At 33.0% G+C, this 144,179-nt stretch overlaps 6 protein-coding genes and 1 pseudogene across 6 annotated transcripts; 3 read left to right on the plus strand and 4 right to left on the minus strand.

The window, feature by feature from the left end:
• The first annotated feature begins 30,400 nt into the window (after window positions 1-30,400).
• Window positions 30,401-32,746, plus strand: LOC120169800 (protein indeterminate-domain 4, chloroplastic-like). Its single transcript, XM_039177912.1, has 3 exons — window positions 30,401-30,535; window positions 30,686-31,082; window positions 31,752-32,746. The coding sequence occupies exons 1-3, from the start codon at window positions 30,460-30,462 to the stop codon at window positions 32,716-32,718; spliced, it is 1,440 nt and encodes a 479-aa protein (XP_039033843.1). The 5' UTR covers window positions 30,401-30,459; the 3' UTR covers window positions 32,719-32,746.
• Window positions 32,747-44,257: 11,511 nt separating this feature from the next.
• On the plus strand, window positions 44,258-46,541 carry LOC120169822 (annotated as a pseudogene).
• A 1,836-nt stretch (window positions 46,542-48,377) lies between these two features.
• LOC120169833 (putative Myb family transcription factor At1g14600) lies at window positions 48,378-50,977 on the minus strand. Its single transcript, XM_039177927.1, has 6 exons — window positions 50,735-50,977; window positions 50,582-50,658; window positions 50,462-50,498; window positions 49,944-50,097; window positions 49,684-49,858; window positions 48,378-48,756 (listed from the first exon to the last, which is right to left on the minus strand). Exons 1-6 carry the CDS (start codon window positions 50,859-50,861, stop codon window positions 48,457-48,459), a joined length of 870 nt encoding a protein of 289 aa, XP_039033858.1. The 5' UTR covers window positions 50,862-50,977; the 3' UTR covers window positions 48,378-48,456.
• Window positions 50,978-65,875: 14,898 nt separating this feature from the next.
• On the minus strand, window positions 65,876-68,166 carry LOC120169844 (NADH dehydrogenase [ubiquinone] 1 beta subcomplex subunit 7-like). Its single transcript, XM_039177933.1, has 2 exons — window positions 67,790-68,166; window positions 65,876-66,040 (listed from the first exon to the last, which is right to left on the minus strand). Exon 1 carries the CDS (start codon window positions 68,108-68,110, stop codon window positions 67,802-67,804), a length of 309 nt encoding a protein of 102 aa, XP_039033864.1. The 5' UTR covers window positions 68,111-68,166; the 3' UTR covers window positions 65,876-66,040; window positions 67,790-67,801.
• A 3,298-nt stretch (window positions 68,167-71,464) lies between these two features.
• Window positions 71,465-83,708, minus strand: LOC120169811 (sodium/hydrogen exchanger 8-like). Its single transcript, XM_039177916.1, has 23 exons — window positions 83,452-83,708; window positions 82,463-82,513; window positions 82,247-82,338; window positions 81,752-81,829; window positions 81,523-81,680; window positions 81,259-81,360; window positions 80,939-81,056; window positions 79,867-79,919; window positions 79,725-79,790; window positions 79,415-79,459; window positions 78,473-78,528; window positions 77,548-77,732; window positions 77,041-77,088; window positions 76,843-76,950; window positions 75,794-76,019; window positions 74,974-75,276; window positions 74,057-74,154; window positions 73,755-73,886; window positions 73,426-73,644; window positions 73,111-73,317; window positions 72,690-72,954; window positions 71,938-72,257; window positions 71,465-71,844 (listed from the first exon to the last, which is right to left on the minus strand). Exons 1-23 carry the CDS (start codon window positions 83,654-83,656, stop codon window positions 71,554-71,556), a joined length of 3,426 nt encoding a protein of 1,141 aa, XP_039033847.1. The 5' UTR covers window positions 83,657-83,708; the 3' UTR covers window positions 71,465-71,553.
• Window positions 83,709-108,211: 24,503 nt separating this feature from the next.
• LOC120169854 (transmembrane 9 superfamily member 3-like) lies at window positions 108,212-111,467 on the plus strand. The gene is made up of 7 exons (XM_039177941.1): window positions 108,212-108,443; window positions 108,623-108,663; window positions 108,743-109,328; window positions 109,423-109,560; window positions 109,691-109,847; window positions 109,934-110,418; window positions 110,909-111,467. The coding sequence occupies exons 1-7, from the start codon at window positions 108,286-108,288 to the stop codon at window positions 111,126-111,128; spliced, it is 1,785 nt and encodes a 594-aa protein (XP_039033872.1). The 5' UTR covers window positions 108,212-108,285; the 3' UTR covers window positions 111,129-111,467.
• A 2,128-nt stretch (window positions 111,468-113,595) lies between these two features.
• On the minus strand, window positions 113,596-115,128 carry LOC120169864 (protein indeterminate-domain 16-like). Its single transcript, XM_039177949.1, has 3 exons — window positions 114,982-115,128; window positions 114,497-114,896; window positions 113,596-114,361 (listed from the first exon to the last, which is right to left on the minus strand). The coding sequence occupies exons 1-3, from the start codon at window positions 115,079-115,081 to the stop codon at window positions 113,614-113,616; spliced, it is 1,248 nt and encodes a 415-aa protein (XP_039033880.1). The 5' UTR covers window positions 115,082-115,128; the 3' UTR covers window positions 113,596-113,613.
• Window positions 115,129-144,179: the final 29,051 nt, after the last annotated feature.

The following is a 144,179-nucleotide window of genomic DNA, read 5'->3' on the forward strand; positions in this document are numbered from 1 at the left end:
GTTGTAGGATGACAAGAATTGTCCCTGGAAGTTGGTTAATAACTCTGAAAAGACATATTGATCCGATATAATTACATATGTGCATAAGAAATGATAGTTTTGCTTAGAAAATTTGGATAACTGGTTTTAAAACCCAAACGGGGTTGTGCAAGATGCTAGAAGACTGTTAAGGGAATCATTTCAAGATCAGAGAATGTCCGAGAAAGAAATTAACCATATGATCTCTAAATTATATTGTTTTTGTTAAGAGTTAATACCAAAGTTATCTAGTTAAGAAATTACAAAAATGCCTTTGAGAGGTAAAAATAGTCCGAGTTGACCCTGAATGAGAAAGTACTTTGAGGATTCGTACTTAACTCGATAAATTACGGATTTACTTGTTAAGATTCTGTCTTTGTACAGAAAATTCCTGATAACATGTTGGTAACTTCTGAAAAGACAATTGACCTAAAAATCTCCGAGTTAAGAATAAATTATCGAGGGTGCGCTTTTGTCAGAATTGTTCGAAAGGTCTGGAAAAGATGATACATTTTAATTAAATAATAAGATCATATGGAAAGAAAAGATTGAAATACATCAGATCTGTAAAATGACCAAAATACCTCTGTAATGGAAATGACCCAAGAATATTACCAAGCTTAGGAATGATGGGATATCCTTGAGCTCTTTAATGAATGGAATAAAATTGAACATCAAAATGACCAAAATACCCTTATGACCTAGACTAAGTAAATGTTTTGGATTATTTAAGGAATCCAAATAAACATGGGTGTTGAACTACCCTTAAAAGTTATGGAATTCAGTTTAAGTGAGTTGACCAACGCTAATGATATGTCAATACCTGAATGGCATAGGTATCATTTGAATGGGTGTTCGTCTTCTCAAGTTTGGTTCGATGATAATTTTGGAACTATTCAGCTCAGCTCAATTCTATATCACATTCAGTACTAAGAATTGGATATTTGTTCGACAAGTCAACCACGAAGACCGAATTGAACTGAAAGGAAGTATAATATGTATCTGAAATTCGGAAACGTTCGAATTACTCTGGGAGACTCCGAAGTAACTGGAATAGATTTGATTGCTAAATGAACTAAGTAACCTCAATGAATAAGGGATTAAGTAAATGATTGGGATAAGCCTAGAAATTCGGATAAACTTACGTGATGTATCATACCTACGGATTATGAACCACAAATCAAGTACGTCGACATTTCCTAGAATAGTTGAAACATGAAAATGAAATAAAGACCATTAGAATATATATTTGTCTCCTTAAGATCTGTTCAGTGATGACTCAGAAGATGATATATGGAGAAGAATATTTGGTATTAAAGAGTAAATACCCTGGAAGGTTAATAAATTGACAAGTTGATACATATTAGTTCTGGGAGCTATTAATTTGGAGTTGTTCGATAATCCGATTAATCGACATAGATTGTAAAGGTCCTGAACCTTCATTTTTTTCCTTATTAGCTCAAGTCTCATTCTGAATAACTGATGGTTCTATCAATTATTGATCTCTTCCAATAGTGATTTTACCTTCTGGTATTTTATCGGCATACTGAAGATCCGTGTTTCTCTGTCTGATAAGATTATTCATTATCTCTGAATAACATCTAAAAACTCTAGTGTGTTCCCTAATCACATAAATATTTTATTTGATTTCTGACTTGAATTTTGTTATGATACATTACCTGAATTTTGTTCTGATTTCTGATATGGATTCTGTTATGATATCTGATCTGAATTCTGTTTTGATTTTTGATATCTCCGTTTAATGACGGAGAAATATTTTATATGGGGGTTTATTGTTGGAGGAAGTATATCTGCAGGCTTCTCGGCTGTGTACAAACAGATTATGAAAGGATAGGGGTGTGTATATATATATATATTAAATCTGTATCTATTTACTGGTTTTACGGGAACACACTAGATAACCTATTCTGATCTCCTGAACCTAGACATCCTAAATATTACCAACTGAACTGAAAGCTTATTGTCCGTTACTATTTGAAATATCAGTAGGATCTCTGCTCTACATAAAAATCCATAGATGTTCGAAACCAATAAGAAAATATATGTTTATTTGTATCTGCACGTTCTTCAGCATCATCTGGTAGTTCTGTATTACTGAGCTTTCCAAAGCTCACTCTGTTACTCACCATTGCAGGCTAAAAGAATTGTATCAGTGCAGTTATCAACTTCAGTAAGGGAGCTCTTCCGGCGTTGTTATCAGAGTATGGTATATGTGATTTGGGGGTATGTAATTGTATTTTGTTTTATATATTAGTCTGAAAACTTGTTTTATTTCTGAACACTGATAAGTCATTTTATGATTTTACATGTTTTAAGAAAAGTTTTAAATTTTCCGCTATTTTTACAGTGGGTCGCTCCGGTGGCCCTAATGTGATACTCCAGATCGGATCGGATTATCCACATCGGTCTGAGGGGGTTACACAAGACTCAACAAATATTCCAGGATCATTTTGTAATTTTTAATAATTAGGAGACTCAATAAAATAACATCTTATAGTTGGGAGATCATTTGTATACTTTACTCTTTATAAACAATTTAAAATACAACTATTTTTGAAAAATTAAAAGTTTGAATTTAAAATCCTTTAAATTCTAAAATAAAAATTCATTTTAAAAATTACGTCTCATTATAAAATAAGTATTGTTCAAAGTTTAAACGTATCCGTGTATGTCTAAATAAATTACCTTACATATAGTTTCGTGGGAAGTTGCATGTTTAATTATTAGGGTATTCATTCGGTTAATTCATTCAATCATCGAATTAAATTAATAAAAACTGAATTAATAGATTTTTTTATGTTAATTGGATCAGTTTTTTCTTAAAAATTATTAATCGAATTCAAGAAAATTAAGCTCAATCGGTTTTCAAATTAGTCAAAATTTGTTATAAGTTGCTTTTACTTAGAATCATTTGTGTTTAATTTAGTGTTTTTTTATTTAAGTTAAAATTTGATTGTGTCTTAAAAGTTTATTGTGACTGTTGTAGTTAGAAAATTTAGTGCATAAAATATATATGTAATATATATAATATTTTTTGTTACTATGGATGGGCATGGCCGGGCTTCGGCCAATCCGATCCGACTCGAAAAATATATATTCCACCCGACCTGAATCCCACCCGACCTTTTGAGATAAAATCCGAACCCAACCTGACCCTACCTGAAATAATAAAAAAATATTACTTTTATTCAATAAAAATAATGATTTAATTGAAAAAATAATATATAGAGGGTTATTATTGTAATCATTCCTAAATATATAAGATAAAAAAAATTTTGAGTTGGGCCGAGTCGAGTATTTTTCACCATAAACTCGAATCCGACATGGCCCGAACATCACCTTTAAAAAACCCAACCCGACCTGAACCCGAAATTATTTTTAAAAAAACTCGACCCAATCGGGTCAGGTCTGGTCATAACCCGTCGGGTTCAGGTCCCATGTCTATCCCTAGTTACATCGGTTAATTCAATTAATTAATTGATTTTGAACTGAATTAGTCGATAATCAAACTTTAAAAATTATCTTTTAATTGGTTTAACATCTAATTACATAATCAATTAATTAAGCTAAATTTCAATTCGACTGGTTAATTTATTTAAAATCGAATAATAAATATCCCTGCTAACTACGCTTGAAATTACATTTTTTTATATAACCATGTCAATTGAACTAGAACTCGGTAAACGATATATGTACATATGTTTATTAGTTTCTTTAGTCACGTATGTTGCACGTGTTTATACATTTAATTATTTATTTTAAGTAATAAAATTAAAATAATTTTTATTAATACTAATTTGTATACCTACAATGGTCGCGTTATTTGTTTGATAATTTTATGAATATTTATACATTGGTCCATTTTTTACCATTGACATAATTATATTGACCTATTTTAGAATCATATCCACGAAAAAAATGTTGTAAAATATTATAGGATTAACTATACCAATGATCATTTTATGTTTTTATCTATCCAGTTTTAGTCACCGATTTAAAAAAAATAATTCTGAAAATTAAACCCAAAAATTTATCAAGTGATCTTAACGATAGAAAAATATTATAGGTTAAAACAACTGGACGTGTGCGTTATCAATTGGTTAAGAAAATTCTAAACTGATAATACTTTGTAATCACCCCAAATATAGACTGAAGTGAAAATATTTTATGAATGATTTATTTTTATACATATTTTCAAAAAAGAGGTTGAACCATGCTCGTGAAAACATATACATAGGGGATTTATTAGGTATTGCAGTGATGCAAAACCAGAAAATATAAACTGGAATTAAAGAACTTGTTTATTAAGTAATGTTATTATTGTTGCTTACACCTCAGCTACACTTAGTATTTATAGCTCATTTTTGTAACTAACTTGAAACAACCTAACAACTTGAAACAACCTAATAACTTGAAAACTGATTTGTAACTGCATTAACACACAGCTCAACTTCCTCAGCTAACTGCTTCCATGCATACCAGCATATCACACACACGGCACCTTATACACACACATGCCACGCATATTATACCTTGACATTCTCTCCACTTCTTCTTCCTTCCTTCTTCTATCAAGGCAACACCCTTAGTTTTTCGCGAAACTGCTCAAATGCTAGTTTAGTTAGTGGCTTGGTTAAACCATCAGCCACCTGATACTCGGCAGGAACATAGCTAACTTTAAGTTGCCCAACATCAATCTTTTCACGCATAAAGTGAACATCTAATTCAACATGATTGGACCGAACATGACAAACTAGATTTATACTCAAAGCAATCGCACTCGTGTTATCACACCAAATAACGGGTACATCCGATGCCGAGAAGCCAAGGTCACGGAGCAGTGCAATGAGCCAAGTGACCTCTACAGCAAATTCAACAATACTTTTATACTCGGCTTCCATTGTTGAACGAGATACAATCTTCTGCTTCTTGGAGCTCCACGCAACCAAGCTCCCCCGAAGAAAAACACAGTAACCGGTCATGGACTTACGATCACGGACATCGCCAGCCCAATCCGCATCTAAGAATCCTTTAACACATAGTCGAGCACCATGATTTGATAACATCAAGCCATAATCTAACGTGCCTGCCAAATATCGCAGGATTTGCTTGACTTGCACAAGGTGAACATCGCAAGGGGACTGCATGAACTGCGCAACCTTATTAACCGCGAATGCTATATCCGGTCGAGTATGACACACATATAATAGGGCTCCTACAATGCTTCAATACTCTCGAGCATTAGACAGTGGCTTACCTTCTTGATCAGTAATCTTCGCAACAATCATCGGAGTACACACAACAGTTGCTTTGCTCATGTTAATTTTTTTAACAACTCACAAATGTAGGCTCGCTGATTTAGCATCAAGCCAGCTCCTAACTTCTTAACTTCTATGCCCAAAAAATATGACAATTCACTAAGATCTTTAAGTAAAAACCGATTGATAAGCATACATACAACTTGATCAACCACAGTAACAGAAGTACTTGTGATAATAATGTCATCGACATATACAAGGGCATAGGTACAACAGTCATTCTGAAGTCTAACAAATAATGACACATCCGCCTTTGACTCCACAAAACCTAGGTCCAAAAAACTCGACTTCAGCTTTTCATTCCAGTTTCGAGGTGCTTGGCGAAGACCATAGAGTGCCTTCTGCAACTTACACACCAATGGCATACCATCTGCAGCACACTGTTCGAACCCTGGAGGCTACTGCATATACACCTCTTCATTCAAACCACCATTCAAAAACACATTATTAACATCAACTTCCTTAACACCCAACCTTTTGCAACTGCCAAGGCAAGAAGAACATACACAGTTGAGAATTTCACCACTGGGCTGAAGGTATTTTTGAAATAGAGTCCAGGTACTTGTGTAAAACCTCTTGCAACCAGCCGAGCCTTGTGCCTGTGCACAGACCGTCAGGGTTCTATTTGAGCTTAAATAGCCACTTGCACCCTACCACATTTCGATCAACAGGTAGAGGAACAAGATGCCACGTATTATTCTGAAACAACGCTGAATACTCAGCATTCACTGCAGCAATCCATAGTTCTGATTGAAGAGCTTCTTCAACAATGGATGAAACATTATCATCAAAAAATGTAGTGAAAATCTTCGGCTTAAAAACCCCGCACTTACTTCGTGTTAACATTGGGTGAATATTACCAGCTGCAGATTCTGTTCTGACATCAGGTAACGATTGAACCTCTTAAGCAACTTGAGGTACTAATTGAGCACCACCAGAATATACAGATATATCAGCTGATTCACTAGCTGTGTCTGACAACATGGAACTACCATCATATGGACCTGCAGGCAATGCATCAACATTTGGCACATGAACATTCTCAGAGCCAAGCTTGGTAGTATCCATAATTATATCAAGTGACTGACTGAACTGTGTTCCAATTGATGACTGAACAACAGGTGTACTAGTAGCAAACGGAAAATACCACTCATCAAAGAGTACGTTGCGAGAGACTATGACCCATTTATCAGGTGTTAAGCAAAGAAAACCTCGGTGCTGAGGACTTACGCCCAGAAACGTGCACGGCTGTAATCGAAAGTCCAGCTTATGACTGTTGAAAGGACGCAGGTGAGGAAAACAGCGACAACCAAACACCTTGAGTGAGTTGTAATCGGACAGTTTACTAAACATACACTCAAATGGAGACCTTACAGCCAAAACTTTTGAAGGCAAACGATTAATCAAATGTACAACCATCATCATCGCATATGACCAGTAGCTAACTAGTATAGAAGCCTGCCCAAGAAACACCAAGGCATGTTCAACTATATGCATGTGCTTACGCTCTACCACACCATTTTGTTCTGACGTGTGTGGGCAAGTAACACGATGCACAACTCCAGCTTCAGTAAGTACCCGAGATAACCTTCGATACTCACCACCCCAATCGCTTTGAACAGCCAGAATTTTCACCCTAAACTGAGTTAGCACTAGCTGCTGAAAGAGTTGAAATGCATGAATAGCTTGAGACTTGTCCTTAAGAAGATATAACCACGTATGCCGAGTATAAGCATCGACAAAACTAACATAGTACCTATGATCATTCGAAGCAACAGGGGTTGGCCCCCATAAATAAGTAAATATGAGCTAAAAATGTGAGTCATACGTAGTGGACGAATTAGAAAAGGGAAGCTTATGACTCTTTCCCATATGGCAAGCAACACAAATTTCATTAACATCTTGTTCAAGATTTACATCAATCATCTTGCATACTTGCTCAAGGGTCACATATGCAGGATGTCCAAGGCGTCGATGCCACAATTAATACAACTTTTGCGTAGCAACAACATTATTTGCTTCAAAAGAACCTTGTTTATTATGAATATAATCAACTCGAAATATACCCGGTTGTCCCTAGCAAGCTTAGAGATCGAGAGAAGATTTTTAGTAATCTTAGGAACAAGCAACAGCTCATTCAATATCAACGCTCGAGAAGATGAATCAAAAACAATGTTACCAATGGCTCGAATAGAAAGTGAACCTCCATTACCAATAATAAGCTTACCTGGCCTGGAGAAATCCTTCTGATTATGCACCTTGGCCAAATATGAGGTGACATGGTGTGAGGCCCCAGAGTCAACTACCCAGTGGTCCCTTGTGCTGGAGGCTATATGAGACTGCGGTTGCGAGGAATAACAAACCTGAGCTTCTGCACGAGCCTTTCTACAGCATGAACATTTGTCCACACCACTCGAAGCAGAATCCATACTGGAAGAGTGAACTGTCCCTGAGTCACCATACGAGACAACACAATCAGATGACCTACCGGTGAACTTCTGATCAAACCTGTACCAGAAGTCAATAACCACGTATCCATTCTTCCCAGATAATTGACACTGAACATGAGTTCGACCATGGCCATGACCTCCAAATCTACCCCCAACACCAGGTCCTGACCGACCAGATGATTGATCATTCACGCTATGACCAGCAAATTTCAAGACAGAACTAGATTGAGCTACATGAGCACTTATTGGAAGGGAATCTTCTTGGGCATCAAAACTAGCCAGCTGAGTTTCTGCATCGATAAGCATCGAGCAAACCTTGTCCAGTGACAAGGAATCTTTCATGGTGGTTATGAAAGCAATGTATAGCTGATACTCATGAGAAAGTCCCTTTAATATGCTTGCTACATGTTCAGCCTGTGGAATTGGACTGTCATAGGAGACCAACGCATCAGATACTTCTTTGATGCGGGTTAGATATACACGCATACTATCGGTTCCTTTTTTGATAGACTGAAGCTTGTAGTGGAGACTAATGACTGCCGTTATGGACCGATTGGCAAAAAACTGCAACATGTGCTCTAGACCGCCGCTGCCGTCTCCGCTCCAACAAACTGGGACAGCAAGTGAAGGCTGATCATGGATAGCAACCAAGACGCGAGCGTACTATCTTGCGCCACATACTCCTCGTGTAATTCGTTTGGCACTGAATCACCACGCTCATCGACCACCATGGCAGGAGGAGGACAAGCCGGTTAGCAATCGTTCTAAGAGATGACTTCGACAGTTAGCAAGATCTGTTGCTTCCAAAGCAAGAAGTTGGATTCATCAAGAATGGCATTAACCTTCTTATTTGTGAATGATTTACCAGCACGAACTCCATGGATCAGTTGAAGCACAGTCATGAGAAAGAAACCTCAAGAACAACCGGCGAATGATACCATATTAGGCATTGTAGTGATGCAAAACTAGAAAATATAAATTGGAATTAAAGAACTTGTTTATTAAGCAATGTTATTATTGGTGCTTACACCTCAACTACACTTAGTATTTATTGCTCATTTGTAACTAACTTGAAACAACCTAACAGCTTGAAAACTGATTTGTAACTGCATTAACACACATCTCAGCTTCCTTAGCTAACTGCTTCCATGCATACCAGCATATCACATACACGGCACCTTATGCACACACATGCCACGCACATTATACCTTGATATGACTCAATAGGGTTTAACACATTACACACATACCAACTGTTAGGGAAAATATTCTCAGCTCAGAATTCTGGTCATTGAACAAACTGCAGAAGTATCCAGGCAGGAGTATGTATGTATATACATGATAAATTTTTTCATCCCCTATAAATGAACTCCCTTGAAGAGGAACATCAACAGAAAAATAGGGGATATTTAGAGTTTGTAAACCAAAAACTCTTAACTCTAGGTGGTTGAAGAAACTTGAACACCATTACAATTTTGACAATAATATTCATTCCCATGCAACTGATATCATAGAATTGGCAAGTTTTGACTCCTCGAATGTTAATTTGCAATCATAATCCAGCAATTTTGAAGCTCCTGGAATCAGTAGGGTCAACCGAAATGGCTTTGATTCAGCCTCGCCAAGTTGAGAATAACAGAATGGCCATAGTAGCTACAAAATGATATGGAATTAATAAACCAATCAGTTAGGGCAATCCTAATGAGTGGTCACTCTGCCCAAGGATACAATAATACATTTTTCTCACAAATTTTCAGTTCAATTCAATGGTCACTACTCCTCAATCCCCCAAAAAATGGCATGATAGAATATCCATTTTAAACATGTATATCAGTTTAAACTAGTATACATGTCATTTAATGCAATACCTGTATGGGTAGAAGAGGGAAGAATCTGAGAAAATAACAGTTCAAATGATTCACCAGTGTTGTTTAGATGCCAAGATTTTGTCATCTTAACAATGAATGTTCTACACATTTTCAAATCAGTTGGACACACATTTTGGTAGTGTGCTTCACAGTAAGCAGCCTCTAAGGAAATATAGTTGAATCTACAGATTCTTGGCTCTGACCGGGTTCATCTCAGGAAGTTGTTATAGTATGAGAAGAGGAAGAACGTGATGTTAGAATCGAAGGCAAAGAAGAATAACGGAGGAACGAAGAAGATTTGGGATTAGAAGAACGAGGGTTAGGGATTGAGGAAAATAATTTAGGGATTGAAATTAGGGAAGGAATTGAAGCACGAGGCTTTGACTTATCTGATGGGTTGGAGAAGACCAAGGGAGCAGTGGAGGAGAGTGAAAGGCCCAATTTGGACGTCCCAATACCTGCAGCTGAAATAGAAGGATAATAATCAATTTGTTATCATTATGTTATTTTAGAATGACATCTGTCCATTTTAGATTCTCAATTCCAGCTTGTAACTAAAGAATACCTGCTGTGTAATCACATTTTTCCTTATACAATTAATGAAGTATTTATTTTCTAAATTCTCTCAACTTTCTTCTCTCGAATCTCTTTCTTTTCTCTCAATTCATAACAATTGGTAATCAGAGCTACGATTCTGGCAAAAAAATTTTGAGGGCATGCCAAAGAAGAACCAATCTATGGCAGAAACGGAGTTAGCTAGGATTCAGAAACAGATTGAGGATCTTGCTACTTTGGTGAAACAAGGTCAGAATGAGACTAATCCACCTAAATGGTGGGAGACTCAAGAGAACATGATTACTGCATTGGAGGCTAGGATGACCACAAATCACATCTATGTAGAAGATATATTGAAGATACTGACAGGCAGAACTGGAGACCAAGAGTAATCGGGGGGTGAGCAGGTACAATCTCCTGATACTTCTAAAAATAAGGAGAAGACTCCTGTTATGGTGATTGTGGTAAATGAAAAATCTAGGTTTACTTATAAAACGGATGAACCTGGATTATTAAAGACTAAACCAGATGCTTGTTTAGCCATTAAGAATAGTTCTAGGTCTGAGAATCAAATGGGTGAAAACAGTGACTTTGGACCTATTATTTTTGGACTAGAAGCTGAGAAAAAGGGGCCAGGGGGTTTATTTAGTTCTGAGATTATGTGGAATAGACCTAAAATAGAACTTCCTTTCTTTGAAGGGGTTAATCCGAGAGGATGGGTTCAAAAGTGCCTGAAATACTTTTCTATTTGTGGGGTTCCTGTTGAGCAGAGAGTAGAACTAGCTACAATGTATTTAACAGGCAAGGTAGAAGTTTGGTTTGATGGTTACATTATGCATAAACACCATGTGACATAGCATGAATTTGAAGCTGATCTCTGTCATAGATTCAGTGATAGAACTTTTTCTGATATTGTTGAGGAGTTCACTAAATTGACTCAGAAAGGGTATGTGGAAGGGTATCAAGAGAAGTTTGAGGAGTTCCAACCTCATATGTTGTTGCAGAATCCTACTTTGACAGAGGAATTTTTTGTGTCACTTTTTATTAGTGGACTTAGAGAGGATATCAAACATAGGGTCAAGGCTTTAGATCCTAAAAACTTATCTGAAGCATCAAAACAGGCCAAGTTGTATGAACTATCTATGGAGTTTGAGAACAGAAGAGTTAGGTCTTCTTTTAAAACCCCACACTACCCAAATCCCTTATATACATCTAAAACAACTACACTGCTAGTACCTACCAAACCTACTTCAGTACCAAATCAAAAACAAAGTCTTATGGATTACAGAAGACTAAATAACCTCTGTTTTAAATGTGGTGAAAAGTATTTGCCATGTCATCAGTGTAAAACCAGGCAATTGAATATGATTACAGAGGAGATGGAAACTTCTACATTGGAAAATGATCCTACTGCTAGAGAACACTTTCAGCAACAGGAGGATGAAAATTTGGAAATCTCTATGAATGCTATTAATGGCTGCATTGGCCATAATACATTGAGAATACAAGGTACTATTCAAGGTAGACCATTGAATATCCTAATTGATAGTGGAAGCACACATAGTTTCTTGACTCCTAAATGAGCTGATACTGGTATACAAATTAATACTCCTTATCCCTTGGCTATCACTGTGGCTAATGGTCAACAGTTATTTAGTTCTGCTCGTTGCAACAAAGTTGAATGGCAAATGCAGGGACATACTTTTTTACATGATTTTAGGTTGCTCAAATTGGGAGGAATTGACATGGTTTTGGGAGTTAATTGGATGAAGTTATTCAGTCCAATATTAATGGACTTCAATAATATGACTCTAAGCTTTGACCATCAAGGAGAGCAAATTTGTATTCAGGGACAGCAACCCTCATCTGAACTACAACAAATATCAGGGGCTACATTACTTAAAATGTTTGTATGGGATTCTGGTATTTTGGGTCATGTGGTGTTATTAACTATGGCAGGAAATTCTACTTCTATTCCTATTGAACTGCAGCATGTATTGGAGCAGTATAGCATGGTTTTTGCTGAACCTACAGGCCTACCTCCTCAGAGATCTCATGATCATGCTATTATACTTAAATCTAATTCTACACCTGTAAATTTAAGGCCTTACAGGTTTCCTCATAATCAGAAGGTGGAGATAGAAAAACATATTGTCAGTATGCTTTCTTCTTCTGTTATTCAGCCTATTAAAAGCCCATTTGCATCACCCTGCCTTCTTATTAAAAAGAATGATGGTACTTGGAGATTTTGTGTGGATTATAGGTAATTAAATAGCATGACAATTAAAGACAAATTTCATATTCCTATTGTGGAGGATTTATTGGATGAGTTGCATGGGGCAGTATATTTTTCTAAAATTGATTTGAGGTCTGGATATTGGCAGATTAGAATCAGACCAGAGGATATTTCTAAAACAGCTTTCAGAACACATCAAGGGCATTATGAGTTTAAGGTAATGCCTTTTGGCCTTACTAATGCACCTGCTACATTTCAGGCTCTTATGAATGAATTATTCCATTCTTTCCTAAGGAAATTTGTTTTAGTTTTCTTTGATGATATATTAGTGTACAGCAGCAGTATGCAGGAACATGTTCAACATTTACAAATTATGTTAGAAGTTTTGCAAGTTAATCAGTTATTTGCAAAACTGTCCAAGTGTTTTTTTGGACAGACTAAGGTGGAATATCTTGGTCATATTATTTCTGCTGCAGGGGTGTCTACTGATCCTAGCAAGATTAAAGTGATGCAATCTTGGCCTAGGCCTAAAACCCTTAAATCTATCAGAGGGTTTCTCAGTCTAACAGGTTATTATAGGAGATTTATCAGAGATTATGGCATTATTAGAAGGCCATTGACAGAGATGCTAAAAAAGAATGGAATTCTGTTGCTTATGCTGCTTTTGAAGATCTTAAAAAGGTTATGTGTACTGCTCCAGTCTTAGCCTTGCCAGATTTTTCTAAGACATTTTATTTGGAAACAGATGCTAGTTCTGGAGGTGTGGGGGCTGTTTTGTCCCAAGAGAGAAGGCCTATTGCATATTTGAGTAAAGCTCTAAGCCCTAGAGATTCATCATTATCTATTTATGAAAGAGAATATCTTGCTATTCTATTGGTTGTTTCTAAATGGGGGTATTATTTGGAGAGTAGCCCATTTGTTATTAAGATTGATCATGAGCCCTTAAAATTTTGTTAAAGCAGAAGTTAACCACTACTATTCAAAAGAAAGGTTTGACAAAGTTGTTGGGACTAGATTATACTATTCAGTATAGGAAAGGGAAGTCAAATATAGTTGATGATGCTTTATCTAGGAGATGGGAGGATCAAGGCCAATGTTTGACTATAGGGGTGACAGTTTTGATTCCTAGTTGGGTTCAGGAGATTGAGGACATTTATAAGGATGATTCCTTAGCTCAAAATTAGATATCAATTTTGTCTATTAATCCTGCTGCTGATAATAAGTGGAAGTATACTAAGGCTATTCTTAGATATGAAGGGAGAGTTTATGTGGGAGCTACTGGAAGCCTTAGATTACAGATTATACAGACAATGCATGATTCTCCTCAATGAGGACATTCAGGTGCACAGGCTACATATTATAGGATTAGGTCAAATTTTTATTGGCCAAATCTTAAATCTATGGTTGCTACTTATGTAAGATGTTGTGACATTTGCCAGCAGACTAAAGTGGAACATATTGCTAAGCCTGGTTTGCTACAACCCTTACCTGTTCCTACTCAAGCTTGGGAAATCATCACTATGGATTTCATTGAGGGTTTACCTACTTCACTAAAGAAAAACTGTATTTTAGTGATTGTGGATAAATTCACAAAGTACAATTATTTTCTATCTTTATCTCATCCTTATACTGCAGCAGAGGTAGCTAAACTCTACCTAGACAATATTTATAAACTACATGGCTAGCCAAAAATGGCCATTTCTGACAGAGATAAGACCTTTACTAGTTTGTTTTAGAGGGAATTGATGAAACAATTGGGCACTAAAGCAATTTTCAGCACTGCTTACCATCCAGAAATAGATGGCCAGACAGAACGGGTTAATCAGTGTTTGGAACAGTATTTAAGAGGCATTTTTTTTATATCAACCTAGAAAATGGGCTAAGTGGCTACCTCAGGCAGAGTGGTGGTATAACACCACTTATCATTCTGCTTTGAAGTTGACTCCATTTCAAGCATTATATGGGTATAAACCACCTATTATGGTTTGGCCTACAGACTCTACTGTACAGACAGTCAATGAAATTATGAATAGCAGGGAACATCTAAGGCAACTAGTTAAACAGCAGTTAGAGTTAGCCAGTAACAGGATGAAGCAGCAAGCAGATAAGAGTAGATCAGAAAGGAATTTTAATGTTGGAGATTTGGTTTACCTGCGATTACAGCCCTATCGACATACTTCCCTTGCCCTGCGAAGAAATCTCAAGTTAGCAGCCAAATACTATGGACCATATAAAATAATTGAAAAGATAGGTGCAGTGGCTTATAAATTGCACTTACCAGAGTCATCGAGACTTCACCCAGTGCTCCATGTGAGTCTTTTGAAGAAGTTCATCGGGGATTCCTCCAAAGCTGTCACAGATCCTCCTGTAATAGAAAATGGCGGTCAGTTGCGAATCAAACCATTGAAAGTAGTGAGAAGACGTATAGTGAATCAAAATGGTAAACCCGTAACTCAGCTGTTGATTCGATGGGATAACTTGAACATGGTTCCTCCTTGTTAGTAGTGGATGATGATTTAACAGTTTCTTTTGCACTCTCCATAGACGCTGCTATTGCTCTTAACAGTTCCTTATCTTCATTTGTTTCATCTGTAGACACTATAATGAACAGACATTACATTCAGGATGGAGTATTTTCATGTTTCTTAAAAGTTAATCCTTGCCATTATCCATGACTGCAGTATTACGTACGGAATTAGCACATAGATAAATGATTTCTCTCACCCCCTTGAAAGTTTCAAGCCAAAACTTTCCATCAATTCATCAAAATATTGTCAACTTTGCTGCCTTTCTTGTAACAGGTCTTGGCACTACATGCTGAAACTTATTTATATGTCAACTTGTTCTCTACCAATAAACTTTAACTTGGTGTAGGACAGAAGATACATGATTACCTTTAATTTTTTGTTGTTGTGTAACTGAGGACGTTTATGGGACAGAGTTACATAATAATCATCCCTTGGGCCACCATCCATGAATTGAATCAGGTCCTAAAGGTTAAAATGCCTTGTATCAAATCACAAAATCCATATGTCGAAAATTCTTCAACTACCATAAATCATAATTTCATTCGCCTCCATCTAGAACCATTTCATTTTTGCTTATTTTCCAAAGAACTTCCAATCTGCATCAATTTTACAAAATAGATACCTCCAGCAAACTCTCAGGTTGAACCATTCCACACCAGGAGCACATTTTCTGTCCCGTGATTGGGTCAATAACAAGCACTACAGGAACTAAATGTAGCTTGTAAAAGGTGCAAACTTTCCTCCCCTCACTTGTATCATCATATACCTATATCCATAAGACATCATCAATAAAATAAAGTATATAAAGAAACAAGAGATTCAAAAATACAATGATATGGAAGTTCTCTATGGATGCATATGGCACCCGATGCTTATGAGGCTCTGACTCCTAAGGTCATATACACAGTAAAATGCGGCAGTTTTCTTAGAGGACTATTTGATTTTCCCATCAATTGTTGGCTGATAAAACTGAAGTATCATATCAAGTTCCCATTTAAAGAGAAAGCACCTCTATATCTCCATTAACAAAAAGTTGCAAACAACTTGTATCATATAAGAATCTTGTAAATTTAACCACAATCAAATGATAAAGAGAGTTCAAAACACATTCCTAATGTTACAATAGCATCTGTGATAGAGGAAACACCACACAGCTATGGAAATTGAAAAAGATGATAAAACCTAATTGAATTAGGGATAAAGAAAAAATGTTCTAGAATTTTCCAGAAACCATTTCTATTAAAATTCTCTTAATGGTAATAATAACAACCCTAATAACTTTCTGTTATAGTATTTATGATAAAATTCTCACTAACAGTCCTATGCTAATCAAATAACTATCTAAAAGAACACAAAAGATAAACTAATGTAATGTAATGATTTAGGAGTTAAGATGGAAATATGAACCTTCATCTTCTCCTACTGTTAAAGCTGCAATCCCGAACCGATTCACAGGTGATGTTTTCTATTGTCAAGACCCAATTTATTTAAATTTAGTTTGACACTGTATATATTTAAAAGATTCTCAATTATTTGACAAAGAACATCAAACACCCTATAAATAATATGTTTGAATCCGAAACATCTAAGGATAACAATCATCACTTTAACCACCAAAGTCGATTAATTCGTGCTAAAAATAATATAATTAAATAAAATAGAGAGAAATTTTATTTTTTATTTTTTTCAAAAAAATAAAATTATCAACTAAATCTCTCTTCAAAATTTCATTTAATTATACAATATACACTTAAATACAAAAATTTACACAGGAAGTACCTTGTATAGTACACAAAGTACTGGAAAAAGAGAGAGAGAAAATACATGTAATATATAATTTATCAAAATTTATATAAATTAAAGGTAAACTATATAATCAATCACTAATGTTTGAGTAGTTTTTTTTCACTGATGTTTCAAAACTAACGATCTGGTCACCAATGTTATCAATTTATAATAAATCGGTCACTTGTTGTTAACAGTAGTTACTAGAAATGAGCATGGTTCGGATTTTTGGTCCACCTAACCCGGCCCGAGAACAATGACTCCTCCACCCGAAATCCGACCCAACCCGCATAATATATACCCTCCACCCGACCCAACTTGACTTTTTGAAATAAAATCATAACCCGTCCCGACCCAAAATAATAATAAAATATTGTTTTTAATCAATAAAAATAGTGATTTAATTGAAAAAAAAAATAATATATAGAGGGTATTATTTTAATTATTCTTAAATATATAAGATAAAATTATATTTTCCGGGTCAGATCGGGTATTTTTCACCATAACCCGAATCCGACCTGAACACCACCTTTTAAAAAAACCCGGCTCGAATCCAATTTTTTTTTAAAAACCCAAGCCGATTGTGTCTGGCCGGAACCCGTAGGATTCATAACCCGAATCCGACCTGAACACCACCTTTTAAAAAAACCCGGCTCGAATCCAATTTTTTTTTAAAAACCCAAGCCGATTGTGTCTGGCCGGAACCCGTAGGATTCGGGTCCCATGTCCATCCCTAGTCGTTACTTAAGGTCTGTTTGTTTGCCGTAAAATGAATTACGAAATTGGTTTTCCCTAAAATCTCGTGTTTGTTTCACGTAATTCGTTTTCCAGAAAATGTTTTCTCGTGTTTGTTTCACGTAATTCGTTTTCCAGAAAATGTTTTCTCGTGTTTGTTTCACATAATTCATTTTCCGGAAAATGTTTTCCAGTGTTTAGTTGGAGGAAAACTGGTTGGTCAACGTAAAACATTTTCCTGATCAAGAGAATTTCCTTTGTGTTTTCTGAAAAATGACTTACGGTTTGATTTTCCATAAGTCATTTTCCGAACTTTTCACTTCAAAGAATAAATACTCAAAATAATTTTATTTTATGAATTTAATATTAATAAAATATTTTAATATCATTTTAATCAAAATATTAATTATTAAAATATTTAAAATATATAGTAATATTTCTAAAAATATAATATTATATTTTTAATATTATAATAAAATAATCAATTATATTATAATAATATAAGATATTATTTTTATTTTAATAATATATAATAAATTATTAATAAAATTTATATTATTTATGAATTTCATATAATATATATTAAATTATTAATAATGAAATATTATTTATATTTAATAATATAATAATCTAATAATATTTTACAATATATTTAAAATATACTAATTAATATTTTTAAAATATAATATAACACTATACTTTAATAAATATTTAATATAATTTATAATATTTTTATTTCAATAAAATATACAAATATTTTTTTATTAATAAAATTATAAAAATAATATATAATAATATAAAAATTATTTTAATATTTTAAAAATAATAATATTAAGTTTTATGATAAATGATATAATTTATTATATTTAATATTTGTAATAAATAAATTTTAAAAAACTCATCAACTAGTGGAAAAAAAATTTAAACAACATCTTCCAAACAACGTAAAACGTTTTCCAAATGTTTTTCAAAAAAATGTAATTCATTTAACGAAAAACATTTTGCGGAAAACGTTTTCGAGTAATTCTTTTTTCAGAATTTAAATTCTAGTAATTCATTTTCCAGAAAATTAATTTTAGCCAAACAAACATACCCTTAAGGCGATGGAATATTGATGTGTCACGTTAAACCGACAAACTTGACATCATTTTGCCGCGCGAGACCGATCGTTAGACTCCCCTCCTAATAGGGTTTTTTTCCCCTTGCTCATAGTTTTTGCTGTTTTGTTACTATTTTCTTATGGGTGTGTCGAGTCAAGAAGAGGTGGCGTTGTTAGAGGAAGACCTGATCAATTTATCTATCAAAAGCAATCATATTGCTCCTGGGGATGGTTTTGTCTCTCCTTTGTACCGTCTGGATCAAGCGTTTCTATAACAGGGATCATTTGAAATCTCACTTACGTAGCATTCGGAAAATGTCGGGTAAATTTGTTTTTAAAGACTTGGACTTTGTGCTCTCTGGTAGTCCACGATTTTCCCGTCGACAGCTGGTTATTTTGAGTGAAACAATACAGTGTTCGTGGATCGTGATGATCTGAAGTTAACCCGAACTCCTATGCAGGCCAGAATGTTACCAAAGTGATCTCATGACTCGAGTGGAACATTCTTAAAAGAGTGTGTTCCGGTGGATGATGCGGTCAAGGAGTTAGGGAGGATGAATTTTGTTTACAGCTGGCGTTATAGATGGAATCCGTCATGTTCAGTCGTGAGAGCTACTGCTGTCCGTTGAGAGCTGTATCTTTAACACCGTCTCCGGTGATGCGTGACAATCTAGTTGAAGTGTCCATATCGGTGGTGGTGTCGCAAGACTTAATAAATTTGTAAGTAACTCGTTATTTTTTCTTAAATATTTTTAAGATATTAATTGCATTATTTTTTATATTTATATAATCACCAATATTCGATTTATTAATCAACGAATCTGGATCGAATACTGTAGTGGTAATCAGGGCCGGTCCTGACTATTTTTAGGCTCGGGATGAAAATAAAAAATGGGCCCCTAATATAAAAAATTAAGAAATATGTTATATAAAAATTATATTAGATTTTTTTATTAAATTAAAAAATAGTAATTTATTACAATATAAAAGATGTCAAAAATATATATTTAAGAATACAATTACTTATAAAAAAATATTAAATTCGATCATTTTTTATGCAAAACCATTAATGATAGTATCAACATCAATGATTTCCAATATATTTTTCTCAATACATAACATAGCATTTGAAAATAAAAGAACGATCTTATCTAGAATTTAAAAATATATAAAATTAAAAGAAATAATTTGAAAATGTGGTCTACCTAGAATTTTAAGAACAATCTTCAATAAGATTCAAGCACCATAATTGATAATAAACAATCGTAACTTTACATGTGAGAGAAATATGATAAATTAAAAAATGAGAATAATAATTTTCAAATGAATTGTGAAACATGAAAGAGAAAAGAAGCATACTAATTATACTTAAATATTTTCCTCTCATTAAGTTTTGAAAAAAATTAATGTTAATAAATTTTTTTTGATATGAAAAATCGGGAAAGAGATTTAGTGAATTGATAGTGGGAATTCAAAAAGACCAAAATTAAAGAGTTCAACTGATTTTTTTTTTAATTTTGAGAAAGAAATATTAGATTAGAATTTTATGGAAGAACAATTTATTAACGTCAATATAAAATTCAATAAAGATAATTGACACATTAATAAATTCATATGCCCCATTATTTTATTCAGTAAATTATGTATTTAGTGCCTAAATTATCAGTTTTGGTATGTTTTAATACCTAAACTTACAATTTTTCAAAACCATACGTAATGTTTAGTTTTTGTTTCATTTTAGTACCCGACTTTAAAAAGTTTAATCATTTTATTTCATTTTTGTACACATTCAAAATTTAATGTTAAGTTTTTTTTTTTTTTATATTTTATGTACTAAAACAAACCAAAACTGATAGTTAGGTACTAAACGCGTTAAATTTTTAACGACAGATATTAAAATGAAATGAAAACTAAACGTTAGATATGATTTTGAAAAAATTAAAAGTTTAAGTACCAAAATGTATCAAAACTAATAGTTTATATACTAAAGGCATAGATTACTCTATTTAATTTTACAATTTTTTAATTTATTATCAGAAAAAAAAAATTATTGTACTAAAAAAATTATTTTGTGGGCCCTGGGTGGGCGCCCCTCCTGCCCTTGCCCAGGGTCGGCCTTGGTGGTAATGACAACTCTCCCAACCCAATTTGTTTTATTCGTAAATGTTAGAATTTGAACCATTGGCCTTAGTTAAGGAATTTAATTCCTCATCCCACTAAACAATTTGGTTGTTGGTAATTGTCTTATTTTTATGATTTAGAATGGATTGATATCTTTTTAAAATTTGAAATTGCTTCACACTCTATTTTGAATTTTTTTTAATTTTGTTAATTTATGTTTATATTTAAATTTATATATATTCAAAAGGAAGTAAGGTAAAATTTCTAATAAGCTTAATAACCAACGAGTTGAATAAAATTTTATCGAACTTAACAAGCAACAAGTCGAATCGAACCTGTAGACACACTTTTTGACCGAAACATATATATATATATATAATATGTATTATTATTATTTTATTAATAAATATTCTTTTTTTGTTATTCACAGGCCCAATCAAATATCCCAATAGCTCGTTACACCCCATGTTCCCAAAACACGCGGTCCACCAGAGCAACCCGGATCCAGGACCCGCTCCAAGGTAACCCTGGGTTTCCAAAAACCCTAGCAAGCGCCTCACCTCAGCGCCGCATTGGACATCCCATGCCCGGATTTCACGGCCGCACTTCTCACCTTCAACCACCCCGCATCCTCCGGTGCAAGAAACATCATAATCAACAAACAAGAACGAACCAAGTATCAGTGTTTCATTAGTATTTAAACTCCTAAAAATAGGGCCACTTTTGTACTATAAATACCCATGTAAACTCACATTCAGAACACACGGTTGTACACACAAATAGAGAAGAGATTACTCTAGAAAAATACTACGAAACACAAAGCAATCGAGGCATTTTTGTAAGAGCTTTTCGCAAAGGAAATAAACGAAAGGTATATTTTTTACCTTTTTTCATTTGTGTTGCCCTTGCATGTTGATTTGCGCTAGTGGTTTGAATCGAAAACGACCAAAAACCCATTCGGTCGAGGATCCAGGGGAGGGGGTTTTGCTTTCGTAAACCCTTCCCGAGGTCATGTATTTTTTAAAAATGAAGTGGTTTTTAAAAGGGGGTTTTGTAAAGCTTTCGAAAATTGTTTTAAAAAAAATTTTGGCGCCAGCGAGGCGGTGCATGGTGGCCGGATACTGGGTTCATCAGGAACCCAGGCGTTGTTCTTCGCTTTTAAAGAATATGCAGAGAAACGAGAGAGAGGGGGAAAGCTTTAGCTTTTAAATGAGAAAAAATGAGATTTAAAACAATTAAAGTGGCTTAAATAGTCGGCCTATTAACCCGTTCAGGGTCCACGCGTCAACCCGACCCAGTGGCCAGATCCACTTGTTTTTGCTTCGTAGTGGGTTAATCGCATTTTTGGTCCATCTCATTTATAAAGGACTTAATTACCCCCTGTAATTTCAAATCCTTTTCGAAATGCTTTAAATTTTGTCACTCCATTTTCTTTTTTTACAGTTTGGTCCTTTTTCTAAATTTTAATTTTAATTTTCCATTTTTATTTTTTAATGTTACATTATAATATTTATATATTTTTTATATTATTCCTTAATATTATTATTATTATTTTATATTTTATTTTTATTTATATACATGTATTATTATTATTATTTTATTATTTATTTTATTTATATGTTATATTATATATATATATATATATATTTGCTTAATATTTTTTCTTCATTATTTTTTAGTTTACAAGCTGATATATATATATACATATTATTTATTTTTTATCTTTTTTTCCTCGTTTTTGTTTATTTATTTTATTTTTATTTTCTTTATTTATTTATTTTCTTTATTTTTCTTATTTTATTTACTTATCTTTTTTTCTTTATTTATCTTATTCTATTTTGTCTTTATTTTTATTCCTTTCATTTTCACTATCTCCATATTAATTATGTTGTTTACTTTTTGTCTTTATTTTATTTGTTATTATTTATTTTCTATTCTTTATTTCATTTTTTATTTTCAATTTATCTTCATCACCTTTATTTTTCTAACACTTTTCTTGATTCTTTAAGGGTACGTTTTCAAAACTGTTAGAGGTAAGTAATTTGGATCGTCATTTTACCTTTTAATTTAAATTTACAACTTTCTTAATTAAAGACAATTGGAAATTACGTAGTACCGAAATGACAGTTCAAGGGTGTTAACCCTTCCTTGAATGTAATCGACTCCCGAATCCGACACATATTTGGTAAGACGCATATCATGTAAGAAATAAGAGATCCGATCAACCCATTTCGCTTTGAAATAAATGATCGGTGGCAACTCCAATCCATTTTCCTAAGTTGAAGCCCAATTCCGGGCCCATCCGAAAGACGGTTCCGACAGCTTGGTGAATCTGCTGGGGACAGGTAAGTGAGTGAGGCTAAGGTAATTTCTAGTTGTCTTTTTAACGAAAAGGATAAGTTTAAATTTCAAGGTAACATTTCGATCATTATTGCTTACTTTTGATTATATTTTCGAGTAAATAGTTGTACTAATCGTTTTCTAATGATTTCAACCTTTAAAGATTTTTCATCTAAGGCTCTAAGCCCGAGCTCCAAACCCGTTTTTAAGTGGGGGTGAAAGTGACGCTCTCGTGAGAATTTATTCTCCGTATGGGCCTAGCAAGTAACCTTCGGGATTCATATACCTTATGCTTTCGTGTGAATTTATTCTCCATATGGGCATAAGGGAATGTTTCCTCTCGAGTTTAACTTAGTCCAAACAAGCTTGTAATGGGCTTAGGACTAATGGTCTAGCAGGCCCAAGGGGGCACCGGTAAGAAAAACTCATGTATTAGTTTTTAGAACCTAAACCGGGAAACTATGGAGAAATAAAGCCTACCTCAAAACTCCATTTCAAACCCTAAGATATTTTTTACCCTAATATGCAGTTTACTTTTTTTTTCTTATTTACCTCTTTATTTTCATTATTATTATTCTTATTTTTACTAACTTTTTGCTTTCATGTTTGTTTTTTAGCATGTGCATCATAAAAGAGGCTATTGATCCCTAAAGAGAGTTTGCTATACCTAAATAATCTGAATTAATGGACAAAGGTATTGTAATACAAGATATAAAAAACGTCGAGGTACGACTATGGTCCGAGAAGACTCAGAAAGAGAAGGAAGATAGTCTTCAGGGAAGCTATGTGTCAGAACTGGTCAGTTATGCCTCTGTCAGCCTAAAACATAACGATGTCCAAGAGCTACGGAGTATTTGGGATAGTTGGAAAGACGACCGAAAGCAGAAGTTCAGCCAGCGGTATGGTGATATCGCACTCCTACTCCATGTCAAGATAGACGAGCCCTTGATCATAGCCTTAATTCAATTTTGGAATCCGAGGTACAACTGCTTCACCTTTAACCGGGAGGACATGGTGCCCACTATCGAGGAGTATACTACGCTGCTACACTGTGAAAGCATCAGATTAGAGCGAGCCTATATTAAGCATATCAAGAGTCAACATTTCAAAAACGGGTTGGCTAAAGTTACCGGAGTGGACAAGAAATGGGGAACTGATTGGACTCAGCGTAGAGGAACTGGAGAAGGAATTCCTTGGTCTCACATCAAACAACTAATGAAGAACCACCCTGATGAATGAAAGATTATAGACCTTTTTACACTGGGTCTGTATGGTTTGATTATCTTTCCAAAGACTTTGGGGTGCATCGACGCAGCCGTGGTGGAATTGTTTGAACAACTTCCGAGGCGAGTCAACCCTGCACTATCCATCTTAGTCGAAACCTTTCGATCTCTCAACCATTGCAGAAGAACTGGCGGAGGAAGGTTCATTGGGTGTGCTCAGCTCCTTCAAGTCTGGATTCACAACCACTTCTGGAAGACTAACGGGATTGCCTATCGCCGATTCATTACCACTTATTCACCTTTAGGTGAATTCATCACTTTGAAATGGCATGAAAGCACCTCGAAGGAAAAATGGATGAAGGTTTTCACGCATCTTCAAGACCGGGATATTGCCTGGAGAGCCCCCTGGTTATTCCTCAATGACGTTCTTTTTCGGTGTGGGATTCTGATACTATGACCCTACTTGGACTATTGGGTGGAGTTGGATATTCTCCGCTTTTAGTACTTAGACAATATGGGGCACGTCAGTTTATCCCAGCCACATACAGATTATCTGCATCAGAGTTTAAATATAATCAAATAATACTTAACTCAGGGTCAACTCACTCAATAAACCCAAATAATTTTCAACAAAAATGTGATTTGCATGAATCTGGGGGCATTTAGGTGGCGTTTGGTTCGCTGGAATGTTTCTGAGGGAATTGGAATCCAATTCCATATTTTGTTTGGTTGGCAAGAAATTAAATTGGAATCAAATTTCATATTATGTTTGGTTCGCAGACATGTCAGATGAATTTGATTTCAGTAATGTAAAATGACAGGATTGTCCTTCTTGTTTTTCTTTTTTTTGCTTAATTTTAGTTTGTTTTATAAATTACATGTAGTAATATATTATAAAAATTTTAAAAATATTAAATTTTAATTTTATTGATTGATTATTCATTTCAATAAATTATAAAAATCATGTTAATAAACTTCATAAGTTAAAATCATCCCAATTAGGGATGGTCATGGGTCCCGTTGGGTCAGGTTTTTGGTCCACCTGACCCAACTCGAGAACAAGGGAACCTCCATCCGAGACCCGACCCGACCAAAATAAAGTTTCACCCGACCCGACCCGACCCGAATATATGAATTAGAAACCCGACCCGAAATAATAAAAAAATTATTCAATAAAAATAGTGATTTAATTGGAAAAAAATTATATATAGAGGGGTATTATTGTAATTATTCCTAAATATATAAGATAAAATTATATATTTTTTGGGTCAGGTCGGGTTGGGTATTTTTCACCCTAAACCCGAACTTGACCCGACCAGAATATCACACTTAAAAAAACCGACCGACTCGATCAAAATAAAGTTTCACCCTACCCGACCCGAATATATGTATTAGAAACCCGACCCGACCAGACCCGAAATAATAAAAAAATATTTTTATTCAATATATAAATAAATTACCAAAAGATTGATGAGGGTAGTATGGTCAAATTTCAATTCCCTCCAACAAGGGAATTGAATCTTATCATAGAATGAATGAAATTCAATTTCCCTCATTTGATGGAAATTTGAAGTCATGAGGGATTCCTATTCCCTTTGAAAACCTGAACCAAACATAGGAAAGTGGTAGAATTAGATTCTAATTCTCACTAATTCTAAGATATTCCTGCTAACTAAACTCCACCTTAAATAAATTGAATTCATAGGTTGCTATGGGGTTTAGGGTTACTGTTTTTTGTTATTAGGCTGGGGATAGGGAAGGTCACTCCCCCTATATTATGTCTCCCTAGCGACTGGTACCCACCATCCCCACCCCCAAAAAAAATAAAAGGCCAAATAAGATTTTTTTACAACGGGTATATTACACTTTTAGTCACCCCATTAATTCTCATATTGAAAGACATCACCTTTAATTATCCATTGGGCTTAAACTAGCTTGGGTCAACTCCTAATTGTTAACTCGAGATTTTGGACCATTACGTGTAAATTTAGTTATGGTACAGATTTTTATATAACAAAATGTAAAATATAGAAAGTTGATCAAACCTGTTGTGCGCTCATTAATATTTGGTGTAGAAAATTGGAAGAGAATTTGAATTTTATTATTACTCGAATAAAAAAATAATTCAACAAGTAAATTCTACACTAATATCGTAAACTATTACTTCAATACTGTAAGAGCTAAAATCAATCAGAAAAACAAAATTGATACAGTTAAAACTAATACATGACATAGATAGGTGGATAGTTGGACAAGAATCTATTTGACTTGAAATAACTAACAAGTTGGAGTCCAATCCAATCCACCCCAAATACCATGAATCTTTCATTCATGGAAGATGATTATTTGCAGTGACACTGCCCCCACACAGCTGCCTCCATGTGACCCTCAATTTACTCTTATTATTTTGCTCTATCTTTCTTGGATTGAGGCATTTATATACCATGGTCCCATCAATGGTTGAAACGCCTACATATAGATTTTGTAAAGAGTATAACATGATATGATGATGGACGTTGACAGAGGAAACACCCAAGAATTTGGACCAATATATAATCTAGGATAAACTACACATTTAGTATTTCAACTATCACTTTTGTTCCGTTTTGGTCATCCAATTATTTTAAAAAAAAATTCTACCTAACGTTACATTTTGGTTTTATTTTGATCATCCGTCGTTAAAAATTAATAGAACTATTGATGTGGTATTTAAAAATATCAATGATGATGTGGCATTACCTTGTGGTTACATGTCACTATTACCGTTAATTTTCTAACAGAATGTGACCAAAATGAAACTAAAATGTAAGGTTAGGTATGATTTTGAAACAAAAAATAGTTAGGTAACCAAAACAGAACAAATATGATAGTTGGGAAACTAAAGTTGTAATTTACCCTATAACCTATCATCAAATATATGGTTAAACCATGAGTTTAGTACCTCAACTATCACTGTTGTTTCATTTTGGTCATTCAACTATTTTTTTCTCAAAATCATTCTCAACATTACGTTTTGGTTTTATTTTAGTCGCTCACCTTTACAAATTAACAGAATTGCTGACATGATATTTTTTGTATTTTTTAATGATGACGTGACTTTACCTTATGATAACATGTCGACATCACCATTAACTTTTTTAATCATGAGTGAACAAAATGAAACTAAAATGTAATGTTAGGTATGATTTTGAAAAAGAAAATAGTTGAGTGACCAAAATGAAACAAAGTGATAGTTGAAATACTAAAATTATAATTTACCCAGTATACATTGTCTTTTTGTCTATAAGAGAAAATAGTCAAGAAAATAATGATAGAGTTTATTTTAACCCTACTACGTACCTACCTAGTAAAAAAAAAGCAGCTCGATCAAGAAGGTTCCCTTGCAAACTTCCAACCCAGAAAACAAAACAACAGAAAGAAAAGAGAAAAGCTTGAGGTTCAAGCATTTCTTCATTTTTGTTTTCCTATATCTTCTCTTCACCGTGTTTTAAAAGTGTTACATTATTGCACGAATCGAACGGTTTTAGTAGTTAAGAGATTGATATTATTCTTTGAGATTTCATATTCAAGCACTACATATACAAGAATTTACGAATGTTGATTATTAAATAGTTGAAAATCTTTAAATATATGTACCTTATATTCATCCCAAATTATTTTAAAAGGGAAGTGTTACACTATCTCATGATCTCATCCACTTTACTACGTGTCATCTTTCGAATACTACATGATCAAATTTATCAATCACTTTTTAAAGATAACTTTGTTATTTCTCTCGTTTTATATAATTTTATGCGTGGCCAAATTTATCTTTTAAAATTATGTGCTTAATCAACATAGAACAAAAGTAATTGAACAAAAAAGTATTAATTTGAAAAGAATTTTATTCCAATGAATTACTTCTTTAAAAGTAAGTTTGATTTTATAAGAAATAGAGAAAAGAGATGGTTCGAGATTACACATAGACCTAATATCAATCAAGATTATATTTGAAAGTAGACAATATTTTACTTTATTAAAAATAATTTTAAAAAAATGTGTGAAGAATCTAAAATGTGCTAAAAATATACTCTAATTGTTAAGCTAACTTGACTAAAATTTACCACATTTAATTTTCTTGGATCTTCTAAAAAAAATTAACTAAAATAAAAAAACACTGCACTAGCCTTTCAAGCCTAGTTCTTGTGCATGTAAGTTCAACATAATAGTTTGACACATATACGCATAATAACGTATAATGACTTATATAAACAAGAGTTTCGTAATTTGGGATTTGATTCTTTTAAAATATATTAATTTTTGAAACACAAATCTCCCATATAATATATTTGTTAGATGTTGAATCAAATTTTAATTAGAAATTAAGTTTAGTTTTGTTATAATTCTACTGGTTGAAGATTACTTAGTGATTAAATTTATTTAATTAAAAATTCTTATGATATAAGAGTTATTGGTGACTAATTATAAATAGAGAATATTTATTAGTTTTTAGAATTATGAGATATAATTATAAAGATGTAATATTCTTGTAGCCTCTGTAACTTTTGGGGTCGAGATGAGTTTTGTAGGGATATTGGGAGAGTGTTTTGGGATACATTAGGTTTTGATATATATATATATATATATTTGGTGACTAATTATAAATAGAGAATATTTATTAGTTTTTAGAATTATGAGATATAATTATAAAGATGTAATATTCTTGTAGCCTCTGTAACTTTTGGGGTCGAGATGAGTTTTGTAGGGATATTGGGAGAGTGTTTTGGGATACATTAGGTTTTGATATATATATATATATAATATATATATATATCAGGTTTTGAAATACGTGAGATATCATATATTTGTACTCATTGTAATTTCTACGTTTATAGTGGATTATTGGTCTTCTCATCCAATGAGATAGACAAGACTGAATTACATTAAATATTGCCTCTTACAGATGCCTTATTCTTATGTTGATCTCGTTTTAGTTATTTACCCCTCATAAACTTCTAATAAGTGGTATTAGAGTTATGGTTCAAGTTATGAAATTTCAAAGGAATTTGTTGAAGTCGATTTTGTTGGTGATATTAGAGACATGCAAGAGAAATTCTTGTTGCAATGAGTTTTCAGTTGCAGAGAAGTAATTCTTAATCGATTTAATTGTACCTCAATTGATATTACATAAGAACTGAAGTTGTTGAAGATTTGATAGTGAAGCTTCCACAAATATTTATAACTATATAAATAGATAATATGTCTATCCTTTATAATTATGAGATAATTATTTTGAAAATATGTAATACTTTTGCATAGATGATTTTGTAAAGATATTAGAAGATTGTTTTGAGATACACTAAATTTTGAAATACAAGAGATATTATGTATTTGTACTCTTTGCGATCTCTATGTTTATAGTAGATTATCGTTATTTTCATCCATTGAAATAGAAGAAATTGAATCACATTAATTATTTTTCACTTCCAACTTTTTATAAAAATATCAATCAAACTAAAATATTATTGATAAAATTCAAAACAAAACTAAAACATTAAAAAAGAGTTGCTGTTCACCGTTCAAAAAAACTATTAAGAAACAAGTTTAATATATATATATATATTGAAAGAAAATGTAATAGAAGCAAAGGAATGACGAAAGGGAGGCTTGTCTTGATGCTAAGCGAGAAGATACGAAATAAGAGGAGGAGAGATGGGCGCTCAAAGGGTAAGGCTTACAGCTTGATCGGTGGCCCCCCAACGCTTCGCCTGCATCACGACATAAGCTTTAGCTGCTTCAACAGTGACGCCAATTCATCACCTTTTTCATCCTCAATTTACTCACATTTCCTTCTTTTTTTTACTTCAGATGATTATTTCTAGAGCTTAAAAGAAAGTTTTCAGAAAGAGAGAGATTGGTATTCATATGGGATAACTATATATGTTCTATGTATGTATTTGTTTAAGGCTTTATGCATATTGGATAACTTTTGATTGTTTTCTCTGTCTGATTATATAATTTGTTATTCGTATTTTTCTGGGTTTTATCTCTATTTCTTTTCCTTCTCCTTTTACCTTTGTTTTGGTTGGGTGGTTTCTGAATTCTAGTTCTGCTGGTGTTGAAGGAAGAAGAAGAAGTGAAGAAGAAATAGCAAGCAAATAAGAATATTTATGATCTTCAAAGATGGCCACAACCACTTCGCCAACTGCTCCAACCACTGCACCTCAGAAGAAAAAGAGAAATCACCCTGGAACTTCATGCAAGTATCCCCTTTACATACATCTCATTTATGATTTTCTATTCAAACATTCAATAGAGAAGAGGGTTTACGTTCTTGTTCTTGTTTCTGATTATTATTTAACCCAATGAACCCTAATCTAAAACTTAATTTGTGATTTCTGAAAAGCAGATCCGGATGCGGAAGTGGTAGCACTGTCTCCCAAGACTCTAATGGAAACAAACAGGTTCACCTGTGAGGTATGCAACAAAGGGTTTCAAAGAGAGCAAAATCTACAGCTCCACAGAAGAAAACACAACCTGCCTTGGAAGCTCAAACAGAAGAGTACAAAAGAAGTGAAGAGGAAAGTTTATCTTTGCCCGGAGCCCACATGCGTCCACCACGACCCTTCCAAGGCGCTCGGCGACCTCACCGGCATCAAAAAGCATTACTTGAGAAAACACGGTGAGAAGAAATGGAAGTGCGAGAAATGTTCCAAGAGGTACGCCGTGCAATCCGATTGGAAAGCTCATTCGAAGACTTGTGGCACTAGGGAGTACAGATGTGATTGTGGCACTCTTTTCTCAAGGTAAACTAATCATTCAAATTGTCAGTGAAGGAATCTCATGTGAGTTTTCTATATGTCTACACCCTTTGTTGTCTCCCTTAGTGAAAGAGTTTTAAAAACATTCTTTTAATTGAATGAATGATAGACTACAGTTCTGGGGGTTTCTTCCACTTATGGCAAAGTAGAGTCCCAGAAATTAATAGGTTTCTATGGGAATTGTGGTTGTTTTGTTTACCCCGACTTCATTTATTAAACACCCATTCCTCAGAATGGAAATTCAACTTTGAATTCATTCATCATTTTGAGGTTAAACCAAGAGCTTTTGTCCCTTCTTATTCTTATTAAAGTCTTCAATGATATGAATTACATTCTGGTTTCTTGTTTCTGAAAACCCATATCCTTTCCTCTTTCTCTTTCTCCAAAAAAAAATGTTGTTTTCAGTTAAAATATTGAGTTAGTGCAAATGGTCAGACAATATCTTAAATAAAAAGGTCCTCTATCCCCATGCATTTGTTAACTGCAATGGCTAAATCATATCTCGTGATTTGATTAAAATAATCACTTTAATACTTCAACAAACGTTAGGGCCTTGTTATCCTAAAACATTATGCCATTATATTACTCCCACTTTTAACTTTATACCTTATTAATCAAAGTTGATTTTCCTGTGTTTCCTTTTTTCTTCTGCAGACGTGATAGTTTTATTACTCACCGAGCCTTTTGCGATGCACTGGCTCAAGAGAGTGGTAAGCACCCCACCAACTTAAGCACAATGGGCAGTCATCATCTCTTTGGAAGTAATCATCACATGAGTTTAGGTCCATTACAAGACCAGAACCAAGTTCAAGCATCAAGTAACCTGTTGCTGTTGGGAACTACTTCTTCTGGACCACCAAAGTTCGATAACCTTATCTCTCCATCGAATCCTTCTTCATTACAGAACATGCCATCATCATCTATGTTCTTCATGTCTGATGCTGCAAACCAAGGAGCCTATCTCAACGAGCCATTGCATGGGCTTATGCAACTCCCCGACCTTCATGGCAGTACTAACAATTTAGGCTTCTTTTCGAATAACAGCGCTGCGAGCAGTATAAGTACTGGTGAAATTGGTGGTGGTGGTCGAGGGCCGGCGGCGGCGATGTTCGCTTCTCTTTATAGCACTTCAATGCAACATGAGAACATTTGTCCGCACATGTCGGCCACTGCATTGCTTCAGAAAGCTGCGCAGACAGGTTCAACTACAAGCAACAGCAACACTTCCATTTTGCTAAGGGGAAGTGAAACTCTAAGATCATCACAGATGGAGGATGATGGCAATCTTCAAGGACTAATGAACTCTCTTGCAAAAGGCGACTCTTCGAATTTCGATGGCGGCGGGCAAAGTAACAACTTTGGAGGATTCAGTGGCGGTAATTCTAACTTTTGTAACTTTAACGAGGCGAAGTTGCAGCCAAATCTTGCGGCGGCTATGGGCGGCGGGACTGATAAACTGACCTTGGATTTTCTCGGCGTCGGAGGAATGGTAGGAAACATAGGTGGTGGAGGCTTTCCGCCGAGAGAACAACATAGGATCGATGTTAGTGCTTTGGATCCCGACATGAAATCATCAGCTCAAGCAAATGCTCAACAATTTGGTCGTGCAAACCTTGTCTGAGCACCTAGGCAGGCCAAGCTTTGTAGGGTTTATTATGTAGGTAATTAAAACTCTTTTTTTAGGGCATGAACTAGGGTTTCATTCATTATCTGTTTTAATGCCTACTCAAGCTTAGAGTTAATTAAGTTATTTCCTTTTTCATGATGATTCCATCATTGATATTTTTCATAAACTATTTAAACTTTTCTTAATTTATATTCTTTTTATCATTGAAATTATTTGATATACTCGTGAATATAATTTTTAAGAAGTTAGGAATAACAATTCCTTTAAGTAAAAAGAATATTAATATGAAGTCAAGCTTAATTATTTGAAGAGAAGAATATTATTGTCGACTACATTCCAACTCATTCGACAAGTGAATGATTATTTTATTTACTTGCTTGGTTCTTCAATAATTTATCATTTATTATGTTCCTTTAATTTTAATTATTTTAATTATTACTCATATCTGAGCAAGGAAATATTCTCTTCAATTTCTTTATAATTTCGATCTTTTTCGGCCACATAATACCTAATCCCACATTAATATTTGGAATTAATTAATAAATATAAAAAATAGGGACCCTATATGTACGTCTAAAATATATATTTAAACAAATTAAATTATTTTATTTCATTAGATATAAAATTTGATATAAGGGAGAAAATTCAATTATATATATATATATATATATATAATAGGGAAAATATATATTTGTTCCAAAGACACTCTATCATTTGATAATGAATGCTTAAATACCCTACATTCATTGATGTTTGAACTATGAACCTCTAGAGATAGCATTTCTCTTTAATTATCACATTATTTTTGTTGCGGAATACGGCTATTGGATAGAACAAAATCGCAACTGATAATTTGAGAAAATAAAAATGAAGATAAAGAAGACACAAATTTTACGAGGAAAACCCCTAAATAATATAGGGTAAAAATCACGGGCAATGATAGAAGAATTTCACTATGAGAAAATAGGAATTACAACTTTTCTCGATCTAACAAGGAGAAAACAATGATAATTCTCTCTTGAAAAAAAAAAGAAAAAATAACTCTTAAGAAAACTCTCTAAATTCTCTAGTATTGGGAGAAAGTTAGAATGCTTTGGGATGATTTTGAAGCTAAATGAGTTACGGTATTTATAGTTGAAGCTTAAGGACTAATCTTGTAAATACCCTAAAGTAAAGGGACTAATTGAGAAATTTTCCCTTGCCAATTTCAACAAAATTATGCTGCCTAATTTTAACAACCGCCCCATTTGTATTTTTTACTTTCAACAATCTCCTACTTGAAGATTTGATTGGAACAATCATATCTTCACATCATTTCTTCTACCTTGTACCATCATGTTGCTTATGTCTCTGACAGGCCACAAGAGGATCGACACCAAGTAAATTTATCAACATTGACCGGCTTTATCATGAAATCTGCTATGTTGTCTTTGATATGGATTTTCTGTATATCTACCGTCCCTTCTTCCACTTTTTCACGAATAAAATGGTACTAAACTCGTATGTGATTTGTTCTTTAATGAAATGATGGATTCCTTGCTAGATGCAAGACGTTTTGACTGTCACAAAATAGAGAGACATACTATTGATTGTGCCCAAGCTCCTCTAATAGCATATATAACCAAATTATTTCTTTATTGGCTTGTGTAGCTGCTACATATTCTGCCTTTGTCGTGGACGTAGCCACAACTGACTGCAATTTTGAAACTCAACTTACAGCTGCATCAGCAACTTTGAAACTCATCTTACAGCTGCATCAGCAACTTTGAACACAAATCCTAGTGGATTTGCTTTTATCCAAATCCCCTGCATAGTCAGAATCAACATACCCATTGATAAGTAAATTTGATCCTCCGTAACATAATGTAACATTTGAGGCCCCTTTGATGTATCTCATGATCCTTTTTACTATATTACAATGCTCTAATAGCATATATAACCAAATTATTTCTTTACTGGCTTGTGTAGCTGCTACATATTCTGCCTTTGTTGTGGACGTAGCCACAACTGACTGCAATTTTGAAACTCAGCTTACAGCTGCATCAGCAACTTTGAACACAAATCCTAGTAGATTTGCTTTTATCCAAATCCCCTGCATAGTCAGAATCAACATACCCATTGATAAGTAAATTTGATCCTCCGTAATATAATGTAACATTTGAGGTCCCTTTGATGTATCTCAAGATCCTTTTTACTATATTACAATGCTCTTTGCTTGGATTCGCCATGTATCGACTAACCACTCCCACTGATTGTGTAGTGTCTGGTCTTGTGCATATCATAACGAACATTAAAATTCTCACTGCTGATGCATACGGTACTCGAGACATCTTCATCCTCTCCTTTTCACGGCTAGGACTCATACTGGAGGATAATTTGAAGTTAATAGGAAGAGGAGTAGAAATTGGCTTACAATCTTGCATGTTGAATCGTGACAAGATCTTCTTCAAGTAATTTTTTGTGAAAGCTAAATCTTCATATTACTTCTGTCTCGATGAATTTGCATCCCTAGAATCTTGTTAGTTGATCCCAAATCCTTCATTTTAAATTCCCTAGCCAATTGTGCCTTCAATTCTTCAATATGATCATTGTTGGGTCAAGCAACCGATATGTCATCCATATACAATAGTAATATAACAAAATCGTTATCACCAAACCTCTTGAAATAAGTACAAGTGTATGCATTAATTCTGCTGTATCCAAGGCACATAATGAAGGAATCAAATCTCTTATACCAACACATCGGCGCCTACTTAGACTGTACAGAGATTTGTTCAACCTGCAAACCATGTTCTTCTTTTTGTCTTCTTCAAAACCTTCAGGCTGAAGCATATAAATCTCTTCTTCAAGATTTCCATGAAGAAAAGCTATTTTAACATCTAGTTGCTCTAGATGTAAGTTCAATATAGTACACATTGCCAAAACTACTCGAACTGTTGTTAGTCGAACCACAGGAGAAAAGATTTCATTGAAATCAATATCTTTTTTTGAGCATATCCTTTGACCACCAGTCTTGCATGATACCTCTTAACTTGATCGTCACCATTTCGTTTGATTTTGAAGACTCATTTGTTGCCAATTGGCTTCCTTCCTTGTGGTAGTGGCACAAGGTTCCATGTATTATTTTTATGAAGGACTTCAATTTCTTCTTGCATCGTCATCATCCATAGTGAAGCATCTGAGTTGTTTATTGCCTTCTGGAATGTTGATGACTCACCGTCCTCTGTTAAAAGGCAGTATGCAATATTTTCTTCTATAACATAATCTGAGTGTCAATTGGGACATCTTCTCACATGATCTGATTGACGAGTTGTTGGAGCTTCAGAACTCTCTGGTTCTTGTTCATCATGTGTTGGTTCTACTTCAGAAGAATCTCCTTGTTCAAACTTTTTTTCCACATGTATCTGTGTAGTCTCTGACTTTTCAGTGCTACTATATTATTCTTTTCTTTGTAGTTTATCCTCTACAAAGATAACATCCCTGCTGATGATCACTTTGCAGGCAGTGGGATCCCACAAGCGATACCCCTTTACACCATCAGCATACCCCAAGAATTTGCATTTCCTGGATTTTGGATCTAACTTTGAAATTTCTTGGGAGTTGTACATTATGTACACTATACTTCCAAATACATGGAGGTTTAAATAATCAGCTAGTTTACCAGTCCACATCTCCATTGGTGTCTTCAACTCTATTGCAGTTGATGGAGCTCGATTCACCAAATAACAAGTGATATTGACTGCTTCTGCCCAAAATGATTTTTCTAGGCCTGCAGCCCTCAACATTGCTCTTGTTCTTTCTAACAAGGTTATGTTCATCTGTTCTGCCACTCCATTTTGTTGAGGAGTGTTTACCACTGTGAACTGTCTTTTGATGCATTTTTCCTACAAAAGTCATCAAATTCTTCACTTGTGTATTCTCCTCCATTATCTGTTCTGAAACACTTGATCTAATTTCCAAAATCAAGTTCCACCCACGCTTTGAAGGTTTTGAAAGTTGAAAACACGTCTGACTTCTTCTTAATAGGGTACACCTAACATCTCCTAGAGTAGTCATCAATAAATGAGACAAAGTATTTTGCTCCGCCTAGGGATGTAACTGGTGCCTGGCATACGTCAGAATGAACCAATTCTAGAACACTTTTGCCTCTAGAATTTGACGTGTTGAATTTCAACCGGTGCTGCTTACTTGTTATGCAATGCTCAACAAAGTAAGTGATATCTTTGTTAAGCCTGGAAGTAGTTTTTTCTCCACAAGGACTTTCATTCCTTGTTCTGACATATGTCCAAGTTTCTGATGCCATAGCATTGCAGAATATGAACTACATGAGGCAACAGAGGCTTCTGCTTCTAGCAAAGTCTCTCCCTTCAACATGTACAAGTTTGTTGTTATCTTTTCGTCTTTCATCACCACAAGCGCTCCACGGAACACCTTCATGATACCTTTCTGTGTTTCAATATTGCTTGCAATATTATCCAACAATCCGTAGGATAATAAATTTTTCTTCAGGCCTTTCACGTTTCGCACACCTCGAACAACTTTAATTGTTCCATCATACATCTTCAATTTGATGGTTACAACGCCAATGATCTCTAAGGCATGATCATTGCAACTATACACAGATCCTCCTAAGACAGGTTTATAATGATGGAACCATTCTCTTTTTGAGGTCATGTGATATGTTGTTACTGAATCAATGAGCTGTATATCTACAAATCTCTTTCTACCTTCCATGGTGGTTGACGCTTCACAACATAGAGCATATCCATCATTTGAAGTGTTTGCGGTATTGCCTTGTGAATTGGAGTTTTTACCTAGACTCCAATAATCCTTCTTCAAGTGACCCTTATTTCCACAGTTGTAGCACTTTAAATTCTTTTTGTTTCTCGACTTTGATCTACCATGTTTGTGACTATTACTTTGGCCACGTTCTGTTGATATCCCTCTCATCGTTGTCAACGCTTCTGCTTGTTGCAGATTTACTTGTCTGTATTCCTTGTTCTTGCGCCGATTTTTTTCTTGTAGAACAACAGTTGCAACGTCATCGAAGACTAGACTGGTGACATTACTGTTTGTCAAGTTGATGATGAGTTGATCATACGAATCCGATAGACTTTGAAGTAGAAGTTCAACACGTTCTTGTTCTCCTATTGTACAACTTAAGGATGTAAGCTGTGAAATCTACCAACCTTTCACTGATAGCCGCTAGACAAACCGTCTTTCCTCATGGTGGCCTTCATCTTCAATTTACACAATGAGAAATTTCTCCCATTGAACTTTTCAATATCAAATTTCGTTGCCATATCTTCTATTACGGATAGCTCCTACTATTTCACTATCGTGAATAGTTCTTTGGAACCTTCAAAGAATGGGTAATACCTTCTTACTTTATTATGTTGAAGGATCCACCTTTTGGTGGCAACCACAAAAACAATAAGTAGATATTACACACTCAAATTTGGCTCTTGATACCAATTATTGCGGAATACGGCTATCGGATAGAGCAAAATCGCAACTGATAATTTGATAAAATAAAAAATGAAGATAAAGAAGACACAAATTTTACGTGAAAAATCCCTAAATAATATAGGGTAAAAACCACGGGCAACGGTAGAAGAATTTCACTATGAGAAAATAGGAATTACAACTTCTCTCGATCTAACAATGAGAAAACAATGATAATTCTCTCTTGATAAAAAGGAGAAAATAACTCTTAAGAAAACTCTATAAATTCTCTAGTATTAGGAGAAAGCTATAATGATTTGTGATGATTTTGAAGCTAAATAGGTTAGGGTATTTATAGTTGAAACTTAAAGATTAATCTTATAAATACCCTAAAGTACAGAGACTAATTGAGAAATTTTCCCTAGCTAATTTCAACAAAATTATGCTGCCTAATTTTGGCAGCCGCCCCATTTGCCATTTTCAAATCAGCCGCCCCATTTGTATTTTTGACTTTCAACAATTTTAACTCTATCGACTGCTTATAATTAAGAGTGTGCAAATTCGAATATCGGATCTGATTTGATCTAATGATTTTGATACCTAAAATAGTTATTCGTATCTGATTTGATCTAAAGATTTTGATACCTAAAATAGTTATTCGTATCTGATCTGAAAATTTTGGATATATGAATATAAAATTTAATTTGACAAAAAAATTAATTTTATATTTTGTGACGTAATGTAACTTATTTGACACATCTACTATTATATATATATTTAATTACTCACACACAATAAATAATTAAATATCTTAATTTTTATTGGGTTAGTGGGTTACTCTTTTATTGGGCTAGAGGCTATCTAAAATCTAAAATCCCAATTTTTTCGAATTTTTGGATAATTCAAAATTAAAATTTATTTGATTCATATTCGATTTGATTATCCGACTTTTTAGATATATGATCTGAAAATTAAAAATAAATCGAATATCTGAATTTTTTAATCGTATCAACGAATTGGACGTTTTGCAAAATCCTACTTATGGTAACAATATTAGACAACGTGCATGCAGTGGCCTTGGTTACTAAAAGGGTAAAAAGTATAATTTTAATCCTTTAAAATTTTAAAGTTTTAAAATCAACATATATTGATTCAAGTGGTAAGCAACTTGATATTGCTTAAGCAAAGTCTTAAATTCGAGTCTTTTTGTATGCATAAAATATTTGTTGGGAGACTTACCCACCAAAATCAAGTGTGCAACGTGGGTTGGTCCGGATTAATCAAGACGAAGCCTCGGAACCGGGATTACAACTAAAAAATTAATTTTAAAGTTTTGATAATGATAAAACTACATTCCCTACTAAAAATAATAAATTTTATTATAATCATTTTTTTATTAAGCTAAAGGTGGTTAAATGAATTATTGTTATTCTTAGATATAACAGATTCGAGCACCAACGACTGCAAGGAAAATTAAACGTTCATTATCAAATGATTGAGAGTACTTAGAACATATATTAATTTGTAATATAATCCTTTTATAATTAAAGACTGAAAGCTAAATTAATGATGAAAATTCTAAAATAAACACTAATTGGATTAAATATGTCTTGATATATGTTAATTGTTGGCCAATTTTAGTAACTTGTCGTGTGTGTTTTTTTATCATAATGTTGAGAACAGGGCTCGTGACAACGGCACAACGAAAAATAAAAACAAAAGGACAATAAAAGAGACAAAACCCAACGTTTTTTAACTCATGACTGCCCCATGCAAGACAGTATCAAAGAATTCAGAAAGAAAGAAAAAAAAATAACTCCAGGAAAAACAGTAAATTAAACAACACACATTTACCAACGATATCCAAAAGTAAAAAAAAAATCATCAATATTTTACGTAGCTTTATAATGTACATACACACTTAATTTCAGTGAAAAATCCAATTTCCTCTAAATAATATGTGTATTTATCTCTAAAACAGAGCCCATGACCTATCAATCTAAGATAGAGACGAATATATAACTTTACGTTAAAAAATGAATTTATAATATTTTAGAAAGAGATGACTTATAAAATTTTAAAGAACGAAAATATATTATTAATAGAAAATATAAAAAAAAATCTAGAACTATGATAATTTAACATTTTAATAGGGGCAACACCTCAGCCGTTCCCATTGATGCATCATTGATCCAAGGTGCTTACTCGTTGCTGCTTCTGCTGCAACCGTTGATGAGTGGAATCCCTTTTCTACTGGTGTTGGTGCTGGTTTTTCTTGTTCATGTGTGACTCCTTCAGCTTGCTACTGCTTCAATAGTTCATGATGTAGTTTGAATAAGAGGTTTAGATAGTGATCCGCTATCGGAATAGTGGTAGTTATATAATGATAAGGGTGTCGTCCGAAATCGTTATTGTATAATTGTAATACACGCAATGACCGCAATAGTACCCGTTATTGTCACAATTGCGATAAACACAACATAATTGGAAACATAATCGTAATTTAAATATATGGTGTGAGCTTAAAGATAAATTTAAGTAACATAGTTTTCAATAGAGATTCTAATTGAATGTTTGAAAGATAAATCTAAATAGAATAGATCATTTAAAATTTAATAAAAAAATTAAATTAAATTATTATATAATTCTAAAATAATTATAGATATGATTTTTTATCATAAGGGATGGAGGAAGCTTCTTCTTCCTTGGTGTTGGCAAAGAAATTACATGTCACCTTCTTTAAGTTTTATTTTATTCAATTCATTTTAATTATTGTCATTTTTTATTTTGACTATTGATATTTTAATTTTATTAATCAAACTATTTAACTATTTAATTATTAATCAAGTCACTAATCATTAATATTTAACAAAAAGACAACGTCACTAAGGGTTAAATTTTAAAATTAAGTCAAAACCATTGAATCAAGACCATTATTTGGTGTAAAATAGATAATGTATACTATATATCTTATATTTTAGTATATAAATACTTAAATTCACAATATTTTATATATATTCTTTTAAATTCATATCTTAACTTTAAAAGATATATTTCATAAAAAAAATTAAAAATATATTTTATTTTTATCTTAATTTATTAAATATATTTTATTGATTTTAAAAGTATTTGAAGATGGTCATTATGAGAAAGATGGTTGTAGTAACAAAACTAAAAGAAATTGCATTCATGTATGATGAGCCAAAGCTTTTTGGCGAGTTTATGTTGAATTAAAATTTATAATTATGGTCATATATGTATAATGTATGACAGTGGCGGATCTAGAAATTAAAAAATGGGGGTCCAAAATTTTAATGCTCATATTCTAAAATTTTGGGTTTGCAATTTTTTTTATTTTTTTTCTATTTTCATTAACACATTAAACTAAATTTAACACTATTATTAAAATAATGGGTGTGCAGTGGCTCCCTAGGGAGCCACATACATCCGCCCCTGATGTATGATGCTATCACAAAATATGATATAAAATTAAGTTATCAATTATATTGCATATGTCGTAAGATATTAAAAGTATCATAGAAATAAAATTATAGATTTTCCAACAATAGATTTAGCTACGCTCCCGTAAATTCAACATTTTATTCTTAATAATTCGGTATAATTAGATTTTATGTTTAATATATTTTGGTTCTAACAGTTCCTTTATCAACTACTACGGCTTGAGATGGACTTAGGTCCGAACTGGTGTATATTTTCAATGGCCTTGACCTTTCAGTACCAAACTCACTCACAGTTGACAAAATCTTTCTTGGGGCTTAAAAATATGCTTCATACCAGATTTAGGCAAAGTTGCAGGCTATTAAACCCTCTCCACATTCATCAATATTATTCAAAATCCCTCAAACAGAAACAGAAACCATGTAATCATAGATGTAGGGTGAAAATTCGAGCAAACAACATCGACATGAACTTTCCGGTGACACTCATATGATCATGTTTTTGTCTGCAAGTGACTTATTTGCACTATGAAGGGATATATCAGACACCAACACTTCTCAATGAAATAATCTCGTTATCTGCACGTTAAACTGCATTGCTGTAAGGAATAACTTTGGTATGGAGAGAATATGGCAAAAATGTGCATCACAATTCAAAATGTACTGTAACATATTACCATATCAAACCAGGTTCATTATTTATAAAGAATTTTCTTTTTCCTGCAGATAAACAATAAGTTCTGTTATCTTTGTTGTTGGTGAAAATTCTACATTGGCAATGGTATCAAACTAGAAGCTCAGAGATCTCCAATGGGTTCTTTGAGCAATCGAAATTGAAAGCCTTAATCAATGTACACAGCATTTCCTTCTACTTTCCTCAACCTGTTTCGGGTTGTTATCTAAAAATCGAAAACTCCAAGAACATAAATATTTCCACAGATTGCCTTGAATGTGAATTGCAACAAGTGCAAAACCTTGGGGAGTTGTTGAATAGTAACTTGAACATCAAGCAACTCGTGTTCCGGAGTCACATATTAGGACTATTGGTGCTACATTACTTGACTTTGCTCTTAAGCTGAATGATAGCTTGGAAGAGTTACATACATGGGAAGACTCCATTGGATCTAGAGGTGTCGAGGAGCTTTCGAAAGTTAACTCAATGCTGAAGCTTTTGACGATTTTAGATTCGAGTTTGAATATGCTATTTATCTTATATTATAAACGTGTCAGCTAACTTGATGCAGATGACTATATTAAGGGTAAACTGTGTCAATAATCCCCTTTGTTTTCAATCTAATCAACTTTGATCACCGATTTTTAATTAAGTGTGCTTGGTCTCTAACGATATCGGTCAGTTAGATTTTTTCTCCATGACTTGCTACAACAGGAAAAGTGCTTGAATATGTAGCCTAGTGTCCTAGGGCTCGAACAGCCACTCTTGTTCAGCCCAAGTCAACCTCCCTCTCAGAAGCTCAACTAAGGGAGGAATTATACCGGCATGCACAGTAGTTTCTGCAGACTCTTCCATGTTCATGGTGTATGATCCAATAATATGTGTCGCGCACGTAATAAGGAATATATATATTTTGGTCATGAGAAAGCCAGCGTAGGTTCTTGTATTCTATTGATATTGAAGCATCTCGTTTCTTCTTTGAAGCTCTTTATAAGTGAATCCTTTGGAGATTTGATGATCTCCAACGCAAAAGACTCAATTTTTTTTTCTTTTTTGAACTTTTTCGAGTAAACCCAGATTAGAGCTACCACAAATAAGGCTAAAAAGAAAGCTCTGGTAGTTACGACTCCAACGATCGCCCCTGAACCTTGTTTGCAGAGCTGGTTATGACAAGAAGATGACTTACTGGTCTTTCCTTGAGCAGTGGAAATGGAATTCAGACCTGAAAGAGCCAACGAAGGCGGTGGAGGATTAGCTGTATTCACTGTTGGGTTCGTTAAAGTAAACGTTGACTGCAGCGACGGCGGTTGAGAAGCTGTTCGCCCTGAATTTGACTCGAAAGAAGAATTAAAACTCCACCAATCTATATTTTGAACTTCAGTGCTGCCTTGGATTGAGCCCGAAAACTCAACGTACATGAAATCATTAACGTACTGGCCAAGATTCAAAGTCAATGACAAAATTGGTTCTTTGAGTTTCAAATTCGAATACGAAATGGAGACATTAAAAGCATTCGGCAAAGCATCATATTTGATTCGCAGTCACAAAAGCTCACAGTTGCTAAGATGGTTTTATGGAGATTGTCAAGAGTTGCTAAATTGCTCCATGTTTTCTTCTATTATTTTTTAAGAAGGGGTCGTTGCGTTTTTTTAATAAAATTTTATTCTCATGACTTATATGAATTTATTTATTATTTTTAAATTACCAACGTAATAATTTTGTTAATTAGTTAACATAATCTAACGGCGGAGAGACTTAAACTGAATAGACTAATAATATTAAAGATTTAACGCACTTAATTAATATATCGGTGATTAAAGTTGATCAGATAAAAAAAAGAAAAAAATTGACCTAATGATCTGATTAATAAAATTAAAAAAATTATTTGTCAAATTAAAGAAAGACCGTAATTAAGTAATAGTTCACCACAACCGCTTCCCCTCATTTAGCTGAGAGAAGTTGGGGTTTCAAATTTTAAGAGGGATTTTCAGAGCAATATGAAATGTGTGAAGAATAAAGAAAGGAACTGAACATGGAATCGAAGAAGGCGGGAGAAGAGCGGGAAAGCCCAATGACTCCATGGGAGCAACACGCCAAAGTTATAAGCATCCCTCGCTTCGATTACAAGGCTCCTTCTTCTTTGCTTCAACGTTCTCACTCTGCTTTTCTCATCACTTGCACTATCAGTACTTTTCCAGTCCCTTTCACTCATTTTCTTCTGTCTCCTCTTCTTTCACTAAATTTGGAAATGGGGATTTGATATTTTCGTTTCTCTTGTTATCAGAGAGGGAGAAGAGCGCTACGAAAGAAGCCATGTCCATCTTTTCATCTCAATTTTGATATATACTTCCTATTTAAGACATTCCAAGTTGTTGATTTCATTGAACCATGTCATGGGACTTTGAATGATATTCGAGAGAAGAAGAAGAAAGACAAAAGCTTGGTTATTCAACGGTAGAAAGAAACATGAATTGGTGCCTTTGATCATGTAGACTTTAATTAATTGCTGTGTGGTTTTCTGCTTCTAAACATCGGTCCCAAAACACTGAATTGGTGCCTTTGATCATGTAGACTTTATCACTTTTGAATTCCATTTCATCAGTTACTCTATTACAAAAGAGAGTTCAATGGATAAATTGCATCTGCACTTTGTTTCTCTTGAGGTTTCATTGAAAACAGGTTTCTGGTATTGGTAATATTACATTTTGGAGACATGTATTGTTATTGTCAATGCTAATGCTTGCTAATTGTTCGAATATTTTGCCAGTATGTTGGTCCCTTCATCGGTGATACCTCCGGGAGTTCAGGAACCTCCGATGCAAATGTTGATGCTAAGAGAAGGAAAATATGTACTGAAGAAATTGATCAGAATATTGGCAATAGGGTTGACAGCCCGGATATCACTGATGGTGCAGGTGGGTAGTTTTCAGGCCTAAAAAACTGGGACTTCGGCATTATTTCAATTTTGTTTAGGCCCTGGATTCTTAATTTATTGATAGTACCTCATTGTGGTAGGTGGAATTCCAAAAGATGGCAGTTCCATCTCTGCAAATACTGATAAAAGTGAAGCACCAGAGCTTGCTCTTTCACTAGTTAAGCTAACAAGGAGTGGTTTGCTTCTGCTTACCCTCCCTGTGGAGAACTCCTTAGACACAATTAATGTTGTCTCAAAGATCTTTTGTGATCTGGGATCTGGGAGTTTAAAGTCACCACTGTAAGTTTGTTGCAGATATCCTCAAGTTTATATTTATTTTTGTATTTAGACGTGTTTATAGTTCCCCTGGTCTCCTTTTTCTCAAAACTGTAATCTATCTGAATCATCTTCCAATGACACAGAGATCTCTTCTGAAAATATTTTTTAGGATAGCCGACTCCCAAGCCCTCTATAAGCTGGTCCAGGACTTGAAGTGTATAGTATCCCAAAAGTCCACCTAAATTTTTATCAGAACATACTTTCATTCTCTTTTCCATACTTGCATTATCATTCATATACTTTTTCCTTTTCTTTTTCTTCAGCATTCTATCATATTTACTGAATTTTGGGTGAAATGGTATTTCATTGGTGCAGTTGGTGTCATCGTATCTTCCCTATCCAAGCTACATGTATCATGAGTGAGAAGGAACTGCATGCAGTCGTATCAAAACTCGTTCAACAATATGTGAATGACAAAGGAAACAAACTAACATCACCTCTAAAGGTTTGAGTTTTAGCTTTTAGCTTTTATGCTTGCAGTATGTTACCTAAGAGCTTATGGAACATTTCTTAATATGAAGTTGTGCAAGTCTAAAACATCGTTTTTGTCTTTAGTTTGCAGTTGGTTTTAACAGAAGAGGAACTGGAGAGCCAGGTGAAGATTCCGAAAGATGCTTCAAACAATTCTGATATGTCTGTATTATTGGACCGCAACAAATTCTTCAGCATTGTTGCGGCTGCTGTTAAAGGCAATGTTCCAGATTCAGTTGTGGATCTGAAATCTCCAGGGGTACAAATATCTTATACACCTTGTACATGGTCTTAAATTTTCTACCCTGACGGCTGCCTAACTGCAATGGCAAATCTTTCAGCTATCTATTCTCATCGAGTTGCTTCCTCTATCCGGAGTGCTAATGGATCGCTAGTGGTTGGCGTGTCGGCTCTACCCCTAAACCATGTCAGTACTAAGCCAAAACTCTGCATTAAGCCACTGGTTGGGGATAAAAATGGGAAGAAGGCAAGTTAAAGCATGTCTACTGGTTGACTTGCAACCTTCACCCACTAGTCAGGGAGTTTGGAACTTGTAACTTTGTTATATATATTATGATTTGTTAATCCAAGGTAGCATAATCCAAACTTGATTTACCCATAAATTTTGTTTTACTTTAGGTTTAATAGATATAAGAAATTCAGTTTACCCTTTTAAAAACACTTAATTAATTTAGAAAATATGTGAGCTTTGTTTTAATTTGGTTTTGGTTTAAATCTTATATCATGTCGAGTTCTTATCTCGCATTTCTTTGGTAGAATTGTTAATAAATATAGTTATATTTTTTTATTAAAAAGAAAACACTTAATTACTTCACTTTCATTTTAATAATAGTTATGTAATAAAATAAATTGTTTTTTATTTTCAAATAAAAGTATTACAATAGTATATAATATTTCTATCAAAATAAAGACTAGTACTATAATATATTTATATTATTATAAAATATAGATGAGTATGTTTAATAATATTGAAAACTATAATATTTAATTAATTTTATATTAACCATTTAGTATTTGAAATGTTTATTATAATTTAAATTTAAAAAGTTTTATTAATAAAATATATTTATCTTGATTTAAATTAAGTTTAGATTTAAAATCATATTAATTATGAGTTATAGGCCTATAAATGAACTAAACGTTCAGCGAACCGTTCATGAACTGTGCGGCGGAAAGTTCGTTTATGTTCATTTAAAACGAATATGAACAAGATTTTGCGTTCGTTTAATTAAATGAACGAACACGAACAAAGGGCTTGTTCGTTCATTTATGTTCGTTCATTTACGTTCGTGAACGTTCGATTATATGTTCGTTTATTTATATTCGTTCATTTATGTTCGAACATAGGGTAAGTTGAATATGTTACAAAGATTATTGAAGTTGTTTGGATTTCAAGAAGATTGTTTTGTTGAACAAATTAACTTTAAGACTTTATTATGTTTATATAGTTTATTTATCATTTATGTATGTTTTTGTCGTATTCGAACAAATTAACTCTAAAATTGTAGGTTATATTAAAGAATTTTAAGTTGTTATTCTTGTTGTTTACTTTTTTTTACATTCATTTGTTGTGTTCAAATAAGTTTGTTTTTTGTGTTTGTGCTATTTGTTTATGTTCGTTTATGTTCATTTATTATGTTTGTTTATGTTCGTTCGTTTGTGTTCGTTTACGTTTGTTTATTTTTGTTTATCATTTAAATGAACGAACATGAACAAACTATATTCCTTAATGAACGAACATGAACAAAAAAATTTGTTTGTTTATTTTCGTGTTCGTTTATTTATTAAATGAACGAACATGAACATATCTTCATTCGTGTGCGTTCGGTTTGTTTACAGGACTAATGAGTTATTTTCTAAAAATTATCTTATATTATTCTCTAAGAGAAAATAATTTTAAAAAATTACTTGACCAACCCTTACTATGTCGCCTAAATTTTCATCATCCTTTTTCTTCATTTCCTTATTTGGTCTTTTGTTCCTCTTTTAAGCTTTATTCATCCCATAAGTTTTCCCTTTTTATTATTTGTTCAAATATTAACTAATAATATAATAAATACTCATCTATATATCAAATTATAATTTTTAACATGAAAAGAGTGGTATTATTGCAACACTGGAAAATGGGGTAAATTACTCCAATATTGTAATTAAGAAAATTCTAAATAGATTACATATTGAATTAAAAATATAGATAACCTTTTACAATCTTAATTAAGAAAGAATTAGTGGTTTTCTTTTCCCTTAAATTCATACTTCATATATTCCAATACATGATCATATAATGATACATAAGTTCCTGTTGAATCCAAATCTTAAATTCTAAACCAAAACCTTGAGAACGTGATTTGAACATTAGAAAAAAGGGAGGACCAAATATTCATATATTTAGCTTAGGGGGGAAATGAAGATTAGTTGCCACAAAGAGCAATGGAAAGATCCAAGTTAAGACTACGTGGTATGGAACAGTCTTTATAATTAGAGTAGGATGATGACAATCTCTTGCTGCTGCTCATCTCACTTGTACAAGATGTATTACTTCTCTGTGACGATGGCTGATGTTGCAGCGACAGCGACAACGATAATTCACATCCGCCTTCTTCTTCTTCCTCCTCCTCATCGTGTTGTATGCATGATCTCTTTACGTTCCGTTTGATGTGTTTATCTTCTTGTTTCACTTCGTGTTCGTGTTCTACTTCAACCTTGCCAACCTGAGACATTGAGCAACATCAAGTGTTGGTACCCTAGCAGACCACGTTTCATGCCCAGTTGGGTAGAATGGAAACATTTTCTACTAACGCAACATGGATTATCCCTTAAGTAGTAAAATGACCATAACAAAAGTGACCTCGTAGATAAAAGAGAACATTCTTCTACCGAGAGGACCAAGATTCAAACAACTGCATCCGTAGGATAGATATTCGTTGACAATTGGCTAAAATAACTTATAATCACTGTAACTATTAAAAACAGGTATCTAAGAACCAGTAAAAAGGCACAGTTGGGAGAAAAGCTACAGCGGAATCAGATGGAAGTGGTAGGGAAGCTAAACATGAAATTCAATAAAGGGTAGTCCCACCACTTTTAACCTGTAAAGTCTATTGGTTCTGAAAAACCAAACTTCTGGTCCAATGCAATAAAGGTTCATTTTGAATTTCCATTCTGGCCAATCCCCCAAAAAGGTCCCCTATTCACTAGAGTCACAGTGGACCACAGAATGTAAGAACACGACTTTTCCATGGACAGTGGTCCTATCCCCAATTCCAAGTTTAATTCATTTCTATGATCAAAAGGGAAACCCAGAAGGTGAAAGTGAAAAAAGTTAATACAGACAATTTTTCAATCCACTTATGCTTAATGTACCCTAAAGTTATTTTGCATCATCCTAAGTGAACACCCTATGTAAATAGACTTGTTGTAAAGGCAAAGTATGGTTAGAAGAAGGCAATTATGCCAGTCACCACTGGTCAAAAACAGCCACATTGTCTGTGGAAAACTAGCTTGTATAAAAGCAACTCAGCCTTCCATTTTAGCTGGGTTGACACTAAAACCAACATTACACTCAAAGCTGGCAAAAAGCAAAGTAACAGTGAGAGAGAAAGAGGAGAGAAGGAGATGTAGGTTTTGGGTTAGTGTACCTTATGGTAATTAGGTTGTTCTACTGAATATCTGAAAGAAAATGGCAGCTGAGAGAAGGTTGAGGATTGACCCTGCTGCTCCTTTATTCCCATGGTGTGAAGATGATCATCAAAGCTGTGCGGAATTGACATTGTCTCGTCAGAAATTGTACTCATGGTGGTCTCCATTCTAGCTCTGGTGGAAGAGGAAGACAAGACATCAAACAAAAAGAATTAGGTTTTGTTTGCTTCTTGCACTAACTGACTACACAAAAGCTGACCTTTTTGAAGAACGGAGTGAACCGTAATGAGAATCTGATTCTTCTTCTTCAATGGGGTTTGAAGCTGAGTGAAAACCCTTATGATCATTTACTTCATCAACACATCCATCATGATTCTCTAAAGACTGTCTTCTTTGATGGTTTGAACTCCTGTCTGTCATTCACATGCATGCATTATTCATGTTGGGAAAAAAATAAATAAATAAATAAAAACAGGTGAAAGGAGGCTGTCATTTTCTGTGGTTTAATTTGTTGCAGAAAACATTGAGAAATTAACAGATGGATTTCTCAAGACATACCAATAGCAGAAGATTTACAAAGTAAATAAGTTAATTCATGTTATCATCAATTTTGGTATTCAAGTGAATAAGAAATGAATATAATAAATGAACTGAAACATGGTAGGTATGCTCTTTGATTTTTCAACACCAAAAAGACAACCATTAGAGGAAAGTGTCACAGAAAATGGGAAAAAAAACATACAAGAAGAAAGCTTTAGAAATATTTTGTGATACTACCTTGTCTGCCAATATCACTTCTCGTGCTCCGATACATCTGGTGTATAAGGAAAAAAAGGAGTTTAGGCTAAGGACATGAAGACAAGAGAAAACAAAAACAAAATGGAGAAGATGACGTACCTGAAGGTGGCTTTTCACATGTGAAATGGTGAGCCCTTTCACATCCATCAGTTGAAGAACAAGTTTCGGCGTAGCTTCTAAAGAAACATACAAAAGCCATTATCATTAAAAAGATGAACTAGCATGAATAAGAAGAATGAAAGATGAACATACTGTGCTGGCCGCCAAGCCTTTCAATGGCATGAACGAAACAATGGTGAAGCTCAGGTGTCCATCTCAAACGAGGCACCTTTGATCTTATATACTGCCTGACTGCACCACTCCTCCCAAAACTACCCATTTCTTTTCTTGCTCCAATCACCTCAAAAATCCGTTCTTTAAAACCACTCGTTAAACAAAACCCTGAAATCCCAAAGTGTCTCCTTTCACCAAGACTTTGTTTTTTTTTTTAATAAAAAACCTATCTGTCAGGGGTTTATGCTAACACTCAAACGCCCTATCTTAACAATTAATTCTTTAACAGCATCATCTCAAGAATTTTTTTTTCACAGCATTATTTCAAGAATTTTGCCCAAAGAAGCTAAGGAGTATATAATATATAAACAAAAACACCTCAAAGAAAGAGAAAGAGTATATCACGAGAAAATGAAAAGACGAAGCTGCAAATTCCTTGAGGAACACTCACTGATTATACCTTGCCTGCTGCTGACTTTGTTCTGTTTCTATACCCTAAAACAATAATAATAATCTCTGAGCACTTCCAGAGATACATAAATAAATACAAAAATTAAAATTTCAATAAAAAAATGAAAATCCCATCACGAGTTTCTGATCCACTTCCCTTGTTAAATCATTACCCTTAACCAAACTGTTTGACCTTTGTTACAGCAGATATATTTTTTATTATTTTATATTCTCTTGAACTGTAATACTGCCAACGTCGTCATGATCACAAAAAGGAACCATTCATAATTATAATATAAGATAAATTACTATTTAGTCCTCCAACTATAATCTTAATTATGTTTTAGTTATTCAAATATTTAAATATATATATAATTACGTTTTAGTTTTATTTTTATCATCTTTAGTTGAAAATAGTAGTAACGTTGACTTAATGACCTGTCATCATAAGATTATATCATATTATCGTTGAAAAGAATAAAAAATTCTCACATTAATAATTTTGTTTAATTTGTAATGACGGATAATTAGAACAAAATAAAAATGTAATATTATGACTGATTTAAAAAATAAATTGAGTGATTAAAATAAAATAAAAATGATAATTAAGTGCTTAAATATATAATTTATCTTATAATATAATTTTCTTGTGACTGGTTTTATGTTTCCACAACAAGGGGAAAGGGAATAGTTAGTAACTTGAATAAGGGTAACTTTGAAGTCCAAGTCGCCGAATTACGAGTAGGTTTTTTGTGTTGAAAATTGAACATATTACATAATATAACAAATAAAAGAATTTATTAATAATTTTATTGATAAAGTAAATGAATTAGGTCGATTAATTTTTAACTGTTAACGAGTAATTGTGATAACAAATAGATAAAAAAAACTATTATTTCAGAAAGAAAAAGGGTCCACAGATTTCAAAAGAAAGATTCTTTTTTCACTCAGAAAATTATGTATGGATCCTTTATTCATATTAGTGTAAAGTTTAAGATTATAATTAATTAAATATAGATTAATTAAATATATAAATATGATAATCAGTTAATAAATTTAATATTCATGAATCATTTGAGATTATCAGAAGTCCTATAGAAAGTTTTTAATTGATTAAAGAAATTTATTCGTAAAAAAAAATTCTTTCGAAGATGATTTTGATTATTAGGTGGAGAAATTGTTTCTTCTGATCTAACAAATTTTATAATCGAGAATAAATTATTTCTTTCAAATATTTTGAGTAATGTTGAAATTAAGAATGAATAATTGTTAATAATATAGCACAATATATCGTACAATTATTTAATCGGTAAGATACAAAAATTGTGGTCAAAATCGTGGGAAATGGCCACTTCATATTTTTTTTTTTTTGTCAAGGGATTAACGAAAGTTAATAATTTACAGATTTAAATTGAACGGATTAATAATGTTAAAGACTTAAATCAAATGAATTGATAATATTAAAAATTATTTTCTTTTAATTTTTAAATTAATAACTAAAGTCAGTCAATCCAAAAATAAATGAAAATATTCATATAGTTTACCTTATTTAATCTGTAAGCTAAAAAAATGTGGTCAAAATGGTGTAAAATGGTCAAATAAAAATAGGGAAAAAGTCAAGTAGACAAATGCAGACAAAGATCGGGACCGTCCATTTTACTATAGGCGTAACGGATATCGAGGAAATAATCAACGGTGGATGATAGTTAGGAAAAGGAACACGCAAGTGGGGCCGTCGAAGAAATAAGTTTCCGTATATGGAATTTTGGGTAAAAGGAATTTAGATCAACAAATCAAGCACATTATTTTCCCATGGTTTCTTTGTTGAGCCGGTGCCGACTAATCGTTGGACAACCACGCCGAACTATTATAAAAAATTACTTGCACGTAAACTATATTTGGATAATCTATGTATTTAGTCACCTAATTTTGATTATTTAATTATTTTTAAAATTATATCTAAAGTTACATTTATTATAATTTTATCATTCATCGTTAAAAAACTAAAAGGACAATCGATGTGATTATTTTTTTTATTTTTTCAAATATAATATGTCATTACCTTATAATAACAAATCAATATCACTGCTAATTTTTTAATAGACGGTGATCAAAACGTAATTTTAAGAATGATTTTGAAAAAAAATAATTAGGTTATAAAAACATAATCATAAGAATAATTGGCTAACTAAATACATACCTTACGCATTCTATTATATCTACGACACGAACCAAGTGACCACATGATTAAGTAACTTGTTAACCCTTAAGGTTATGGGTTCGAACATTGCATATGTAGGGAGTTGCAACCGTTAGTTATCAAAAGTTTGGAGTATTTGAGCAAATATTATATCTTAATCATACAGATTTATCAAATATATATATATATATATTATATTATAAATAAAGGATAGCAATGTTAATATTCTCCAATTCTGAAACTGAACAATGGAATTATCATATTCTTCTGTTCTCTTGGGATACACGCTACATCCTGAAACGTACGCTCACGCCTATTCAATGTTATTAAACAGGAACGATTGCATGAGTTTTTCTACTTTGCCCTTGACAGATTAGATACAAGTCAATCTCACTAAGCCGGATTATTTTGCGAAGGATAGTATGGATTGGGATTTGCAACACGAGCGATCACTATGCAATCTGCACATCAGTACACTCGACTGGGCAACTTCCCTCGTGAACTAGGATGGCAACCGCCTCCCTTGGGGCGGTGTAAGTTAAATTCCGATGGGGCTAGAAAATCGAATACTGGATTGACAACTTATGGCGGCGTTTTGCCAGACTCCCATGGTAAATGGCTTAAAGGCTATTGGTTGCTGCTCGGTCTTGGAAGTAGAGTTGTGGGGAGTGTTTGCAGGTTTAGACATAGAATGGGATATGGGTCTAAGGAAAATTATCGTGGAAAACGATAGCAAGGATGCTTTAAAGCTTCTCTCACAAGGTATTTCAGATATTATCTTACACTGAGACGACATTATTACTGTTATGTTTTTAACATATGATTCCAACAAAAATTTCAATTAAATGTTTAGTATAATTTTAAATAAAAATAAAGTTTAGATATTAAGATGGAATAAGAATAATAATTTACGTATTAAATAAGTAGTTTATCCAAATATTTATTTATAGTATTATCTATTTCGTTTTTTTTTTAAAGAATTTTATTTTGTACATGAGTCTCTTGAAGAGTAGATTAACATAAAGATTTTTCTAGTTTGAGAATGCTTTTGGCAATTGAAAACTGATTTTCTACTTTATAATCGATGTTAAACACTTAAAATTTATTTAAAATTACAGTTGAAAAAGTGATTTTCAATCTAATATTAAAAATTTTAATTTTTAGTTTTTGTTGTGGAAAATTACTTTTTGGATGAAATTATATTTTTATCCTTAATTATTTAATTTTAGTTTACAATATAACGTTTAAAATGAATATTTTATCTTTTCAAAAATCATTTTTTAAATAATCTCGAACAATTAAATTTTAAACTACATTTTCAAAAATACTTTTAAAAGTATTTTTTTTAAAACAATTTTAAAACCCTAATACCTATAAACACTTTTTTTGAAAATATTAATAAACAGAAAAATAATAGTTGAGACATTACTTATCGAAGAGGTACAAGAGAAAGTATAATAATATTTTAAATATTTAGTTTTAATCAAACTCGTAAATAAAGTTGAATAAAAGGCAATTAGAAATTAATTTCTTATTGTTAATTTAAATTTAAATGCTTTAATTTTTTACTAATAAAGTGACTTCAATTATTAAGACATTTGTTGTTATTTTTTTAAGTTTTGAGTTCAAACACCATAAATATTAAAAATATGAGTGTTTATTATAAAATAATTGAGAATATTTATAAAAAAATATTATTAAATAATTAAGAATATTACAATAAAACCTTTTTAAAATGATATTCGAACAATGCTATCGATTAAAATAACATCTTTTAGGTAAAAGAATCAAACAAATCTCGAAAGTAAATAAATTATTTTTATTTTATTAAGTCTTGAATTTGAGTATATAAAACAATTGAGAGTAAATAACTATTGATTGAAATACTGTTATTTTCCCCTCGCACGTAATGACAATACTAATAAATGGGTGCGAGTGCATTCAACTTGCTAGTCTGATCCAAATCTTCTGCATTTACGTGTCGTCATCTTGGAAGTGACAGAAGAGCATTATTCAAACTGTTATAACATCTTAAATTTTTTTATTAAGTTAAATTTATTATAAAATAGTATTTATTTTAAGTATTTTTAATTATTTAAAAATGAGCATTTAATTATTTTTGAAATCGTTTGAATTCGTGATTTTTAAAAATAAAAATTATTTTTTTAATAGTTGAAAAAATATCATATCGTTGGATAATCTTCTCCCAACATTATAAAAGAGCCCTTAATTGAAAAAATAGAAAATCCATTACAATACAAAATTATTTTTAATATTTGTAATTAAATCAAAATCTCTAGTGTTTCATAAAACAAATATTAATAATGGTGACAGATTGAAACTAAGACGTGTTGCTCGATCAGTCCTTGCAACAGCTGCAAAAAGCACAAAATAAATTTGGGAAGAAATTCGACCCAAAGACACTAAAGTTTCATGGAAAAAACTGATATGGTATCCCGTCTATATTCCAAAGCACAACATTATCTTATGAATGATTATTTTGGATTGGCTTTCCATTAGGGACAAATTACAATGTTTTGGTCTTGTTACCAATGATAACTGCATTTTCTGCTCTGGAGCAAAAGAAACTAGAGACCACCTCTTCGTTGAGTGCATGACGACTGCTTCCATTTAGAGATCAATTCTCCATCTGTCTGGTTTGAATAGACCCTTCTCGACCTGGACTAATCTGTTGGAATGGGCGTCCTCTTCATGAAAAGGTAATTCACTGCTCACTAGTATATTGAAGCTCTCTTGGTGGCATTTAATTATGCCATATGGGAAGAAAGTAATCGAAGGATTTTCAAAAGAATTGTAGAAATGAAGAAGAAATTATTAATACTATTAAGGAGATCGTTGGAACTATTCTAAGTAATAATAATGTTAATAGATTAGATAACACAAATTTAAATCTTTGTAATCATTAGGATACAGTCTAATTTTTATTGTATATAAGTTTCACTTTTTGTTCTATTGATTGGATTATTATGTAGACTGTTATTTTGGGTAATAAAACTTAAATTATCAAAAAAAATTAATAATGGTGGATAAATTGAGTGAAATTGAAAAGATGAATTCATTTGAAAATGCAGAGAAGTAAATGAGTAGGGGCATGCAGGTACTATAAATGAGAGGTAATGATGAGGGGGAAAGGAAGCGGAGTGGCCTTGAATTTCACAAGCACAAACAAACAAAAATAGCAGCACCAAATCCAAATATCAATAAATAATTTGGAAATTCAATTGGCCAGATTCGTATGCGCGGGGAGAATGGAATGATTTCAATTTTGGGTAAAATGAAATGCCCATTTCCATTAATATTAGATGAATTTATGAATGGGAGTTGAATGCTTCGAGGCCGCCGGCTCATTTTGCCGTGTGTTGCAGCACATCACTTTTTCCTATGCTTTTGATGCCTTCAACTAGAGTCGGGTATATGGACAAAGGCCCACGGGATACCAATATAATCTGCGGCTCGTGCGGATTTCATGCATAAAAAAATAAAACTCGTTTAAATTACGTATTTATTAGTTCGGAACTTTAAACTTGTGAGTTTAATGAGTATATTCACGGGCTACTAGCGGAGCCCGCGATAGCACACTTAATTTAATTATTATTTTTTAATTCAAACTTATTGTGCATGATTAAATTTTTTTTTAGAATGAACCTTGAAGCGGACAAGATGTCATGTGTTTTAACGAGATTTGTCGTTTCTGTGGCTTCTTTGTTTTATATCAATTGGAATTCATGAGGTTCTGGTAAACAACTTGCCTTTTTGGTTATTTCAATTCCAAAACTCCAATAATTAAGCTTGAAATTGAGTCAAGAGGTTAGGTCCAAACCATCAAGTTTCCTTTGCAGTTCTTATGTCATTTTCTTAGCAATCCAATTGGCATCTTATTTAATGTCTTATTCATGTCATTTATAGCATAGCATTAGCTGTAAAAAACTAAACCCCGGAAAGTTAAATTAACGCTTACCACTGTTTTCAAACAGGAAATCTCACTTCCTTTCATTTTCCAGCAAAAAAAAGTAGTAAAATTTAAAAAAATCTAGAAACTGTATAAATTAATGCCTACAAGTAAAACAACAACAACAACAAAATCCTGATTCCCATATACAATGGGGTAAGGGAGAGATAGGGTAGTAGGCTGACCCCAACGCCAGGTTGAGAACAGCTTCCGTGGAAGACCTCCAGCAGTCAGAAAATTAAAAATAAAGATAAAATGCAAATGCATGTATAAATAAATAAATAAATAAATACATAGATGAACAGTCTTCATATGCAGTCTTGATATGTGCGTCTGTAATGGGGAGTAATCCCTGTAAATAATTCCCTGCAAATAATTCCCTACATAGAAATCTCTGCATATAGACTGAAAATGTAAGACCCAGCTAAATTTAAAAAGAGGAAACATGAATAGAAATGATACACATAAGTCAATAATAGCAAGCTACGATAAGTAATAAATTCAAATGAGTTAATTCTTAAACTAAGACAACACTACTCCGATACCCTAGTTCTAAGCCTTCATACATTTCAATGACAGAAACATGTATAAAGTAGAAGTCATGGAAAGTACTACAAAGACATTAAAAAGAAGACAGAGATGTTACACCCTATGGCTGTGAACCGCACTACTCAACTACCCTGGTCTTAAGTCTCCATACTTTCCTATCAGAGGTCATGTCCTCGGTAAGGGCTAATTCCTTCAAATCAGATCTCAAGCAGTCTTCCCACTTCCGTCTTGGTCGTCCTCTCATTCTGACACCGTCGACTGTAATCGACTCTACCCTCCTGACCGCATCCGACGGTTGTCGCCTAAGGACATGCCCAAACCACTGTAGTCTTCCCTCCCTCAATTTTTCGGATACAGACACCACCCCCAAGTACATCCTAATAGCAGAGTTAGGTGTCATATCCCACAGAGTCCTACCACATGTCCATCGAAGCATTCTCATTTCTGCGGCCTCCATCCTCCTTACGTGATCCTTCTTGATTGCCCAACATTCTGATCCATACAGCAGCGCTGGTCTTATTGTCATTTTATAAAATTTTCCCTTTAGTTTTAGAGGCACCTTCTTGTCACACAAAACTCCAGTAGCAGCCCTCCACTTTAGCCATCCCGCCTTTATACGGTGTGTAACGTCTTCATCTACACCCCATCTTTATGTATCATAGACCCTAGGTACTTGAAACAATCATTTGAGGGGATAATGTGTCCTTCTATGCATACTTCTACATCTTCATCGTTTTGGTTTCCACTGAAGTTTGAACATACATAATTTGTCTTTTCAATATTGATCCTTAGACCTTTTTCTTCCAACGCAGTCTTCCAGGTAGCAAGTCTACTATTCAGCTCAGTTTTTGTTTCAGCAATTAGGACAATGTCGTCAGCCAAAAGCATACACCATGGAACACCGTCTGGTGTCGCACAATAGATGTCGTCCATAATCAAGGCGAAGATGTAAGGGCTAAGAGCCGACCCCTGGTGGAGTCCGATTTCCACCGGGAATGCCTTGGTGTCGCCAACTGTAGTCCTGACGGTAGTAGTAGATCTACAGTACATATCACGAATCACCCGGATATAAGCAGTTGGGATCCGTCTCGTTTCCAAGGTCTTCCAGATCGTATCGTGGGGAACGCTATCATACGCCTTCTCAAGGTCAATGAACGCCATGTGAAGATCACTATTTTTTCCCTATATTTCTCCATAAGTCGTCGAAGTAGATGAATCGCCTCCGTAGTAGACCTGCCTGGCATAAAGCCAAATTGGTTTTCTAAAACCCTAGTAACCTGTCTCAACCTAGCCTCTATTACCCTTTCTCATAGCTTCATAGTATGGCTGAGTAGTTTAATACCTCTGTAGTTGCCACAACGTTGAGGATCTCCTTTATTCTTATAGATTGGTATCACCGTAGACTCTTTCCACTCCTCTGGCATCTTGGCAGTCTCTAAAATAATATTAAAGATGTTGGTCAACCACTTAACTCCATCTTCTCCTAGGGTCAACCACACAGTGATAGGAATTTGATCTGGACCGACAGCTTTGTCCCTCCCCATCTTTCTAAGAGTCATTTTGACTTCCTCAAACTCAATCCTACTTGTAGGGCAGTCATTGGCCGTAGTATGATGGTCGGCTGACCCATCAACGATATTATCTCTACAGGGATAGGCACCATTATTAAATAAGCCAAAGAAGTGACTACCCCAAACCCTCTTAATATCATGATCTTTAACTAAAAGAACACCATTGTTGTCATTAATAAACCTAATGCTACATAGATCCTTTTTCATATTTTCCTTGGATTTTGCAAGCCTGAAGATGCCGTTTTATCCTTCCTTGGTGTCTAATCTCTTGTACATTTCCTCGTATGCTTTATCCTTTGCTTTAGCCACAGTTTTCTTGGCTTCCCGATTTGCGTCCTTGTATCTTTGTTTAGCTCTCGATCTTTCTTCGTCGTCATTGGATTGTAGAAACTCCTTGAAGCAAGTTTGTTTTCTCTTCACCTTAGTTTGGACTTATTCGTTCCACCACCACGATTCTTTATGTTCCTTGACCTTCCCTGTCGACAACCCAAGAGTGTTTTTGCCCATATCTCTAATGGAATTTGCCATATTTTTCCATAACATATCTGCATTATTTAATTTTGTAGTTCCAAAACTTGTATTAGACAAAACTTTACTCCTAAAGTCATCAGCTGTCGCTCCATGTAAGTGCTTCCAAAGGATCCTAGGTTTATCAGGTTTATCCCTCCTATGAGTGCTCCGCCCGCGGCGTACGTGGAATACCAAAACCAACAATCTGTGTTGTGATGCACATGCCTCTTCAGGGAACACCTTACAGTCAATGCAAGACCATCGATCCCGATTTCGAACCAGAATGTAGTCGATTTGGGTACAATATCCCCTGCTATGGAACGTAATCAAGTTCACATCTCTCTTTTTAAAGGAGTTAGTGACCACCATATCATGTGCAATAGCAAATTCAAGCAACGTACACCCCTCCTCGTTCCTACTACCAAAACTGAAACTCCCACGAACACCGTCGTACCCGTCGGTTGCACTACCTATATGGCCATTGAAGTCTCCCCCTATGAAAACTCTTTGGTCCTCTGGAATGCTCCTAAGTACATCATCTAACTGATTCCAGAAGCAACGTTTTTCCCCATCCCCTAGGCCAACGTGTGGGGCGTACACTGAAAGGACATTCAATACTTCCGCTTCTATAATAACCTTAATCATCATGATCCTATCCCGATATCTACAAACTTCAACTACATTTTCCTTGAGCCTAGAGGATACCAAGATACCCACCCCATTTCTAGCGTTATCTACGCCTGAATACCACAACTTGTACCCATTACACTCTCTGGCGCGAGCCCCTTTCCACCTAGTCTCCTGAATACATGCAAAATCAAATTTCCTATTACTAAGTACGTCGGTCAGCTCCAGCAGCCTAGCATTTAATGTGCCTACATTCAACGAACAAACTCTAAGTCTAGTCTCCTTGGCAGCACTCTGTCGAGCTCTCCCCTATACGCCCTATGGGATCTAAAAGAAGGACATGACCTCAAGTAATCATCTATAGCCGAAGCTATGAGGAACTATGAAAACGCTAGAGAATTGAGGGGTACTAAGAAGCCTAGTTAGTTACTTAATAGGATTTTAAAATAAATTAACACTATCTTACTTAAATATGTAAAAGTCAAGAAAACCCCCAAATTTTTTCAACGATCGAATTGCAGTTTTCAATCCAATGTTAAAACTTTAGTTATTTTGCAAAGAACCCACCAACTAACTCAAATCCCAATCTTCGTTTTTTTTTTTATTTTCTTATTATTCTATTATTCAAAGTCTAAAAACAGAAGAATCAGAAAACTGGAAACCCAGGCTGATCCAGAGATGATATAAAAACAACCCAAATTTATATAAAATAAAAAAACGATTGAATTTTTCCACAAATTATAAATAAATAAAACCCAACACATGCAAGAAAATAAATCTTTTACACTGAGATTAGAAAGAAAACCCGTAGAGCAATTCAATTATAAACCAAAATTAACTTTTTTTAAAAAAACCCAGCAACGGAAACGATAATGAAATAAATCCAAAATTAGAAACAGAAGAAGTTGAATTGATTTTACCAGAGCTCAGATTTACCATCTCTTTGTGAAAAAGCCAATTCAGAGATAGTGACAGAGAATCTGTCGTTGACAACGCAAGATAAAAGGGAAAAGAAATTGAAAGGGAAAAGGAAACTCACGAGTCACGGGTAAGTCCGTTTAGCATGCAGGTTAAATGGTATGAGTCGCGGGCCTTAACATTCAAAATTATTTATGATTGTGAGCTTTTTAAACTATTCTGTTTAAGCTCACACCATCAAAACCCGCGGACTAAACAGGCGGGTAACCCGTATAATCACCTCTACATTCAACAATAAATATTACAATATCAATACTTTATGACATTTGATTTCACTATTTAAAAATCTTATACAAACAATATAATATTTTAAAAATTATAACAAAAATTTTGTTTTTAATCTGTCTTAAATAGTTTTTTAATTCGATCAAATTTGTATTAGTATGATAGTTAAAAAATTATTTTCTTTTAAATATTCAATATTTTAATATCTAAAATTATCGTCTTTTATGATCAAGTTTAAGATTGTTTAGATATATTATTATAACATGCACTGGATTTGAAAGTAAGGACTATACATACGCGTTGCTACCGTCATTTGATTGATCCGTACTTGTTTTAGTACATGTCTTTAACACAAATGACGTGTATTGTTTCTTTTTGAATAATTCTTATAATTTTTTTTTTATATTTTTAACACAATATTCTCTACTTATTTCATTTTAATCGTGAGTGACATCAATATAAATAACTTATTGCGTAGATAAAGACAAGCCTTTAAAAATAAGTCTTTCAAAAAAAATTTAGTAAAAAATATACATAAAAACATAAATGGAAAATGCCATCGATTTTTCTTTTATAAATACAAGAGTCTAAGTAACTTTTTTCCAAATTTTTTTATTATTAATTTACGTTAAATATAAGATAATATATGTTTGAAAATAATTCTCAATCATTTGATATTGAACGCAAACACTTTTAACATTAATGACATGAGCAAATCTTCATAGGGTAAAACAGAAGCATTGGCCCCCAATTTTTTTTAAAAATATTAATTAATATTAAATATATATATTTAAAAATAAATAAATGAAGAAAATTTATCAAACTCATAACAAATTTTAAAATATTAGATTTATGAAAAATAAAAAATACTTTAACCTCACTTTAACTAATTCTTAATTTCACCTCTGATTCATGATACTTAAATTCAAGACTTAATAAAATAAAAATAAATTGTTTATCTCGAGATTGTTTGATTCTTTTATCTAAAAAAATGTTATTTTAATCAATAATATTGTTAGAATATCATTTTAAAAGGGCATTACTGTAATATTATGGGCAACATTTATTTAAGTTTATCTTAACATACGTCTTAAGAATAGTCAAATCGTGAAGCTAAAGACTAGAGGAAGTAACGTGACGTAGACTTGGTGATTTCATCTTCGGGAAAATGAAAAGTAATTCGTTTTTTCCCGTAAAAAACAGGGGATAATACATTATCTCTGTTCTACAATTTCAACTTAAATAGTGCTTCTTACCTATAAATCGGGGATTAATATTTTATATATTATTAATAATAAATAAAAACATATATTTAACAAAACAATTTTTGACTAAAAATAAAAGAATTTTATAATAGACCAGTTGATATTTAATCCCTGGATGTGATTTTTCAGAATCTGTATAGAAGGAAAATTTTGCTGATCATCGTGTCAGCTGCAGAGCTTGCTAGGGTTTTAAGGGATCAATTGAAGATGGAGAGATGAGATAGTTATTTTTTAAAAATTTTAAATTTTAAATTTTATATATTTTAAATATTTTTATATTTTTATCAAAAATTTATATATTTTAATATAAAATCATGTGTTCGCTTTTAATTTTAATCATTAATAAAAAAAGGTAAAATAGTGATTATACCCACACAAATTCGACTCATTAGCATATGAATAATAATAGGGTTAAAATAACTTCTACTCTTTCAACGTTTAGAATTTTTTTTTGTACGAATCAAGTAGTATCTTTGGTAAAGAAATTGTTGTTTTCTTTGAGGATCCGAATTCAAATACTATATATATCAGTAATGTGAGTCAATATTGAGAGGTTGAGAGTTATATTTGAAAAAACATTTTCTTGTAATTATCCCAGATTAATAAAAAAAATTATTTTTTTTAATTTTATTTAGGACTTATCATATATTTTAAGTACTTTCTTCATATTAATATTACTTAATTTAGTAATATTATCTCAATATAAAAACTATGTATAAAAATATATTTATTATGTAATAATGATAATTCAATTTCATTTGTACTGATAATTAACTATCATTGATAATTGTTAATTTTTTAATTTGTAAATATTTAAATTATATTTTTAGAATATAATTATTTTTAATAAATTTATTATATTTATAATTTAAAAAAGGTAATTTTATTTAAAGAAGATACTAACTCGTTTCATTTTAGTAAACATAAATCGTTTTTATTTTTTAATATTAAAAACCATTGAAAAATATGTTTAGTTAAAATTTAAAAACAACTTTTAAGGGGCGAAAATATTTTTTTTGTAAGAAATGTATCTTTCATTATTTTCACTAATTTGTTTTTGTAAAATTTTAAAAAATGAATTTAAACTTAATGAATTAATTCAAATTTAAATTCATGTAAACATATAAATATATTTTTTTCAATAATTTTAGATCTATGAGATGATTCGAATCTATATAAATATATTAAAAAATTATTTTATTTAGCATGTTTTTGTTAAAATAAAATAGACAATCAAATGTATTTTATAATTTCAGAAAATTGAAAACAAAATCAACAATTAGTTAGTTTAACGAGATAAAACATTAGATTTATTAAGTAAGATTAGGTGTTAAATCATGACATTGTGAATGCAACAAATTGGATTAGGACGGTTACTCTTGTAATGGGCATTTGCATGACCTAATATAGATTAATTGATTAATAGATTAGATATAAACATCCTTTTTATTATCAATCATAATACACGTATCCCTAATTGCCCACCATAAAGTATCGTTATTTCATGCATTAAAATTTAAACCATACTCATTTGTTCACATTCTTTTTTGACCTAATTAATTATACCACACCACCCCAATACAATTTTCTTTTCTTATATTCGTTTTATACTTTGAAAATAATCATATTTGATGGTAACCAATTTACTATCGCTTAAGTAGGTTTTGAGTTCGAGTCTTCGTGTAAGTAGAAAATCCTCGCTAGAAGACTCACCCACCACAGTCAGTTGTGCGACCTGAATCGATCCGGATTAATCAAGATGAAATATTGAAACCGAAAGGACAACCAAAAAATAGTAATTCACAAATTCATTTATTTATTTATTTATTTGTAGTTATATTAGTAGAACTCCAAATTGGGAGAAAAAAGAGAGTATATGTTCTCTATTTGTTCAAGTGTGAGACTAAGATCAACTCCAAAACATTACTACTACCAAGTAATTTACAAAAAAGAAAATCATAATTCAAAATAATATATAACTTTATTATTTTAATTGAAACATGATCTATTCAAAATAATATTTAAAAGATCGTAAATTTAAGTGTGTAATTATTTTACATTTAAATATTGAAGAAATCATTGAATAACCTCTACGGTAAAATGAATTGTTATTATTCTTAAAAAAATTTGAATTTAAGTAGTTATATATGTAGAGAGAAATATTATCACTGAGATTTTTTATTTCCTAAAAGCATTCACAAACATATTCATTTAACGTTCACGAACATATTCATTTAATGTTTGTTTAGTGTTCATTTATAAGTTCACGAACATATTCATTTGGCATTCGAAAACATGTTGAGAAATTAAACAAAACCAACTAAATAAATCTTATTTAACATCCACAACAATAATAAAATACAATCTTTAAACTTCAAATTTTACCATATGTTCAATTTAATCCCTATATTCACCAATAAAAAAGTAAAAAGTAAACGAACTTATTCATGAACATAAAGGAACGAGTAGGTAAACAAGCTTATCCGTGAATATAAACGAATTGAAACACATCTGTCCGTCGTTCATTTATTAAATGAACATAAAAATTTTATTCATACTCATTTATTTAACTTAACACATTAACATAAACGAATGTTACACGAACAGTTCACCGAAAGAACATTTTATTTACACCCTATGTAAACGTAAAATGATGCCACATTAATATACGTTCTAATAATTTGATCAAAACTTCAGGTATATAATTGTACAAAACTAAATTTTATATATAATATTATACTTTTTAACAAAAAATTCATGCGTAAATAAGGGAAAGAACATGTAAACTTTCATGTGCAACTTTATTCCATAACCAAAGTTAATGAGCTGATGAAATATCAGAAAAGAAATGTCCATACATTTGTCGACGACAAACAGTTTCAAATTTCCCTCACACTGGAGACCAACATCAAAACATCCACCAAACCAATTTAAACCTTCCTGCCATGTATTTAAACAAAGGTATTATAAGCACAACTCATGGAGAATGAAAAAAAGAAATCATTAAACCAATTCTGAGACAAAATTAATCCGAAAATCGGAAGTTTATATCAGTTGACGACAACTAAACTTCATCAAAGAAAGGGCATAACAACTTTCAGCCAAACTCGTCTTCGACTATTAGAATTTGTACTTAGGAATACTATACTTGGGAGTATTATACTAGTGTCGGGTTTGAGCTTTTAATCTAGGCATTGTTCCGAGCATGACATTATTGTGCTTCCAGAATTTGAAAATATGATATTTCTTAGCTTCGATTATGTTTGCTTCAATATTTTCTACAAAGATTATACCCAAGAAATGGATATATTCCCTAAACTTTTAGAGCACTCTCAAATTTTAACCCAACACTTCCATCAACTCGGATTTCACAAATGGGTAGCTAGAACTTATAGAGTACTCTCAAATCTTTACCATGTTTCTTTCATGCTCAAAATAGAAGGCCATAACTTGGATTTAGAACAGCACTATTATTAATTTACTATCCCAGACCTCCCAGGATATTTCATTTAAATTGTGATTCAAGGAAATAACTGCAGCATTCCGCTTTGTCGGATCTGAACATATAACCTCGTTCTCTGCTGTTAAACTTCCATTTTACCTGATTGCACTAACCATAATCAACCTAGTTCCATTGGCTAAGCCTACTACTAATTCATCGAGATAAAAGAACTATAACATAAAACCCAACCTTTTTGCATGCACCGCAACGCAACAATAACATACATGAAACTGAAAAGAGTATCATGAATACATCCAATTCCATGCAAAATATAATATGTAATCTCATTAACCAATAACCAAAGCCATCACATGAGATTGTTCATGGTCTTAACCAAACCCATCTCAATAACCAAACTACCAAAGAACCAAACGACACTTTCAAAGCCATCGCATGATTGTTTACAGCCTTAATCAAAACCCATCTACAGGAAACTAAAAAGAGTATCACAAATATATCCAATTCCTCGTAAAGTATAATATTCAATCTCATACACCAAGGCAAGAACCAAAAGACACTTGCAAAGCCATCACATGATTATGCATAGTCTTATTCAAACCGAGTATAGAGATTATCCAGAATGTGTGTTGTGCTGAATCTCACAAGTATCCCCCCACCACATTCCAAATCATTAGGTAAGAACAACCTAATACCAACTCAAAAATCCTCAAAATGAAATGCTAAACCAAACAAAATACCATGAATGGATAGACCCCAAACACAAATCAATTGATATGGGTACATTCCAGTTTACCTTTTCTTTCCAATCAAACATCACAAGAGCCAAACAAAATAAACCCCAAAGTCTCTACACCCTACTTCTTAATAGGCCAAAGGAAAAGGAGTCCCTTATCAGAAGATAACATAACCAGTATTGATAGTGGAGTACCAGAGTGTCAAATTCATTACTTTCATATCCAACGGGAAAATCTAAACAGTTAAACGCTCCAGTTTCATTGATAAGACCATAAAGCAAATTGTCTATTGAGCATTTAACAGCATAAACAAATCCCTAAAACACTCAAATAGCGCAATTTAACGTAGCAAAAAGTCCCAAAATTTTCAAACTTTAAAACCACTAAATACAAAATCAAAGAACCCATCAACAAATTAAGCAGGGAAACGTCAATCAACAAACACCCAATGGCTAAAATTAAATGGGGAAAAACGGAGAAATTTTGACAGACCATGGAGGTAGCTTAAGCATTAGCAGTTTTAGGAACGAGGGGAATAGAAGCGCCATGTTTCCCAGCCTGTTTGAACTTGGCCTCTTCCTCACGGATCTTCTGCATCTGCAACATCGTCTCCATGACGAGCTTGTATTCGCACTTCTCATAGGAGTGGCGTTCGTTCTCGCATTTCCAAGGCAAGTAAAACTCGGATTGGCGACACATGTTGAGTGGGATGAGGAGATGAGCACATTGATCTCTGTATGGGATGGGGAACTTGTTCTCCACCATCTCCGCTTGGGTTGCTATCATCTTCTTCGACGAACCATTGACTTCCATTTTTTTTCTCTCATGAAGAAAAAGATTGGGTTATGAAGATGGTTTGCTTTCTCCAAATCCAACTCCAAAGTGAGTAGAAGAATCAAATGATTAGGATATGTTAATTAGATTCATCCTAAATTTGGGCAATGCTAATTAGAGAGGTCCAACTAAAAGTCCAAAGGAATTGGATACTCAACACCCACAAAATTACAGGTACACATATAAATTTATTTTTGGTATATTACAAATTAAGGTAGGGAATGATATGTTTTTTAAAATATTTAAACTAGCATTTTTATTAAAATAAAATCATTTTAATAAATTTAATGATCATTTATGAATTTTATCATATTTTTATATTAATGATGCATATCGATGCACATCATTAATGGTGCGTATTAATGTACGTCACTCACTCTAGATAATATGATAATTGATTAAAAACTAAAAGTAAACTAAACAAGAAAAAATAATTTTTATTTAGATGCAACATGTTTAAAGTTCAAAATAAAAATGTAGTAAAATTAATTGATTTATCATTTACAATAATATTAATATGAAATTTATATAATCTATATATGAAATAATATTATATTTTAATGGATTTGTTTATATTTAATATTTCAAGAATCATTTGAATTGTTTAAAACATGAACTCAACAATTACTGCCGTCATCAAGTTGACCAATGCTCCGTCAAACTCTGCATATTGACACTGGGTCAAAGCATTACTTCTTCAAACGAATTCCCAGCTATATGTAGCCAATTAAATCGTGCCACCTATGGCACCATTTAACTTTCCTCGTGTCGAGTGATCTTAGTGTTTAAATAAATATTATTTATTTTAGAGATTCTGAATTTACAAAATGTACCCGTGTTGTCAATTTATTAAAATCATATAAATAAAAATTATCTTCTAATCATTATAGATTATTCAAAAAATTTATTTTTTCTCGGACGTAAAATATGGTGACCACCTGCACCTGATTACCACCCCCATGACGTTGCCTTTCTTTCTACAAATAACCCAAATTGTACCTATACATGATGTAATGTAAATCTGCATTAATTTTATGAAAGTTTGGGTTATAATTCAAAACATAATAAATATTTATAATTAAATATAATTTGAATAACTTAGGATGATTGCAATTTAATATTTAAAGAATCACACAACAATGGATTACACAAAATCGTTTTTCTTTTTCTACAGAAAGGAGCCATTATTGACATACAGAATCTATTCCCCCCCCAAACACCAAATCAAATCATTTATTTCACATTTGTTTACCCTAAAACGAGAAAGAAATCTCAACAAGGAACCACCATGCTTTTCGTGGAAGAAGGTTCATTGCGGCAGAGACAGGAAGCAAAGACGAGTTTGAGGGCTGTCTTTAGGACTTGGCCACGTAAAGGAATCCAACGAGGTGGCGTTTTGGCATCACTTAGAACCCTACTGGTCGGCGCTGGTGAAGTGGGAACAGACATAGCGAGAAGTGGCATCCGATGTTAGAAGAAAAGTATGGGGTTGTTGTGGGCAGACAGACACCGACCAGTTGGGGATATAAAAAGGGCGCGGCTAAACCGAGTAAATCAGCGTGTGGAAAGTAGGTGGAGAGTATGTATATAAACATTTGCTTATAAATTTGTGAGAGCAGACCAAGACTCTTTCTTTGATGCTGAAACTTCAAATTATGAATTTCCAAGTCAGCCATGGGAATGTATTCTTGGGGTTAAAAAGGCTACTACTACTACTACTATGTTCATCCATTTCTCCAATTCAATCTCACACGCTTTAATTTGAGGGTGCCTTCGATCAAGTCGAGTAAAAAAAATCGAGCTATTCGACTTGGCGAATCATATTTTATAACTCAAATTTGATTTGAAATTTTTTTAAGTTGAGGTGAGTTGCTCGAGTTTCTGTCTAAATTTAATTGTAAATATTTATTATTATGACACTGTTTGATTATAATTTAAACGGTTTTCTATAACCATATACAATACATATATATCTTTATGTTTTTTCATACGTGATATACATATATCATAAAGAGTCGAAAAACTCGGCTCAAACTTGAAAATCGATTCACTAATTACTAAAAGTTGAGTTACTATTCGAGTTATTCGAGTTTTATTTTATAACTCGACTAGAATTTGATTTTTCTTAGTTGAGTTTATAAAATTTTAACTCGAAGTCAATTTAAGTCTAGTTTTTTCGAATCAAGTCAAATAAAAAAATCAAATTTTGAATTTGAGTCGAGTTTACCCACCTCTATGCTTTGTTACGTTGTTCATAAATGAAAGAGTAAAATAAATTTTAAGACTTAAGGTCTAGTGTCTAACCGGTTTTCTTAAATGCTTATTTCAACTTTGTAATGCTGGGCAACCTTTCATTGTGTCGTTTTTCTTCCAGGGTTAAATCAATATTTGGTTCTAAATATATAAAAATTAATTTTCTTTTTATTTGGATAGTTTTACATTTTTTATATTTTACAATACAAAACGTGTGTTATTTTTTTTATTCGATCATGTCATTTGATTGACGATCTCGATAATTGAGAACTGAAAACCTACGTCTCTTTGTCTGTATCTTTGTGTGCCTCACTTCGTGCTCCTCCAATAATACTTTTACACGTAGGGATGGACACGAGACGGGATGAATTAAACTTTTTCCTGTTCTGGTCTGAATATATCAATATTTTAAATAATTAAAATAATATATTTTATAATGTTTTATTATATTTCAAATTATTAAAATAATATACTTTATAATATTAAATAAAATATTTTAACATTATAAAAATAAAAATATTTAAAATCTTATATATTTTATACCGAATCGAGTCAGATTGATGATTTTTCACCTTAAACTCGATTCCGTCCCGCCCGAACCTACCTAGTATATAACCCGCCCGCCCCAAACCTCAAAATTAAAAAAAAAAAAACCATCCCTAAAGAATCGGATGAGGACCCGTGGAGTTGAGATATTTTGATCATCCCTATTTACACATCAAGTTTTATTTCACACAGAACTCAAAATCTTTCAAAAAGATTTACTTTCTTATTTTACTTCATCTTCAACCTTTAATCCCATGTAATCCTCTCCTTGTCTGCAATTAAACCCATAGAAAAAGTCTTATATAGAATAAACAAGTCACAGAAAAATTAAACAAGAATTAGAGGATCAACCAAGATTTTCAAATAAAAGATAATATATAAACTTAATTCCACAACTGATGTAAAATCCATTGTTTCAGGACTGATTCAGAAAACCAGCACCCTCTTTTCTAAACGAAAAGGACTTGTTGACCAATAAAGTTCAATCAAAGAACAAAGAGTTGATTCATAACCAAAATACAGATAATTATGTTACAAACAAAAGGATAATACATAACAACAATCCTATAATGATAAAAACAGTAGAACTCACAACCATGAACAGAGAGGACATACACAAACCTTTAAGAAGCCTGGTTGAATGATAGTACGCTAGGCGAATCGATTCTTACCAGGATTTCATCCTCATCATCACTTGAATCATCATTTACGTGACCCTCTTTCGAGTCTGTGTCCTTCACTTGCGCTGGGGGTACCCGTCTTGTGAACTGTCTCCCTTCCTTGAGATTCTTCCTCAGTGTAACAGATCCTTCTGATCTGACAGAGACCAGTGGGTGGCGATCATATGACGGGTTGTATTCTGGATGAGATAGATTCATCCTTGACAAACTCCTGCTTCGCCGTGGCAAATCAACCTTTTCATCGTAACATAAAAGAATGCAGTCAGATCCAAAAGGAAAAAAAGTGTATTTTGATGTAGAAGTAATCAATGCTTCCGCTTGACGTACCATGCTGCCAAAGATGCTTAACTGCATGGCTCTTGCAGATAATCTGTTTACTTGTCGATCACTTCCTTCACGATTTTGTGTATGTTGTCTTTCGCTGAAGAAATGTTCAGGCCAACTCATAAGACCTCCATGTTCTCTACTTAATGTTTTATGTGAATGGCTAAATGAGGATGAATTTTTCCGCAATACTCTATTGGCTTCAAGTGCTGCATTATAAAAAATAATCACCCTTGCTCTTGTCTCAACTTGATATATAATGCTTCCTCTAGTCTCAAGTTGATTCCCTGGTCGCTGATGAGAAAAGCTGGCTAATGTACCCCCTGGGTTTATTAAATATCACAAGTCAACTTGGTTTTCTTAGTTCAATAAAGGAGCATAAAATGCTTGATTTCTGGAATTGTATTCAAGTTCCATTTAGCCCAACTAGTCCCATGGACGGGTTTATGGTCGCATAGTAATTGAAATACGATCTACTAATTCGGTTTTCTGTCTTCTTATATTAAAGTTTGGCCTCTCCACCTATTATAAAGCTAATAATGCTCTTATGTCTTTGCAGACAGTACCAAATACTAATAATAATCATGGTTAGTATTTGGTCTAGGAGGGAAGGAAGCAAGGACAGAAAGCAACACCAAAGGAGAAAGATAAGGAATTCAAGGGTCCGACTGTTGTTTTTGGAAAATGAAGTTATTTTTCGTGAAACAAATGGACCCTTAAGAATACATAGTTACTTGGAAAGATGATGATGTCACCTGATTTATCTGCATTCTTGAAACTTTGATTCCCTTGTGAAGGTAAAAGAACAGCTGGTGATGTGATGAGTTCTTCTTGAACAAGTAAAGGTTTAATGAACCCTTCCAACAAGAAGCCAACAGATTGGTTAGACACTTCTATTGTTTCCCCTGTAATGTATGTCTTGATTGATGACCTTTCTGCCACAAGTGCTCTTAAATCTTGCAGTGCCATTTTCTCAAATATTTGAGGAACCAAGAGTTTGGAAAGGACAATAGCACTTTCCTGGGATGACAAAAATTCGGAAAACACAGAATTTCGTTAAACCAAGTATGAAAAACAAACAAGACAGCTGAAGTTACAAATGAAACCGAAGAGTGCCGCCTTTCACATTTGTAAGATAAAAAATTCCAATAGCCAAATTATAAGACACAATTGTACCTGCCAGAGAAAATCTTCAACTGCAGGATCCGACCTTAGGACTGAAAGTATTTCGTCACTTTCAATAAAAAAACAGAGAACGACGGAATCTGTGATCATGTCGCAGATGTATGGTTTTCCAACCAATACTTCATACAAGCCCAGCGTACTCCCATGAGTAAAAGTTGGACGCACAGAGTCCTTGTTTCTTATGCTCTTACTCGTCCACTGCCAAATAACAATTTCCAACTCAAGATATGTTTAGAAGAAAAACTGAGGTTACATTTGAGAAGAATTTGCAAGCTGCGGGTCTTGCATGCAGAAATATTTAGGTACCTTGACAATACCATTTGAAATAAGCCAAACACCATTTGGTTTAGAGCCCTCTTTGTAAAGTGTCATGCCACGTGTTTTCATTTTTTCTTTTGTAGAACCTTGTAGTTTTTCACGGACAGTAGAAGGAAGGGCACCTAGTAAAGGATGGGCACTTATAAGATCCTTTATTTTCGGAATCTTTACCAAGGGAGGATTCCTTAAAAGCCTCTTCAAGTCAGTCTGAAGAAAACAAAAGGGAAAACATAATATTGTATCGTTAGTGTAATCACAATATCAATAGAACAAACTACCTTAACATGCAAGTTTTTGAATATCATGAAAAACTCTACCTGGACAGCATCATGAAGATGGAGCATTTCTTTTTCTTCCAGCAACCCAACCTTCTCGAGGTTTTGTAAATAATCAATCAGATGATTCAATACCGAGTAGGTCACTTGTCTTGTTTTAACAACACGCAAAACCTGAACATGTTTTTCAAACAGCTTAGTTAACCTAAAGTAGTGTACAGTAATATGGTCATCTCAGTAATCTAAAAATGCTCTTCCTAATATTATTCTTAAAAGAAAAGTACGGTGGATAGAGATGAGAAAGGGTACTGGATAAATACAACAATTGGGTATGGTTGACAAACCTGAGGAAAAGTTATACGGACATCTTCCAGAAACTTCCTTGCCTCTTCTCCTTCAGCCTCGCTTTCAGTAATTACAGTAGAAGCAACAACACTATCACCTAAACAGAGAAGTGAATTTATAAGAAATAAGCAGGTTGTTTCAAAAGATTGGATTACTCTAGTGATCATATTGTAAATATTGCAAGAAAACTGATTTAAAGAAGAAAAAAATCTTGCATAGATATAGAATTTTCCTTTATGAACTGCTACTTCCTTTAAACCTTCCACTCATCTTTCTCATGGTAATGAAAAGTATCAGATTTCAGTTCTACAAAGCATAAGCAAGCAAAAAAATGCTTTAAAAGAGAAACTGGAAGTCAAAGAACTATGCCCAATTTCCAGGTACACCTTTTTCAGGAAACATCAATTGTATTCCAATTCTAATGAGGCAAACCTATCCTATAAGCTGATATAACCTATATTCTTGTATAAGTTCACTGATAATATTTGGGTTCCTCATCACTAAATCCATTGATTTCCTGGTCATTATCCGATGGTGGTAAAGGCAAGATGCAGAGTTGTTTTCCTTGAAAACCAATCATTCACAAATATGATTTGCTTTTCCTTTCCCCTTTTACTTTCGTTCTCAAAGATGTCCATAAACATCTTAAACTACAGATGGAAGCCAAGAGAATTAGGTTGTTTGCATGATAGTGGCGTGTATATAACTGTTCTGTAACTAAAAATTGACATAGTTTGTTAGCTAATATATATACACACAAAGAGAGAGAGAGAGAGAGAGAGAGAGAGAGAGAGAGAGAGAAAGAAAAGGATTGGAAGTTGGAAACCTGTAATTCAAGTGAAAAATTCAAATAAACCAAATAGAGGGAGAGAAATTGCAAGAACATTAAAAGGAAAGTCAACAGGAAGATCATTACCTATAAACTCATGAAGTTGCCGATGTGCAATTCTATGAGCTCGAAGAAATGCAGCACAAATACAGCATGCATTTTCCAGCCTTTCCACAGTGAAATACGTAACCAATTTTTGCGGGAACATACTTGTCTGAAGAAACTTGTAATAATTTGGGAAATGAACATTAGATTTTAATCCCTTCCAATCACATAAAGGTTCATGAAATGCCACATCAATAGCTTCATCTACAGATTGCATCAAAAGATTTGCTGTACTTTGTGAAATTCTCCCTTCATCAAGCATTCCCCAGTATGCTGACTGAACACCTGTTTCAAGAATTTTCAGTCCTCAGATTAGTCAAAGGACTTACTTCCAAAGAGAAAATATAGAATGTTATAGCGCAAAGACACAAACCATTAAGCAACAGTATTATGACTTGAATTGAATTTTAATATAACAGAACATACTAGCAGGGTTTGCCATTTGAGGGAAATAACTAATTGCAATATAACTAGTGGTCATGGAAACACAAAATAATACATCAGTAATTGAAAGCAAAAAAGTCTTTGTACCTGGCTACATGCTATATAAGAACCGCTCATTTATCCACAGTATCTCCACAGAGAACGTATAAAAGCCAGTGTCATTAAAAGTGAAAAGAAAAAGACAGAAAGAAAGAAAGGAACAAACTGGCAGGATTGAAGTTCATGCTCTTGACAGATTAATACAGCTTCTAGAGAACTAATGCATCAATGACAAGAAGACAGGAAGCACGGCTGCCCTGATCAGTGCATGAATACTAGAAAATTGAGCAATAAGACTAAAAGAAAATAAGGTTTTTACCATTTAAGAGCCGTACTCTTATATCTTTCAAGTTTGAGGGGTCCAGGTTATTATCGGCTTCAGTATGAGGATGCACACGGTCCCCCTCCAAATCGTTTAAGCTTGCAATGTATCTCTTTACTGTAGGCCAATCAGCAGGTCCAAGTTCCTCATCATCTCCGAGGTCTTCAAAAGCCTCAAATGCTTTGTTCAACATTTCGTACTTTGTGTAGTCCAGTATACGCTTCTGTAGAAGCAAATATAAACGCAAAACAGAAAATGAGATCTTGCAACAAAAGTGATAGAAAAGACAACACACATGAAACAATTCCTTCTGGAACATATCCCAAAAGAGAGAAAAATAGAAACTCAACCCGAAAATAGGTAATGCAACTAATAAATTAAGGATAAAATAGTATATAAATTCTCAAACATAGACTACCAAAACTCAGACAAAATACCTTGGAAGGAAAATATAGGGAAGGTTTTTTACACAATCCATATCTGTAATATGATGGTCCAAAAAGATGCACCCACCGTATGCATTTTTTTTCTTATTCTGTCTAACATAAAATTAATATGATAGAACAAATAAATATTAAACAAATAGATATTGTCAGAAACATAGCCAGATGTACCATTTAGGGAAAGCGCATTCTGTTCAGTTTTTCTCTTTAACGGTAGAACATTTTAATAATCTTAGGGTAAATTACACTAATGGTCACTGAGCTTTTAGGTGGTTTGCACTTGGATCACCGGAATCAAAAAACTTTTATCGGAGTCGATAGGGTTACTTTTAATATTCAAGCATAATATATTCTAATGGGTAAGAATGCTTGACAAGCAAAATAGTATATCACCGGTAACCTCGTTCTAAACCATTAGAGCTATAACTGAAAATTTCCAGCATAATGTATTCAAGTTGTATTACCCAGCTTCAGTTACATATTGAGTTTGATGTGGCAAATTATTCAACTCAGGCGGTTCTTTCCGCAGCCAATTGATTAAAAATTAGATGCTTAGTAAATATTCGGGTTGGATCCCTTTCGGGTAAGAAATTGAGCAATTACCTTGGCTGCTGATAGTTTATCCATATCCAGAAAATGTAAAATGAACTGTGTAGTTGATCCGTTCACAATAAGTGTCAAGAATACAATACCACCGGTGAAGAAAATAAACTGCAGTAAATTAATAATATCAATGTAATTTCTAGTCATATACTGAGGAAGCATTACAATATGATCAGGAAGCATGTTGCAAAAACTTACCAGGCTTCCTGTTTCAGAACTGATATATGGTGAGCTGTCACTGGATCGCTAAACACAATCAAGAATTCAACCAAAATAAATCTAAATCATTTTACACATAAAAATGCCATAATATGATATAGCAATCACAGCAATGCATGCAGATGCTGCTGCATTTTATTTGCTTTATACAATGAGAAGGATATATTATAAAGCTCACTCCCGGCCAATTAATTTATTTGAAATGAAAGCTACGCTATATGAACATCTTAAAGAAAACATAAAATGTCCAATCAAAAAAAAAAAACATAAAATGTTTGAATACTAGCTGGCATGTTGGCCTTTACAAAATTGCAACATAATATTCTCATGAAATGTGCAAATTAAAATCCCTTCTTATCAAAAAAAAAGACACAATTTTACGTTCAATAACAAATCTAAGCATTTATAACCAGCCATCAAGAAGTTGGCTTAATAATTCAAAATATAAATATGTAAACATGTAGGAGCTAATCCATGCGAACTTGCCTTAACAGAAAGAGAAAGTGATAATGCAACAGCCCCTCGGAGCCCTGACCATATTAGGATGGCGGCTTCCTTCAAATCCAAACCATATCCAAAATATCGTAAAAATGGATATAATGCTCCAACAACAATGCAACGTGATACTTGAACAAAGATGTACAGAAGAATCAGATAGCCCCATGAATGTTCTGAAGCAAAAAAAAAAAAAAAACACAACACAGATTCATGATGTTTCCTCAACCACAATAATTGTTTAATTGGGTAGACATAAAGAGCAACAATAAGAGCTATGGAACCCTGTTTACTTTAGTATAAAAATAAGAAAAATAAAAAAGAATGGACAAGATTTTCAATAGAAGATGATAAAGAGCACAGGGTTGTAAGTATTAAACTTTCTTTACTCCAATAGTTAAAATATGATCAACTATAGAAAACAATTGGCAGGTGCTAATATTCTGAACCTAAAGTGCCAAATTGTTAGAGCTTAATGTGCTTCCATTTATAGTGTAGTATATGAGTTAATCATACTATCTTTAAACAAACAAGTCACATAAGCTAATCAGTAGGATCTCTAAGTAGATACCGTGTTGCTTTTCAATTAGTTAGGATCCCTTTTTAATAACTTTTTCTGGTATGCTTATTGCTAAAAGAGGTACTAAAATTAAGTCTATCAATTTTATAGAAACTTATTTTGCCCAGATAGAGAATTTCTTAGCTCGTTATATATATATCCTTGAAGGGGCTCTTTTTTGTTTTTAATAAATTTTGTGGCATATTTTATTTCTCTAAAACATATAAAGAAATTAACTCTAGCATCCAATTTTAGAAACTCATTTGTTCTAAAAAGTCTCTCTTGTCCCTTCATTATCAGAAAAAAAAGAAGGCAAGTTATTTTCTCCTAAATTGACCAACCAAAAGTGACCAATACCACTGTTATGAAATATCTTATCATCACCAAGAATGCCTTCGGCTATTACAACCCCACTGCAAAAGCAAGAGAAAGAAAATCTTAGTCACTATAAGATATTTTTATCATTCTTCATTGAGTTAAAAAAAATAATCAAGAAATAGTTTCACCCTTCCTAAAGAATATATGAGCATAAAAGTCTTTTACCTAGTCTGATTTTAATATACAAAATCTATTAGTTACCTTGATTGCGGTCACGATGATCAGATTTTCAATAAATGATGTGGATTCGAAAGAAACACAAAAATACATGCAAATGAGAATCAGATGTCGAATTCTATGCGATTATGGTACAATAATTTATTAAGAACTCCATTGAATCTCCTTCTAGTAAAATTTATAAGATCCAAATGGGCACATCCAACCGTCTTTTACATCACCAAAAATATTTTTGTTTATTTTTTTACTTTAATGGAATAAAACAAAATGAGCAAAGACTTCCTTTTTTAAGATAAAAATCTCAAGAATTCACAATCAAAACCTTACTTCTAGTGACTAAGGATCAAATCTTGGCAACTTCAATTATATATCCTGTTAAGACAGCCCAATTCTCTATTGATTCTAGAATTTCTAGTAGGTTAACAGCAAAGAATGTTAAGAATGTTTGACATGCCTTCACTACATCTTCAAAATCATTGCAACCAAGGAACTAGTCAGTCTTATTCGTGTTATCAATGAGAAAAAGTGATGGCTTATGATTTTTCGAAACATCTTCATGCGGTATGAAGGTATTTCAATTAACTAAGACCTTAAGACATGATGCCTCAATTTTGTTTCTGATAATTAGTGCCTGGTCTCATCTTTAGGGCTTAGTATTTGATTGAATCATTTCAAATCTCAGAAAAACAAGCAATGCGTCACATTACAAGGTAAAGGACCATAGAGGCTAAAATAAGGCCTTACCTCAGGATGAAAATTAATGTATTAGCAATATAAGCAACCATTTCCCTGAAGAAGGAAAAATAAAAGATGAGAATAAAGTTCATTTTAGTTAACATGTTACATATATGTAAATAAATCACACATGAATCAACATCCACTAAGACATCACAATAAGCAACGCACATAGTATAATATGAACGGCTTTTCTTCCTCCTTTTCATCAACGAAATAATTCAGACATCTAAGAAAAGAATGCATTCTCCACTTTCATCTTTAAAATATCAGTAATAAGACAGGATATTACACAAAACTAGAAAGGCACAAGGCATACCAAAAGTGATGCAAGCTCTGCTGACTATCACCCTTAAAGGCTGTCTTCGCAACAGCCGCATAAAACCTGTCCATGGATGATAACCTCAACAAATTTGTTTTTTGGGATTGGATAAGGAATCATGTAGAGCTGTTCTACTTACATTCCTAATGTCATCACTGCCAAAACACCAGAAACTTCAATACCTTCTTGACCCTGTAACATATAATGCAAAAGTTCTTATCCACAAAGCTCTTCCAAGCTAATATAGTACTACTATTAGCCATATTGTGTTACATTTGAATTCGATTAATTATGTATAAGGAAGATTCATCTTATTAAAAAATTAGAAAATAAAATTATTGGATTTTTTGTCAAGAACACTGAATTTGGTGACAAATAGGTGGTTCATAAACTCAAATATACAAAATCGTGATGCTAGATTTAGTTTGTTAATAGCTAAAACTTTAGCATGCTACAGCTGAGAAAACATGAAAGCCTTCTTCCTATATAACGCAGGAACAGAAATGGAAAAGAAAATAGTTTGGAGCCGAAACTTTTTTTCTTATTTTATTTTTCACTGTTAAGTTTGTCGAAATATTTGCAGAACTCCCATAAATTTTGGGATAATTTTTAATTTATTTATATAGATAATCTTAGAATAATCAATTGAGATATTTTAGGAAGACTTTTTATCTCTTAGTAGTTTACTAGAATAAGGGAACTATTTTCCCAGTTATGTTATGAGTTTTTTTTTCTATTTAAACTCAGTTCTTTACCTAATAAAAGAACATAACAGTTTATTGAATATAGTTCAAAGTTCGAGGAGGAGGATGGGTTGACTTGAGACATACTCTATGTAGGAGAGACATGGATTGGACACAACTGAAGATTAGACTGTTTGACTGTTTCTCATGCTTTTTCGACCTGATATGATATCTCAATTATGTCAGCTGTTTATGGATCATATTAACGATATATGATTGGGAGAAGAAAGCGAACAGGTCAAGGAAACCAAAAACTTCAGAACATAGAGGTAATAGCGTAAAATGGGAACAAGAAGCCAAACAAATATTGAGACTCAAGATTTAGCTCTTCAATCGGGACTTTCATTTGAAGCTCTTATTTAAGAAACCTTTAGTTATCAAATATAGTTTCATAATAGATTGCAGTGATGTCTATGTGATGAAAAGGACCTTTCAAATAGGCATTCAGAATATAGGAGAGAAACATACAGTGAAGTAAACAATGTAGCTCACAGCAAGGGTCAATGTAATCTCAATCACTGTATCGTTAAAAATGAATCCAAGCCACAAAACTGATGCTATCCCAAAAGCAATCCCGATGCCCACACTGAAACCGAGAAGAGCCTTATAATCAGATATAATTTCTAAAAACGACTGTTACAGAATGAGTGGTTGATTAGTTTCAAGCTTGAAGGCATGCAAGGTCTACTTCCTCAAAGAGGACTTGTCTGTAATAAAGTTCCCTTTTATTATTTATATGTTACACATCTTTACCCCTGTCACAGTTGTTGAAAATGAAGGATACTTACGCTCCAAGTGAGACTTTGGCCAGAAATTCAATAATGGCATCCCAACTAAAGCTCTGTCCAAGTACCATTCTATAGAATAACTGATATACCACAATTGCTGTCCTGAACACATAAATTAACAGCATCTTTATCATAAAATGTGTAAAAGAAATCATGAAATGACATAACATGTTGACTTCAGATAATCCGAGATATCGAGAAATATATGGAGTGTTTTATACAGCATAATTAAAAGAGCAAAGGATAAATCCATAAATTTAATACCCATCATTCATCAAGGATTCTCCTTCAATTATGGTGCTCAGCTTTTTGCTAGCACCAAGGTCCTTCAACAATGCCACAACAGCAACAGGATCAGTGGCACTAAGAAGTCCCCCAAGCAACAGTGATGTTTTCCAGTTCCACTCATATGGAAAAGTAAGCTGCAAGGAGAATATAATATTGTAATTACACAATTATAATATCAAATTTCTAAGCACGAAAGGTGGGATACCTTCAAAGCAGATCCAAGACAGAAGGTCGAAATAAGAACTCCAGGACCAGCAAGCAGAAGCATTTGTGCCATACACCTCTGTTGACACATTAGCCACAGTTTTTCAAATGATAAGGTTCAAAGTCATAACTTAATGGATAGAATGATGTTTCAAACATACGCCAGTTGAGGTGAAAAGGAAAATCTTTGGTAATCTTTCCTTTGATTGGGAAATGAGAAATCAAACAAAGATGTTGAGTCCAACTACGAAGAAAAACCATTGAAAGTAGCTACAAGCCAAAAACTACAAGTAGTTACCAATAATCTAAAATAGATCAAGTACGCAGACAAGGGGAAGAAAACAAAAGAAAGAAAGAATATATACTAACACTTTAATGAGATTGAAGGGTTTTGAATGAAATAACTCAAACCTCTGGTATTTAGAAGCATCTTTTTAAGTAAAACTGTGAAAGTGATATTCTTATGCACTTATAAGCAAAGGAAGCAAAAACATACCTTTATCTGGTGCACTTCCATAGAAAATGCACTCTCAAAAAGTAAAGCAGGTAGAAAAACAGCTAATAGAAGGTCAGGATCAATGTTGTTCCCTGCAAATCAGAAGTAATACCCGTAGTTTAATGGGTTATTCTTGATGAAATAGAGGTACTTTCTGAGATAAAAGCTATCGTAAACTGTCTGAAGAAGGGAATAAAACAAAGTAAAAAAACTTACAAATACGAATACCATCACCAATCCTTCCTAATTTATGACTTGTACCATATTCTGCAAAGCATGGATCAACCGCATTAACAATGAGTAAATAACTTCTAGAGACAAGCAAAAGAAATGGTAAAAGACCATGTTCTAAAGAACAGGAAATAAAAGAAACAAACTTGCAACAGTCTAGCATGACTAAATTTTGATACTCACTTATTGATCAAAATAAGTGTTCAAATTCATCTTACAGAGTTCTTAAACTCCAGCTGATGGATTTCGTTCGAAATAACTAAACCATTAAGAATGAATTCATTTTCTATATACTCGCAGTGTAGTTTTTTTTTTTTAACTTTCACAAGCAAAGCCAAGGACTAGCTATGGTCTTTTCTAAATACACTTGTGATTTGTAAATACAATTTCTCAAAAAATTAATGAAACAAAAGATATCAGTTTCGCTTGTGGGGAAAATTTATTTTTCGTGAAGTTTTTATTTTTATTCTATAATAATAACCTAACTGAAAATAGAAATGGGCAAACTCTTGAACTCATTGAGTTAAAAAGGAAACTCCGGAGCATCAAATATGAACTTATATCAGTATATTTATTTGGATAAGAAGATCAAGCACTGAAATAATATTAAAAGAGAAAAGCAGATAAAAGGAAAACCCCAATAAATTAGTACTACTATTTTTCTGAAAAAACAAAAAATTAAAATCCAGATTAGATCTGGTGACATACACTATTGAACTTAGATGAGTCAAGTTAATCTATTTTAGAAGCAAATGGATTAAAAATCAAATGAAGTTAGTATAAAACAATGAAATAAAAAAATTCTGATATATGGGTAAATAGAAACAATAAAAGTGAAAGTCAAACCCCATCAAAGTTCAGTGGATAATTCTACTTCTCCTACGCTGATAATTTAAATTTTTCCTTATGATAATAATAAGGAGGAGGAAGTGGAGAAGAAGAAGATGAAGCGGTAAAGAGAGGAAGAGGCAAACCGAGAGAGCCGAGACCAAGGCCAATGATAAGCAAAGCAACAGTGTACGGGACTCTGGTACCGCGAAGAAGATGTCTGCAAGCAATTCCCAGTACCAAAGAAATCCCAACGAAGATAACCGCATCAACTGGCTCCGACGAAGAAGAGCTAATCTCTTCCAGCATTTTCGACGGCAAAACGTACAGATTCTCCTTCACCTCCTCCATGTTACGACACAACTCTGATCATCTGCTCACTACTCTTTATAATTATTTATTAACGTTGATTTTGGCTGCTAAAGCATTAAGGATTGGCTTATCACCTATGAGGGGAAATAATAAGAAAAATAAAAAGGGTAAACTACAGCATATGTCACATTTGTTTGATTTTCTCCTTATTTTGATCAATGAACTTCCAATTATTATATGGTATAATGTCAAAATTAGCCCTCAATGTTTATCAAGATTAAATAATATTAAAATAATATTAGAAAGTAATTTTAAAATAATATTAGAAATTAATTAATATTAAGATTAAATATAATGTATTAATAAAGCGAAATATTTCATATGATTATTAGTAAAATATTAAAAATATATGTTATTAAAATAATAATATTTTATTTACTAATTATATGTTGATACGGTGAGATAAGATGTTGAATTTATTAAGCAACATTCAAGATTTGAATAATTGTGTGGTGAATAAAGACAATAAGGTTTAGAATAATTGACCCTTAATAAATGTTATAATATTCAATCTAGATTAGTTGATTAAGGCTATAAAAAAAACTCATGATTATAAAATAATAGTTAAACTACACCTATGATCATTTAACTACGGAGAGATTTTAATTTGACTACCAATCATTCAATTTTTTTAATTAGATTACTTAACTATTTAATTGATGTCAATCAAGTCATTTATCATTAAAATTTCACGAAAGATCTGGCATTACAATTAATAAAATTGATATAATTACATATTCAGTCTTCATTACTTACATATTTCATCACTTTGACGCTAATTTTAATTTAATTCAATAAATCCAATCATCTAATCGGATGATGATCTTAGGGGTTGGACTCACCTTAACCATTGGGCTAAATCTTATATTTGACATATAGATTACACCAATTTATATATGTCTCATATTGTAGTTAATGTCAAGGGGAAAAAAAGGCAAGGGAGGATTTGAACCCAAGCCAATTAAAGAGTATGTGAGCACTTAAAACACTAAAACAAATCAAATAGTTAATGCAATAATAAAATTAAAACCGAGTATAATATTTTTTATATTTTTAAATTAAATTTAATAATTTTTTTCAAATTTATTTTTACAATTTTAGTTTTATTAAAAAATAAAATATATCACTCATTTATATTTTAACTAATTTTTTTATTGGATTGTGCAATCCAAAATATATAATTTAAGTTATAACATTAGCATGATTAGAATTGACGGCAGGTGAATGAGAAATAATTCTCAAAAAAAAACCTTTTGATGACAAAATTTTAAGATTTAAATTACAAATCTATCTTATGATTTGAGTTGTGTTCATCATTTTAAATTTGCCAAATGAATTTCTAATATACTTTTATTTTTTAATTATATATAATCATTAAATTATAAATATAAAGAAGAAGAAAATATTCTAATTTATGTCTCAAACATGGAATTTGGTATGTTTACCTCCTAAGGACTCAGGTTTGATTACCTCTGTCACCACTTTACTTTAATTTATTTTTCATCCCATCCATGATATACGGTGACACGTAGGGGTGTTCAAAATTCTGTTTTAACCGAATTAATTGATCGAACTGAATTAGTTCGGTTAATTCGGTCGGCCACCAATTAATTCGGTCGGGGAACGGTTAAGGATTTTTTTAGAATTCGGTTAACGGTTAATTCGGTTCGAAATCGGTTAATTAACCGAATTAACCGAATTAACCTTTAAATATAATTATATTAAGAGGTCCAATACATTTAAAATCCATTTAAAACCCAAATCAATATTAATTAATTAAAATAATATCAAAACTAAATGCAAAATGTTTGAATCAAATTAATTAGATATTATTTATAATTAGATATTATTTAAATTAATTGTAAATTGTTTTTTTTAATTAAAAAATATTAAATTCTAAAATTCTAAAAAATTTCGGTTAATTCGAAAATTAACCGAAATTTATTCGGTTCGGTTAATATTTTCGAAAAAAAATTCGGTTCGGTTAACGGTTAAAGAAAAAAAAAGTTCGGTTAATTCGAAAATGGTAGTTCGGTCGGTTCGGCCACCGAATTAATCGAATGAACACCTCTAGTGACACGTGTTGCGGTGACTGATTAGATGATTATATCTATTGAATTAAATTAAAATTATAATCAAATTGATAGAATATATTAAATAATAACGATTGAATGTGTAATTATATCGATTTTATAAACTAACATGTCAAATATTTACGATGGGTGGCTAAATTGACATCATTTAAATAGTTAAATAAATTTATTAACAAAATTAAAAGATCGACAGTTAAATTATAATCTATGTAATCAAATGATCATGGGTGTAGTTTACCCTAAAATGATAATATTACTTGCATTTGATTTCTTCGCCCATAAGATAGAATCAAAACCTACATATTTTTTGGAAACTCTATTTCAGAATTCAGGGAATTAAGAATAATGAAAACTAAATTTGGATGGTTCAGATTTTGCTGAACTTTCAATTTCATTGTTTGCCTTTTAAAAGGTTATTCCTTTTATTTCAGCATTTTCTTTTTAAGTTAATTGTGTCACATGTCCTCGAAGCATGATCCTCATTTTAAATTAGTCTCTAAACTTATAAAATGTTTTAATTTTATCCCTAAAGTATAACTATCACTCTAAATTAATCCTCAAACTCTTAAATATTTTAATTTCATCCCTAAACTATAACCACCATTCTAAATTGGTCCCCAGACTTTGTGAACATTCCAATTTCATCCCAAACTATACATATATACTAATCACATCCATTGTCAATAAAATTATTAGGCCAAGTCATATTTTTATATGTTTAAAAAATTTTTAAGTTAAACTATAGTTGAAGCTAATTACATATTTGGATAAATTTGGGGATAAAATTGAAATATCCAAAATTTGAAATATTCAAAATTCTATGGATTAATTTAGAAATAGGGTCATAGTTTAGGGATGAAACTAGAATGTTCAAAATTTTAAGGACTAATTTGGAATGAGAGTCATAGTTTATGGATGAAACTCAAATAGTTTGGGGGATGAAATTGATCATTTAATATTTTAATTTTGTCAAGTATCAATGTATACAAATCGGCATTAACTGATATAAAAGTTTAATATGTTGATTTTGTCATATATCAATGTATTTTCAACGATAGAAATTCATTAATTGGTAGAGTGATTTAGATGTTTTATATTGCTCCATACATCTCTACTTAATAAAAAAAATGTATTTATCAAAAAGATAGTAATTGATATAAAATTTTTAATATTTTCAATTATTTTTTTAATATTTTAATATTTTATAATTACATTTCAACGTGATAAAATAAGAATGATCAATGATAATAACATTTCAAAGTGAAAAAATTAATAACTTTATATAATTTCAAAATAATTATAAAAACAATGTATGATTTTAGAAATCATTAGAATTAGTAAAATTTCAATAGTAAACTTTCAATAAAATTTTCCAAAATTTTAAAATGTTAAGAAATTAGAAAAGAAGAAAACTAATGAAATTTAAAAGTATTATTTAAAAATAAAAATATTAAACATTTTAAGGTTAAAACAAAAAATCATAGTATCCTAGAAAATAACAAAATTATTTCTAAAAAATTGAAAACTTTGTAGGACAAAAATATCAAACAAAAATTAGCACAGTCATAAAAAATTTATGATAAGTAAAAGAATAACGAACACAATTTACAATCACGTGGGTAGTTTCTATTTTTTTATTATTATATGTTTTATTGTGTTTATAATAATTTAGTATATGATTTTAATTTTTTATTGTATTTTTAATGATTTTAAATTTTATATTGTTTTAATAGTTGTTTTAAATCTTATATATAATTTTATAATTTTTATAATTTTATAAACCTAATAGGGACACTTGCTAAAGAAAAAACCCAACGTGGTAATGTGTTGTTCTTTTTGTTTAATTTTAAAATATATATCCTTAATTTTTTAATAATAGGATACCAAAATAAAACATAAACTAAACATTATGTATGATTTTAAAAATAATAAAATTTATATATGAAACTAGAATAAAAATAATAATTTAGATACTAAACGTGTAGTTTACCCATTTTTTTATACGGTAGAGATATGAGTTGAAATGTGAAAAGGCCCCTAGGCCCTAACCCTCCACCCAAGTCTATATTTTTTGGCCTTTTCAAATGTCATAAACTTACCATCTTGTCTGACTTTAGAATAATGGAAAATAAAATTAGTTTATTTGATAATATTGATTTTTTAAAATCTTCCAACTTTAAAAAAAATTAGTTAATTTCTTGATTTTTTCCTGCCCTAATTCAAATCATTGAATTGAAAAAAAATAATTTAAAATAAATTTAATGAAAAAAATTAAACGATTAAATCATTTGTTATTTTTAATAAAATTTTAAGATATTACTATGATATAATTTTTTCACTTGATATTTATATATTTTTAAAATATATTTTTAAAATTCTAAAAAAGTTAAAATAATAATTTATAGAAATATCATGTGAAAACAGGCCGACGAAATATATAATATCAACTAATCTAAAAGATATTAAATTTAGAAATTAATGTTAATTAAAATAATATGTTTAAAAAATAGTATGCGAAATATCTTTGAATGGTTAGTTTTCTTTTGTTTGTAAGACATTCATTTTTATCGGTGACGAAATTAATTTTAATATTAGTTGTTGATTATCGGTATTTTTTTAAAAAAAAAATTTCAATGAATATTTTTTCTCATTTTTTTTATTTTGATATTTTTTTATCGTTTGACAGTTATTTTCATTTATCTTTATCTAATGGATGATTAGATATCACCACGACTAATTAAGATGACACTTATCTATTATATTGTTAATCTTCTTTGCTTTGGACCTTCAAATTGGATTTAGATACCTGTTATACATTTGTGGAAAGTTTTTCACGTCGTTTGAGTCTGATTTACGATTTGTTGGTGGTCTTTCAGTAGTTTGATCTCCTTTTATGGTTCGTTTGTCGAAGCGATCAGATCTGTTTGTATCTATATTTGTTCGAGTTTTCTTGGTTAGATTTTAATCTTTCATTGTATGATCCTTATGTGATTTTGAGTTACTAATTTTATTTCAATGATTATAGAAAATTATTCTAATTATGTGCTTAATTTTCGATTATAATTGTAAATTTTTATTATAATTTATAATATTTTTTATTTTGAATAAAATTAATGATTTTTTAAAAAGTTATGCTTAAAATATAAAAGTTTAAAACTTTTTACACTTTAAAATTTATTTTATTTGGTAGTTCTGCGGTGCGGCGCCTAAAAAACGGTTAATATACGGTGTGACCGGTTAAACAAGTGACCGGTTAAAATTTAGACCGGTTATGTTATATTATTTAACCGGAAATATTATAAAGTACAATAACATATTATGTAGTGCTTATATAATGTAATAGGCAGCGCTTATATTGACCTATTTTATAAGTAAACCGGTATATTTATACCGATAACATTACAATTTTACCTATTACATTATAATATGTTGAAAGTGTCCATACTTTTTTATAAAAATGATCGATACTTTTTTTAAAGTTATGTAATTTATGTTTCAAATTTTTAATAGTGTTTCATGTTTTTCACCTACAATATTAATTTAATAATTTCATTTGCACAAGTAATTATTTGATTGTTTTGATATTTTATAAAATAATATTTAGAATTTAAATTTAACAATATTAACCAAAGATAATAATAAATATGTAATATATATGTTTTTTGTTTTTAATTTAATAATAATATATATCGTAACGTAAAAAATAAATCATTAGACGCCTATAATTACTAAATTAATATCTTAAAACTCACTCAAAAGATAACCTTAAATTAATGTTTTCCACAGTGAAAAAAGTATAGACACTTTTATAAAAAGGATAGATAATTTACAATATAAACACTACCTATTACATTATATAAACGCTACCTATTACATTATATAAGCGCTACCTATTACATCATATTTTTACCTATTATATTGAAAGTGTTCATACTTTTTATAAAAAGGATCGATACTTTTTTTAAAGTTATGTAATTTATGTTTCAATTTTTTTAACAGTGTTTCATGTTTTCCACCTACAATATTAATTTAATAATTTCATTTACACAAAAAATTATTTGATTGTTTTGATATTTTATAAAATATTATTTAGAATTTAAATTTAACAATATTAACCAAAGATAATAATAAATATGTAATATATATGTTTATTTTTTTTAATTTAATAATAATATATACAGTAACGTAAAAAATAAATCATTAGACGCCTATAATTACTAAATTAATATATTAAAACTCACTCAAAAGATAACCTTAAATTAATATTTTCCACAGTGAAAAAAGTATGGACACTCTTATAAAAAGGATAGATACTTTACAATATAAGCACTACCTATTACATTATATAAACGCTACCTATTACATTATATAAGCGCTACCTATTACATCATATTTTTACCTATTATATTAAAAGTGTCCATACTTTTTATAAAAAAGGATCGATACTTTTTTTAAAGTTATGTAATTTATGTTTCAATTTTTTTAATAGTGTTTCATGTTTTCCACCTACAATATTAATTTAATAATTTCATTTACACAAAAAATTATTTGATTATTTTGATATTTTATAAAATATTATTTAGAATTTAAATTTAACAATATTAACCAAAGATAATAATAAATATGTAATATATATGTTTATTGTTTTTACTTTAATAATAATATATACCGTAACGTAAAAAATAAATCATTAGACGCCTATAATTACTAAATTAATATCTTAAAACTCACTCAAAAGATAACCTTAAATTAATGTCCATACTCACGCCTATAATTACTAAATTAATATCTTAAAACTCACTCAAAAGATAACCTTAAATTAATGTCCATACTCACGCCTATAATTACTAAATTAATATCTTAAAACTCACTCAACATATTAGGTAACACTTATATAATGTAATAGATAGCGCTTATATAATAAAATAGGTATTTAACGGGAAATATTATCAAGTACAATAACATATTAGGTAACGCTTATATAATGTAATAGATAGCGCTTATATAATAAAATAGGTATTTAACGGGAAATATTATCAAGTACAATAACATATTAGGTAGCGCTTATATAATGTAATAGGTAGCGCTTATATTGACCTATTTTATAAGTAAATCGGTATATTTATACCGGTAACATTGCAAATTTACCTATTACATTATAATTATCGGTTTCGATATTTCATAAAGTGTCGAAACTTTTTATAAAAGTATCGACACTTTATGCTTGCACCTCGTTGGGCATTAATATTTCATTCTGGACAAAAATATCGACACAAACTAAAAAAGTGTCGATACATGATTTAGACCTATTCTCTCATAAAATTGGTATAATTATACCGGTTTCATTGACCATTTACCTATTACATTATACTTATGGGTTTCGATGTTTTAGGGATCGATATTTTTTTAATAAATGTATCGACACTTTTTAAGGATACACCTTTTTTGGCATTCATTCTAGACTGTAAGTATCGACACTTTATGCTTGCACCTCGTTGGTTTTAATATTTCATTCTGGACAAAAATATCGACACAAACTAAAAAAGTGTCGATACATGATTTAGATCTATTCTCTCATAAAACTGGTATAATTATACCGGTTTCATTGAACATTATACTTATGGGTTTTGATGTTTTAGGGATCGATACTTTTTTAATAAATGTATCGACACTTTAAGGGTACACCTTTTTTTGCATTCATTCTAGACCGTAAGTATCGACACAACTTTAACAAGTGTCGATACTATATGCTGACCTATTTTAGCATAAAACCGGTATATTTATATTGGTTACATTGTAAATATACCTAATACAGTATAATTATTAGTTTCGATATTTTCGGGATCGATACTTTTAATAAGTGTCGATACTTTATGTTGACCTAATATATTATGCGTGCACCTCGTTTGGGTCGATACTTGTTACATTGTTAATTTACCTATTACATTATAATTATTGGTTTTGATGTTTTTTGGGTCGATACTTGTAGTTATTGTACATACCTAAATATGTACTACGAATTTAATGTTGTACCCACCCTTTAACTACCACTACCAATACCATATCCTATTGAAAGCAACACGACTGAAACATGTTCAAAATGAACCTTCGCTTACATCTCCATCAACTCATGTACCACTGAACTTGCACAACAAAATTTTTTCCATGGATAATACTGATGTAGACAATGTTAAGCCAACTAAGGAATGCCATGAAGTACATAATGTTGATGAATCTGACAGATTGGTTGGTCAGCTCTTCTGTTCATGTGATCAAGCTTGGTACTTTTACAAGGGATTTGCATGGGAACATGGGTTTAGTGCACGTAAGGGAACAACACGGCTTGACGTGGAAGGGAATGTGAAGACACAAGAATTTTGTTATTCCAAATAAGGGTTTCGAGTATCAAAAGCCAATACTGTTGATCGTCAACGTGCTCATACGCCAGTAACAAGAACAGGATGTAAGGCTAGAGTCGTAGTTACAGCAACAAATACAAACGATCAGTGGGTTATAAGTAAGTCTGATCAAAAACATAATCATGCATTGTGCATACCTGCTATGACACCATTTATGCGTTCTAATAGAGCTGTAAGTAAGACTGATATCGATGAGGCAACAACATTGAAAGAGGTCGGTGTTGGCACGTCACAAGTAATGAACTATTTAACGCACAAGTAATAATGTTGGATTTACACATAAAGACCTCTACAATGCACTTCAAAGAGGTAAAGCAAAGGAAATCGTCGATGGGGATGTGAATGCGCTTATTGCCTACTTTGATTATAAGAAACATGATGATCCGGGTTTTTTATGACATACTCGGTAGACGAATCGGGGGCATTGTATAATCTTATTTGGTCGGATTCTACATCGAGATCGGATTACACATGCTTCGGTGATGTAATTGAGTTCGACACAACGTACAAAGATAATTTGTATGGTCGACCAATTATGCCTATTGTTGGTGTCAATCATCACCATAACACAATTGTGTTTGCCACTGCCATAATCGTTGACGAGACGTCTCAATCTTTCGAGTGGGTGCTACAGAATTTTTTAGAAGCCATGATGAATAAATCACCTATTTCAGTTGTCACCGATGGGGATAGGGCAATGCAGAGGGCTATCAAATCTGTTATCCCTTATGCTAAGCACAGATTATGTTCTTGGCATCTTTCTCGCAATGCACAAGCTAACATTGGTGACCCAAAGTTTACAGCAGCATTCTCAAAATGCATGGCTTCCTGGTGGACAACCAAGGAATTTGATATTCAATGGCGTTCGGTTGTTTCAGAATTCAACGTCCAAAAGTATCCATGGGTGATTGAGAAGGGAAATACACGACACTTATGGGAACAAGCATATCTAACCGGTCATTTCTTTGCCAATATTCGCTCAACACAAAGGTGTGAGTCTATGAATGCTTCACTAGCTATTACACTGAAACACAAGAAGACATATTTAGATGTTGTTCGTGCAATTAAAGATGGAATTAGTAGAATGCGTATGAACGAGTTGAAAGCGGATTACTTAAGTTCCCATACGAAGCCATTCCAGATCACAAAACTGGTCGACCTTGAAAGCCATGCTGCTGCGATTTTTACCCGCGAATCTTTTCGTGTGTTCGAAGATGAACTTATACGGGAGACATTGTACCGGATTGAGGAAGAAATTAAGTCCTTATCAGATGAATTTCAACATTATATTTTCTCAAAGTACGCAGAAAAAAATAGGAAATTAGTTTTGATTCTCGTACGAAAACTCTAATTTGCTCCTGCAAAAAATTCGAGACCGTTGGACTTCCGTGTCGCCATCAACTTCACATTTTGAAGCACTTGGACTACACATATTAGCCCGGGACTTTGATTCAAAGTAAGTGGACTAATGATGCGAAGGCTTCGGCACCCAGTTATGTTGATTTGAATGTGTCTCCAGAAGTGATGCAAATGGCAAGGTTCGCTGCTCTACGTTAAACGTCAAGTAGGTTATGCTACATTGCATCAAAGACAGACGAGTCTTTCAAAACCGCAAGAGATGAGATGAAAAAACTAATAGAAGAATTAGAAAACTCATTTGATTTGAATGATTCAGTCAACCAGAGCATTGTAATAAACAACGTTCGTGACCCTCAACGAAAACAACGCAAGCGAAAAAAAGTGCCGAAGAACAAGGTCGAGAAGAAAATTAGGCGATGTGGGTACTGCAACGGTGAGGGACATAACAAACTAACATGTCCTCAAGTCAAGCTCAGTTTGAGTACAAGCACACAGCCTACATCAACTGATTTTTTCGAAGACGGAATGGAATGAAAACTATCTCATATATCGTAAGTATCAACATGACTCCTATTGTGTATAAGAAACATGTACATATAAATATTTTGAATGAAGGAAGAAAAATCGCATTACTTAAAATTAGCGACACAATATTAAAAAGTGTCGATATATGTTGTAGACCTATTCGCTCATAAAACCGGTATATTTATACCGGTTATATTATAAAATTATCTATTACATTATAATTCTGGGTTCCGATGTATAAATGTCGATACTTTTTGACAAGGTATCAACACATTTTTCTTCCATTCTGGACATAAAGTACCGACACAATATTAAAAAGTGTCGATATAGGTTGTAGACATATTTGCTCATAAAACATGTATATTTATACCAATTATATTACAAAATTATCTATTACATTATAATTATGGGTTCCGATTTTTTTCAATCGACACTTTTTGAAAATGTATCGACACATTTTTCTTCCATTCTGGACATAAAGTACCGACACAATATTAAAAAGTGTGAAAACTTTGTTGTTGGATATCAAGGAAAACAATGATATAGTAATGTGTTTCGATACATTTGGAAGCAGATGTAAAATACATTATAACTAGTATTGATATTTCAACAATCCTCAAATGTATATGTATACAGAGAAGCAAATATGGAATAATTAATGAAAATACACACAAATAATCACACCAAAATATACATACACAAGAATGTTCAAATAATGTATCGACAAACGAAATTAATCCGATGAACAAGGGTTATTTCTAACGAAGTTCGGAACATTAGAGGCCTTCAACAAATTTTCCAAATACTCTCGTATGTTTCCGCCTTTTTCTGAGGACATACATAAATAATTTCAATTATCAAACTAATGAGGTGCAATTTTACTAACAATAAACTAAATTCGTATAATGAATAAATTTGTGTCATACCTAGAGCATTGTCGTTCTAATGGGAAGTAGCGTCAAAGGTATGTGGACATATGTAATTGTATTTCTATATAAACACATAAGTTGTTAAAATAATCAATGTCTGAACACCTGTTCAACTGGAAAAACATATTGCAAATGCAACTTACCGGATTATAAATCATTTTTCCGCTGAATCATCGACCAAAAGTGTATTTAGCTCGTTAAAATCTGGACACGCGTTCCAAACATCATTGAGATCTTTACAGTAGGTAACAATATCGTATGTTTTGCATTTTGCTTGATCCTGTTCACAAACAGTCGAATATAAATATGTAGGAATCATAGACAACGAAAAGTCAGCAAACTGTAATGACATTCATCTTACCCACACGAATAGAAAATGCTCAGAAAATAAAGGTAGTTTCTCAAGTACACGGTCGACGTTATGCCTGAGATTGTAATCAAGTTGAATGTTAACATTCAAAGTATTAACGATTTTGACTACAGTAATTCAATTGCTCCAAACATGTTCTAACCTCAGCTTTGAAGACCAAAGGGCAACAACAAAATTGTCGACACAAAATTGCATAAATTCAAATAATCCTGTTCTGAGGACAACATCTACAACATGAAGAAAATGAGATTAAAGTTCTACGCTTATATGTTAAAATAATGGATACAAAAGAATAGAATTAAAACCTGCAGGCAGTCTTGGGATGTAGGCAAGGACACCATTGAGATCAAAAATCAAAAGTTTTCTTGAAGGCGGCGTTGCAGACACGATATACTTGTTTGGATCATCATCATCATCATCATCGTCATCTTCATCGTCATCTTCATCGTAATCTTTATCTTCATTGACCGCTTGGTTGTCCACATCTGTTAAAAGAAAATAAAATACAGTTCAGAACGTGTAAATGTTTAGAAACATAAATAATGAATTACCTAACTCGTTTGATGTCGTTGACGTAATTCGTCACGCAACATGGAGACTTCATGTTGCAATGATGAAATATCGGATCACTTCCACTCACAAGGGAATCAATGCTCCCGAAAATTGACCATGTATTCCATCACGGTCTTAATTTGACATCCTCTGCAACTGGAGCTTCTTCCATCATTGCGTCTCCACTTGGTTGCTCTTCTTCATGGCTAACGGGGTTCATTTCCTCCCTCTCTTGATCTAATCAGACCTCCTTGACACGCTTCCAACCGAGTTTTTCAACAAAATCATATCCCCCGCTTTTTTTAATAAATACCATGTCAATCTTGCGGGTTAATCAACAGGGGCGTTATACGAAAAATCAACTTCCTTCTTCTTCAACAGATGGGTGATGACCATCCATATGTAGTGTAGTTGAAATTGTTGCTCCCTTTGTGACCATATATACAATTGTATTAATATGAGTTTTGCAATGTTTGGAGCCGTTTTGGATTTGGATTTATACTTTGCTATCCACCATATCGTTGTCATTAATTCCTATATATATTAGTCTTAGGCTCGTGCTGTAAGGAAGCATTGTTGTAGAAGACTCTAACTAGGTTGGGATAATATCTTGGTTCTACACCAAGGAATTCAAGCCAACCCCAAGAGTAAATGTGGATTTAAAACTAAATGCATATTTATCATCAAACAAGAAACCCAGGTCAATGACACGTTCGGGACGAATCTTTCTTACTTTAAAACTCGTCTGCCATATTTGTTTCTCCATATCGGATCTAAAGTTCAGAGTTTCGAAGGACCTGATTTCCTCAGAAGAATCGTTTGTTTCAGAAGGAGGTTGTGGTTGAGAAGAACTGGGTTGAGAAGAGCTTTGAGAAATACCGCGCTTCTGACGCTGACATTTTGGAGTCATTTTGGTTGGATGCTATTACAATGGAACACAAACACATTCAGGAACAAAACTCCAATATAGAAATCAATCAAACCCATAAAATATCGATAAATTTACCTGAAGAGTTATCTTCTGCCTGCTTGCTTTTATGTTTAGGGTTTTTCGATTTAGAGTACTATATATAATGAACGGTGGAAAAACACTTGATATTTAAATTAGTATCGACAAAACATTAATCAGTGTCGATACATATTATATACCAATTCTCCCATAAAACCGGTATACTTATACCAGTTAGATTGAAAAATTACCTAATACATTATACTTTTGGGTTTCGATATTTATCGGATCGACACTTTTTATATATGGATCGACACTTTATGGTTGCACCATGTTTGCCATTCATTCTGGACAAAAAATATCGACACAAACTACAAAAGTGTCGACATATTATTTAGACATATTCTCTCATAAAACCGGTATATTTGTATCGGTTAGATTGAAAAATTACCTATTACATTATACTTATGGGTTTCGATGTTTATGGGATTGACACTTTTTATATATGGATCGACACTTTATTGTTGCACCCTGTTTGCCATTCATTCTGGACCAAAAATATCGATACAAACTACAAAAGTGTCGATACATTATTTAGACTTATTCTCTCATAAAACCGGTATACTTGTACCGGTTAGATTGAAAAATTACCTATTACATTATACTTATGGGTTTCGATGTTTATCGGATCGACACTTTTTATATATGGATCGACACTTTATTGTTGCACCCTGTTTGCCATTCATTCTGGACCAAAAATATCGACACAAACTACAAAAGTGTCGACACATTATTTAGAGCTATTCTCTCATAAAACCGGTATACTTGTACCGGTTAGATTGAAAAATTACCTACATTATACTTATGGGTTTCGATGTTATCGGATCGACACTTTTATATGTATCGACACTTTATTGTTGCACCCTGTTTGCCATTCATTCTGGACCAAAAATATCGACACAAACTACAAAAGTGTCGATACATTATTTAGACCTATTCTCTCATAAAACCGGTATACTTGTACCAGTTAGATTGAAAAATTACCTATTACATATGGGTTTCGATGTTTATCGGATCGACACTTTTTATATATGGATTGACACTTTATTGTTGCATACTGTTTGCCATTCATTCTGGACCAAAAATATCGACACAAACTACAAAAGTGTCGATACATTATTTAGACATATTCTCTCATAAAAACGGTTATACTTGTACCGATTAGATTGAAAAATTACCTATTACATTATACTTTTGGGTTTCGATGTTTGGGATCGACACTTTTTATATGGATCGACACTTATGGTTGCACCCTGTTTGCCATATTGTAAATTTGCCTTTTACTTTAAAGTGAATTTTGTAATTATTGTACATACCCTCAATATATATGGAATGACCATTCATTCTCGCACATGATGACAATTATGATGACATTTGGTATAATACAAACAACAATCTCCATATATCGTAAGTATCAACATGACCCTTAATGTGTATAAGAAACATGTACAACAACATACTGCTAACTTTTCTCATCTCATTCATAATTATATCACATACAAAATTATAATGTATACAAAATTATAATCCTATACAAAATTAACCCTACATTTACATCATGCATCCTTTTGTTATTCTTATGTATCATGGCAGCTTTTGTTATCTCCTGTCTTCGTTGATTTTGATTGTGGCTACGAGATCGTTTAATATTCACGATCGATCCCCTCTCCAAAACCTATATTCAAATTGTCAGAACGTTAAGTATTGTAAACTACAGCATTCAATCTACGACTTTTAACAATTTTACCACAAACGAATTTTTCTTTCCACTTACAAAATCACTAGTTGCCCCTGTAGAACCAATCGATTCCATCCACATCATCACATACATACCGCAATCATGTCTGTTATAAAATTTGAAAACCACACATGTCAATTATGATGAATACTGCATAAATTAAGCTTTCTATTTGTGATAACATCTCATACCCATTCAATTGCTTATCTTCTTATGCTCCACAAATTTGAATTTTTTCAAGGGATACTTTCCTAGAGATCTACAGGATTCAACCCAAATGCGTTTCTTATTATAAAAATCTAGTATTTTAATATGCATTAAAATAGAAGAAGTTATGATCCAAAAAATTATGCATTATAATTTATATAATGTCATTTCATACATACATACATACATACCAATCTCTTAGCATCATTCACTCTCTGTTTAGCTGCTTCAGTTGTAAACATACATCATATATTGTTGCAACACGATACCATATCCAACACCAACAGATATTAATGTGAATTATGGTAGTTTATTGTGATCATGATCTGTAACAAATTTCACACCCAATTTGACAAAATTCAACATTCTATATCCGAAAACATCATTTGCAATTGGTATGGTGTCTTACTTCTCACAGTTGGTGATTTCACATATTATTCATATGGGACCCTAGAAGGTAGCAATACTCTCAACACTTTCTCTGCTGTTGGCATCCAACGCCTGCTGCTGCAATTACGCAACAAACATTATAATTACCGTCTATAACACTACTTATCTCCATTTATTAATTTAACTCACCGCTAAGTGGTATGGAAGGTAGCCAATCCTCCGGAGTGACTTCTAAGAATTGTAGCATACTATACAGGCGAGCAATCAATAACCTAACAAAATTAATACACAATCAGAACATATTCAATAAGTTTAACATTTCTACTTTTACTTACACACCGCCAACCATTCGTAGGCTTCAACGTTGCAACGTCGTATACACTAGCGAATTGATTTCCCATTGAGATTACAGAATCTGTATGAATCATTAGGATTAATGTTGTCATGAAATATTTAAATATAACTCACAAAGCAATATATTTACTACTCCGATTCTAACTCACTATTCCATAAACAATCACAAATTGCAGCTTCGATGTCATCAATTCCGCTGGAATATCCGCTTTTTCAACCTACAATTTTGCATACAAATTTTGTCACAACAACAAATAAAAATCAAATTAAGTTTTCTTTTATTCAACTTACCTTCTGCTTCTTCTTCTGGGGTGCAGGACATTCCGAATCCAAATCTGCTGCTATAACACTCCGGTGTATAATGACATCGACTTCCTTCCTCCTCATTCTTCATCTCTTCTTCTCCTCCTCTCTTTTCTTCTTCATATTTTTCATTCATCGTATTTTTTCTACAAGCTCTTCATCTCTTTTATTTCACCCTTCAATTGATCTCCTTCATCCAAGTATTATCACACCCCCTTCACCCCGTAAGTTCACTCCTCAATTCCACAACCTCCTTCACCACTCCCTTAAATTTTTCACCCGTCACCATCTTAATATCACCCTCAACCCCAACTTCTTTCACCACTTCACCCCTCAACCTCTACTTATTTCACCACTCCATCTATTTTTCCTTCCACTACCCCTTATTCCTCTCAAGGTATCTTCGACTCTCTCAAGTTTCTCTTCGACTCTATCAAGTTTCTCTTCGACTCTTGATTGTCTTTGCATGATATCAATTGGATTTTTTTGATATCAGCCAATTCAGACTCAAAATGTCGAAGTTACTATGTTTTCCCTAACCGTCGTCCCACTCACCGTCATCCCTAATACAACCATCTCTCATTTCTTCTCCTCTACCTCCACTGCCTCCTCTACATCCTTGCCAATAACCTTCAAAATTAAATTACAATATTAAGACATTGATTATATTCTTAATATTTAATTACATTTATTACCTTTCTTGCTTCTTCGCTCTATCCAACTTCAACTTCACCATCACTCTAACCACCTCTTCATTCCCCCATGCACGGATGCGTGCCACTCCGGTTCTTTCATAAGCCGGCACTGCCTCACAGCCCGAAAAAAAATCGAACAGTACAACCTGCATTTACAATAAAATTTATATTTTTATATAAAAACACAAAAAAGTTCTTCAACTCATTTACCTAAGATTGCTATGCACCCTTTGAGGTATCTCTGGCTGCCATTTTAAAGGTGATTATTGATTCAATCAATCTCGAATGGATATATTCAGCCCAATGAATTCACCCTTCAAGCCTTCATCGCAAATGAGCTTCATATGTTCCTTGTTCATTGACGTATGACCGTTGGACAAAGAAAGATACCGACAAGGTATAATAGAACTCTGGCCTTCAGCTCATCCCTAACGTAAGATCCACTTTTTATTTCCTCTTCAATTTCAGCATATTTCACCTTCTGCTTCAAACCATATTTGGAGGCAAGTGCTTTCCAGTCCTTACTCTTACAGACTTCTACAACACTTTTGCCTTCATTTCTAACCCCCAATACGGCTGCAGCACATGAGATCCCGAGAGGAAATGAAAATCACCATACTTAGCAATACATTGTCTGACATCAAATGCGCCATCAAGGATCGACACAATTCCCTCCGAATAGGTCGATCCCTTACTCCTACCAACGATCCAAAACCTATTTCTCCTAGCACATTCAACTGACCTTCTCCTTAAGGTGTTTAATTAATGAATTACCCTTTTATGCTGCATCTGTCGACACTTCCTACATTTTTTAACAATATAATGTTATAGTTCTTATATATTTTGTATCAACGTATTTACAAGTTTAATGAACCTTATTTCATGTGCTTTCCTCCATTCTTTGTATTCTTTACTATCATTCCTTGACTGTGTGATGTAAGGTTCCTTTTCAGCATCACTCATTGAATTCCATTTGGACCTCACATCTTTTGTCACCTAATATTAAATAAACATTTCTTAATCAATACATTAACACTAATACTACTCAATGTCAATTTCATTTTACATACTGAACCGCTCTGTGTGCCATCTTCCTTCATCCTTTTGCATTCGGCCATACTGTCAACATTTAAAATTTGTAATCAATTTAAAGTTTATTGATACTTTAATCCAATTACCATTTCAACAATAATAACAAAAAGACATTGATACTTACTAGAAGTACATATATCACCCTTTGGTTGCTTTCGAGTCTCGGCCTCAATTTCAAAGTCATCTGCGCCACCAACAATTTTCCAACCCATTGACTCCATTTTTATTTCATATATCAATTTACGAAAATCAAATTATTTTGTTACATACACTTTATTCAATATACAAATATAGATAACTACTCTTGTGGTAAAACGGTTTTCTTCAAAAGAATTTGAATGGCCACTACAAAATGTGTCGGCACATTATACAACCTATAATATCATTTTCTACTATAATATTTAATAAAAGTATCGACATTTATATTTTACCTTCAATATCACTTTTACCTGCAATCGGTCCCAAATGCTTCTTTACTCCAAAACCCCAAACAACACATAAAAACCCTATTCGCGATTACTGTAATAATAAAAAATTAGGGTTTCGACAACATACTTTTCGATTCGACTGCATCAACAAACAAACATCGCTTTAGAAACGCCTTCTGAAATGCAGCAACAATTACGCTTCGATTTCAAAAACTCGTCCGTTTTATCGATTTTCAGAGGATATTTAGATATGGCCTTTATATTTTCATCGGATATGTTATTTATATTTAATCGATACAAATACAAAAATGTCGATACTTTTATGTCAGGTGTCGATACTTTCGAAAGGATAATTACCTATTTCTTTGAAAGTGTCGAAAATTTATTACACGTACTTACGAAAGTATCGACACTTTCAATATATCCGGTATCGTTTTACCGGTTTTATCATTTTGATACCGTTTTATCATATTTTTACCTGTTATATCATTGTGGATCGATATATTTTTTTAAAGTATCGACACATTATAGGTGCTAAAACTGTTTCTCTTTTAAATTCACAAAGTGTCGATCCTTATATAAAGTATCGACACTTTCAATATATCCGGTAACGTTTTACCGGTTTTATCATTTTGATACCGGTTTTATCATATTTTTACCTGGTATATCGTTTTGGATCGATACATTTTTTAAAAGTATCGACACTTTATAGGATTTAAAACTGCTTCTCTTTTAAATTCACGAAGTGTCGATCCTTATATTAAAGTATCGACACTTTAAATGTATCCGGTAGCGCTTTACCGGTTTTATCATTTCAATACCGGTTTTGTCATAGTTTTACCTGTTATATCATTTTGGATCGACACATTTTTAATTTGGATCGACACAAACCGACAAGTTAAGTTTGTCGGTTGCACAATTTTTTAATATTTCTTCATGACTTAGACCTACTACATTATTATTAGTCAATATTTCCGGTAACGCTAAACCGAATTTATTAAATATCTTTTAATATATCTAGTAACACTGTATATTAACCGTATATTAACCCACCTTTCATGAGATAATCCATATTTTATTGTTCATTATTCTAATGTCTAAAAGTCAGACAAGATGGTTGTACTTGTGGTGATATTTGAAGAGGAAAAACAGAGACTTGAAACTGAAAGTTGGGTCGGGGCGGTGGCTTTTTGTTTTTCGTTTTTTAACTTATACCAAACGACAAATAGCAACGATCCTTATCTTTTTGAAACACTAAAAGACAACACGTGATGAGTATTGTTGTTAAAATTATGGATAAATTATATGTTTAGTATCTAAACTATAGTTTTTGGTTCGTTTTAATATCTAACTTTCATTTTGTTTGAAGATTATATTTAATATTTAGTTTTTGTTTCATTTTAATACTCTCATTGTTAAAAACTTAAAGGACATGCTGACGTGGCATAACTCCGGTGGATGGACGATCAATCCAAACGGTGGACCATGAGAAAATCACAAGTTAACCAACCTAGACCAGTTTCAAAACCATCAGACGTTGGATCATAAAATCAAACGATGAAAAATCGAAGAGTCCATCATCGATTTAGAGAGATTGAGGCGTTTTTCAGTGAAGCGGAGGTCGGAATCACGTTCAGGGGGTCGAAAAGGTGCATGTTGAAAAGTTTGGGCTTCATCGGTCGACGGATGCGAGGGTTGATGACTGTAGATGCGACGATTGGCCAGCTCATCAATGAAGTTTTTAACATAAGATTCTTAACCTTGAGGTCGTGGGATCGAGTCCCATGGAGGGCATTTCATAATTTGAAGGTCTCCTACGGAAGCTGCTCTCAACCTAGTATTGAGGGCAACCTACTATCTTACCTCCCCCTTACCCCATTACATATGGGAACAAGGGACATCCATTTTAAGAATAATATATATATATATTTTATTAAGGATAAACAATACTAAAGCTCTTATATTTTCAGTCTATGTAATTTTCATTATCGATTTTGAAAATTTTTAGTTTTGGTTACTTATATTTTTAGTCTATCCTATTTTGGTTATTGGGTCATTCAATATTGTTATTTTACTCATGTAGTATGATAATAAAAACGGTTAAATTTTAAATTCATCCCTAAATTTAGATGAAATATTATTTGATCTTGAATTTTATATAAAATACTAATTTAATCCTTAAACATTACATAAAACATCAATTTAATCATTGAATTTAGGTCAAGTGTTGCCACATCCAGAACGTGAAACTGAACAACAATAATGCAATATGTGCAATCTAGAGTCTTGTTATATCATATTCAATATGTGCAAGTAAAAATTTAATTATTATTTTGATCAAGTGATCTAAGTTATTAAAAAGAATATTGTTTCTTTTAAAGATCTTGAATGTGAATTATCATGTCTGCATGATCAATGACGGACATACGTTGATGTTAGGGTGGACATGTGTCCATATTGAAATTTTCTAGAATTCAAATATTCTTCTTTAAAATCCAAAAATTTTCATATTAATATACGGGATTCCATCATGAAATTTTATCATACCTACTTAGATTTAAAAATTTTATATTATTAATATATATGTGTTTATACTAAATTTTTTTACATCCGTCACTGTCTACAATATATTATCAACGATTAAAAAATATTATGAATATATATTACATTGTAACCTATTAATAATACTTAGAAAAGTTATAAAAGGAAATAAGAATCCTTCTTGGAGAGTGGACAAATTAAACGTGCATCCATCAGTAAGTGAAAAAAATAATTTTTGATAAAGGGAAGTCTCACGTGTGGCAGTCTAATATACGGTTAAAGAAAAATGTTATCGGGTTTTTTATTATTTTTTAATAAAATCGGTAAAAAATTACTGAAAATATTATTATTTCTACCGATTTTGTTATTATTGGGCGCTTTACTATGTTTGATAATATATTTGGTAGAAAAAATAATATTTTAGGTAACTCTTTACCAGATATATTACCAATCTCGCTAAAGAGCTCAATAATATTTTGGGTAGAAATAATAATATTTTCGATAATTTTTTACTGATTTTATTAAAAAAAGTAACAAAATTAATAGTATATTTTCTTAACTATATATTAAGTCCGACGTACTGTATAACTTCCAGATGATAGATATCAAATTATAATTTCAACTTATTTTCCCTTTTCAATAGCATCGTCTCTTTTATTTCTCTCATTATCAAATAGTGTTTTATCTTATATATATATAAGTTAAGATGAGAGAATATTTTTTATTTTCTATTATTAATTTTAGTTATATATTTTTATTAGATCCTAAATCAGTGTAAAAGATTTTTAATTTTATATTGTGTAACTATATTCTATCTCGTATAAGATTGAAATCTACTTACACAATGTAAAAACATCAATAAATATATTTTATATTTTATATTGTTAATCTTAACCGTCTATTTTCATTCATCCAACGATCCTAAATCAGTGTATTTTGTGTAACCGAATCTTATCTATATATGGGTAAATGACATTGATGGTCCCTTATATTTTCATCATGTTTAGTTTTGGTCATATTTTTTAAAAAGTAACATTTTGGTCACTTACATTATTGATTTATTACATTTTGATCATTGGCCATTAACTTCCATTACTTCAATGACGTGGTACATTAAAAAAGGTTAATTTTAAAATTAACCCCTAAACTTTTAAAAGTTTATTTTTTTCATCCTCTTCATAAAAAAACTTAAATATGTTTTTCTCCTAAAATACCTCTCTTCTCTAATCCTCCTTGTTGCAGTCCCCGTCACCAATCGTCGATCGACCTACCTGTGTTTAGAAGGTGCCAGCACCATCCATACTTACTTCATTCTCAACAACATAGACACCCTGATCCAGTTTCTGCAACAAGTAAATTACTTTCAAAACCTCCACGCTCATCAAAATTCATATTACATTATGGCATTCAAAAATATCATGTCTTTGAACTTCAACCAAGTTATCCATTCCCAGTACGTTAATTTCCTTCTTGCGTTGAGCAGGCCGCCTTCGATTATCCTCTTTCTGGATAGCACAGTCCTCCTATTGCATGAACACATCAAACATTGCTATGTACTACTTTTCTTTATCTTTCACAAGTTAAATGCAAACTTCACTCTTCCATGTTCCTTGAAGAATTGCAGCAGTTCCTAGATTTTGAAATGCAATGGTCGACCTGTTGGTAAAACACAGGGAGGTCGACCGACGGCTGAAGACGGCGGTGACTGTAACAAGGACGAGAGCTTATGATTAGAAAATATGGTGTTTTAGGAGAAAAATATATTTTAGGTTTTTTATGGGGGAAAAGTAAACTTTTAAAAGTTTAAGGATTAATTTAAAGAGAAAATAACCTCAGTGACCAAAAATCCCAGATAATATACGATTTTGACCAACTTTTTTTGGATTTGCGAAAATGACCAACAAAATCGCAATGCGATCTCTAATTCGCATTGCGATCTCCACTATCGCAAATTCGCGTTGCATTTCGCGTTGCGATAGTTGAAAATCGCGTTGCGATAGTCTACAGTAAATTAAAAAAAGATTTTGTTTCTTAAGAATTTTCTCTAAAAAGATAGTATCCGCGCGGACGTGTCGAAGATACGTATTACCATTACCATTACCAGGACCACGACCACGACCACGACCACGACCCGAGACGAGACGGCGGCGGCGGCGCGCGAGAGTCCCCCTTGTTCTCTTTCACTCAACAAGGAAATGGGAAATACAAGCCTTAAATACACTTCCATATAGTGTTTCCAATACTATGTGGGATTGAGCATTACTCAACACTTCAAAGAAAATATAGCAATTTTTGTAGCATGTTTCCTACTTAATACATATCTAAAAATATTATTTTATCATATTAAAACTATATGTATAAGTTTGAAATGAAATGTAGATATCTACAACTCTTTTAATTCTCTTGATAAAATGATAAAATGTTTTAGATATGGATTAAGTGGGAAACATGCTACAAAAATTGCTATATTTTCTTTGAAGTGTTGAGTAATGCTCAATCCCACATAGTATTGGAAACATTATATGGAAGTGTATTTAAGGCTTTGATTTCCCATTTCCTTGTTGAGTGAAAGAGAACAAGGGGGACTCTCGCGCGCCACCGCCGCCGCCGTCTCGTCTCGGGTCGGGGTCGGGGTCGTGGTCGTGGTCGTGGTCGTGGTCGTGGTCGTGGTCGTGGTCGTGGTCGTGGTCGTGGTAATGGTAATGGTAATACGTGTCTTCGACACGTCCGCGCGGATACTATCTTTTTAGAGAAAATTCTTAAGAAACAAAATCTTTTTTTAATTTACTGTAGACTATCGCAACGACACTGTAGATTATCGCAACGCGAAATGGAAAATCGCAACGACACTGTAGACTATCGCAACGCGAGATGGAAAATCGCAACGATACTGTACACTATCGCAACGATACTGTACACTATCGCAACGCGATTTTCAACTATCGCAACGCGAAATGGAAAATCGCAACGCGAAATGGAAAATCGCAACGACACTGTAGACTATCGCAACGCGAAATGGAAAATAGCAACGACACTGTAGACTATCGCAACGCGAAATGCAACGCGAATTTGCAATACTGAAAATCGCGTTGCGAATTAGAGATCGCATTGCGATTTTATTGGTCATTTTGGCAAATCCAAAAAAAGTTGGTTAAAATCGTATATTATAAGACATTTTTGATCACTTTGACGATTTTATCTAATTTAAAAATTAACCTATTATATCATCAAACTAACGGAAGTTAACGGTCTAATAATCAAAATATAATAATTTGATAATATAAGTAATTAAAATATAATTTTTTAAATATCAGTAATCAAACTCAGACAAACTAACACATAAAAGACCACGCTGTTTATCTCAAATATAAATGAATTATATAATTGTTGGCCATGTACAAATCTGACTTCATACTTAAATTAAATGTTAAATATAATTTTGAAAGTTTAGGTATTAAAATAAAATAAAAATAATAATTTAGATATTAAATGAATTGTTTACCAAATATCAACCATTTGTCTTTTCTATTTCTTTATTTTTTACGCTCCAAAATTTCACTCTTATTCTGCCTCTTTCGATCCTTCTCCAATCTTCCGGTTCACCATGAGAAACATTGGCAGTTCTCGCTCCTTTCTGTTCATCGGAGTTTTAATCCTCTGTTATTTTCCGCATGTCAGATCCGATGCCTCCGACCACCGTTACAAAGACGGTGACCCCGTCCCTCTTTACGCCAATAAGGTCGGCCCTTTCCACAACCCAAGGTAACAATTTCATTTCCTCCCCCCTTTTTTCCTTAGATCTGAAATTAATTAGCTTTTCAATGCCCTTATTTTCATTTCATAAGACCGCGTTTGGAACAGTAATTTCAAATCTAATCTAATTACATTTAACATTTTTTCTTAATTATTGTCTTAATTTGGTTTGGTTTGTTTGATTTCAGTGAAACTTATCGCTACTTTGATCTGCCTTTCTGTTCTCCAGGTTCTTTTTTGTTTATTTGTTTTATTTTATTGTTTCTAATTTAGACTTAATAAATTTATTGATTTTGGATGGAATTTAGATCATGTAAAGGAGAAGAAAGAAGCCTTAGGTGAGGTATTGAATGGAGATAGGCTCGTGAGTGCTCCTTATAAGCTGAATTTTAAAGAGGAAAAAGATTCTTCTGTTGTTTGTAAGAAGAAGCTTTCGAAGAATGAAGTTGCCATTTTACGGAAGGCGGTCGATAAGGATTATTATTTCCAAATGTACTATGATGATTTGCCTATTTGGGGTTTTATTGGCAAAGTTGACAAGGAAGGAAAAACTGACCCCAATGGGTACAAGTATTTCCTTTACAAGCATATCCAGTTCGATGTTCTTTATAACAAGGATCGCGTTATTGAGATCAGTGCAAGGATGGATCCTCATTCTCTCTTGGATTTGACGGAGGATAAGGAAGTTAAAGCTGAGTTTATGTATACTGTGAAATGGAAGGAAACTGATACTCCTTTTGAGAAGAGGATGGATAAGTACTCCATGTCTTCTTCTTTGCCGCATCATTTGGAGATTCATTGGTTTTCGATTATCAACTCTTGTGTGACAGTTCTCCTGTTGACCGGTTTCCTTGCAACAATTCTCATGCGGGTCTTGAAGAATGATTTCATTAAGTGAGATTTGTTGATATATTTGTTCATATTTTCTCGTATTTAGACTCCTTCCATTTTGGTTTGGTTGCTATAAATATTTAATTTGTCATGAAAGGTATGGTCAAGATGAAGAAGCAGCTGATGATCTAGAAGAGACTGGATGGAAGTATATTCACGGAGATGTCTTCAGGTTCCCAAAGTACAAATCTTTGTTTGCAGCTGCTCTTGGATCTGGAACGCAACTGTTCGCCTTGTAAAGATCCCGTTTATTCCATGTTTATGTTACTTTCTGATTTGTGAAACTACACTAATTTCATCATGGGCTATATGTCAATTATTGATTTTTCATTCTATTCACTTTTTGAACTTTTTATGTCTACCAGAACGATATTCATTTTTATGCTTGCATTGGTTGGTGTCTTCTATCCGTACAACCGAGGTGCTCTGTTTACTGCTCTAGTGGTCATTTATGCACTCACATCAGGAATTGCAGGATATGTAGCAACTTCTTTCTTCTTTCAGCTTGAAGGAAAGAATTGGGTACGTCTATAAGGATTTTGTATGCTAGTATTAAATGCTATTGTTTTGCTTTTAAACTAAGTGTATTTGATTTCTCGGAATGACAGGTTAGGAATCTGTTTTTGACCGGCTGCCTTTTCTGTGGGCCTTTGTTTCTCACATTCTGCTTTCTTAACACTGTTGCTATTGCATACAGTGCAACCGCCGCACTGCCTTTTGGAACTATTGTAGTTATAGTCCTCATATGGACACTAGTGACATCTCCTTTGCTTGTTCTGGGTGGCATTGCTGGCAAAAATATGAAGGCCGAGTTTCAAGCTCCTTGCCGTACCACCAAGTATCCTCGTGAGATTCCACCACTACCTTGGTACAGGAGTGCTATTCCTCAGATGGCAATGGCTGGATTTCTTCCTTTCAGTGCTATCTACATTGAGCTTTACTACATATTTGCCAGTGTCTGGGGACACAGGATCTATACCATATATAGCATTTTGTTTATTGTCTTCATCATCCTTCTGATTGTCACTGCTTTCATAACTGTGGCTTTGACATATTTCCAACTTGCTGCTGAAGATCATGAATGGTGGTGGAGGTACATAAGTTCTATAATTCTTTTTTTCATGTCGCAATTGCTTTTTGCCTCACATTTTTTTTAATACTATGAATTTTAAAATTTCATAATATATCTCACCTCTTCCTGCTTCGCTTCGTGATGAGTAAATTTCATGTCTTTTGATGATTACTGCAAGTAATTTAAGAACTGTCAAAAGAAATTGGCTATATAGTTAGCACGTTTTTGTTTTCTATAAAGGAAAATTTATTGATGATTCTTATTTTCCTGAGAATTTCTCCGCTGGCGTTTATTTTTAATGGCACCGGCTCACGTGCATGTTAGTTGAAAGCATATATTTGTATGGAATTTGGTAACAAGGCTTATGGTTCCTTGTCATTACCTTTGTCATTTTTGGGTTGTTTAACCTGTTTGATTAAACTTTCTCTGTTCAGTTGAAAGGCATTAATTAACAATACTTAGAATGACATATAGTTTGATTTTGGTGATCCGAGTTGTTAATTTGTCACAGGTCTTTCCTATGTGGTGGATCAACTGGTGTCTTTATCTACGCCTACTGCTTGTATTATTACTATGCACGATCAGATATGTCGGGATTTATGCAAACCACATTCTTCTTTGGTTACATGGCCTGCATCTGCTATGGATTCTTCCTCATGCTCGGGACAGTGGGTTTCCGTGCCTCGCTATTCTTTGTTCGTCACATATACAAGTCAATCAAGTGCGAGTAAGCAGGTTAAGTTGCCCTTGCCAGTTTCCATCAGCTCTGTCTGAGAATTCTATGAATTTTGTTAGATATTAGGTGGAAGATGTGCCTTAATTGTTGGTTAGCAAATTCGGGTTGCATGCATGCTTTGACTTCAAATGCCTAACGGGAGATCTATGAGATCTGGCATGTAGGTGGTGGCATTGGCATTGGCATTGGAAATGGAGAACATTTAGGTTAGGCATCATGTATTTATATTTATTTTCTGTATGATACTCATGACCTGATACTGATGTGTGTAGAATGCTTTATTTTTTTTATACATCTTTACCAAGTAAAATCAGGGTAATTCTCCTGTGCACTCTAATTTATGATCAATTTAAGGCAGTTTTCACTTTCCAACCTAAAATATTATTATTTAACCTAAAAAATTATACAAATTGTAATATTTTAACAATACAGTGGGTTTAAGGTTTACAATCGAAAAAAATAATATAATTTGTAATATTTTCAGTTATAATCGAAAATATTATAAATATAATATTTTAAGTTTTATTAGTATAATCATATTATTTAATCTCAAAACCTAAAATTATACTATGGGTGTAGGGCTCTAAGAATACTGAAGTTAACTTCCCTTTATCAGTCACTCACTCACCCTAATCCATATTGCTTTCTAAGGAAAAATTCAAATTCTTTGATCTCCATGACCATGATATTGTAACGATTAGTTCTAAATATGTTCCATTTATCAATTCTCATGTATTATAATAATTGTTTATGAGTATAATTATTTAGATAATCAGATGTGTTTTTAATTGCAAATGATCAAATAACTCGCAAAAAGAATAATAACACTACATTTAAGAATGAAAATTAAATAGAATCCATACCTTAGTAATAAAAGAGAATGTTATTTCTCTTAAAGATTTTAAGTTCGAGCAGTTGTATGTGCAGGATTGTGTTGTGTAGTGTTAATTGATTAAAAAAAATATAAATAAATACTAACTTGTAATCATTCAAACTATTAAAGAAAAATAAAAATTAAGTAGGGATTAGTATGTCAATGTCTTAAAGTGTGCATGTGCATGGTGGGTTAATAAAATAAATCCTTATTATAAAAGTAGGAGTTTTTCCATCTCCTCCCATGTGGGATAGCTATCCGCGAAGATCAACACAAGGATAAGACAAACCAACTTTTGTGAATACTATATTATATAATGTATAAATACAAGTATTTTAATCGGATTACTACAAGGGAAAAAGGCTTGTGGCGAAGCCTAAGGCACTTTCTATTTGCTATCTAAAGGACAAAAAAGGAAGCTGCGTTAAAAGATGGGGGAAGAGAGCCGCATGTGGAACTCTCAAACAAATAAACCGAAGGATGAGAAAATGGAAACCTTTTAGTTATATCTTCTCCTTTGCCTTGGCTCCAATTGCGATAGTTAATATATATAATGTTAAAATTCACTCTTAATGTTTTATTAAATAATTATTTTGATTTTGATTTTGATTTTTTAAAATATTTTACTTTTAGTATTTTGTTTTAGATTGAATAGATTTTTAATTGGGTTAAAATTATTAGTTGTTTAACCATCAATATTTACCGTTGATATAGAAAGTCATATGTGTCCAAAACACTAACATAATACTGTTATATGTACATAAATAATGATGTGACACATATTACGTGTACATAAATAATAACGTATCATATATTTAAAGTGTTGACGTAAGATGAGTCTGTCTAAAGTGATGATATATAACTATCGTATGTCCAAAATAATTGAGACAGATAGAGAGAGAAAGAGGGCAGGTGTGTTCTATGTTTGAGAATGACTATTGCCTGCCTCCAACCATTTCAACTATGGCACTGAAAAACATGGTGCGTTTTTTTAACACAAGCATTTAAAAGGGACACAAATGTAATGAAAATGACATCCCTTTTCCTTCTAACCAAACATTGAATTTGTGTTCGAATGGTTCTTCCTATTTTCTAGCCAAAATGGTCCCCCGACATATTCCAACCCAATGAGAGGAGTTTCATGTTCATTTATAGACATGGATAGCTACAATTATGCCTCCAATCTTACAAGCAATAACCCATTTTTGGGATCCTTTCTTTCTCCTATTCTTTTTCCTTGCTTTTCTTCAAGCCTAAGTAAAATCCATCAAGACAAAAAGAAAATCATGTAATTGCATTTCAACTAACCATCACAGATCAGAAAAGGATACAACGTTACGCTTCAACCAGGCTTTTAAAATGGCAAGCTAAATTTAGCATTGATTTTTCAATATACATATAAGAATCCCAAGGTGTAATAATTTTTTTTCTTTTCATAGAATCAATAATATAGATGTTGTTGTGCTTCACTGCATTACATTAAATTTCACCATCTACTTTTCTTATTAAACAGATGAAGATGTAATAAATCAAAGTACCGAAATTTGTCCGACGAAGTTAACATGGCATTGACAAGATAAACTCATAAACAAAGAGATTTTAATGGCTAAGAATCGATCATTTCCGTTGTTTGATTGACTTGCCGCCACTCTACTTCCCCTTCCGTTGTTGTGGACGATATGTAACTCATAGCAAGTGAGGTCTCGTCAGCTGGAACCGCAGCTGTTGATGTTTGAAATTGGTGCTTGCAAGCTTGACAAGTGATTTGTATGATAGTTGCACTTATCTTCTTTGTTGCTTGATCTTTCAAGACTTGAGCTTTCTGGAGTTCACCTAGGGCTTGTTGCCTTATCCTTTTAGCACTTACAAACTCAAGCTCAGCCATCTCGATCAGCTTCTTCGCTTCGAGTCTAGTCTTTTCGGCGTAGCTATTCTCTGCCATCGCCAACTTTAGCTCCTCACTGGCATTCTTTTCACTAATTGTATCTAAACTAAGCTTGTTGGTTTCACTCTTTTCGCCACCGTCACTCGACCCTATTGAAAGCTTCAAATAAGTGGCGCAATTCTCATCCGAATTCTGGGGTAACTGAGGAGTTGATGACGGTAGAAGCTGAAGTTCAAGGTTGTTTCGGTGTTCATAAGCAGACGCATTGCCATGCAAGAAAGCAGGCTCGGTTGATTTCAGCATTGGCAATCCAGGCAACACCGCGGCCATGCCAAAGTGGGTATCGCTTGAAGGACTAGTGCTTGAATCCGACCGAGAGGAACAGCCCCGGTGCAGCGCCTGCAATTCGGGTTGAACACCTAGCCCTCCACCGGTGCAAGCATCTTGGTGTTCAATGAAACTCTCCACCCTGAAACAACAAAACACCAAAACAACGATAAGAAAAGATATGATAATCACATACGATATATAGGAAAAGGGAGAATAGAAAAACGAGTGGGATGAGCCTTGTTGTTGTTGTTTTTGTTGGGGTTTCAGAACTGACCTGGAAAAAACCCGACCACAGTCACAAGAATGGCCTCGGGTGCCACAAATCTTGAGATGAGCCTTGTAATCAGACTGAACCGCGTAACCTTTGTAGCATTTCTGGCAAACCCATTTCTTCTGATTGCTGTGCTTCCTCTTGAAATGTTTCTTGATGCCAACCAGATCTCCCAAGGCATGGCAAGGGTCATGGTGCAAGCAATTTGGTTCTGGGCAAACGTATACCCTCTTTTTCACCTCTTCTGTCTCCCTTTTCAGCAGATTCCATGGAACCTTGTGCCTTCTCCTGTGCATTTGAAGGTTCTGGTCTCTTTGGAACCCTTGGTTGCAGATCTCACACACATACCTGTCTGATTCCAGCAACGTTTTTGGTGATAAAGAAACCACCTCTGCATCCGGATCTACATTGACAAACATAAAAAGAATTGAAAACCAATTGAGATAAGAAGAAAAAAGAACAGGGTTTGCTTTTATTTTTATTTTTACCTGGGGTACCTGCAGGCCTTCTTTTTCTTTTCTTTGTGACCCCATTGAGATGATCAGAGGAAGGAGATGGAAACGCTGGAACAGTAATGTTATCCAACATGTTGCTATTGCTGCGAGCCTTGGTTAGATTACTATAAGTTGAAGTAAAAACAAATTAATCAATCAATCTTTTAGAAACATGGAGGGGAACTCAGCTTTATTGATTAATACAAAATGGATAGAAAGAGAAAGAATAAAAGGGAAAATAAAAAGGAAAGGCTTGTTTAGAGAGAGAAGGCGGGGAGGGAACATGAAGAAGAAGAAAAAGCTTGGTATTGCTTTCTGCAATCAGCGCTTTCTTTTAAGCTTTTAAAGCTTTAAGACAACTTTTTTTTAAAAGAAAAAGAAAAGAACAAAAGAAAGCTTCTCTTTTTCTTGGATTTGTTGTTTCATTCATTCACTGAACCCCACCTTCAGCAGTTGCAGTTAATGTTGAAGGGCAGCCAAGTCTTTGTCTATAAATAGTTTTGAGAGTTGGGGAGAATTTGTGATGGAATCTAGTTCGAGTATTATTAAATTAAATTTAAATTAAATGTTTAATTAAATCGACATAGAATAATTTACTATTTATTTCGTCTCATTTATACTCCTACCTCCCCTTCTAAACAAATCCTCATTATCTATTCACATTACACCCTAAATTTGCATGATTTTCCTGGTTGCATATACAACCAGACATTATAAGCCATGCTAAAAGAATTGGTTGATTAATTAAGCAAAGCTGTAAACTTGAATGAGAGCCAACTAAAAACCTGATTTAATTGATGATTACTGTTTTGTCGCAGAGGGAAGCTTTCCTTGAGGTGAAGGAAGCAAGATTTGTCACTTTCAATATGGCTGTAATCATTGCTAGAATAAAAGTTTACCCTTTTTCTTCTCTTCTCTTCTCTTCTCTAGCTTTCAAATTTGTACTTGAAAAAACCAACTTTCAAATTTGAAGTAAACATGTGCCCTTCTCTCATTGTAACTCCTTTCTGAAAATACAAAACAAAACAATAGGGTCCTAATGATTTTGGTTGGTTGAAGGTCACACGGCTGAGTTATAAAATTTATGGTAGCACATGTAGTTATATATAACTGATCAATTTTTGGGAGTTGAAATATTATTATACCTTCAAAGAATACTCGTTGGAGGTTGTCACCCAGACCACTAGATAAATGGAACCCTCAATGACCTCCAAAACAACATGCTACCTTAGGAACCATCCTAGATAAATGATCACTCGAAATCCCCTTTCATTTATCTTTGATGTAATTTTGGTAAGCAAATTTGATGACTTACTGTTGTATATGTATAAACTGATCAAACTGATAGTCCACCTACAGTTTTGATGATTTTATTCGTTGTTATCATGATCATACACCCTACAAAACCAAAAAGATGACATTTCCTTCACCTTTAGTGTAACACCTCCTTCCCTTATCCGTGACCAAAAGCGAGTAAGAGATGTTACATGAAATTTAGAGAACTTTTCTTATTGAATAAATTGTTAAGTTACTGTTTGAAATTGAAATTATTTTGGTTGATTAAAAATTAAAAATTGATATTCTTTGATAAATCAATAAATGGTTTAAATTTGAATGCTAGAAAATTTGTTTGCCACATTTTGATTTGTATTTGAGAATTAAATACGGGTAAAGATATTACATCTAGGCTCTAGAATCATTGGATCAGCGTAGAAAAACTCTCTTCTTCATTATCTGGTAGTAATTGTATATGTACAAATAAATAAACTAATAGTCTATTGGTAATTATGATGACTCTATTGATCGTTATTATTATCCTAGGTCTGATTTTGGTCATCTTGTGGTCGAGGTATTTATATCCGAATGAGACTAAAAATAAGATTTTTCCGGATCTCTAGAATCAATGGACCCATATAGAAAAAGTGTTTCTTCTTTGTTACCCGATAATAATCATTGTCTATGACATTTTCTCATCGACTGCGACTCTTTATCTAAATCAGAAGAGGTAAACCGCTCACCATTCTTCTCATTTATAGGTTGCTTCAATGGACTAGCCAAAGATGATTATAATTGTTTTGGTTTTGGGGAAGGTAATATAACTGTTTTGATTTTTCGGGTGAGATCTCGACTGATTTTATCGATCATGAAATTTGTCCACGTTCATTATACCAATTGTTGATGACAACAAATTTATTTTGTTTTACGTTTACGGTTCATCCTTTTGATTTGAGCAGGGAGCCGTTCTCCCACTTTTCCAATTTCGTGGTTCCCATATCCTTCTAATCTCTTCACCTTATCTGTTTCAATATTCTACGTTTCTTCACTATATATATCAATTACTTACCTGTGTTTCTTCTGTTTCCATAATATATATGTCTGTGGGTCAGTCTCAAATATCATTACTTTTCTTTGACATCCACGAGAACTGACCTTATAATTTGTACAAACATGCATTTATGGCATATTAGATTTTTTTTAAATAAAATTGGGGGGTTATGTTTTCTTTTATTTTATTTTTTGTAGCTTCAGAAAAATAAAAAACAATTTAATCATATATAAATGAGTAGATTTGTAGCACGAACTAAACGATCTTCGTGATTAAAAAATTATTATTATTTCTTGAAATTTCGAGTTTAATCACTATAAATACTAAAGATATAAGTATTTAATGTCAAATTGTTAAAATTCATTAGTGAGAGTTGTATAGGACATGCAAAACTGCAAAAATATTAATATATAGTAAAGGTAAAGCAATAACTCTTGCTTACATTTTTCGGTATAGCTTGATAAACAAGGTTGAATGGCTTTTTCAGTTCTACTTTTTCACTTGTCCCGGGATAAATACTATTACTAGTACCGTAGGGCATGAATTGATAACGGTAGATACATTCCCATTAATTATACACCCCCATTTTACTTTGAATATTGCTCGTAAAACCCAACCTTTAGTTTCTAGTTTGAATTAGGGTTGGAATTAACGGGATGGCAGTATTATGGGAATACTATTTATTTATCAAAATAGTATATAAACAATATTATTTATCAAAAATGATTTTTTTTATATAAAGGTGTATCACGTGGGAAGCGTTTTTCAAAAGACATATTTTATAGGATGTGCTTTTACCAATGTAAAAACAAATTGTACGAATTTTATTAAAAATAAATAACGTGAGCACACGTATTTGTGTTGCGGAAGACGGCTATCGGATAGAGTAAAATCGCAACTGATAATTTAAGAAAATAAAAATGAAGATAAAAAGGACACAAAATTTACTTGGAAAACCCCTAAAAATTTGGGGTAAAAACTACGGACAACGGTAGAAGAATTTCACTATGAGAAAATAGGAATTACAACCTCTCTCGATCTACCAAGGAGAAAACAATGATAATTCTCTCTAGATAAAAAGGAGAAAACAACTCTCAAGAAACTCTCTAAAATCTCTCTAGTATTGGAAGAAAACTAGAATGCTTTGGGATGATTTTGAAGCTAAATGAGCTAGGGTATTTATAGTTGAAACTTAAGGACTAATCTTATAAATACCCTAAATTACAATGACTAAAATTAATTATCCCATTACCCAATTTCAACAAAAATTAGGTGCCTAATTTTTTACTTTGACAAAGCACCATTTGGTGCTTAATTTGGTGCCTAAATTATTTGACTTTTAACAATCTCCCACTTGAAGATTTGATTGGAATAATCATATCTTCACACTATTCTTTCTACCTTGTACCTTCATGTTGCTTACGTTTCTTCCACCTTTTCACGAATGAAATGGTATTGAACTCGTATGTGCTTTGTCATTGAATGAAATGCTGGATTCCTTGCTAGATGCAAGGCGCTTTGACTGTCACAAAACAGAGAGACATACTCTTGATTGTGCCCAAGCTCCTCCAATAGCATCTTCAACCAAATTGCTTCTTTACTGGCTTGTGTAGCTGCTACATATTCTGCCTCTGTTGTGGACGTAGCCACAACTGAATGCAATTTTGAAACCCAGCTTACAGCTCCACCAGCAATTTTGAACACATATCCTGTAGTAGATTTGTTTTTATCCAAATCCCCTGCATAGTCAGAATCTACATAACCATTGATTAGTAAGTTTGATCCTCCGTAACATAATGCAACATTTGAGGTCCCTTTGATGTATCTGAGGATCCTCTTTACAATATTCCAATGCTCTTTGCCTGGATTCGCCATGTACCGACTAACCACTCCCACTGCTTGTGCAATGTCTGGTCTTGTGCATATCAAGCGAACATTAAACTTCCCACTACTGATGCTTACGGTATTCGAGACATCTCCATCATCTCTTCTTCACTGCTAGGACTCATACTGGAGGATAATTTGAAGTTAATAGGAAGAAGGGTAGAAATTGGCTTACAATCTTGCATGTTGAATCGTGACAAGATCTTCTTCAAGTAATTCTTTTGTGAAAGCCAAATCTTCCTATTACTTCTGTCTCGGTGAATTTGCATCCCTAGAATCTTGTTTGCTGATCCCAAGTCCTTCATTTCAAATTCCCTAGCCAGTTGTGCCTTCAATTCTTCAATATAATCTTTGTTGGGTCCTGCAACCAACATGTCATCCATATATAACAGCAATATAACAAAATCGTTATCACCAGACCTCTTAAAATAAGCACAAGGGTCTGCATTAAGTCTGTTGTATCCAAGGCACATAATGAAGGAATCAAATCTCTTATACCAACACCTCGACACCTGCTTTAGACCATACAGAGATTTGTTCAACCTGCAAACCAAGTTCTTCTTTTCTTTTTCTTCAAAACCTTCAGGCTGGAGCATGTAAATCTCTTATTCAAGATTTCCATGAAGAAAAGCTGTTTTAACATCTAGCTGCTCTAGATGTAAGTTCAATGTAGCACACATTGCCAAAACTACTCGAACTGTTGTTAGTCGAACCACAGGAGAAAATATTTCATTGAAATCAATACATTCTTTTTGAGCATATCCTTTGACCACCAGTCTTGCATGATACCTCTCAACTTGATCGTCACCATTTCGCTTGATTTTGAAGACCCATTTGTTACCAATTGGCTTCCTTCCTTGTGGTAGTGACACAAGGTCCCATGTATTATCTTTATGAAGGGCTTCAATTTCTTCTTGCATCGCCATCATCCACAGTGAAGCATCTGAGCTGTTTATTGCCTTCTGGTATGTTGATGGCTCACTGTCATCTGTTAAAAGGCAATATGCAATATTACATTCTATAACATAATCTGAGTGCCAATTGGGACGTTTTCTCACACGATCTGATCGACGAGTTGTTGGAGCTTCAGAACTCTCTGGTTCTTGTTCATCATGTGCTGGTTCTGCTTCAGAAGAATCTCCTTCTTCAAACTCTTTTTCCACATGTATCTGAGTAGTCTCTGACTTTTCAACGCTATCATCGTCTTCTTTTCTTTGTAGTTTATCTTCTACAAAGATAACATCTCTACTAATGATCACTTTGCGGGCAGTGGGATCCCACAAGCGATACCCCTTTACTCCATCAGCATACCCCAAGAATTTGCATTTCCTGGATTTTGGATCCAACTTTGAAATTTCTTGGGAGTTGTACATCACGTACACTATACTTCCAAATATATGGAGGTTTGAATAATCAGCTGGTTTTTCAGTCCACATCTCCATTGGTGTCTTCAGCTCTATTGCAGTTGATGGAGCTCGATTCACCAAATAACAAGCGATATTGACTGCTTCTGCCCAGAATGATTTTTCTAGGCCTGCATCCCTCAACAGTGCTCTTGTTCTTTCTAACAAGGTTCTGTTCATCCGCTCTGCCACTCCATTTTGTTGAGGAGTGTTCGCCACTGTGAACTATCTTTTGATGCCTTCTTTCCTACAAAAGTCATCAAATTCTTCGCTTGTGTATTCTCCTCCATTATCTGTTCTGAAACACTTGATCTTATTTCCAGAATCAAGTTCCACCCGCGCTTTGAAGTTTTTAAAAGTTGAAAACACGTCTGACTTCTTCTTAATAGGGTACACCCAACATCTCCTGGAGTAGTCATCAATAAATGAGACAAAGTATTTTGCTCCACCTAGGGATGTTACTGGTGCTTGCCATACGTCAGAGTGAACCAATTCTAGAACACTTTTGCCTCTAGAATTTGATGTGTTGAATTTTAACCGGTGCTGCTTACTTGTTATGCAATGCTCACACAAAGTAAGTGATACCTTTGTTAAGCATGGATGTAGCTTTTGCTCCACAAGGACTTTCATTCCTTGTTCTGACATGTGTCCAAGTTTCTTATGCCATAACATTGCAGAATCTGAACTATATGAGGCAACAGAGGCTTCTGCTTCTAGCAATGTCTCTTCCTTCAGCATGTACAAGTTTACAGCTATCTTTTCACCTTTCAACACCACAAGCGCTCCACGGAACACCTTCATGATTCTTTTCCGTGTTTCAATCTTGCTTGCATTATTATCCAACAATCCGTAGGATAATAAATTTTTCTTCAGGCCTTTCACGTGCCGCACATCTCGAACAACTTTAATTGTTTCGTCATACATCTTCAATTTGATGGTTCCCACGCCAACGATCTCTAAGGCATGATCATTACAACTATAAACAGATTCTCCTGAGACAGGTTCATAATGATGGAACCATTCTCTTCTTGAGGTCATGTGATATGTTGCTCCCGAATCAATGAGTCATATATCTGCAAATCGTTTTCTTCCTTCCACGGTGGTTGATGCTTCACAGCATAGAGCATCTCCATCATCTGAAGTGTTTGCGGTATTGCCTTGTGGATTGGAGTTTTTATTTAGACTCTAACAATCATTCTTCAAATGACCCTTTTTTCCACAGTTGTAACACTTTAAATTCTTCTTGCTCCTCGACTTTGATCTACCATGTTTTTGACTGCTGCTTTGGCCACGTTCTGATGATCTCCCTCTCATCGTTGTCATCGTTGTCAACGCTTCTGCTTGTTGCAGATTTACTTGTCTGTCTTCTTTGTTCTTGTGCCGATTTTCTTCTTGTAGAACAACAACTACAACATCATCAAAGACTAAACTAGTGACATTACTGTTTGTCAAGTTGATGATGAGTTGATCATACGAATCCGGTAGACTTTGAAGTAGAAGTTCAACACGTTCTTTTTCTCCTATTTTACAACTTAAGGATGTAAGCTGAGAAAATAAAGTATTCAGTGTATTTAAGTGCTCCGTCACTGAAGTAGATTCTGGCATACGAAGAGTGTACAATTTTCTCTTAAGAAAATTTTATTGTGCAGCAATGTGGCCTCGTACAATTTGGTGAGATAGTCCCATATCTCCTTAGCTGTCTTCTTCTCCTCGATACTTGACAATACTTCATCTGCTAATGCTAGATGAAAGTTTTCCATAGCATAGACAACCGTCTTTCCTCATGATGGACTTCATCTTCAATTTCCACAATGAGAAATTTCTCCCATTGAATTTTTCAATATCAAATTTCATTGCCATAGCTTCTATTATTGATAGCTTCCACTATTTCACTATTGTGAATAGTTCTCTAGAACCTCAAAGAATGGGTAATACCTTCTTATTTTCTTATGTTGGAGGATCCACCTTTTGGTGGCAACCACAAAGACAATAAGCAGATATTACATACTCAAATCTGGCTCTGATATCAATTGTTGCAGAAGACGGCTATCAGATAGAGCAAAATCGCAATTGATAATTTGAGAAAATAAAAATGAGGATAAAAGAGACACAAAATTTACGTGGAAAACCCTTAAAAATTTAGGGTAAAAACCACGGGCAACGGTAGAAGAATTTCACTATGAGAAAATATGAATTATAACCTCTCTCGATCTACCAAGGAGAAAACAATGATAATTCTCTCTAGATAAAAAGGAGAAAACAACTCTCAAGAAACTCTCTAGTATTGGAAGAACGCTAGAATGCTTTGGGATGATTTTGAAGCTAAATTAGCTAGGGTATTTATAGTTGAAACTTAAGGAATAATCTTATAAATACCCTAAATTACAATGACTAAAATTAATTATCCCATTACCCAATTTCAACAAAAATTAGGTGCCTAATTTTTGACTTTGACAAAGCACCATTTGGTGCCTAAATTATTTGACTTTTAACAATTTGCACGAGCACAAGTATGACACGTTTATATGTCTTATTTTTAATCACTTAATGAGTACATATTTAAAAGATTATATTTAAACACTTTAAAAATATCATATATAAACAATGTGAGATTTGAGAATATTATGAAAAAAATTGTTTTGGATACTAAGATCCTGATGCAACGACTGCTTTTTGCTGTCGTACTAATATGAGTCTGATCAAGTTTAAGAACAATGTTTGACATCTCAAAATCAATAAATTTTTGTCATGATATTCTCAAATTTTACATTGTTTATATATGAGTTATTCTAAGTGTTTAAATATAATATTCTAAACATACACTCATCGAATGATTGAAGATAAGATCTATACACATATACATTGTTCCTCTTTGAATAAAATTCATACATTTTTTAAGTTTTTAAATCATTATTCTCATTACTTTTATTTTGATACTGAATGACGTTAGCATTAAAGAGATTATACAAAAAGCCTATCACGTCGATAAAAAAAGATTTTCACGTGACAAAGAGAACAATATATTAATAAATAATAATAACTAAATATCATTTTAATAAATAAATAAATATAAAAGCAAATATTAATACAAAATCCAAAAGCAATTGAATAGTTGTAATGATAAAGATGAGGAGGCAGTGTGCAATGGGTTGTTGTCTGGTTTAGTTTTGTGGGTATCCGAGGAATTGGCATACGAGACACTGAAACCCAAAAGAGAAAATGACACAATATTAAAGTCCCAATGCCTACCTTTTTCATTTCATTTAAAGCCCTACACACGCTATAGAGGAATTTGTTTGTATCTTTAACCCTTCCTGGAACTTTCATTTTTCATTTTCTTTCTTTTTCGGATAAATTACACATTTATTACTCTAACTATTATTTTTATTCAGATTCTTTATTTTAAAATTATACCTATCATTTAATTTTGATTTCATTTTAGTCATATATCATTAAAAGAGTAACACGATATTGACATATCATCACAAGATAATATCACATAATCATTGAAAATAATAAAAAGATCACATAAGCTATTCTGTTAATTTTTAATGATAGGTGACCAAAATAAAATCAAAATATAATGTTATGTTATGTATGATTTTGAAAATAAAATAGTTGAGTGATGTAAACGGAATAAAAGTGATAGTTAAAATACTAAATGTATAATTTACCCTTACTTCTTATTAGGCTGACAAGCTGTTTGTTGATGACTGTAAGATTATGAAAAGCAAAGGTAGGACTCAAAGTTACCTAAAGTGTATTTGATTAACGAAAAGTAAGATTATAAGTAGGAATGTAAGATTATTAGAGAATAAAATTACTAGAAATATTGTATTTTGTGTTTAGTTAGCTTAATAAAAATGTAAGATTATCGTGTTTGACTAAAGGAATAAAAGATTATTTGAATGTATGTCCTTATTATATATTTGTTTTTTTAACAAATTGAAAAATATTTATTTATATTTTTTAAAAAATTTAAATTCATAAAATTAATATTTTTTTTACAAAATTAAAAATATAAAAAAGTTTAATGAAAGGGTAAAATTTTATTTTAACCCCTGAATTTCATATAAAATTTTAATTATAGATTTTTTTTTTGTAAATCTAAAATAGTTTAAGGATAAATTTGTAATTTGACATTCGTAGAATTTTTATTATTTAATGACAGAAGAAAAATATTTTTGAAAAAAAAATTTAAGGACATTTTAGTCCAAAAAAATCGATAATCTAATAATACCTAAAGAAAGGAAGGTAATGACATTTCCGATAATATACCCTAAAATCTACTATTGATAATCTTATATTACCAAAAATAAAATTCTAGTACTAACTAAACAAAAATATAGATTCCATCCTTATAAAAATCACACATTTTTCCAATCTAAACGTCCCCTAAAAGTAGATGAAAAAAAACACCCTAAAGCAAGATAAAGTAGTTCGAAAGTAGGACAATTTGTTAGGGACTTCAATTCACGTCCTAAAAGTCAATAAAGTACTCTTCAAAAAGCATGCCCCATCATCAGAGACAAATATGCCTACACCCGGCCCTAATTTAACTCTGGAATTACCAATTTACATGCAATTTAAATCCCCTTTTTATTTAGAAATGTTATAAGATAATTTTTTTAAATTTGGTCTCTAAATTTTTTCTATATTAATTTTTAAATTTAGTAGGATGTTGTGGTTTAGCTTATTACCCCTTTGAGATTTTCACTTTACCTCTTGTTTCATGGCTTCAGCGTTAAGGCTCCCGACCATTAAAATGTTATTTTTTCTCCTATTCATATATACAGTAAAAAAAGAAAAATGCAAAAGGGTAACTTTTACCTTATAGTATATCTAATTTATTATTTTCGTCCCTATCGTATTTTCGTATCAATTTAACCTTTAAAATTATTTAATTGTATCATTCTATACTATATTCCTAACTTAAAATCCTAAATTGATAACCCTAAACCCTAAACCATAACCCCATCCTTTAAGTCCTATCCTTGAACCTTAATTTCTAACTTAAAACCTTTAATTTAGGGTTTTAATGAAGGATAGGATATAAAATGATGCAATTTAACAATTTCGAGAGTTAAATTGATGCGAAAATATAATAGGGCAAAAATGATAATCTGAGTCTAGTACAGAGACAAAAGTAACCTTTTGTCAAAGAAAAACAACAACAAACGAGGGATGAGACCAACTCTTTTCTAGGGTAACTTGTAAAAAGAATGTATATTTGGATAATGTGGTAAAAAAAAAAGAAATTTAACCTCTATTTTAAGTATTTTTACTCAAATATTATTAAAATAATATATGTTTTAGATTATTTTTTGGAGTGATACTATTTGAAATGAAATAGTGAGAATAACAATTGTATTATAAAAAAACATAAAATATACTAAAAAGTAATTACAAAATGTTTTGTTAAGTTCCCATCCTATTTCATTTACTTATTAAAATGATTCTGACAAGTAATTTTATATTGTTTTGTTTAAAAATTGAGTGTTCAGGGTTATTGTTAAAAACATTTTTAAATAAAAAATGTCTATTTTAAATATTACTTTTAAAAATATAAAAGAATTAGTGAAATAAATGAGGATAAATAAATAAATAATTTTACTCGAAAGTGGTTTTGGAAAAACTAAAAGTTACCAACTTAAAAGCAATTTTGATCTAAAAAATTACATGTTTGATATTACATCCGGTCTTAAAAACAGTTTTAACTTCAAAAAGCACTTTTAAAAAACATTCATAGAGGGGGTCTTAGTCCAAATTGTCGACATTAAGGCTCTTGTTACCTACATCATAATCTTATATATTGTATTAAATATTAATCTTATATAAAGTATACCCTAAAAAACATCCCATAAGAGATTAGCGTAGCTACTGTGTTCTTGATGGATCTATATTCGAGTAGTCATATATATATATATATATATATATATATATATATATATATATATATGGCTTCCTTGTCACTATGCAGTTGTCTTACCCTGGAGTCAAGACAAAAGCCTAAGAATGGTGGGTGGTTAGGTCAATTCATGTCTCGAAAACTCCATAGATTAGACCCCACCGCGATTCATTTCTCATGAATATGAGAGGTAACAATATCACAAAAGTTTTGCAATTGCAGCATTGTTGTTGTCTCTTCCACCTTGCCAAGATGCAGAAACGTTGTTCAACTTTAATATACAAATTCAAAGCTGTAAGAGCCAGAGATAACTTTGATGTCGGCTTAACTGTCAGGAATGGAAGCTGGATAGCTACCAGATACACCGTAAGCTGATGGATGTTTCTTTGTGTTTTGAGAAAAAGCTGAAACCAAAAAAAAAAAAAGAATGGTAAATGGTGGTGAATGGTGATGATGAGAGGTCGATGTATTGCTGATCGAGGCAATGGCATTACTCGTGAAAGAGACTTTTACCAACAAATAATTGAGGGAACAAGTCAAACGTGTTAGTAGGTATGGACAGAAGGAGAGGATGGGGTAATCATCTTCCTCAAAATTTTAATTTATAGTATATTTTAAACATTTTAAATATTTTTTTATTAATAATCTATTTAATTCTCTAGAATTTTATAAATTCATTTCATTTAAAACTTTAAAAATTCATCACCTCAAACATACAATCCTAAGTATCTATTTGCGTGTTAGTCTATTATTATTTTAATTTTTTAGTCAGTTGAATGGAATGGTTTGAATTTTTATTTAAATTTAGTGATAAATATTTATAATATTATGGTCACCTAATTTTTTTTCCAAAATCATACATAACGTTTCGTTTTGGTTCTGTTTTGATCACCAACTGTTAAGAACTTTGCAATGAAGTTGACGTGTCAACATAAGGTAATGTCACTTCAGCATTGAAAATAATTTAAAATATCATATCATAATCACTGTTAATTTTTTAATGACGGGTGACCAAAACAAAACAAAAACGTAACATTATGTATGATTTTTAAAAAATAATAGTTGAGTAACCAAAACGTAACATTAAGTAAGAGATGGGTGACCAAATAGGTAGTTTACCATTGATTCTAATTTAAACGACTTTCTATGACTATATACTTATTTTTTTCATATGCAATATACATATATCATAAAAAAATTGAGAGACTTGACTCGAACTTGAAAATCAAACCACTAGTTACTAAAAAATTCAAATTATTTAAATCATATTTTATAACTCAAACTTTATTGAATTATTTTCCAAGTTAACTCGAGTTTATGGAATTTAAAATTGACGTTGCTTCTGCGTAACCAAATACTGAATGTGAAAAAGATTCAGCTGGTGGTGTACATCTTTCAAAGGAGGAATCCCAAGAAAAAACATATAAACCAAATTAATAAAACCTTTCATTCCAAGTAATTCAAAAAATACATGCTTGGGAATGCAGCTTCAAATAACTTAAACATGCATTAGAAACCCTAATTTGAAATCAACATAATTTGTTTAGATGTGTGTACGTGGTCTCCAAGTATCAACTCAATGCATGTTAAGGTCCTGGTGAAAGAAGGTGTTGAATTCCATGAATATTGATGAAAGAGCTTAGAATGGAAAGGCCGAGTTTTAAATTGTCAGCTTTCAAATTTGATGTTAACGAAACGGGATTCTATTGAAATGTTCAACCTCTATTGTAATGGAAGGTTGATGTCCAAATCAAAGTTGAGTTTCGCAGAAAATTCCTTTGGAGTTTCACAAAAACGTTTTTCTTCAGACTTCTAGTGGCTTTCAAATTAAAATTTATTAATAGGGTAAACTACATGAATGATCACTTTCGTTTAAGTTTTATACACTTTTCCTCATTGAATTCGAAAAACATAATATTTAACCACTTTCATTTTTATTTAATTAAGATGTGGTCACCAATGGTTAACACTAACATTAAACTTTTAACGGATTGTTTACGTGACATAAGTGAATATATAAAACTAAAAATGGTAAACTACACACGGTTACTAATATTTGAGTAAAATTTTGTTTTTCCCACTAAAGTTTTAAAAGTAACAAATTGGTCGAGATCATTTTACAGTATATATCCGAGAATGATATGAACCGATACAGAAGCCCACCGACTAGGGATGGCAAACGAGTACAGTTTCGTGGATTCCGCACCGCATCCGCTCCAATTGGAGCGAGGATGGGTATAATTTTAGCGGGTAGTGGGCGGGTGTGGATTTATAAAGTGGTACCCGTCGTGGGTGGTGGGCGGGTGTATATAGACTAAATATCTATTAAATTTTGGACCATTATGAATTTAGGTGTAATTTTAGAGACTAATTTATAAATTTTAATATTGTATAATATATAACATATAATTTATCCAAATATTAAGGATATTTAGTCTTTAATCTGGTCTTTAATTAGGGAAATATTCGGCTCTTTGATTAAACCCATAATTCCATTAACCACGTCACTTTCCATGTTCTTTAGCCCATGCTGCCCATCCAAACACAAATTAGTCGTACTATAAGCATTAACATCAAAAGCAGCAGTTTTCATGTTCTTTAGCCCCTCAAAACCCATATTAGACGCACTATGAGCATTAACATCGAAAGCAACACAACAATCCAGCTCTGCGACTACATGCTCACTACAATCTGTCTCCATAACATTCGTAGAGCTACCCTGACAAATTGAAGCATGCGCTGCTACTCCATCACGAACTGTCTGGGAACCAACTCCAACATCCCATTAGTTTGTTGTCAGGCGGGTCTAGATGGGTATGTCGCTAGTGGGTAGTGGGTGTGGGGATGGATTTGAAAATGTACCCGCGTGAGCGGGTGTGGATTTGAAAATTTGTACCCATCATGGGTGGTGGGCAGGTGGTGGATTGAAAAATATTAGATGGGTATGGGGATGGGAGAAGGGATATCCGCACCCGACCCGCCCGTTTGCCATCCCTACCACCGACACATAACGACGACACTCTACACAACGTCTCTTTCTCTTTAGATCCAATCTCGATATACTCTAAACATACAGAACACTACAAGTTGTCAATGCTTCGAATGCTTCCTTTTGTGTCTGTGGAGTTTTGTATTGGTTTGGATCATTCTTAGACATATACTACAAAATGGTCTCGACCAATTTGTTATTTTTAACACTTCAGTGAGGGAAACGAAAAACTTACTCAAATATTAATAATCATTTGTACATTTTACATTTTTTAATTTATATATTCATTGTGTCACGTCAACAATCCGTTAAAAGTCAATCGATAGTTAAACCTCAATGACCATATCTTAATTAAATAAAAACAAAAATGACCAAATATTATGTTTTTTGAATTCAGTGAGTAAATATGTACACAACTTAAACGAAATTGACCAATCATGTAGTTTATCCTTATTAATATAAAAAATGGGTGAATCCGACCCAATACATGAAGTAGTAAATTGGGTCGACCCAACTTCAAAAGTGGATTTTACAAATCCAGCAAACCCGGGTGACTCGAATTCAGCCCTTTTCCACTTCCCTTGGAAGAGGACGGGAAAATAAAATATCAAATTTTAACGAAGAGAAAATTGAATATTAAATATAACTAAATTATTTGATAAATATAAATATGAAAGGATTTAAAAGATAAAAATAAAATAAAATTGTTAAAATATTGTCCATAAGTAATAACAAGATTCATATTTACTTAATATTTTCCATTAAAAAAATTCTAAAAGATAATTTATATCTTAGATCACTAAATTAACTTCAAAAAACAAAAGGGAAACGGCACATTTAATTGTTTTGATGAAAAACAGAAAGTCAAGGACTCAAGGCCATGTTCTAAGGAGGACGATACGTACATGTAAAAAATAAGCATAAAAAATTTAATAAGATAAAAGGTAAATATGATTTTTGATATTTATGTGTAATATGTATCCAATTTTTTAAGTGTGAAATTAGATATTCAACATTTTTAATGGGGTAATTAGATAATTTATTTTTGGTGCAATTAGTGTTGTGGAATTCGGGTTAATTTCTACCAATAATAACAAATTCACCTTGAAAACTATTATCTAGGTGACTAGTGTGAAAACGATTGTACTAAAAATCACCCCAACGTAGATTCCCAGGAAAGAGTGGAGGGGTCACAATGATCCCTCTTAAAACCCACTCTCCTTAGACAAAACTACCAAGACAAGTAATTTTAATAGGAAAATAATTAACAACAACTATACCCGACAATAGCTATTAAATAGACATAAAAAAGAACACCAAAATTTAACGAGGTTAGGCCAAAATTATGCCTAAGTCCTCGAACACTACTAACATAATATTTCACTAATAGAGGAAATATTACAAAGAGAGAGAAAGAGTACAAATAACCTTTAATATAGAAGAATAATTATATTTGTGGGATGCTAAACTAAGGAGGATGAGGGCTCTATTTATAACAAAAGAATTTCCCCTCCTCCTTATACAAAACCAATGTGAGATTCAAAATTTGCCAAAAAACCAACAAATATCCACCTTGGCAAATTCCACACACATCTATCAAAAATCCAATCTTCAGTAGTGTCTGCAAATTCATATTTCAATTTGTAACAATATTGACCAAGTCTAAGCAATGTTTAAACTTGATCGCAGTTACCACATTTGTCAACATATCAAAAGGATTCTCAGTGGTCCGAATCTTCTGGATTATGACTCCACATTCTTCTAGAATCTCTCGTACAAAGTGATATCGAACATCGATGTGCTTCATCCTTTCATGGTAAACCTGGTTCTTTGCTAAATGAATAACACTCTGACTGTCACAATGCACTTTGATGTGCTTCTGTTCCATTCCCAATTCACCAAGCAATCATTGAAGTCAAATTGCCTCCTTCACAGCCTCTGCAACTGCCATATACTCTGTCTCTGTAGTAGACAAAGCCACTGTTGACTATAAGGTGGACTTCCAACTGACTGGTGCTTTTGCAAATGTAAACACATAACCAGTAGTTGATCGACGCTTGTCCAAATCACCTGCATAGTCTGAATCACAATACCCAACTACACACTGACCATCTTGTTTGTCCTACTGAAAGACCAAACCAACATATACGATGTTCAAAATATACCACATAATCCATTTCACAGCTTGCCAATGCTCCTTTCCAGGATAATGCATATACATGCTCACAACCCCAACTGCCTGTGAAATATCGGGTCTTGTACACACCATTGCATACATCAAGCTACCAACAACACTTGCATACGGAACCTTTGACATGTATTCCCATTCTGCATCATCCTTAGGTGACATGGATGCACCGAGCTTGAAATGAGGAGCAAGAGGTGTACTAACTGGTTTTGACTTCTTATTCATGCCAAAACGTTTTAGTACCTTCCTCAGATATTCTTTCTAATACAAACAAAGCCTCCCCAATTTCTTATCCCTTGATATCTCCATGCCTAGAATCTTCTTCGCTTCACCAAGATCCTTCATCTCAAACTCCCTGTTCAATTGAGTCTTTAGTTTCGCAATTTCTGTCTGACTCCTAGAAGCTATTAGCATATCATCAACATAAAGAAGAAGATATATATAGGATCCGTCTTGTAGCTTGCGTAAATACACACAATGATCATATTTGCTTCTTGTGTACTTCTGCCCTATCATAAACTTGTCAAATCGCTTATACCACTGCCTTGGAGATTGCTTCAATCTGTACATCGATTTTTCTAATTTGCATACCATCTCTTCTTTTTCAGCAACTTTGAATCCATTTGGCTGAGTCATGTAGATTTCCTCATCCAAGTCTCTATGTAAAAATGCAGTTTTTATATCCATCTGAACTAGTTCCAAATTCAACTGCGCTACTAAAGCCAACAAAATTATGATGGAGGAATGTTTTATAGCTGGAGAAAATACTTCATTATAATCAACTCCCTCCGTTTGAGCGTAGCCTTTAGCCACCAATCTTGCTTTGTAGCAGATGTTATTCTTGTTAGGAAATCCATCTTTCTTTGCATATACCCACTTGCACACAATTGCCTTCTTTCTCTTCGGAAGACTAGCTAGTTTTCATGTCTGATTCTTTTGAAGGGATTGCATTTCTTCATTCATGGCGATCCTCCACTTTTTATGTTCTGAACTTTGGACTGCTTCATTAAAAGTGGTAGGAACGTCATCAATTGCAATTGGTGATGCAAAAGAGACCATATCAACATAACGGGCATGTTGTCTAATGGTTCTCTTTCCCTTTCTGAGTGCAACTGATTCATGTTGCTGTGGAGGTTCTTGGGTCTTAACCTCTTCTTCATCTGACTCTTCTTCTACCATAGGAGAGTCAACATCAATTTCTTTACTGGCTGGGACAATTCTGCTTCCTTCAAACTCCACCTGTTTGGGAGTTCCATATGTCTGCTCCAATTTTTCTGAAGTCACCTTTCTCAACATGGTAGATTCATCAAAGGTAACATCCCTGCTGAAGATTATTTTCTTTGTTTCTGGACACCAAAGAAGACAGCCTTTCACACCAGAGGTGATTCCCATAAAGATCGTCTTCTTTGCTCTTGGATCCAGCTTTGACTCCTTAACATGGTAGTATGCAGTAGAACCAAACACATGTAAAGAATCATAATCTGTAGCAGGTTCTCCAAACCATTTCTCTAATGATGTTTTACAACCAATATTAGTCGATGGTAAGCGGTTGACAAGGTGACAAGCATAGACCAAAGTCTCAGCCCAAAATACTTTGCCTAACCCAGCATTAGACAACATACACTGAAGCTTCTCCACTAATGTCCGGTTCATACGCTCTGCCACCCCATTCTGTTGTGGTGTATATCTAATAGTGAAGTGCCTGACAATACATTATTCTTCACAGACTTTCAGAAATGAATCATTTTTGTACTCTCCACCATTGTCTGTACGGAGATGTTTGATTTTTCTGCTTGTTTGAGTCTCTACCATCTTTTTCCATTTAAGGAAAAAACCTAGCACCTCATCCTTTGTCTTCATTGTATACACCCAAACTCTCCGGGAAAAATTATCAACAAAGGTGACATAATAGTGTGTTCCTCCCAATGAAGTTGTCTTGGAAGGCCCCTATACATCTGAATGAACATAATCCAAAATACCTTTAGTATCATGGATTGTTGTTCCAAATTTCACCCTTGTCTTCTTCCCTTTGATGCAATGCTCACAAAAAACTAATTTGCAAGCCCGAGCACCCTTCAATAATCCTTGATCTATCAGTAATTTCAAGGATTTTTCACCAACATGCCCTAAGCGCATATGCCATAACCTGGTTGCTTCTAACTCCTGTTCATCAGTAGAAGCTACCACTGCTACTGTCCCAACAATTGTACTACCCAGAAAGTAATACACATTGTTTCTTTTCCGGATTCCCTTCATTATCACCAGTGCACCAGAGATAATCCTCATAATCCCATCTTTTTCCCTCACTTCTAAACCTTTTGACTCTAAGGTTCCTACAGAGATGAGATTTCTCATTAAATCTGGTACATAATAGACGCCTGTTAAGGTTCTGATTGATCCATCCTGATTCCTCAAGCAAATTGAACCAATCCCAAGTGTGTCAAGAGGGGAATTATTTGCTGTGTAGACAATTCCACCTTTTAGTTATTTAAAATCAAAGAACCATTCTCTATTGGGGGTCATATGGTCGCTACAAGCTGAATTTAACAACCATGAACTGGAACAGCTGGTTGATGGCGTAGCAACGAATGCAAAATCTGAATCTGCATCATCATACTCGACCATATTTGATTCTGAGACAACCTTTCCCCTTTCAGGTTTGCCTTTATTCTTTAGCCTGGGACATTCTTTCTTCCAGTGCCCTTTTTCTCGACAAAAGACACATTCATCTTTGCTCAATCTGGACTTTGACTTCGATCTCCCTCTCATTCCTTTATTCTGACTCTTCGAACGACCTCTAACAACAAGAGCTTCTACTTCGACACTTGTGTTTTCTTGTTTGTCTTTCTTTCTCAATTCATAACTATACAAGACAACAATTACTTCACTGAGAAACACATCAACCTTCCCATAAAGTAGAGTAGTTTTAAGATACTCAAACTCATCAGGAAGTGATCCCATCAACATCAGAGCCAGATCTTCATCTTCAAAAGTCACGTCCATATTCATCAAATCAGTCACCGGCTGATTAAATCTAGTAATGTGATCATTCATAGTGGTACCTTGTACATAGTTGAAGCGAAAAAATCTCTTTTTCATGTAGAGTTTGTTTCTTCAAAAATTTCTCCTCCAGTGCTTTCCACAATTTACTTGTAGACGTTTCCTTAGAAAATGCATACTTATACTCTCTAGAAAGACACGATCGAATAGTACCATATGCCAATCTATTGATCCTCTTCCATTCTTTCTTCTCAACATCATCTGGTTTCTCTCCTTCAATAACAATGTTTAGACCCTGCTAAAATAGGGCATCTAGGACCTCACTTTGCCACATGCCGAAATGACCGGTGCCATAAAAAATCTCCACTACAAATCTAACATTTGTCATAGTATTTCTTGCCAAAATAGAAGATGAAGAAGCTGTTGACGACGATGTGGATGTTTTTGTGTCGTCTGCCATTTCTGCTACAAATTCTATTTAATATCTGTCAATGCGGAATGTCAATTAGCCCAAGGAATTTTTTTTCTGATGTGGAAGATCAGCCTAAGCCGCGACCATAGAGCATACTAAAATAAACCAAGAGCTCTGATGCCAATTGTTGTGGAATTCGGGTTAATTTCCACCAATAATAACAAATTCACCTTGAAAACTATTATCTAGGTGACTAGTGTGAAAACGATTGTACTAAAAATCACCCCAAGGTAGATTCCCAGGAAAGAGTGGAGGGATCACAATGGTCACTCTTAAAACCCACTCTCCTTAGACAGAACTACCAAGATAAGTAATTTTTATAGGACAATAATTAACAACAACTATATCCGACAATAGCTGTTAAATAGACATAAAAGAGAACACCAAAATTTAACGAGGTTAGGCCAAAATTATGCCTAAGTCTTCGAACACTATTAAAATAATATTTCACTAATAGAAGAAATATTTCAAAGAGAGAGAAAGAGTACAAATAGCCTTTAATATAGAAGAATGCTTATATTTGTGGGATGCTAAACTAAGGAGGAGGAGGACTCTATTTATAACAAAAGAATTTCCCCTCTTCCTTATACAAAACCAATGTGGGATTCAAAATTTGCCAAAAAACCAACAATTAGGTACCTAACATTTTTTAAATTACAAGTATTCATGGTTAGAATTTTAACGTTAACTTTTGAATGTACAACACATATTATTCCTTTAACTAAACGATATTGAAATTATAAGTATGAGCCGGTCATAATTGAACATGTGTAATTATAAAATGTAAGATACCTAATTGCACCAATGAAAAAACATAGGTACTTACATGGATGGACCGAGGGGAAGGTAGAGGCGGTCGTCCCTCCTAAAAATTTAAAATTATAATATATTTTTATATTTTTCAATGTACTTTCTACTGAAAATCTATTTCCCCCTAGAATTTTATAAGTTCATCATCTCTTAAAATTTTAGAAGTTCTACCCTTATCATAAAATTCTATGTCCGTCCTTGAGAACTTAATTGCATTAAAGAAAAGAAGTTCGGTACCTAACTGCATAAAAAATTAGGTACCAAATTGCACATCAAAAGAAAATTCGGTACCTAATTGAACCAAATAATTGGGTACCACATTATACATAGATAGCAAAATTAGGTGCCAAACGTTATATTTACCCTTAAATAAAGTCTGTAATGGAAAATTGATAAGAATTTGACATCTTCCCGTCCCAATAACATATATATTATATTAAAAAATGCACACATTAAATAAAAAGGAAATAAATAATTTTATATAAAATTAAATATAAAAGTATTTACATTTGATAATATAATTTGAATTTAATTATTTATCAATTACGTTAATTTTTTTGAGAGAATAATGAATCAAAAATAGAAATGTTTTGCAAAAAAAGTTAATGATATGTCAGATTTTTTTTAGAAAATAATATATTTTTTAAGAAATTAAGTTGTTTCCCTTCCTCCTGGTATTTTCTCTTCATTCCCTTCCTCTTCCCAGCCTCCTCCTTTTGTCTCCCTCCCTCTTCTTAGCACCTCCTTGATCCCCTTCCCCTCCCAGTCCCCTTCTTTCGTCCTCCTCCCTCCTCCCAGCAACCCCTTCGTCTCCTAGCTCCTAACAAGTTAAGAAAAATGGTTTATTATCGTATACAATGGGTCGATTCCGAGGCAACAAGGGCAAAGAAAGCAAGGGCGACGAAAAAAGCGATTCGATGGGTTGAGTTTCATCCAAGCAAAGAGATAAAAAACAACCTCTAATAAAAATAAGCAACCAATCCAATAGATACAAACAACAGTTCCAAGAACTTCAAACCTAAATTTAAATCCCTACCAAGCACAGCAAACAGAAATTAGCATTATATGTTTGACTCAAACGAGAATAAACGGTCATCTTGGTTTATTTAGGAACCCTGAAAAGTAGTGGCGGATCCAAAAATTTAAGAATAGGGGTCCAAAAATTTAATTTCTTTTCTTAAAAATAATAGGTATGGAAAAATTGTAATTTTTTTCTTTTGTCCTTAACACATTAAGTTAAATTTAACCATTTTTCTAAAATAATGAGATGCATTTGGCCCCAATGGGGACTTAGTGCATCCGCCACTGCATATAAGCACAACATTTTATATGTTGTATGGTCCATGAATCTTAAACTAAAACAAATTACCTGCCTATTTGCTCAATATCCACGTACCCACTAGTTCTACATGGATTGGTTATGGTACGGATCTGGTTTACATGGCATGGTGCAACGAATAATCTCATTAAATTTGGACAACACCGGTCTGATGAATGGTTTTTTAAATGGTATAGGTCTCTTCTTATCATGGTTAATTTAACCTATTTAGATGGCCTAATTTCGCATTAGATATTATCTTCTATCCACAACTACTAGGTACTTGGAACTGGATAGGAGCCCGTATCATAATCAACTTCTGCAATTTAAATGGATTGATAATACCTTTTGAGAACACGTTATCCATTCATACTTTCAAAGTAGGTATATTATTTTCAGGCGCGATATTTTGGCCGATTCTTATGGGGTCCCTCTTTTGGGACCGGTTTCAACTAGTTCTATGGTTGTTGTGGGTAACAAAGATGACTCTGGTTGGAAAGCATCTAAAAGGCAATTACAAGGGAAATATGAAGTCACTCATCCTATCAATTCCAAACGATCCAAGGTGTCCCTTTCTTCTGATGGTGGGGTTGGGACAGTTGGCAAATTGAAGAATATATCGGCGGAGGCTGCGGGACAGTCCCGTCGGTCGTCATGAAAACGTTATGTTAGAACTGTCGTGGCCTTTCCAATGTTGCGACGGTTCATTCCCTTAGGCGATTCACCGCCAACAGTTCTATTTCTGTTATTTTTCTTAGTGAAACTAGATTAAGGAAGAATAAGAGTGATTTGATTCGTAGTCAAATAGGAAATGCAGGGTTGTTTTACAGTAGATTGTGATTCTCAATGTACTGGTCTTATGATGCTTTGGATTAATAATATAAAAGTTGATCTTTTTTCGTACTCGTCGAACCACATTGATATAACTGTTAAAGATGATAATTTTTGTTATCGCTTTACTGGTATTTATGGACACTCCAGTGCTAATCGTAAACTTGAAACTTGGGATTTACTTGATCGTTTAGTACAATCTTCGTCGTTACCTTGGGTCATAGGAGGGGATTTCAATGACGTCCTTACTGATACTGAAAAAAGTGATGGTAGAAGGAAATATCGCCTTCATCATGATGAATTTCGTAATGCACTAGACCGCAATGGTCTCACAGATTGTCGTCCTTCCTTAGGCTGGTTTACTGGTAATCGTAATTCACAAACCATTGATGAAAGGTTAGACCAGTTTGTGGCAACAAAGGCATGGCTCCAAACGTATAAACAATATAGGTTACTTTCGAGTTTATCGAATGTTCAGATCACTGTTATATTGTTTTGGAAGCAAATTGGACCACCCATGCTAATTTTACCCGGACTAATCAGGACTATTTTCGTTATGATAATTGTTGGGCTAAAGAAAAGGAATGTGCATCCCGTGTCAACACAACATGGAGTTACACCCATGACAGTATTATTGATAAGATCGATTCTATTGGGTCAACTCTTAAGGATTGGCAAACTGATCGGTTATCAAATGTTCGAGCACGTATTACGTATCTCCAAAAGGTAGTGAATAAAGGTTTATCAAAACGTTTAAATGAGGTGGATATGCGATCCTTTATAGATGCTAAGAGTGAACTGCAATATCTTTTTCATAAGGAAGAACAATATTGGCCTCAACGGTTGAGGGTGCAATGACTTTTGAAGGTGATCGCAGTACTGGCTTCTTCCATGCTCGATCTACCCAACGTCGAAAAAAGAATAGGTTAAAAGGTTTGTTTAATAAGGATGAGATGTGGTCTGAAGATAAAAAAACCATTCAGGATACGGCTGTGAGCTATTTTCTTGAATTGTTTACTTTTTCAAATCCTGGCAATGCAACTAGTATCTTGGAGGCCATTGAAGAAGTGGTCACAACAGCAATGAACTCACATCTCTGTCGACCTTTCACTGCAGAGAAGGTACTGACGGCCTTCCATGGTATTCATCCCAATAAGGCCCCAGGATATGATGGCCTTTCTACTAGCTTCTTTCGTCACCATTGGGGTATAGTTGGGGAGGATTTAGTTAATGTGTGCTTACAATTGTTAAATGGACAATAGGATCTGGCTAGGATCAATAAGACTATTCTAATCTTAATTCCCAAAGTGGACGAGCCTCAATACACGCGACAGATTCGACCTATTAGTTTTTGTACAATGGTGTACAGAGTAGTCTCAAAGGTTTTAGTGAACCGATTAAAACCCATCATGAGTAGCTGTATTAATGATAAGCAAGCATTATTTTTACCAGGTAGGCAGATATCAGATAACATTCTGGTTGCCCAAGAACTTTTACACTATTTGAATTCTTCCAAAAATGACATTAATAAAGGGGCGACTCTTAAGTTGGATATTGAGAAAGCTTACGATTGTGTTGAATGATTTTTTTTAGAGACTGTTATGCTGAAGATTGATATTCAATCTAAGTTTTTTGGGCTTATCATGCGGTGCGTTTCGTCGGTTACATTCACAGCCAGAGTCAATGGTGCTCTCACTTCAAAATTTTCTTCGAGTCGTGGGTTGCATCAAGGTGATCCACTGTCCCCATTTTTATTCTTATTTGACACACATGATCTTTCGGCATTGTTTCACATGGCACAATAGAGAGGGGATATTAAAGGGGTCAGAGCTTGTCGTTGGACCCCGAGTATCCCATCTATTGTTTGCTGATGATAGTCTAGTGTTTATGAAAAATCGATGTCTGAGGCGACGACTATTAAGGAAATTCTATCACTTTATATACGTTCCTCTGATCAACGGGTAAATTTGGATAAATAAGTTATATATTTTAGGCCTAAGATTATACAAAAACACCGTAGGTAAATGATAGACATTTTTGGCATTCAAGCTGTGGACTCTTTAGGAAATTATTTAGGGTTTCCCCTTCATATTGGTAAGAATAAGACCCACACATTTAGTTATCTACGGGATAAGGTTACTTCCAGGGTTATTGGATGGACAAAGAGACTTTTGTCCTATGGTGGCCGGTAAGTTTTTCTGAAATCCGTCGCACAGGCGTTACCTCAATATGAGATGTCTTGTAACCTTTTACCGGAACACCTTTTGAATGAGATGACTAGTATTACGCGTTGATTCTAGTGGACGGGCAAGATTTTCAAAAGATGGTGGACTCTAGTTGCATGGTCGACTATTTGTAAGCCTAAATATCGTGGGGGTTTAGGTCTCCGGGACCTTCGTTCGTTCAATTTAGCCTTACTTGGAAAGCAAATTTGGCATATGCTTAAGCAACCAGACTATTTGCTTTCTCAGGTAATTCGGACGAAATATTTTTCGGATGGGGACTTGTTGAATGCATCCATTGGTAACAACAACTCTTATGGATGAAAATGAATCTACAAGGCTCTTTAGGCATTTGATGGAGGTTTTCTGGCGGATTGAGATGTGTAGTAAAATTAATCTTGTCGGTGATAAGTAGGGTGGCTCCTTGTAACATCCCGATCCGAACCTGACCCAGATACGAATATGAGGTGTCACATTGACTTTTTAAACACTTTGACTCTTTTAAAATACAACTAAAACTTGACAAGGAAAGAAAAACTTAATAAAACATAATTAAAACACATATCAGAGTATCTACACTTTAAACATTTATGGTACATGCCAACAAAAACTTCTAATAAAAACATTACATACGATTTGAATTTCTCTGATCCGATACTCTTCAAAGATAAGTTGTCCTGCTCTTGCCTACTCTGCTTACTCCTTTGAACTTACGTGTGAAAACAATCACATGCTAAATCTTTGACTTAGTGAGGCATAATGAGTACAATAAAACTATAAAATATTTATTTAAATATTTCAAAAGAAATATTTTGTTTAGAATGCACTTATTGAGGGGGAGCTTTGATTTTTTCAAATGATTTTTTTAGTGTCAAATTTACCACTTACTCTCCAATGTTATTTTATAACTTTTAAGATTGAATTATTTTTGATATAACAAAAAGAGGAGAAGTATGGTTTGAAAAATTCAATTCCTTAATGAAAAAGGGGATATTAACATTTTCATACAATTGGTAACAATTGGTTTATCTTTTTAACAATTGATATCTTTTTCATTAAACATTTTATTAAGGGGGAGTTTTGCCAAAAACAAATTTTCAAATGTTTTGTTATATAAAAAAAGAGGAGATTGTAGAACTATATTTCGATATAACAAATTAAGGCAAAATGTTTTTTGGACTTGAATTGAATTTATTCAAAGTTTTCAAAAGATTTCAAAAATAATTCAAAGTCCATTAAATTAGGATTTGAGCAAAAATAATAAGAGGTATCGATTCCCCTATGAATGGGTATCAATACCCCTATGAATAGGTACCGATAACCCTATCAATACCTCTATGAAGGCTCAAACATCAAATGCAAAAAGGGTAACGATACCCCTATGGGTATTAATACCCCCTAGTTCCAACGGCTAGTTAAATTTGAATTTAACAAACGTAGTACCGATACCCTTTGAAGGGGTACCGACCCCTGTTATGGACAACCTTGTTTTGCAAAAAAATAATCCCCAAACGGCTCCAAAATATCCCCAACAGCTAGATACGACTTCAAACTCATTTCAAACTACAAATACAAGCTGAGGACACTTGAAGAAAGTTGAGAACAACTATCCAAGAAAAGAAACACAAGAGAAGAGTTTTTCATTCTTATTTCATCTTTCTCTTGTAAATATTTATGTTATTGTGAGCTTAATTCTTGAAAACACCTACCTTAGAGAGGTTTTCTTGTTTACATTTCCTTTCATTGTAAAGGGGTTTTGGTTCTAGCTAAGCCTGCTAAAAGCTAGGGAAAGGTTCTAGTTTAACCTGTGAAAAACTAGAGAGTTTGTAAAGGTTATCTCTTTGTCCTGTAAAAAGAAAGAACAAATTAGTGAATTTATTGGAAAATCCTTAGTGAGGAGCTAAGATAATGGATGTAGACTTGGTTGAGAAGTCGAACCACTATAAATCGCTATGCAATTTTCTATCTTTCAATCTCCTTACTCCCTAAACACAAAAACCGACCGACCCTCTTGGCGAACCCCTTCAGTTGTTGATTCGATATTCCGCAAAATCCCAACAATTGATATCAGAGCTTAACTCGTTAGAAGGCTTAACATCCTTGAGACGATCCTAGAAGACGCTCTACCAATTCCCGACGCAACCGATAAAGAAATGGCTTCAACCTCCGGTGCTTATTACATTGAAGATTCACCTATTATGGATTCACAACCGGTCAACAAGCCACCCTTCTTCAATGGAGCAAATTATGCCCATTGGAAGAATAAGATGATGTTCTTTATTCGAGCCTACGATCTATGAGCTTGGAAATCAATTATGAATGGTTACTCCACTCCACCCGGTGAATACGACGATTGGAGTAATGAAGATAAGAAAAAGTTCCAGCTTAATTCTAAGGCTATACATATTCTCTTTTGTGCTTTAGGCCCAAACAAATATGGAAGAATATCCTCTTGTTCTACTGCCAAAGAAATTTGGGATAAGCTCCAAGTCACTCATGAAGGAACCGACGAAGTGAGGGAATCAAAGATAAGTTTTCTGAATTATATCTATGAGAACTTCAAGATGAAACCCGATGAGGACATCAAAGCTATGACATATAGATTTTCCCTGATTGTCAACGGTCTCAGGGGATTTGGAGAAGTAATCCCTAATGAGAAGCTTGTAAGGAAGATGATATACTCTTTTCCAAAGTCGTGGCAATCGAAGAAGACGACCATTATCGAATCTAGAGACCTAAAGTCTCTCACTCTCGACGAGCTAATTGGTTCACTTCTCACTCATGAGATGATATTGAAGGAAGAGGAAAAAGATGAAGAAAAGAAAAACAAGAAGAAGGAGGTAGACATTGCCTTAAAGTCCACCAACGAGAGCTATCAAGATTCAAGTGAAGAGGTGGATGAAGACGATGATGAAGAAGAAGAGATGGCCAAGCTCTTCAAAGAACTCACGAGATTCATGTCTTCCAAGAAATTGAAGCATGAATCAACCAAGAAGAAGAGTCCCCCGGTGTGCTTCAATTGTCAAAGAAAGGGCATGTCAAATATGATTGTCCCCTTCTAAAGAAGAAGGAATCAAGCAAGAAAAAGGCATATATGGCAACTTGGAGTGATGAAGATGACTCCAATGATGAAGATGAAGTAGCCAACCTATGTCTCATGGCCATCGAAGAAGATTACGAGGTATATTCTAACTCAAATGAATTAAATTTATATTCTTTTGATGAGTTACAAGATGCTTTTAATGAGTTGTATTTGGGATTTGAGACCATGAATTCCAAATATAAGAAATTAATTTCAAAACTCAAAATTGAAAATAAATCAATTTTGAAAGCAAAAGTTGATTTTGAAAATCAAAATAAAAATTTGAAAAATGATTTAGAGTTTTCAAAAATCAAAATCAATTTTAGAAAAAAGAAAATTTTGATTTAAAAGTTAAGCTTGAGAGCTTAAAAGAAAAAGAAATAATTTCTAAAAACAACTCATTATGTTCAAAAATGGCAAAATGCTCACATTGTCATTTTCATGGTCATTTGGAACATACTTGTCCTTTGAAGAAATGAAAAAAAGTATATGTTCCCAAAGGAACAAGGGGCATTGAAACTAACGTCCAAAGATCCAAATAAATTTGGATACCAAAATCCAAATAAATGTCTCTTGTACGTGTGTGGGAGCAATGGTGAAGAAAGTAAAGATATTCAAATACTCTAGCTACACATGAAAAAGGAATGGGTAACCTCTAAGATTAATGCTTTTGATTTTTGTTATCTGGTTACTCATTTTGATTTATGCATGCATGAGTTTTGGTTTTGAATGATTATGCATTTTTTCTTATGTATGTTA

This window comes from Hibiscus syriacus, unplaced genomic scaffold (genome assembly GCF_006381635.1).
Source record: "Hibiscus syriacus cultivar Baekdansim isolate YM2019G1 unplaced genomic scaffold, ASM638163v2 tig00003041_pilon, whole genome shotgun sequence".
Classification (NCBI taxonomy): domain Eukaryota; kingdom Viridiplantae; phylum Streptophyta; class Magnoliopsida; order Malvales; family Malvaceae; genus Hibiscus; species Hibiscus syriacus.

Excerpts from the sequence above, each read along its gene's own strand:
- LOC120169800 (XM_039177912.1), top strand. The coding sequence starts at position 30,460 with ATGGCCACAACCACTTCGCCAACTGCTCCAACCACTGCACCTCAGAAG. Across the intron at positions 30,536-30,685 it reads AAATCACCCTGGAACTTCAT|ATCCGGATGCGGAAGTGGTA; the intron begins GCAAGTATCCCC and ends TCTGAAAAGCAG. Across the intron at positions 31,083-31,751 it reads TGTGGCACTCTTTTCTCAAG|ACGTGATAGTTTTATTACTC; the intron begins GTAAACTAATCA and ends TTTCTTCTGCAG.
- LOC120169833 (XM_039177927.1), bottom strand. The coding sequence starts at position 50,861 with ATGGGTAGTTTTGGGAGGAGTGGTGCAGTCAGGCAGTATATAAGATCA. Across the intron at positions 50,098-50,461 it reads AAGTGATATTGGCAGACAAG|ACAGGAGTTCAAACCATCAA; the intron begins GTAGTATCACAA and ends TGTGAATGACAG. Across the intron at positions 49,859-49,943 it reads TCACTCCGTTCTTCAAAAAG|AGCTAGAATGGAGACCACCA; the intron begins GTCAGCTTTTGT and ends CTCTTCCACCAG.
- LOC120169844 (XM_039177933.1), bottom strand. The coding sequence starts at position 68,110 with ATGGAAGTCAATGGTTCGTCGAAGAAGATGATAGCAACCCAAGCGGAG.
- LOC120169811 (XM_039177916.1), bottom strand. The coding sequence starts at position 83,656 with ATGGAGGAGGTGAAGGAGAATCTGTACGTTTTGCCGTCGAAAATGCTG. Across the intron at positions 81,361-81,522 it reads GAATCCTTGATGAATGATGG|GACAGCAATTGTGGTATATC; the intron begins GTATTAAATTTA and ends TTATGTGTTCAG. Across the intron at positions 76,020-76,842 it reads ATAAACTATCAGCAGCCAAG|AAGCGTATACTGGACTACAC; the intron begins GTAATTGCTCAA and ends TTGCTTCTACAG.
- LOC120169854 (XM_039177941.1), top strand. The coding sequence starts at position 108,286 with ATGAGAAACATTGGCAGTTCTCGCTCCTTTCTGTTCATCGGAGTTTTA. Across the intron at positions 108,664-108,742 it reads TCTGCCTTTCTGTTCTCCAG|ATCATGTAAAGGAGAAGAAA; the intron begins GTTCTTTTTTGT and ends GATGGAATTTAG. Across the intron at positions 110,419-110,908 it reads GATCATGAATGGTGGTGGAG|GTCTTTCCTATGTGGTGGAT; the intron begins GTACATAAGTTC and ends AATTTGTCACAG.
- LOC120169864 (XM_039177949.1), bottom strand. The coding sequence starts at position 115,081 with ATGTTGGATAACATTACTGTTCCAGCGTTTCCATCTCCTTCCTCTGAT. Across the intron at positions 114,897-114,981 it reads AAGGCCTGCAGGTACCCCAG|ATCCGGATGCAGAGGTGGTT; the intron begins GTAAAAATAAAA and ends TTGTCAATGTAG. Across the intron at positions 114,362-114,496 it reads TGTGGTCGGGTTTTTTCCAG|GGTGGAGAGTTTCATTGAAC; the intron begins GTCAGTTCTGAA and ends TTGTTGTTTCAG.